The sequence below is a fragment of the Rattus norvegicus genome, chromosome 19, assembly GCF_036323735.1.
Source record: "Rattus norvegicus strain BN/NHsdMcwi chromosome 19, GRCr8, whole genome shotgun sequence".
In the NCBI taxonomy this organism is placed as follows: domain Eukaryota; kingdom Metazoa; phylum Chordata; class Mammalia; order Rodentia; family Muridae; genus Rattus; species Rattus norvegicus.
The window spans coordinates 39,959,318-40,093,131 of NC_086037.1; the positions used below are offsets into that span (position 1 = coordinate 39,959,318).

A 133,814-nucleotide genomic window follows, 5' to 3' on the forward strand; every position below is an offset into this window, starting at 1 on the left:
GTGTGGGTGTGTGCATGAAAGTGAAGGTGACCACGGACCATAAAGGCCACTGGCGTAGGATCCCTCGAGGGCTGCCGTTACAGCTGGTGAACCACCTAATGCAGTGCTGGAAGCTAATCTCGAACACTCTGGAAGAACACCATTCTTAATCAGAGCCATCTTCCCAGACGCGATATCTAAACAGACATCAGAACACATTAGAATCTCGGGGAGTACTAGGATCTGCCTCAGAGGTATTAGCTAGGGGCTAATGTCACAGGAAGCGGGGTGATGGCCTCTTCTCCTGCCTGTGAGGAGCCCAAGGTTGCTTCTGTTTCACCACCTCCTCCTGAACCCCCCACATCCCTTGCCTAGATCTGACTCAAAGGTGGGATAGGAAAGACCCAGGTGCAACTGGTTCTCTGACGCCATGTCCTACACAGGCCTACCCTTAGATGGCCACGTGAAAGGTGGCTGCCATGTGAAGGCATGTGTGGACAAAGGATAGAAGTGGGAAGAAAGGGGAGGGATGAGTGAGGGGGAAGAACATGTGATTCCAGAGGGGAGGTAACGCCAACCTAGGGCCTGGGGTCAGAGCTGAGCTAGGGTTTGCTGATCTCCCTAGATCTCTCAGTCCCCTCCTCCAAAGATAATGCACTGGATGACCTGAGTCTCAATAGAAGTCTTTTAATGATTTTTGTGAGTGGTTCCAGCAAGAGAAGGGGAGGCCTGCCCCTCCTCCTGGCAGGCCTAGATGAGTCTCTGCCATTGAACCGAGGCCAGGAAGGTACGGATTTGCATAGGCTGCAGTGTGATTGAGGTAGGGTCCAACCGGGAAGGAGCAGGGTAGGAGATGGGACCTGGTGATTGGCAGAAGAGAACTCAGGCCTTGGCACAACCATACATACCCACCTTGCAACTCTAACCAGGCTCTCACACCCAGACCTTTAAACCACTTCTCTATGCCTGAAGACCACCTAAGATTTCCAAAACCCTCTCAAAGTCCTAGCCATTGCTCTCACATCCCAAAGGCAACGGATGCCATCCTAGAACCAGGCATTGACAGGGATTAACTCATCCTGGAGACAAAATCCCACGCCCCAAATTGCAGGTGCATTGCTGGCTTGCTAGACCCACTTGCTCACTGTAAGCCTCTGTCCCCACCCTCTGCTGCCAGCCCCAGGCAGAGTGCCTGCCAGGTCTTCACCAGTATCTGTCATCCACTTGAGCCTGGAAACCCTGGATAGGGGCTGGTTGGCTGCCAGTGTGGTCTCCTGCAGGTAGTTGATAGTGAAGGTCTTGAACAGGTTCTGCAGGGAATGGATGGACCCAGGTGAGCCGGTTAAGCCCGGTTCTGACTTGTCTGAGTCCTGTCAGTTTCTCAGCTCAACACCCCTCACCTGCAAGTTCAAGGTCACCGGAGAGCTCAGGTTGCGATTTGAATCTTCCTTCACAGCGAACTGGTGCTCCAAGCGCAGCAGCAGCATCTTTGGACCCCAGCGAGCCAGGGTGAGCAGATGCACCTGCGGAGGTAGCTCCCGGCGAAGTGCGGAGAACTACGGAAAGAAGAGGGGCTAAGTTGAGGAGATGGGATTGGTCAGAGCCTAGCTTGCAATCAGCGCTGACCTGCAGGAAATAAAGGGGGAGGGGCTTTGAGTGAGGGTGGAGCGCACTCCGGAAGGGGTAAGGCTTAAACTGACAAGGAACTCACTCTTGAAAATGAGGGGCTTAGAAAGAGCCACTCGGGTTCTCCCTCCCCACCCCCACCCCCGCCACCTCGCTGCCCCTCACCTGCATTTTTGGTGCCTGCGAGTGATAGGGACTGCTACCCCCGTGGGCCAGCACCACCTGAGGGGCCAGGACTTCCTGCTCCGCCAGCAGTCGGTGTCTTGCAGCCGCATCACTGACAGAACTCAAAATCACAAGGTGGCGCCCTCGAACCTTATCCCCCGTATCTGTCTCCAGCAAGGGTTCCGCCACCCCACGTTCATCATCTACCAACAGCCGTCGGTGAACCTGGGAGGAGGAGAGACCAGCAAGGAGTGAGGAGCTAGCAAGTGATCTGGGATCAGGAAGTGGGTATGGGCTTGCAGGAATTCCAACAGAAACCAAAGACCAAGTAAACGGTGAGGACTAGGGTCAGTGGTTGTCGGGAGACTCCAGCGGAAGTGAGGCCCAAGGACAAAGAAAGATTACATGCCAAACAAGAGAATCATCACGGGATAAGTCAAGGCCTGAATAGGGGTCGGAAAAGAGGCAGGAAAGTGGAACCTAGAAATGTAATTCCAAAACCAGGCATATTGAGCAGGCCCTTAATCCCAGCACAAGAAAGGAAGGGAAAGGAAGGAGAGTGGGACCAAGGTCACAAACAGGAAATGAGTACCAACAACAGCCTTGAAGCTTATCTGGGTCTGAGTGGGTCCTATGGGAGAAACTCGACTTGGACGGGGCTCCCCTCTCACCATGAGCTCCAATGAGCCATCCAGCAGACTGCTGCCCCCCTGGGAACGGTCGGTCAGCACGGTCAGCTGCATATGCCCGTCCTAGGTGTAAGGGTGATTGACAATATAGGGCCCTACTGGGAGCCCATCCTGCCTCAGGTATCTGGGAGATGCTTCCTAGTCTGAGGCAGTGGCAGGGCAGGTACCGTGATGTAAATGCGAGTGTTGACAGGGTAGTAATTTCCAGCCACTGGTTCAGTCTGATTTAATGTCCAGGTGGGTCGGAAATCGTCCCTGGGAAGAGGTGGAATGTGATCAGACCTGGGACCCTGCTCTCTGTTCACCCTCAGCCACACCATCACCAAATCCCCACCACAATACCCTCTTCCCACCTCCTCTTCAGGATTTCCCGGCCGTTGCTGTCCGTGAAGAACTGCCCCCTGGTTCTCATCGGGGTGTTAAAGCGGCTGATGACTTCCTTTCCCCAGTCATCTCTGTACTCAACGGAAGAGTAACCCTGTGAGTGCCTCCTCGTCACCCCTCGGCTTGCTCCCCACCACAGAGAGGTTTGCAATACTTACTTCACTGGGATTGGTCCCACCGTCCACTCCAGCTCCAAATGACGCTGTCCTTCATACAGGCGAATCACTTGGGAACACCAGGCTGAAAAATTCTGGTGTACCTCCTGCACCAAGTTTGTCTGTGAGCACACAGGGGGCTGGTGTCAGCCATGTTGAAAATGCTACATAAAGGCAATCCCCACCTCAGACTGACTCGATGGAATGTTCTCACGGCTTTCATTTTGTTTTGTTGTGTTGTGTGTAGAATACGTGGGGAGACCAAAGGACAACTTGCAGGAACTGGTTCTCTCTACCACATGCACTCTAGAGACTGAACACAGGTGGTCAGCCTTGGTGGAAAGTACCTTCCCCTCCTCACCATCTCCTCCCTCCCACCCCAACTCCCCCACCCTTGCTTCTGGAGTCCAGAGCCTGGTTGTTCCGCATAATTATCTTATTTTATTTTATTTATAGTGTCTCAAGCACCTCAGGCTAACCTCCAACTCTGTAGGTAGTCAAACCTGAAAACTATCCCGGACTCGATTGTGCCGTCTCCACCTCCCTGCTGGGATGGCAGGTGTGTGTGCCATCCCCATAGGCCGCACGGCCTTTGACTGTACCCATACATACTTGATATCCACCACGGCCCCAGCTTCCCTCCTTAGACTACGGCTCTAGCTCCAAGTGTCTAGTCTTCTCTGTGCCTGTCAGGAACTGGATGGCCACAATCTGCCCCATTCGAACGATCAAGGTCGTATGAGCAGTGTTTCCCTCTCATTGGCTCAAACACAGATGCTGGGGTTGGAGCCTGGGTGTCTCTATTGGACCGGGAGAGGAACTGAACATTAAAGACGTTAGAGGGAACAAGAGCAGGATAGAAGAAATGGTGGCACCTGTGACACCTCCACCTCTCCTGGACACCCAGCCAGACATTCTGTTACAAAGTGTATTTTGTTTGTTTGGTTGGCTGGTTGGTTGGTTGTTTTGGTTGTTGTGATACTGCGGGGGTTTTTTGGTTTGGTTTGGTTTTGAGATGGGGGGTTTCACTATGTCTTTTTGGCTGACCTCACACTCAGATACACCTACCTCTGCCTTTTGGTGCTGGGACTAAAGGCATACGACACCATGCATGGCCCAGAACAAAAGAGTTTTATCTTGTTGTGAGCATGGTTAATTCAGATAACGCTTTTACAAAAGGCCAGACCATATTCCAATACAGTAAGTACATTAGCCTAAAGGGGAGTCACATCAAACGTGTGCTGCTGACAGGCTTGGTGGCACTCTTAGGAATTTGGCGTTTGTCCCTGGGCTCGGACACAGACGTAGGCTCAGATAAGAACGTCAGAAACAGTGACCTCAGGGCTTTGTTTACTGCTTTACTTAATCATTATCTGATATCCTCTTGTTTATTACTTCACTTGATGACTTTGTCTTTGATCTAAGAACTGACCATGGTTTCTGGATGTACTTAGAATGATATAATAGCAGACTAGGGGGCTGGAGAGACGGCTCAGTGGTTAAGAGCCCCGACTGCTCTTCCAGAGGTCCTGAGTTCAATTCCCAGCAACCACATGGTGGCTCACAACCATCTGTAAAGAGATCTGATGCCCTCTTCTGGTGTGTCTGAAGACAGCTACAGTGTACTTATATATAATAAATAAATAAATCTTAAAAAAAAAAAAAAGCAGACTAGGGAAGAATAAAGCTGCTTCAGCCTCGGTATGGGCTGGAGTCCTGTTATAATTTTGTCTAATTGTTTTTCTCCCTTTTCAGTCCTCACTCCCTCACCTGAGACCCTGCTGACTGACTGAGCTGGCTTAGTCAATGAGCCTCAGAAGCCTGCATCCACTCCTTTCCCACCCTAGGAGGAAACATCAGAAAATCATTAGGGGACCACTTGAGATACTCAAGAAGAATTAAGTGTGAATTATCAAATATCCACCCACACAGAAATGTTGCTGTTGCTGTTTCTGTGTGTACGCAAGCACCTGCACATGTGTGTGCATGCGTGAGTGTGTGCAGGGAACCATGGAGTCTGACCTGGCCTAGCTACCTTGCAACATAGGTTTTTCAGGTTACAGTCCACGGCTCCAGGGGCACAATGTGCCCTCCAGGTCCTGAGGGACTGATGTACTCCCTCAGGCGGTGAAGTATTCAGACCTCTTTGTGTTTTTCTGTATGTTCCCTTAGTCAAGGAAGCATGAAAGCTTGACAAGACATTAATTAGACATTAATCTTGTATACCATGTATAGCTTGCAAACATCGCATCTTAACTACAACTGTATTGATCCTGGCAATCGCCACTATATTCTGTTTCTGATAAAAGTATAAAAAGTCTGATAGCTCTCAATAAAATTGTCACAGCTTCAGTTGCTTTGTGGCCCTCCAACCTGACCTGATTTAATTCTTCATGGCCGTATCAGATGACCTTGGCCAGGTAAGTAACGGTGCTTACGTGTGTGTGTGTGTGTGTGTGTGTGTGTGTGTGTGTGTGTGTGTGTGAGAGAGAGAGAGAGAGAGAGAGAGAGAGGAAGAGACTCACTACATAGCCTAGGCTGGCCTCAAACCTGAGATACTCCTGCCTCAGCTACCCAAGTGCTGTTGTCATAAGCCCTCTTTGTGCTAGTGTGGACCTGGATAGAACTCAGGTCTTTATTCACAGGCAAGTGACCTAAACTACATCCCAAGACATAAACGCACTTCCCAGATCTTGGTGAACTCCCAGCAGTGATACTTAGCTACCCACTTCACCTCCAATTTCCAAAGCTAGGGATGGATCTGAACATGTTGACAGAGCCCTTTATACAAGTGCCTTCCATCCATCAGCAGGGGGAGCCTGGAGTCTACTCCCACATGTAAAGGAAGAGTAAATAAAGCCAGGCAGACTGATGCACTCTTGTCACCCTGGTACTCCAGGGGCTGAGGCAAGATCAAGAGGTGGGAGGCCAGGCTGAGCTACAGAGTAAAACCCCATCTTGGGGGTTGGGGATTTAGCTCAGTGGTAGAGCGCTTGCCTAGCAAGTGCAAGGCCCTGGGTTCGGTCCCCAGCTCTGAAAAAAAAAAAAGAATTAAAAAAAAATCTTGGGGACCAGAGAGATGGATCAGTGAGTAAAGGTGCTTGGTGCCAAGCCTGATGACCTGCATTCTATCCTAGGGACCTATGTAGTAGATTCCCACCAATTCACTGTCCTTTAACCTAATAATAATAACGAAGAGGGTGGAATTGTTCCCACCCACACCTTACATGAGGCACATCCCATTCCCAGAGTTCCCATTACCACTCCAACCCACTCATGGCTCCTAGCCACAGACCTTCACCAAAGTGACCTGAGCCCAGTGGCTCACAGGCAGTGGTTTACGATGACTGGGTCTGAAGATGTAGGCACCAGAGGCCTGAGGACTCTCCTCATCACCAGCGCTGGCATTGTACCTGCAACCAGAACCAGTGAGCATCAAGGAGAGAGACCTCAGCTCCAGGCACCCCAGCCCAGTTCTGTGCAGCCTGCTCTGACATAGCAGCCCTTCCTCACCAAAAGAAGCCTTGTCTCACAGGGAGCGAAATGTTCTGTTCCAGGTTTTCAATCTTCCTCAATAACCCTGTGTCAGAGTCAAATGTGGCCCGTATGTACTGTGGGGGGAAATGGAACACAGATGTAAACAAGCATCTCCTCCAGCCCTCCCTGGAGTCCTCTTCCCTCATCTCACCCACTGCTGTACCTGACCCCGTCAGTAAACACAACTGTGACTGCTGCTTCCATCAACTTTGGCCTCTACCTGACCATCTCTCTAAACACCAGGCCCTCTGGGACAAACAGCCCTTTGCAGAAAGAAACCCGCACTTCTATATTAACAAGTCCACCCACAGCAGTGAAGGCCAATGTGGTATCCTGAGTTGATCACACCCTTCATCTGCTCCAGAGCTTGACCAATATATCATCCATGAGCCAAATGCCGGAACCCATAAGGCCTTCAGAGGAGCACAGACAAGAGTCTCAAGTTGCGACAAGTGGCTCAGATGTCAGAGCGCTGGTTTAGCATGTGTCATGACCTGGATTAGCCTGGGCACCGTACAGATCAACACATATTATCCAACACTCAAGAAGAGTGGGCATTCAGGGTCATTTTATGCTATGCACCAAGTTCAAGGCCAGCCTGGGCTCTGTGAGACCCCGTACTCCCCATCCCACCACCCCAAAAATATTTTTATTTCTTTTAGAATCTAAAGAAAAGATGAAGAGTAACAGTGAACACTTATGAGACTTGCTCGGACATTATTCATCTTTACAGAAGTGTCGTCACAGAGACGTGTGTGGTGGGATGTCCGCATGCGTATCTGTTTGTGTGTGTTCATTCATGTGCATGCAGACAGCAGAGGCTAAAGATGGCGAGGCGTCAATGGTTCACTACCATGCTTTTTTTAATGATTTATTTTTATTTTATGTGCACTGCTGTTTTGCCTACTTGTATGTCTGTGTGAGGTGTTGGATCTCCTGGAACAAGAGTCACGAACAGTTGTGAGCTCCCAAGTCAGTGCTGGAAATTGAACCTGGGTCCTCTCAAAAAAGCAGCGAGTGTTCTTGGCCACCGAGTCATCTCTCCAGCCCCTGTTATTTTTATTTTTTTTGAGCCAGGTTTACGTCATGTAGCTCTGGCTAGCCTGAACTCACTACAAAGACCAGGCTGTTCACCTTGTATTTTTGGGACAGAGTTTCTCAGTGAACCTGGGCCAGCAAGCCCCACCAATCCTAACTCTGCCTTCAAAGTATCAGGATTATAGATACAACATACCATACCAAGGTCCACATCGCCTGATACAATTTTAGTATATTTTAGGAAAAAAGGAGCATACAAAGGCAATCTGCCAAGTCGCAGAGTAATCTGCTTGTCTTCACTTCTCTTACCTCAGTTTTGGGGTTTTTTCTTTTTTATCTTTTGATTGTTTGGTTTTTTGAGGCAGGGTCTCACTATGTAGCTCTGGCTGTCCTGATCAGGATTTTCTTTTTTTTAAATTAACTTTTAATTTTATGCACGTGTGTATGTGTGTGTGTGTGTGTGTGTGCATGTGCGTGCATGTGTGTGCATGTGCACGTGTGTGCGCAGGTATGTGTTCATGATTGCAGGTGCCTGCAAGGCCACAGGTACTGTGTTCCCCTAGACCTAGAGTTACAGGCAGTTGGTTGTGAGTTGCTGGACCTAGGCACTGGGAACCAAACTTGAGTTCTCTGTAAGGGCAGAGAGCTCTTAACCACTGAGCCATCTCTCCAGCTGAGCCATCTCTCCAGCTGTGCTGGGTAGTTTTTATGCCAACTTGACACAAAGCTACAGTCATCTGACAGGATGGAACCTCAATTGAGAAAACACATCTATAAGATAGAAGGGCTACAAGCAAGCCTGAAGAACTTTTTTTCTAAATTAGTGATTGACGGGACAAGGCCCAGCCCAATGTGGGCGGGGCCACTCCTGGGCCAAGAAGGCAGGCTGAGCAAGCCCCGAAGAGCAAACCAGTAATCAGCACTCCTTCATGGCCTCTGCATCAGCTGCTGCCTCAAGGATCCTGCCCTGCTTGAGTTCCTGTCCTGATTTCCCTCAGCAAAGGACTGTTACCTGGAGTGTAAGCAAAATAAACCCTTTTCTTCCAAACTTGGTCACAATATTTCATCAAAGCAATAAAAACCCTAACTAAGGCACTAGCTCTCGATTGATCTGGTTTTTGAGGGGCTGGAAATGAACACAGGGCCTCACAGATGCTAGACAAGTGCTCTCTCACTGCTGTATAATCCCAACCTTCAACTGTCTCCTTACCAAAGAAGCCTTTTCCTGACCCTTCAACACCTGCCTGCCTAACTGTATCAATCTCATGGCTACACTAGTTTACACAACTGCTCCAGAAAGAAAACTGAGGCTCAAAGGTCACCCTCCTCACTAAAGAACACATCAGGATGGATAAACATAAGCCACAGACCCAGAATCCAAGTCATTTTATAACACTTTAAATTTGTCACGGAGGCAAGGAAGGGGATCCAAGAGGAGTCTCACCTTATTTTCAATGACTAAGACACGGGACTTGGATTTCTTGGGCCTGGCCGTTAGGTTGTGGGCCTGATGGTTATGGCCACTCATTTTGTTCACAGAGTAGATGCTGAAGCCCAGGGCAGGCACTGAGGCTGGGAACAGCAGCTCCCATTGATACGTCTTACTGTAAGCACTGGGAACCATCACCACCTTTAGTAAGAGAATGCTAGTCAGGAAGGCATTTAGAAAACAAGTCATGTGGGCAAGCATCACTCTGTGAGGGCAAGGAATAGAGAGAAGAAGAAACCTGGGTGTGATGGGGGAAAGAGGGAGGAAGGGCATTTGCCTAGCATATTCCATACTTAGTTCAAGGCAGAAGAAAGAGGAAGGGGAAGAAAAAGAAGGGGAGGAAGGCGGAGTTATATACAGACACTAGGTAGGAGTTAGGAGCAAAGAAGAAGCAGAGAAAGAGATGAGGTTAGAGGTTCAGGAAAGGAGAACTCCTGGGGAAAAGGAGCTACCCATAAACAGAAAATCTGCTGGGGAAACAGTGAGGTGACCCAAACCTGCATCTTAACACTCAGAGGGTTAAGGTAGGAAGATCATAAACTAGAGGCCAGCCTGGGCACACAGTGAAAACCTATCTGAAGGGGGAAAGAGGAGGGAGCAGGGGGGACATGGGGGAAGAAAGGAAGGGAGGGAGGGAGGGAGGGAAGGAGGGTGAGTGAGGGAAATTCCAAGGGGGACATTTACAAGGGTTGTTTCTTGTGAGAAGGAGCTATTCCTCAGGAGGCAGCTATTAAGGAACGGGTGGAAGAATACACAGGAAGAAGAAACTCTGGAAGATATCTTCAAGATGTGGGAGAAATGCATTGGGGAAGGGAGAATTCATTGTGCAGGCTCACATTACTGGAAATTCTCCTATCGTTAGGGTCCTTCACAAGGAAGATGCCTTCACTGACCGGCAGCCGAACCATCAGATCCACCTTCCGCCCCACGGGGTTGTAAATAATTACCCGGAACTGTGGCAGAAAAAGCACAGTCACAGCAGGGCTCCAAAATCACCCACCTAGGAGAGCACTTCCCACACGGTCCTGACCTTCCAGGACATGCCTTGCCCCTTGTGATGAACTATTCTGTTCCAGCGTGCCTGCACCCAGAATGGTCCCTCCCAAAATAAATTACGCAACCACTCCATCCTTTTCCCTGCAGACGTCGACTTCTGGGGTCCCATCCCACTTGCCTCCCAGCCCTGACTCACGTGCTCTGACGTCTGGCTGGCTGGGCAGATACTGATGTTGATCTCCCGACAGAATGAGAAGTTCTGTTTGTAAAGGCTGAGTCGCGCCAGAGCGTTGCTCACGAGAACCTGGCGAGGATCACCAAAAAACCTGCCCCAAGGTCTGCACCCCAGGGAGCCTGGTCGTGCCCCTAACAAGGCTCCACCTCTCCTACCTATACCTGGCCCGGTTCCCATAAGCTCCACCCTTCTTTCCCAAGAATGGCCCCCTCCTTACAGTCCCCTCCCTCTCCCCGCCCCTACAAGAGCTTTGAAGCCCACCCATCACTATGGACACGCCCCTTCCTGGTTCAGCGCCCTGCCCCTCAAACCTCACAGGGTCCCCAGCCTGCCGCCAGCTGCTTCGCATAGTCATTGACAACATTCTGTCTTGCAGTACCAGTGACAGCATCGTGGTGCTGCAGCACCGCCATTGCCTCATCTGCCAACAGAACATAAGTTGGATGCCATCTTCCACAGAATTCTGGGCCCCATCATCATGCAAACACTGGCAAAGGGTCCGGTGTGGGCCAACAAGGTTCTAACTTCAATCCTACCCTCATCCGCCCCATTCAACCCATGGTCAACAGATGACACTTACTGAGGGGTGCACTGTCTCCTGAGCCGTAGGGTCCCACTTTGGCCTCGGGACCCACCAGTGCTTCCAGCTGGTTGCACACCTGAGGAGGAAGAAACCTGTTGGGTAGCAGCTCCTCTGGGCTGCTGGGATCCCCACATGCTCACCCACCTGCAGGAAGTTGTAGCTGAGGCGCTCATAGCGCTTGAGGGCTGGCCTACTGGAGAAATAGCCAGTCCAGAACATGTGGGGGCCATCAGCATAAGGAAAGAAGTCGTCCTCCTTCACTGTCCTGCACGGAGACATTGAGAGCAGTCACAAACCAGGGAGCATGCCAACCCCACCCCAACCCCGTTCCCCATCCCAAGTACCAAGTGAGATTGGCCTTGTTCAGCTCCCAGAGGTAACACGAAGGGGTGGAGTAGAGCACGTGGACCTTGCTCCCGTTTGCCTGCTGCTGGGGGAAGGTGTGTGTGAGCCTGGGGCTCTGTACCTTCCCTTCCCAGGGCCCACAGGAATGCAATAGGTCCCGTCCTCTCTGGTGGTGGTGGTGGTGGTGGTTTTCATTGTTGTTGTTTTTTAGATCTATTTGTTTACTTAATGTGTACAGATGTTTTTAACCTGCCTGGTGCCACAAAGACCGGAAAAGAATGTCAGAAGCCATGGGACTGGAGTTACAAATGGCTCTGAACAACCATGTGGGTCCTCTGAAAGGGCAGCCAGTCCTCTTAGCCACTTCACCATCTTTCCAGCCCCTAAATACACTTTTTGAGTGCAAAGCAATGGTCAAAATGGAAGTATATCCTGGCCAAGACCAAACACTGTTGCACTTAAAAGGATTTCAGGAGGGGGCTGGAGAGATGGCTCAGCGGTTAAGAGCACTGACTGCTCTTCCAGAGGTCCTGAGTTCAATTCCCAGCAACCACATGGTGGCTCACAACCACCTGTAATGAGATCTGATGTCCTCTTCTGGTGTGTCTGAAGACAGCTACAGTGTACTTATATATAATAAATGAATAAATCTTTTTAAAAAAAAAAAAGGATTTCAGGAATAATCCTATAATCTCACACAACTTTTTCTTTTCTTTCTTACGTGTTTTGATTGAGGCAGTCTCCCTGTATTACCCAGCTGTCCCAGCTGACCTCGAATTTTTGATCCCCCTGCCTCAGTCTCCCTTGTAGCTGGAACTACAGGTTTGGGCAGCTTTATTTTTTAAAACAGGGAGAGATTGGTGTGTGTGGCTCCGTCGGTACACGCTTGCCTAGGCTTGCACAAGGCCTGAATGACCCTCCAGCACCCGTCTAATCCCACCCTTCCAGGGGCACAAGCCTAGCAAAGTCCAAGACCATCCCCAGCAAGTAGCAAGCAGGCCTGGGACATGGTGTTTACAGGAAGTAAATGGTCAAGGTACCAGAGGCTTTCTAGGAGGCAGGGATCTGGGAAGTCCTGAGGAGTCACTGAGAGCTGTTTTGGTGAGGCAGACCAGGGAGGGGTGCGCAATGATGATGGGGGGGACTGCATGGTGCTGAGAACACACCGATAGACAGGGATGTTCAGCTAAGATAGAAGAAGGCACACAAGCTTCTGTATAGATGAGGAATAGTGACGAAACCAGAAAGGCAGGCCATCTGAGAGGACACGCCCTCACAATTTCATGTCTGATGGGTCTGATGACCAACCAAAGACTTCCGTAGTCTGATCCCACAGAATCTGTGACTACATTAGTGAGGTAGCCAAAGAGAATTGGAGTGGGCTGGAGATGGCTCAGCAGTCAAGAGCTCTTATTACTCTTACAGAAGATCTGGGTTTCATTTGCAGTAGCTACAAAGATGCTTACAACTGTCTACGACCCCAGTTCCAGGGAACCTGACTCCCACTTCTGGCCTCTGAGGCACACACATGTGGTACAAAGACACACACACAGGCAAAACGCACACATGAAACAAAACTGAGTTTGGTCTTGGTTTGTTTGATTTTTGTTTGGTTTGTTTCTTTTTGTTGGTTTTGTTTTGGTTTAGTTTGGAGACAAGGTCTCTCCCCCAGGTGTCCGGAAACTCTCTGTAGACCAGGCTAACCTTGAACTCACAGAGATCCACTTTTTCTCTGCTTCCCAAGAGCTAGGATTAAAGGTATGTGTCACCACACCTACCTATAGAACTTTTTTTTTTAATTTTTAAGGGCATTGAAATTTCTAATCAGCTGGTCTTAAAATAGAAAGTATCTGGAAAGCCCAGAATAATCACAAGGGTCTTTAAAACTGTACGAGGGAACTGAAGTGTGATACCCTTGCCAAGCATATATGATACTCATATGTGAATCCCCAACACTGAGAAAGAGGAGGAAGGGAGGAGGAGGAGCAGGAGGTGGTGGCGGCAGCAGTGGCAGGACTTGAATTCCTGCGCTCAGGAGGCCCAAGCCTGCAGATCTCTGTGAGTTCAGGACCAGCCAGGAATGCACAGTGAGAGCCTGTCTTTTAAGAAAGAAGTGGTGGATCGGGATTAAAGCCAGCAGGTGCGATTTCAGAGAACCCAGATTCCACACGACAGCTTACAAACGCCTGTAACTCCACTTAGCTGGAAATGACCTGTGCCTTCCAGGGCTTCTGACTCCCTCTTCTGGACTCTGTACCAGACGTATACATGGTACACAGATACATGCACAGACAGACTACCCATACCCAGAAAATAACTAAATAACCTTTTCTAGGGAAGAAACAGGAGGAGGCAGGAAGAGGAGAAAGTAGAAGAGAAGGGAGGAAGGGAACAGGAAAAGTAGGAACAGAAAAGCAGAAGTAAGAATGAGACTCATTGTGGTTGGTGGTTGCACCTTTGGTCCCAGCACTCAGGAAGTAACAACAGGAAGATGAAGAGTTCAGGTTTATCCTCAGCTATATACTGAGTTTTAGGCTACTACAGTGCAGGTTTGTTGACTGCCAGCTTAGCTGCAGGCTCAACCCTCAGGGGAATAAGACAGAGATCAATAGAGCAAGACACTAAACACTCTCCTCTGGCCTCTATGTACAGGCACAGATGTGCACCTGCGCCGACACCCACAGTGCAGGAAACTAAAACTATGCTGGGGGAGTGGAGAGATGGCTCAGTGGTTAAGAGCACTGACTGCTCTTCCAGAGGTCCTGAGTTCAAATCCCAGCAACCACATGGTGACTCACAACCATCTGTAATGAGATCTGATGCCCTCTTCCGGTGTGTCTGAAGACAGCAACAGTGTACTTATATACACTAAATAAATTAAAAAAAACAAAACAACAACAACAAAAAAACTATGCTGGGTGTGGTGGCACACATCTTTAGTCCCAGCACTCAGGAGACAGAAGCAGTCAGATCCATGAGTTCAAGGTAAGCCTGGTCTACAGATCAAGTTCCAGGACAAGCCAGGGTTACATGGGAAACCCTGTCTCAAAAAAAAAACAAAAACAAAAAAAACTAAAAATAACTTTCTTTATCTTGGTTTCCTTTTAAAACAGGGTCTTCTGTGTGTGCGCATGTGTTCATGTGTGTGTGCGAGCGCATGTGAATCTGTGTGTTCGTGTGTGTATCTGTGTGTGCCTGTGTGTATCTGTGTGTGCCTGTGTGTATGTATGTGTGTATGCGTGTATGCATTCGTGTGTGTGCATGAGGGTATGTGTGTGTGTATCAGTGTGTCCCCATTTGTCCCAGGCTGGCTTTCAATTCAAAGCAATCTTCAGCATCCCGAACACTAGGGTGCACCATTAGGCTGGACTATTTTCCCAGAGTCACTCGACCATCTCAGGCATTGACAGTAGTGACAGAAAGCTGATTAACACACACAGGAGACACGCTGACCTGCTCGTTGACCAGGCGGATAAGCTTGTCCATGTTTTTGAACCACATGTTGGCATTCTCATACTGGAAGTCTGAGCCCATGGTCATCACGGTGTGGTTGGTTCGGTAATACTTTTTCTGTAGATAAAAAGGTAACTCTCAGGCCAGAGTGTCCTGGACTGTCCCTGTGCCAAATGTGGGGGCCTAAGGATGGAGTTCAGTGTGAGAGTACTAGACTAGCATGCTCAAGACCTCAGGTTAGATCCCCAATACAAGCAAACAAAACACCACACACACACACACACACACACACACACACACACACACAAATGTATGGGGATACTGCTCAGTCAGTAAGAGTGCATATAACAAGGCTTGGGTTTGAGTCCCAGGAATGGCGGGACTCAACCTTCCCAGCACTCAGAAAATGGAGGACTGAGGAGCAGAAGTTCAAAGCCAGCTTGGGTTACGTAAGACTTTGTCTGAAAGCAACAAAACAGCCAGTAGTTGCTGAAGTCCTCCAGGGCCCTTCACTCAGACGAGGTTACAAAGCACTGAGCATCCTCTCTCGTCATTTTCCTCCTCTTTCTCCTCCTCCTCCTCCTCCTCCTCCTCCTCCTCCTCCTCCTCCTCCTCTTAAGTGTTTATTTATGAGGGGAGGGGACACGGTATGCATGCACCAGCTTGGAGGCTGGAGAACAACTCAGGAGTCAGTGCTCTCACTCCACCAAGTGGCTTCTGGAAATTGAACTCAAGCTGTCAAGTTTGGCTGCAAGCACCTTTATCCACTGAGCGGTCTCACTGGCCAACTTCCTTGGTTTATTTGTTTTGTTTTTGAGACTATGTAGTCCTCGACTGGCTTCCAGCTCACAGAGATCTAATTGCTTTTCCCCAACCCCCACCCCCAGGTACTGGGATTAAAATACACCGGTATAGCTGGCTACACTATCACACTATCTTTTTTTCAGGTGTGTGTGTGTGTGTGTGTGTGTGTGTGTGTTCTGTGTATTTACACATTTGTAAGAGATGTTTTTGTCTATACACTTGCACAAATCAGAAGAGAGTCCCAGGTGCTGTCCTAACATTCTCTGCCTACTCCTTTGGGCAGAATCTCTCCTTGAACCTGAGACTTGCATTTTCTTCCAGAGAAATCCAGAAGTCCCAATGACCCTCCTGTCTCTACATCCCTTGGAGCCTCTAGATAATTCCCACTCAGGAGCATGTGGTTAGAATGACTAAATTAGGGGTTGGGGATTTAGCTCAGTGGTAGAGCACTTGCCTAGCAAGCGCAAGGCCCTGGGTTTGGTCCCCAGCTCCGAAAAAAAGAAAAGAGAAAAAAAAAAAAAAAAGAATGACTAAATTATTATGTGGGTGCTGGGCTCTGAACTCTGACCCTGATATTTGAGCAGCAAGTGCTCTTAAGTACTGAGCTGTCTCTCCAGTCCTTCATGTCCCTTGGAGACATTCCCCTGGGCTTTGGGAAAAGCTAGATGCCTGTCCCTGCATACTCTGGGCTGTGATCTGGGTATATGTTACCTGGGAAGAGGCGAGGTTCAGGAAGTAATCAACCAACTTATTGGCATTAAACTCAGGGCTTGTGGGATCGTCCACCACGGGAGGGTCTGTACACAGCACATCCCAGCACAGGTCTTTTGGAGGGTTGTAATTATTGGGGAGCACACCTGTAGACAAAAACAGACTCAGCACCCCAGACCTGTCCTGGGGCCAGGGCTGTCACATCCCACCCAGGATAGACTTCGAAATTCAAAAAGGCTGGTACAGAAGGAACACAGAGCCCTGTTCAAAAACCATGAAAAATCCTAAGATGATCACAGCGCATCAACAACATCACAGCAGACCCTTCTGAGCTTGAGGTCTTGTATGACTTGCTCTCCCACCCACTCACCAGTAAAGAGGTCAGCAGCAGGGGGCTTCAAGCTGGCGCTAGCCCTCCAGAGTTCCTCCATCTTCAGCTTTCTCTTCCGGTTAAATTTATCTTGGTAGTCAATGCGCCCGAGGAAGAAGCCATCAAAACCCATCTGATAGGGCAGAAAGGATGGAGTGAAGGAATGTAGTTGGGAAAGACCATGAAGAGAAGGTATGCGCGACTAAAACTATGTTTTTCACAGCTGGAAAGATGGCTCAATGGTTAAGATCATTATCTGCTCTTCCAGAGGACTAAGGTTCAATACCAAGCATCCACATGGTGACTCACAACCATACTTCAGTTCTAGGAGATCCTATAATCTTCCTTTGTGGGCACTGCACACATATGGTACACAGACATATATGCAGGCAAAATACCCATATATATATATATTAAATTATAATTTTCTAAAGCTAGATTTTTTTAATTGTTTATTTTATGTATGTGAGTACACTGTAGCTGTCTTCAGACACACCAGAAGAGGGCATCAGATCTCATTACAGATGGTTGTGAGCCACCATGTGGTTTCTGGAAATTGAACTCAGGACCTCTGGAAGAGCAGTCGGGGCTCTTAACGAATGAGCCATCTCTCCAGCCCCAGCCCTAGTATTTTTGTTTTTGTTTTTTTGTTTTTATTGAGACAGGGCCTGTGTAGACCATGCTGACCTCTAGCTCACAGTCCTCCCAACTGCTGGCATTACAGGCACAGGTCACACAAAGCCTGAATGTTTATTTCCAAGGTTGAGAAGGATTAGCAAAGAAGCAACTGTTAAATCATAACCCACTTCCACCTCCCTAGTTATATCAAAGCCAAATTCTCTACAGTCTGAGGTGGGTGGGTGAGGTCAGCACAGACATGAAGCTGTTTTTAAAGGAAGGTATCTTTACTAGTCACTGGTTTAGAGAGCTGCCCCAGCCCAAGCAGGCCTGGTCAATGGATGGGAACAACAAAGCAGTTTAAACCTGTGGTACCCTGGGACATAGACCAGGCAGGGCTTGAATGCAACTCCCAAGACTCAATCTCACCCAAGAGATGGTGTCTCGGCAAGCCATGATCTAGTCCCAGGGACTACTAGAGAAGGACAGGGTTTGAACAGCTAAAGGCAGAGTCAGCATAAGTTAAGGGCAGATCCAAAAGAGAACAGGGAGGCTGGCACCTGGGCAAACAGGGAGGCCTGTTCTCGAGAATGGCCAAAAGGGTCAATGTGCCAGGCCACACGGGGAAGTCCATCACTACCAAATGTGTCCTGCAGGAAGCGTAGCCCAAGTGTCATCTGGTCCACAATAGCACCATAGTGAGTGGCTGCCTCATCATTCATTACCCAGCCACCATTGACAAACTCCAGGCGCCCTGTTCAAATAAGGCAGGGAGAGAAGGGTAGCTGTTAGAAGTGGGACCATCATGGGCAAGGATAGGAAAACAGACCATACTGTATACCGAAGCCTGAAGAGAAGGGGAGTTTCCAAACCACTGTGCTTGGATCTGCATGGCTGACTTCCCTGTGGAGCCACTGAGGTGGGACCTTGTGAGACAGGGCTCTCTACATGAAGACAGAGGGTAAGCAGGTGCAACTGTGGGTACAGTGTGTACACACCATGATATGATAAAAATCTCTGAGAAGCCTGGCTGTCCAAGTCTTCCATTCTACCTCGAGGGAAGCAGGGAGGAAGGATGATTTCCACAAGTTCAAGACCAGTCCAATCTAATATCAAATTCCAGGCCAGGAAGGGCTATATAATTAGACACTGGCCCAATAAATGATAAGTAAATGAATGAATAATCTGAGTGATCAGTTTTGCAGAAGTACAAGCTAGGCTGGGTTGTCTCTTTCCACTTCCTGGGGCAGACTCACCCTGGCGCACCAGGTTCCGTACAGCGTCCTGTGTTACATTGGTCTGCTGCTTCCACCAACGGGAGAAGAAAGCCATTTCCACGTATATGAAGCGACGGGTGGGATCGTTCAGTAGAGAGTAAATCACTGAGTCTAGGATGTACTGAACAGATGCATGCTGGACGTCACTCATGACTATGGGCATGAAGGTCAGCAAGTGAGGGTCCACTATAAGATACACAGTGATAGCGTCCAGAAAACTCATCTTTCCCACCCCAGTGGCCAAGCCCGTGAGAAAATTAGAGGGGCGCCCAACTCTCTACTCACTGCCGTAGTAGTATTGGTCTACCGTCTTCAGCCAGCCCACATCATCGTGTGTGTGAGGCAGCAGGTGCACGTTGAGCATGCCTGGCTTCGTGGTGGGACATGTCTGCAGAGACCCCCAAAATATACACATCTCCTGTCAGTAACCTAGAGTCTTAGAGGCAGGCAGGTTGGGGGCTCTGTGGTAGAACCCTTGCCTAGCATGTTCAAACCATAGGTTTGATTTCCACTATCACAAAGCAGGCAGTAAGACGGTACAAGCACAGGCCTTAACTTTGGAGTGATCCACAGAGAGGTCAGAAAGCTATAATCTGTCCCAGAAGGGCACACAGAGTACAGTGCCCATTACTTTACAGATGCAATTCCCACTTTACACGAACCCCACAGACCACAAACTTTAGGATGATAATTTTAGCTGGGGTTAGCTAAGCATTTGCAGACAGCAGGCAACCACCCTGAGATGCGGGGCTATATTAGCCCTAATTGTCAGACTAGGACACTGAGGCATGGTGCTAGTGACTCGTACGGGAAGGAGCCAGGAAGCTGAGAGTCCTGAAGGAAGGTGAGGCTAGCGGTGAGCAGCCCAGCTCACATCCCATACTCTGGAAAGTAAAGAACAGGCGCTTCCAGGTGGTGGAGTCAGATTTGCAAGACAGGTTTTCCAGCAGAGCCACCCCAAATGGGTCTTGGGGTTTGCAGTCACCAATAAGAGAAACCATTTGCACAATCTGTGCTTAGAGTCCCGCTTTCAAGTGGCTGCTCATCCTTCACCCGACCAACCACAGTTAAGCGCATGCAAAGTCCAAGAAGGCCACTTGGAGTCACAGGGAGGCCATGATTATCACGTGCAGCCTTGTTTTCAGGCTCCCGCGCTACACCTTTTCAGAAAACCAATGCACGCTCTTAGTCCACACCGTCAGATCAACAGCAGTCTCCTACGGATCAGTGTCACCCACACCTCTAGTTCAACTCTGCCCAAAGACATTTCTGCCCACTGGCCCCAGCTCACCTTGTAACCCGCGGCCTGAGCGCCAGGCGCAGCCAGTAACAACCAAATAAGAAAAGAAATAGACAGGACTGGCAAACCTAAGTTGCAGGAGCTCATCCAGAGCCACCCAGTGTTCCCGCCACCAGCACGGACACCAGGGGCAAGCGATCCGGTGCCCATGGTTCCGGCGACGCTGCTTCCGCAGCTTTCTCTGGTTTAGCTAAATCCTTGCGAATGCTCCGCCCCCAGAACCCGAACCGCCAATCGGTGCGGAAGGGGGCAGGGCCTGGGCTATCGAGGAACTATGGCAGTAGGCTGACTTATGTAGGAGCACAGGGAAGAACTGGATCTGTCCCCACCCCCATTCCACCCTAGGACTCTTTTGGCAGGAGACCTTAACACTAAGACATTGTGATATGCTTTTGTATACGTGTCAGCAAAGGATTCAGCTTTTCCAGTGGACTTCAATGTTTCCTAAGGGGTGGAAAATGTAGATGGGTTTCTAGGGCATCACACTCTCCTTAGGGTCAGGGTTCTGGAGGGACCTAAAGTGGCTAGAAGCTGGGGTGGAAAACAGTTCTGGTCTGCCTTGTGGGGCTGGGACTTTACACAAACTGCCACTGGAATGCCAGAGACGAGACACCCAGCCCAGTCTAGATAGAAAGCCAGCTGCTTGTGAGCTGGGAGGGCCTTGTAAGGGAGAGAAAACCCTAGGTCTTGCATAGCCTTCCCTACTGGTCTATTCACTGCTCTGTTGCTCTAATAAGAAAATGCAGGATCAGAGTTTGGTTTTTAATAAACAGCTGTAATGACGGCTGAGGCAGAGGCAGGACTGCATGACGGTTGGCCGTGGCCATGTGGATACACACATAAATAAAACCTAGACAAATATCTCTGTAGAACGCCTGTGTAGCCTGTATAAAGCCCTGACTTTCCAGCGCTTCAAAATAAACACATACATACATACATACATACATACATACATACATACGTAGAAAACCAAAGCCTAAATCGGTTAGGTTGATCAGGGCCAACAATTACCCAAGTGTAGAAATAATTGTCTTGCTCCTGATGCTTAACCCTAGACATGAGACTTATGAAATATACACATTAACTCATTTTTTAAAAAGCTTATCCAGGGGCCCCAATACAGGGCAGTCTTTACTGGGCAGAGTACCCTACAAACAAAAGAGAATACAAGACAATCAGAGTGGAAATTTTTATATCAATTGGTTTCAATAAGAAAACAAGTGAATCCCTAGAAATGTGAGCAGTGTTTCTCATAACAGTGGCCAGGGGAGGAGTAAAAGGGAAGTCTGCAGGTTTATCCCTTTGTCAAAGCAGAAGCAGAACCCCAAAGAAAGGGCCCACTTCCCTCCATTCAGCTGGGAGCCCAGAGACCACACTCAGACAAGTTTAGGACAGCAGCTGAGGGAGGGTGGAGGCAGCCAAAGGCTAGGCCAGAGAGACGACGGTGGGCCGGAGTCTGGGAACAAAGCTTCCTCGGTGGCATCACCATGGGGGCGTCATGGGCTGAGGATTCTGCAGATAGGACATCACCACGGCGGAGATTGAGAGCCTGAGACGGAAAAGAGCTGTCAGCTCTGGAGAGCATGCATGGGACCCCAGCCCCTTTCCTCAGGATCCTCACATGAAGCTACTCATCATCTGCTTAGTGTCTTCCGAGCTCCGGGAGTTGGCAAAGCTGATAAAGGAGCAGTAGACAGCAACCCAAGCACACCACTTCAGCTGAAGAAAGGTAGGTGAGGAGACTGCGTCAGTGACAAGTATGCCAAAGAGCTCCTACAACCAAGACCCTCAAATATCAGCAGCTCGGACCTTATCCCCGGATAAGTACCTCAACACCAACCCTTCAGAGCCTACTCCAAGCACCAGGCTTCTGATGCTGGTGTGTGTGTCCTGCACCTTTCACCCTACCACATTCTCTCAGACTGCTTTAACATTCCCACATGCTTAGGACCGTCTCTGTCTCTTTTCCACAAGTTGTCTTTAAATTGCCTAAGTTAGGCTCCACTCTCAGACCCGCTAGGCTTTGTACATCTCAACAAATGCAAGCAAGCCTAACTTCCCCTATGTTGGGGCCTCACCCTAGCTCCGTCCCCCCCTGACCTCAGCCCCCGCCTTCCCCACCTCCAGCACAGCCAGAAGACGTGCCTCTTTCCGAACCCGCCCCCAGGCCTCAGTTTCAGGCGGACCAACAGACACTCAGGGAAACTCATCCCCGCCCACCTTAAGCATGAGGCCGCACATGCTAAAGATCATGCCGAGAAGATTCATGTAGTCCGGAGTCGGGTCATCCAAAGCCGGATTGCACTCACTCGGAGGAGGCTTATACCTGCGACATGTTCAAGGATCAGGAGCGATCAAGTCCTACCCGGATCAACTTAGCCTAGACCCACCGCCAAAACCAAAGACGCCTTGCCATGACTTGCCGGACTGCTCACCTCAGCACTTTGTTGGGCCTCCGTGGGTCGGACATATTGTTGGTGGACATAGCAAACTGAAGACCACGCCGTCCTTCTTTCACCGCTAGAACAGCTGCTTCCGGCGTGAGAATGAAGGATGGTTTTTAGAGTAACACCAGTAGCCTAGCGTTCCTGTTCCCAATGGTAGTGGCCAGGACTGCTCTTAGCCAGAAAAAGGAGAATGAGAAAAGGCTAGAATAGTTCCTGGAAAGTAGGAAGTATAGAAAAAAAACCTGAAAAGAGCTTTCAGTATCCTCAACACGCACTGAAATTCTGAACACGGAAGTGCTAAGCAGGAAATAAATCCTGGGGGACAATAATAAGGTTACACCCGAGCAAGGACTTTTTTTTTTTTTTTTTTTAAGCTTGGAAGGAAGGCGGTCTCTATACAAACAGCAGTAAAGCGGGAAGCGGACTAATAAACTTAAAGTATGGCTTTTCCTGAGCCAAAGCCGCGGGCACCGGAGCTGCCGCGGAAACAATTGAAGACACTGGACTGCGGACAGGGCGCGGTGCGAGCCGTGCGATTTAATGGTAAGCGACTCCGCCTTCATCTTGGGCATCCCTCCACCTGAGGCCGGCGGTCCTGTAACCGCTGCCTACTGTTCCCAGTGGATGGCAACTACTGCCTGACGTGCGGCAGCGATAAAACCCTAAAGCTGTGGAACCCGCTGCGTGGGACGCTGCTGCGGACGTACAGTGGCCACGGCTACGAAGTGCTCGATGCGGCCGGGTGAGCGGGGTGAGCCAGGCTGGAATAAGGAACACAGAGGCTGGGATCGTGAGTGGATATTGACCTTCTTTTTTCCGTCCTCCAGCTCCTTTGACAACAGCCATCTCTGTTCTGGTGGCGGGGACAAGACGGTGGTTCTGTGGGATGTAGCAACAGGGCAGGTCGTGCGCAAATTTCGGGGCCACGCTGGAGTGAGTACAAGCCAGAAGACCCTCATTAATGTGTGCATTGTGGAGAGCCAAATTAGTGCATAGGTGGTACGAAGAAGTTCCTTCCATTACAGTCTTCCCCACGTGCCCAGCTAGTATACCCTGGCAGGCACCAAGCAGTCTTCCTTCCAGTTTCCCCAGAACCTTTCACCTTCCCTACCTCTAACTTGTGCCCTTGCTCTAATATGCAGAGTCTTGTCTTTATCCCAGTCCTCCAAAGCCCCACTCCTCTAAATTGGTAATTCCTGATTCTTAGAAGGTGAACACCGTTCAGTTTAATGAAGAAGCCACAGTCATCCTCTCTGGTGAGTCTGCAGTCTGGACAGCCAAAAACTGGCTGCTGCCCAGAGACCCAACCCTGACCTCACCTTCACGTTGGCCTTACAGGTTCTATCGATTCCAGTGTCAGATGTTGGGACTGCCGATCCAGGAAGCCTGAGCCAGTGCAGACACTAGATGAAGCCAGGGACGGCATATCCAGTGTAAAGGTGTCAGATCATGAGATCTTGGCAGGGTGAGTAGGTCCAAGCCACACTCCTTTGTCCTGGTGCCACTGGAGGTCATAGTGGCCATGGTTTGGTTTTTTTGAGACCAGGCCTTGTGTAATCCAAGGTGGCCTTCAATTCCTAGTCCTCTTGCCTCTACCTCCCAAGTGCTGAGAGTATCAGAATGAGCCATGAAGGGCATGGTGGCACATACATGCTTTTAATGCCCACTCAGGAGGCAGAGGCATTTGGATCTCTGAGTAGTCAGGGCTATGTAGAGAAACCCTGTCTCAAAACAACAATAACACACGCACTCATACACAAATGCTGAATCCCTGGATGTGTTTTTGTTTTTCTGACAGGGACTCACTCTGTCCTGGAACTCACAGTGTAAACCAGGCTGGCCTTGTGGCAGTGTTCCCAGCTCTGCCTCTCTAGTGTTAGTTATAGGTATACACCTCATAGCTTGGCCCAGCTCAGATAATTAGGCAACACATCATTCTGTTAATCAAAATGAGCACCCCAAAAGTCCAAGACCTGAGGGCTGGAGAGATGGCTCAGTGGTTAAAAGCACTGGCTGCTCTCCCAGAGAAATCTAGCTTCAATTCCCAGCGCCCGTGTGATGTCTGTAACTTCAGTTCCAGGGACCTGACACCTTCTTCTGGCCTGTGCAGGTCCCAGGCATGCACATGATACACAAACATACATGCAAGCAAAAACACAAATACCCAGAGAAAATTTAAAAATGGTGTAAATGCATCTGTATGGGGGATATGTATGTGGGGGATAAGTATCAGAGGTCTCCCTGGGGCTGGAGTTATTTTTTACTTTATCTTTTAATATTGTGTGTGTACATGCATGTGTGTAGAGGTCAGAGGACAGAGTCAGTTCTCTCCTTTACTATGTTGAGGCGAGACAGGATCTCTCCCTGTTTTTGTCGTGCTATGGACTCCAGGCTGACTGGCCCTTGGCTTCCCAAGAGACTCTTCCGTCTCCATCTCCCGTTTCCCCAGGACAAGAGCTAAGACACTGGATCTTGCCAGTTCACCCCGCTATGATGTGGTTTCCAGAGATCAAACTTGGATCAGCAGTCTTGCTTTTTTCCTGCTGAGACTTCCTTCTCCCCAGCCTACAGACATTACTTAATTTCAGCTCAGTGCTATGGGACTTTGCTGTGGTTGACTCCACCCTGTGGCCCAGCTCAGAGCTGCATCAAACACAGTGGCCTCTGTACTTTTACTTCTCACCTTCCAGTCCCACTTCCAATGTTACCTTCTTGGACCTTTCTAGATCCTCCTTGGTCAGCGTCAGCTACCTAATGGTCGAAACTGTGTCGCCTCTTCCACTGAAGGAGCTGCAGTTTCTAGTCTGTCCTGTCCAGCAGGACAGTCAATAGATGCAACCATGGGGGCTGGAAAGATTGTCCAATGGTGTAGAGAACCCATGTTTGATTCTCAGCACCCACATGGTGGCTCACGACCATCTGTAACTCCAGTTCTACAGAGTTCAACACTCTCTTTTGGCCTCCCCTGGGAACCAGACACACACATGATTCATATACATACATGCAGATAAATAATTCATGTATAAGATTACAACCCAAAAAAATAATAAAAATTTACATAAGTAATCACAAGCATGAGTCAGGTAGGTGTGGTGGCTCGTGCCTTTCATCCCAGCCCTGGGGAGGCCAGGGCAATGGAGCTCTGAGTTCCAGGCTATTCTGGTCTACAGAGTGAGTTCCAGACCAGACAGAACCAAGTAGATGCCCTGTCTCAAAAAATTACTGAGTGCCAACTATGAGAGATGCGGTGACATCTCCCAGCATTGAGAAGGCCAGGACAGGGGGACCAAGAGTTAAAGGCCAGCCTGTCTACGGTTTGGCAGGAGTGGCGCATGCCTTTAACCCTAGCATTCAGGAAGCAGAAGCAGGCAGAGCTCTTGACAAAGTGAGTTCCAGGACAACCAGGACCACACATAGAAACCCTGTCTCAAATAAGCTGAATAAATAAAGCAGAAGTACAACTAATCTAGTCACATTAGGGATACAAGTCCCAGAAGTGAGAGGACTCGCAGCAGAGACAGCAGTAAGGTAGGACTGGTGGCAGTGTAGACCCGGAGAGAGCAAGCCTGTGTGGACTAGAGCCACCTAGTGGCTATCGGGAGGAACAGCAAGCACATCCCAAGGAGATGAACCTGCAGGTGCTGCAGAAGGAATGGCCAGCAGGACAGGGTCTGGAGGCCTGCAGGAGACATCTGGACATTTGTTTTACTGAGAGTGGTGAAAGGCCCTATTTCTTTGAGGGGAAGACTGGCATGAAGTAGCTGTGCTTCCAAACTTCCTGGTGAGCCAAGTGCGGTAGGACACACCTGTAATCCTAGCATATGAGCAAGGTTCAAGGTGAACTTGGTCACAAAGTGAATATGAGACCAGTCGGGCCTCTATGAGATCCTATCTCAAAAAACGGAGAAAGCTGCTTGGGGAGCACAGGCATTAAGGACTGGGGGTTAGAGGCAAAGCCTTCATACATACAAGATAAAATAAGATGGTGGCGGAGATGGGGATGGGGAGTGAGTCGCACTCTGAGAGTACAATTGTTTTGGTGTCTGTAGTAGGCTGGTTTCCGGATCTACCAGGATAGCAGATTTTAGGCTGCCCATTCTGCTACATGGTTTTGGTTTGTTTGCTTGCTTGAGATTCTGAGTATGAAACTCAGGGCCTGTGCATGCTAAGAGGCCAGCCTTGTCTACAGAGTGAGTTCCAGATCAGCTAGGGCTATATGGAGAAACCCTGTCTTGAAAAAGACAGGTAATAAAATCTTTATAGAATATATTCCCATGCTACAGTTGGTCAAATGTGCAGATGTAGAACCCAGGAACAGGTATGGTTGACTGCTGTACCAATCAGGAGGTGTAGGATCTAGAAAGCTCTGAGGGGTTGGAAGATAGGGCATGGCTCTTTGAATGGGACCAAGCTGTCCGCTAAGACTGGGTCACAGAGCAGAAGAGCATCACTGCCTTGCTCACACTTTCCTAGATGGCCAGGAATGCACAGGGACACAGGCTGCCCTGGGTCAAAAGGTTGCAATGCCTTAGGCCGGATCTACACTTTCTTGCAGCTCTGTGGATGGCCGTGTAAGGCGCTATGACCTAAGGATGGGACAAGTCACCTCGGACTATGTGGGCAGTGAGTATGGCCTTGGAAGAGCGGGACAGTCAAAGCGGGTGGTGGAACAGACAAGAGTACCCAGACTCACCTGCCTACCATGCTCTCTCTAAGGCCCCATCACCTGCACCTGCTTCAGCCGGGATGGGCAGTGCACTCTGATATCCAGCCTGGACTCTACTCTGAGGCTTCTAGATAAAGACACAGGGGAGCTGCTGGGCGAGTGAGTCTCTATGGTTAGCCTTTGCCCCTCACCCCACTTCTGGGGTGGAACGAGCCCCTCTGATCCTATCCACCCCACTGCTAGGTATGTGGGCCATAAAAACCAGAAGTACAAGCTGGACTGCTGCCTGAGTGAGCGCGATACACACGTGGTCAGCTGCTCTGAGGACGGCAAAGTGTTCTTCTGGGACCTGGTAGAGGTGAGCCTTCCCCCGTGCTCCTTGCTGAGGGCATCAGCTGTGCTTCTCTCATGCTCGAAAAGAGCAATGGTGACAGGTGTCTTGAGGTGGAACCTCTGGCAGTGGATGTGTGTCCCACTTTGTAGCCCATGCTGGGCTTGAATTCGTCCTGCCTCAGCCTCCCAAGCTGGATCATGAAGAGTGAATGAGGGGAAAGCCGGAAGGATACTCAAACAAGGGGAACCTCGTATGCTCAAGGACCTGGAGATGGTGGTGACTGGAGTTGGCTCCAGATGGGTCTCAAGGAAGACAAAGCTAGGGCCTCTTTACATCCAAGGCTAGCAGTCTCTAGGCCAAGGTGTGGCTCAGTGGCAGGATTTGCCTAACATTCTCAGCACCACCAAAAGAAGTCATGGAAAAGATGACTGAGGGGGTTGGGGATTTAGCTCAGCGGTAGAGCACTTGCCTAGCAAACGCAAGGCCCTGGGTTCGGTCCCCAGCTCCGAAAAAAAGAAAAAGGAAAAAAAAGAAAAAAAGAAAAAAGATGACTGAGGACTTCAGGCTAGATCTCAAGGAGACTAACTGATAATGATTGTTCCCTGCCATTCATTCCTTAGGGTTCCCTAGCACTGGCCCTACCTGTGGGTTCTAATGTGGTACAGTCACTGGCTTACCATCCCACAGACCCCTGCCTATTGACTGCCATGGGAGGCAGCATCCAGTACTGGCGAGAAGAGACCTACGAGGCAGAGGGTGGAGCAGGCTGAACTTATGGACCTGACACCAAGGACCCAGACCAATTCAGAAACCCAACAAAAAGGCCATTTATTCTCAAGATGCTGCTGACCAAGGAGAGGGCCCAGGGAGGGGCTGGTATGCAAATAATAAATAAAGGTGTGGCAGAAGCCTCCGTCTTTACCCATCTGCTCAGTCCTCATTCTTCTCAGCTCTGAAGGCATCTGCCTTTTGGGCGAATGTCTCAGCCACCAGCAAGGGGAAAACCAGAGATGCATCAGCATAGACCTGCAGAGGACCTGAGTGAGCCCGGGGCCATGGGGCAGCCCCTGGACCCTGCACCCTGGCTGGCCACCATCTACCTTTACTGGCTGTGCATCCATCCGGATCTTGCCCCAGGAGACAGCCTCATCTGGCCGGGCTCCTGAGTCTGAGCCATCAAACTCCTGGGCTGTGTTGATATAAACAGCGTAGTCAGCTCCATTCCGCTGTGGGTAGAAGAAGGCCTGGTCAGAAGTCATAGACAGAGAGACCACCAGAGCCACAGAGGCTGGGTATGATAGAGGAAGGCCTAGAGAGCTTTTAGAAGGACCCATCGGTACCTGAGGTTCATGGGCAGGTGGTCATGTTTCCAATACAACCACCACCTAGGTACAAGCTGTCCCACCCTAAACCAAATGTACCACTTCTGAGCACCCCATGTGACAAGCCAGTTAAAGCACGGGTGAGAATGGTGTATAGGGGCTGGAGAGATGGTTCGGTGGCTGCCACAAGCCATCTACAGGAGACCAAACCTACCTCTGCTCCCACTACGACACTACTCTGTGCCTCAGATCCATTACCCCACCAGAGAGCATCTGCAAATATGTTCTTCCCAAATCCTGTTCTCATTCAGAGCAAGTTCCTAAATACTCTTTTTGTTCCACAGGCCCAGCTACCTCTGCAGTGTAACCTTTAAGCTGCCTTCACCACTTGAGGTGAAGATGTCTCAGGGCCTTTACCCTGGATGTTCCCTCACTGAGAATGTTCTTCCCATACATAACCTTAAGACTTGTGGATAGCACATCGATCTCTGCTCAAACTTACAATTCCAGAAGCCTGTCCCCAACACTCCCTTCAGTAAACGGCTTTCCTTTCACATTACAACATTTCGCATTGGCCCTGAACTATGAACAAGCCTTCCTCCTGCCTCAGTCTCCCAAGCAGTCACCTTGCCTGACTGACATTACTTAGTCCTCACATGCATGTCACTTATGGCTGTCTGACCTGCCTCACCCCAACATAACTCCAAAGAGGACAGGGACTCTGGCCCATCGAGTGCACTGCTGTAGTGCACATCTAATACCACCATCTCTCAGAGCAGAGGGTGGGGATGGCTGCCAAGAGCCACTCCACTCACCATGAGGTTAGCATTGGCGATGTGGTGCTTGACCACGCCTCCACCCAGGATGATCATCCCAGTGCGCTTGGCGAAAATGGCCTGCATGTTGATGAGCCGCAGGTCTGGGAGAGAGGGCAGAGGTCAGGCCTTGGACTCGGTGGGCTTTTCTCACCCTTCTCCCAGGGCCTTAGCACCTCACCTTCAACGATGTCCAGGACCAAGCCTGGGTTTTTATAGGAATGGAAAAAGATCATGTCACCCAGTGAGCCGTCTGTGAGTGCAGGACTCAGCACAGGTATGTGGTTCTGGTGGAGATAGGACCAGTTAGCAGCTACACCTCATACCCCAGCAAAACTGATGCCCAACCCAGTGGCATCCCTCCCGACCTGAGTAGGCTGCTTGATTTCTCTGGTGCACATGACCCTCTGCTTTGCATGTGGATGCAGACGTGAGGAAAAACCACACATGGCTTGAAGAAGGTACTGGCACACTGAGCAGTGTCTTATTGTCCAGACTCTTGAGCTGCACTGTCCCTGGGCACATGGTACCCTGGGTCAGGCCCCACCGACTTCTAAAGCACTACACCGAGTCCCAGGAGTGTAGGGGCATAGCTAGGAGAACCCTGCAGTCAAGTGACGCCTAGCCTCTCTGTTCGACATTCCTCGTCTAACTCTGGGAAGACCAAGAATGATTACTGAGACTTTTAGGTGGCTACTAAGTCAAACAAGTCATTGCAAGTCAAAGCCTAAGTACTGTCCCCAAGAATACTGTCCCCACCCAACCCACCTTATGGGCCCAATAATACACAGACTCTGGGTTGTTGATCTCCTTCCCAAGCCGGGAGATCATCTTGGAAGGTGTCCACTTCACACCCTAACAAGGGGGAGAATATCAGTATTAGCCCATGTCTTCTGACTCAACTATGCAGGTCCACCTGAGCCCTTCCAGCCCTACCTCTGTATTCTGCTCCTGCACCATCTGGTCTAGGATGGGCATGAGCCAGTCCTCAAACTTGCAATAATTGTCATTTGGCACCAGCAGGTTCCCGATCCTAGAAATGGGATCCATGAGGGCATCAGACACTGGGACCCTCAACGCGGCTTCCCTGCTCCTACCACTACTCAGAGCCTCACCTGTTGATCCCATTCTCCCGGAGCTCCTTCCCCCTGAGGCTGAACTCGCCCAGATATGTGGGTGCCAGGCACTTGATGAGATCTTCTTCCACCCCTCCAGCAGTGGTCACCAGTACATCCACCTGTGGTCACCAGCAACAACACAGACCCTTCTTCAAAGTAGTGCCCCTAACATTGGCCTGAGCTCATCCAGACCCAAAGCATGAGCTCTATGACAAAACCAACTCAAGCCTAAAGCAGACCCAGAAAACGTGGCACACTCTTGTGATCCCAGCACTCAGAAAGGAGGCTGAAGTCTAAGAACTGCCAGTATGGGTCTAGAGAGATGGCTCAGCAGTTAAGAGCACTGACTGCTCTTCCAGAGGTCCTGAGTTCAATTCCCAGCAACCACATGGTGGCTCACAACCATCTGTAATGGGATCTGATGCTCTCTTCTGGTGTACATGAAGACAGTAACAGTGTGCTCATATACAAAGGAAGGAAGGAAGGAAGGAAGGAAGGAAGGAAGGAAGGAAGGAAGGAAGAAACTGCCAGTATGTCTAAAAGCAATACTCCATTTCCTCACACCCTTTAAGATTTATTTTATGTATGTGAATACACTCTCCCTCTCTTCAGACACACAGAAGACCCCATTACAGATGGTTGTGAGTCACCAGGTGGTTGCTGGAAACCAAACCCAAATCTTTCACAGAACAGCAAATACTCTTAATCTCTGAGCCTCTTCATGTTTCTTAAATGAACAATAACCCTTTTGTCTACTGGCCCAGAGAGGCTGGGGCCACTGATCTAACGTGGACCCACCATATTGTGCTGCACGAGGTAGCGAATGGTCTCCCGGATGCCAGAACTGATGAGGTTGGACGTATAGCCCAAGAAAATGGTGCAGCCTGTGAGTGGGCGGCGGCTCTGAGTCAGGTCTTCGTGATGATCTTCATCTACTGCCAGTGGTTCCAGCTTCTTCTCAATCTGGGCATAGGGGCACAGTAAAGTTGCACTAAAACTCCAAACCTCAGTGGAGGAACCCCACATGAATTGGATTCCAGACGTTGATTGCACTCAGGGAGACTACTACAAAACCAAAGCACAACCCCTGTGCAGACCCTAACCCTCCCATTCCAGGTCCTGGTCTGTCACTTGGGGTTTGTTCCCTTTTAAGAACAACACAGTGTCTTCTCTTCAGGACTCCTTCCAGTGGGAAAAGCGAATCCAGGGCTCTCCCAGCGTTAAGCTCCTCCTACAAGCCCGTTTTGATTTTAACCCCAAGCTCCTCCCATCGCGGAACACTAGTTAACCAGGACTCCGCCTCTCCCCGGCACTCACGCGGACGGAGCGGCCCCGCCTCCCACCCGGGTCGCCCGGCGCCTCACCATGGCGTTGACTTGCTGCACCGCGCGCCCGAAGTTGGTGGCCTGGAAGCCGGTGGTGCCGTAGGCTTCCAGAAGCGCGTGGTAATCTACCCCGCGGTTGAAGTCGTAACCTTGGACCTGGGCGCTCTCGGGCGGCAACGCTGAGCTGTGCTTGAGCACAGCGGCCAGCGCCGAGGAGGGCGCCGCCCCCGACGGGGTCCCCTCCATGCGCTCTCGGCCGTTCTCTGGTCACAGCAGTCTCGGTGCCCTGGAACCCGCCAAATCCTTCAGCTTGGTCCGCCGGAGCCCAGGAAATGCGACTCGGGGGCGGGGGAGGGGTACCGGAAGCTACTTGAGTCACATGGCCCTGGCAGCGCCTGCGGGCCTGGTAGCAGCCATTTTATTCCCGTGTTCCGTACATGTGGTCCAGGAGCTGTTTGTTATTCCTTGTAGGCAGATTCAGCTTCAAGTAGATAAAAGTGCCTGATTTGCAAACTGTCTGTCCAAATATTCTTGTCCCCCCATGAGCGAGGTGATTGTTTCTAGGACGGAGCCCTTGGACAAGTTAGTTGCAGACTTTTGTCAAATGGGAGTGTTTTCTTTCGGTGCTTCCTCGAGTCGCTACAAACTTCTTTTCCCCCTACAACCATAGTTCAATTTTCACTGGATCATAGGCCTCTGGGGAGACAGGGATGACCACCATCTTTTTGCCGAAAGAAGTTTGTTGAGAATCTTTTCTCATGCGTCCCCTTTAATGATACACTGAACCTAGGACAGGGGCACCCTCATTCTACAGTTTGTGTAATCTACACTAGAAATAGTGCTCTCTGCTGGGCGCTGCGATTTAGCAATGGACTCTGCCCTCCTGATGACTATAGTCTGATGAACAGGAAACCATTAGGTGGCTAAACCAGCAATCAGGAGGTGGAGGCAAAAGAATCTCGAGTTCCAGGCCAGCCTGAACTATTGAAAGCAAGACCCTTTCTCAACAAAAGGGACGGGCATGGCTAGGGAAATAGCTGTCTGTACAGTCCTTGCTTTGCAAAAAAGCAAGAGTGTGGATTGAATATGTGTGTTTAATTGCCAGAACTCAAGAGGGGTAGGGGGTTGGCAATACCAGTAATAGCTCTGGGTAAGCAGAGACCAGTAGATCCTTGGGGATGGGACCTGAAGAATGGCTCAGTAGCCAAAGGCCCATGATAGAAGAGTCTGGACCTGTTTACATTATTGTCTGACCTCCACAAGCATGCCATGCGTGCACAAGCTCATACACACAGGTTTAGGGACCAGGTGAATGAGAGTGACATCTGAGGTTGTCCTCTGGCCTAGAAAACACACACACTCTGTTAAGTGTGAAGGTGGGTTGGAGGAATTGGTAACCAGAGCTGAGGGAAAAGGTGACTGGAGAAAACTGCCAAACACATGATGTTTTGACTGAGGCCAGAAGACCCAGAAAATTCCTGTTATAAAAATATCAGAGACACTATTTCCCCAAAGATGCACAGATAAAGGTCTCCCCTTCGTTTAACCTCCTCTATAGGCTAGCAGTGCCCAAATGCCACATCTGGCTGCAGGGAGATCTGCAATGGGTAGTATGCAGGAGGGCAAAAGGACTTGAATCCCAAGTGAGAGTCTGATGACACCTACTGCTGTAGGGAACAGGTTCCGTGAAGGTAGCCACACTGCACTGAGTCAGAGAATGATGGCCGATATGCTCAGATAAACCTCAGTCACCATGATTTACAAGCAGAGGAAAGAGCAGCTGGGGACCCAGCAAGAAGTTGACCTCCAGGCCAGTAAGACCATGGCTCAGTGGGTAAAGCCCTTGCTCAGGAGGCCTGGACACCTGAGTTCAATCTCGAAGACTGGCCTGGTAGAACAGTTTCCAGAAAGATGACCTCTGACCCAATTCACATGCAACTCCCCTCCCCTCAACGCACATAAATTTTTTTCAGACAGTGTCACTATGTAACTGACTGGCCTCAACCCACCGAGAAAGATCAACCTGCCTCTGTCTCCTGAGCGCTGGGATAATGAATGCAGTTTTAAAATACAAATTTAAAAGAGGTTGCTGAAGCACTAGTCTTTAGAGAAATCAACACCAGCACCTTGACCTCATATTTCCAGCCAACAATTCCTGGGGTTTCTACAATTCAGTCTGTGGCTTTTTCTTGTAGCAGCTCAGCCAGGCTAATACACTGTTGGATGAACAGATGAACACAACAGTGTCAGGACAATCCTCGGGGGACAGCAGGAAGGATGATAAGCAGGCTGGGTGTGATGGGAGTACCCAGGCTGACTACTCGACGGGAAGAGTCAAGAGTGCCATGTGAGCCTAGGAGTCAAGGACCAGCCTAAATGATGCAGCCCCTGTCTGAGGAACGGTGGTGCTGATCATATAAATAGCAGGAAATTTCAAGAGGAAGTCTGGCAGCAGCCCCCTGTGGACTGTGCACAGGATGGATTTACTGCAAGAGGCTTCAAAACAGGAGACATTTCCTTGGCAGGGTCCTTCTGTGACCCAGGCTGCTCTCTAAATCCTGGCTCCCGGTAAACAATCTTTGCAGTTCAGCTTGGAATCTACATAATGCCAACCACTCCACCTCCCACCCCAGACTGTTGTTTTTGGCGATGTTGTGCCTTGCTTTTGTAGCCTAAGCCATCCTCGACAGTGACAGGACCACAGGTGGACACTACCATATCCAAAACAGCCAGGAAAGAAGCAGGGCATAGAAACACTGGCGACAGACACATAGGGTACTGCACAGGTTCAGACCAGTGGTACAGGGTTGGAGAGAAAGGCAGGAGGCATGGACAGTGAGAGCAGGAACGGCCTAAGAAGCCCACTTAAAGGTTGCCGTGATGGTACATGAAGCAGATATGACAGTGCCTGAGAGACGAAGGGCTTTGAGATGGATGCCCGAGCTGGGATGCAGGTGTGGGAGTGAACGTGGTAAGATGTAGGACACACAGGAGTGTCTCGAGCATGATGGCAAGGTCAGCGTGGGCTATGAGGCCATCTCAAGACTCCATTACAATTGTAAAATGGAGTGGAGGAATTATTAAAGAGACTTTGGAGTTCAGGGAAGAGCTGAGCCAGGGTACAGATAGCCTTAGGGGGTGGAAGAAGCAGGGAGGAAGGTCTGCTGGGGACAGTCCACAGATATCCAGCAAGTCAGAGTCCCACATCCCTCAGGCATGCAGCCAAGTCCCCCAGGGGAGCCAAGAAACATGTGACACCAAAGCAGCCACTGGACCTCCTAGGGAACAGACCCCTTCTGTCACAGCAGCTGCCATTGTTGTTGTTACTGGTGACATTTCCCTGGGTCCTGGCTTCAAAGTCCCTGCAGGGACTGGGAAGGGGGGTGAAGAAGCCAGGTCAGTGTTGGGGAGAGAGCCAGAGTAGGGTAGATAAGGCTGGAGCAGGCAGCCGAGTGTTCAGAGTCTTCAGGGACCTAGAAGGAGCTGCAGAAGCTTGGAGTCTCGGGCTTGCACGGCCCTGCTCACCTTCTCCCAGATGGCCAGCAAGGTGGCCATCGGCAGTGACATCGGACAGGCCCGCCGGGCAGTGGAGCAACTGCGGATGGAAGCAGGCATCACCCGCATAAAGGTAAGGATCGGGACAAGCCTGAGCGTGGGCAGAGCTGTGCAGGGAGCAGGGGGATACCCAAATGTGGCTGAATCGATGGGGTTTGCAGGTATCCAAGGCAGCCACAGATCTGCTGCAGTTCTGCACGGAGCAGGCCAAGAGTGACCCCTTCCTTGTGGGCATCCCAGCTGCCACCAACCCTTTCAAGGAAAAGAAACCCTGTGCTATCCTCTGAACCCACGATAATGCTACTGCCCCTAAGGCCTCGGATAACACAGGAAAGTCCTCAATAAAAATGACAGCTCCTGTGTTGCGATTCGTGTGTGCTGAATGGAAAGGTTAGGGGCACCACAGGTCTCTGGGACTAGTGCCCACCTGTCATTTCTCCTCCTATGCCCATTTCCAGTCACAGCTGCACATATCTGTGCACCTAGGGCCCTGCATGAAGAGACCTGCACTATGGCCGCCTGCCACATACCTACAGGGTGGTTGGAACATATATCTGCTCTCTCCATAAAAACTTATACTAGTGATTTGAGTCAGAGTTTACATGCCACACAGCCCACCAATACCTCACTAAGTACATCTGACCCAGGTGTCCATGGTGCTTGAGTGCATGCATACACAGGACAGCAGGCACCTCAGCCCCTCCTACCCACTCAGACCCAAACAGGCAAACACCGGTCACAGGAAGCTCAGACTCCAGTTTCCAACAATTGCACAGTAGATTTATTTCTCTTCATTCCTGTGAGAGAGACATCCAAATCCTAACAAAACAGGTCATTCAGGCATGGTGCCATACCTGTAACCCCAACACTTGGAAGATTCAGGCAGGAGGATCAGGCATTCAAGGCCTGCCTCAAACACAGTGAATATGAGGCCAGCCTGGGTTACATGAGACCCTGTCTCAACAACACAAAATAAAACAAAACAAAACAAAACCCAAGAGTGGAAGGTAGGGAACAGCCCCCTTGGTCGCTAAAACTAGAAATGTCAACCCACAGGCACAGGTGTGGGCCCAGCCCTAGGGCTTCCTGGGTCCCAAGTCTGTGGAGCTGGGCAGAAGCAGCACCAATAGCAGGAAGTTCCTCCGGAGCAGAGGCCTGGGGCAGCCTCAGCAGGCAGTGTAGACCAACATCCACCACAGCCATGTCCAGCCAGCTTCAGGCCAACAGCCTCCAGACCTCCAATGACAGGCCACCAGAGGCAGCCACCACTATGTTGCCCTCAGCACAGATCTGTGGAACAGTGACAGTGGAATTAGGGCCTGCCTGGGATCTTGGTAGGCCAGCAGGCTATACGAGGCAGGACCTTACCCCATTTAACACGTTGTGGTGCCTTCGGGTACAGATGGTCTTAGGTGGATCTGTGGGCACATGAACCTAACAGGGACAAGTGGCAGAAGTCAGGGTATGTGCCCTGGCCAATTGGGGGTAAGGGGGTCTGCTGGGCCAGTGTTCTCACCCGAATAGTCTTGTCAGTAGATGTTGTGTACAGAGTCCCCAGGGAGTGTTTGATCCCTGTGATCTGAGACTGGTGACCCACATCAAAGGTCTAGGAGAGAAAGGATGGGTGACACTAAGGTGGAGTTCCCTGTGGTTAACCCTCCACACCCCAGGAGTCAACGGGGAGACAGAAACAGGGGTCCTAGCAGACCCGAACAAGCTGGAAGCAGCCATCTTGGTTGGCGAAGACGTGCAGCAGGCCCTGGTTGTCACCTGCCCAGAGCTGGGGCTCCTGGTAAGACATGCAGAGCAGATAGGAGTCCAGCTGTAAGAAGGACAAGACATAAAGCAGGTCAGGAATTGGACGCTGCACTCCTCCTCGGAGCCACAGGGAAGGGTCACCCACCTGGAGCCGCTGCAGGACGCTATTGGCTCGACGATCAAATACCACAAGACTGTGGTCCTCACTACCTGAGATGATATGTCTGTCATCCGCCAGCACTGCTAGCACAGCACTTGAGTGCAGCCTCCGGCTCTTCACCAGGGTCAGGCCAGCTGGAAATGTGGTGATGGACCAGGGAAGATGGAAGGCATCAGTGCTCTCCAGAGACTCTGGGCCCACCCGAGGATCTGGGCCACCATCTCCCCCAGGAAAACCTTCCACCCACTCAGCCTCTCACCTGGCAGCTGACCACTCCCCTCATACCCCACCTGAATCTAGGTCCTACAGGCTTTTGTCCTTTCCTGCCCACTGACTCCATGCCACCCCCACACCCCCCCAACCTCACCAGCTTCTCCCAAAACAGAGTCAAGTACATTCTGCCCAAGCCTAAGTCCAGTTCAGGGCCCCTTAGTTTTATGGAGTTAAATGACTCATTTAAAGCTGGGTTGGGGATACAGCTCAGCAGGTAAGCAACAGCCTAGCAAGCACAAGGCCTTGGCCTCCATCCTGGGATGGGGGAAGGGGAAAGGATTAATCATCAGCCAGACCTCATGGTGCAGGCCTGTGATTCCATCTACTAGGAGTCCGGCAGCTGAGACAGGAGGATTAATACGTGGAGGCCAGTCTAATATATAGAGTAAGTTTGAGGCTACCCTGAGCAACACAGTGAGAGCCCTGTCTCAAAATGAAAACAGTCAAAAGGGAATACAGTTCAGGGACAGAGCCCTTGTCCAGTGTGAGGGAGGCATGAGGTTCAATCCCCAGAACAAGAAAGTCGCCCAAACACAGGAAAGACGTACAGTGCAAACAGGCTTATGTTACCTACCAATGGTTTTTCTCTTCTCAAATGACTCAAGGTTGTTTTGTTTTTGAGTCTTTGCTATTTCTCTTTACTTTATGTGTCTGGGTGTTTTCCCTATACATATCTGTGCAGGGTGTGCATGCAGTGCCAATGGAGGCCAGAAGGTAATGGACCCTCTTAAACTGAAGTTACAGATAGTTGTGAGCTACCATATGGGTGCTTCCCAAGCCAACCCAGGTTCTCTGGAAGAGTAGCCAGTGCTCTTAACTGCTGAGCCATCTCTTTAGCCCCTGCGCCCTACCCCCATGTTCTTTTCTGTTGTGTTTGTTTCCTTTCTTTTGTTTTTTTTTTTTTTGTGACGGATCTCACTGTGTAGTTGGCCTAGAATTTACTATGTAGACCATGCTGATCTTGAACTCAGAGATCTGCTTCTCTTTCCCTTCTAAGTCCTGGGATTAAAGGCTCACCTCTGGGATCATAGATGGTCACCTTCTTGTCATAGGTACCAGTCACCAGGATATCAGGTTGGTAGGAAAGGCACAGCACTGCCGCCTTGCCCCTGGGGACACAGCACACAAGGCTGGGGTGATGGCTGGGCTGGGCTCTACCCACCCAGGCCCCCTGCCCGGGCCCCCTCACACTTGATCTCTCCAAACTGCTGCCCATCGGCCGCCATGTCCCACAGCTTCACGGTGCTGTCCCAAGAGCCGGAGCACACACGGTGGTCCTGTGCTGCTAGCGACCATACCCAGCCCTGTGGGAGCAGGTACAACAGTCACGTAGGACTCTTCAACAGCTTATGGCTCTCACCTTCCCAAAGCCCAAGAGAAGAAGCCTGGATCTTCCTGCTTTTCCAGAGAAGGATCCACTAGATGAACAGATTTACTCAAAGCCAAACAGCCTTTCCTCCCCCGTGGCCACTTCCCCAGGCACTGCCGCAGCACACATAACTCCCACACTATGTAATCCTCTCTGCCCACAATAACAAACACAAGGCCAGAAGAGGAGGAAACAACTACAGCATCAGAGCAGAGACAGCATCAGCCTCAAAGAGCAAGAACCAAACCACGCTACCAAGGACGTCCAGGGTGCAGCTCAGTGACAGGGCTCACAACTAATACCACTCTGCGGGGTTAGGGGTCGAGTCTGCAAGCCTGTCACAGCTTGGGTACAAGAACACACATCTCCAATAGTTTCTAGAGGGGCCTCTCTTAGTGCCCCCAGCCCCTCTCTTTTTGCTAGGCTAGAACCCAAAGCCTCAACAGATTCTAGTTATGTCCGCTATCGCTGAGCCGTCCTCACTAGCTTGGTTTTGTTCTTTTTGCTCTTTAAAATAGTCTGACGCTGTAGTCCAGGTTGGTCCTCATGTAGCTCACACTAGCTCCAACCTCAGAGCAATCCTCGACCGTTAGCCTCCTGAGAGTGCTGGTATTGTAGGCATACGTCATCAAGGTTTAGTCAAGGTCTTCAAAGGTTCACACTAATGGAAGTTGGAAGCCTCAAACAACTGGATTAAGAAAGTAGCCGGGGCTGGGGATTTAGCTCAGTGGTAGAGCACTTACCTAGGAAGCGCAAGGCCCTGGGTTCGGTCCCCAGCTCCGAAAAAAAGAACCAAAAAAAAAAAAAAAAAAAAAAAAGTAGCCTCCACACTGGAGAGATGGCTCAACAGTTAAGAGCACTGGTTGAGCTTTCAGAGGACCCAGGCTTGATTCCCCGCACTTACATGGTGGCTCACAACCACCTGTAACTCTAGTTCCAAGGGATCTGATTCACCGTCCTGGCCTCCGTGGCACCAGATATACATGTTGTGCAGGTCACAAACATACACACAGCTAAAACACTCCACACATAAAATTTTAACTTAAAAAAAAATGTGCAGCTTTCCCTCTAAAACCTAACTAATCACATGCCTTCCATTTTTACAAAAAATAAAGGGGGGGGGCACACACACACAAAGACCAACAGTTCCCACCTTATCAGTTACTGTGTGTAGCAAGTTGACATCTGGGCAACACATTCCCTGCCAAGCCCTTTGAGGAGGCACTGTGATGTATGCTCTTTGATAAATGATACAATTTGGGCCCAGAGACTGAGCTCCCCCACTCAGTAGACATTTGAACTCAGTGCTCGGTCTGTTGGTCATCGGCACAGATCACCTTGATGAGGGATAGAGCTACCCTTCATCAGCCGTTTCTCATGGAAGCCTTTACACTGTCACACTGAGGGGCTAGCTGATCCCCGGTGACAGCTTTAGAACAACTGCTACCTATTTGCACGTGGCCTCTTGAGGTAAGCCTGACAACCTATTGAGCAACTATTGTGTGCCAACAACCTAAATTATGGCATAGGCATATTAATACTTAGTCCATCTTCATCTAACTACCCACTGGAGGGAGAGTCAAGTCTATGCAAGCTGACCAAACCTGATCAAAATCTGATCCAATCTGATCAAAACCCAATCCCTGCTGCAGCACCCTCCCAGCCTGTTTTATGCCCCCCAAGATTTCTCACCTTGTGTGTGCTATTGCCCTGGGTGCCCAAGGCCTTCACCAGAACTCGGCTGGGCTCCTTCCCTAGATGTCGCAAGTCCCACAGGTTGACATTTCGATCCCGGGAGCCTGACAAACACAGTGTCCCACCCTGGAAGGAGAGCCTGGAGTTATCGTTGAGGTTTCTCACCTCTTGCCCTTCTTGACCTCCCACCTCAGCTCCCCTCACCTGGAGTAGCAACACTGCATCAATGGAAGCAAAGTGGCCATCAGCCAGGCAGAAGTATTCGGTCCGCTGTCCGTCCTCTGCCCAGCGGGCCAGGTGCTGCTCCAGCTCAATGCAGGCGGCCGGCCAGTCAAAGTTCTCCTCTAGGGAGCACCATGAGCAGAATATTCAGTGGGCATCACCCGATAAGAGTCCAGCCCTGGCTGCCAGGGAGCCCAACCTTCACCAGACCTAGATAGAATGCTGCCTGGATCCCATCCCCTACCCCGAACAGGCACAGACTCTGGCTTTGCCTCAGGCTACCTGACCACCCATTTCCCATGCAGAACCAGGAATATTTACCCCAACTCTAAGAAACCTAGAATAACATTTTTCCAGGCTTCATTCTCAAATCCTAGCCCAGGTGACAACAAACTCACTCTCAATTCTCTCCAGGGGCCTCAAGACTAACCAACTCTTCTGGCCTTAACCACCTGACCCAGATCCAGGGACACAATGGTTAAAACCAGGAAGCCACATCAAGACACAGAAGCCGGGGTTGGGGATTTAGCTCAGTGGTAGAGCACTTGCCTAGCAAGCACAAGGCCCTGGGTTCGGTCCCCAGCTCCGGAAAAAAAAAAAAAAAAAAGGCACAGAAGCCAAGGGGTGGGAAGTATGGCTTGGCAGTAGAGAACTTACCCAAGAAGTACAGGGCCCTGGCTTCTAACCCTAGTAGCTCTCACTCCCTTCTAAGTCAGAATCTAAACCCCAGGTCAGCCATTCAATGGTTTGGATGAGGTCCGAGCATCTGTTTTATCAAAGCTGTTTGTAAATCTATGGGTTAGAGGTCAACTCCCTAATCCAGAAGTCTGCAGAATCAAACTCTTCCAGATTAGAGGAATCAAAAGCCTAAGAACATAGTTATACCAGAGTCCACGACATGTCAAAGTCGTGCTGAGGATGGAACACGTTGTAAAGCATTTACCTAGCATACCCAAAGCCCTAAGTTCCGTCCATAAAACCCTTAAAAACAACAACAAAAACTCAAAATCATCCATTTCAAGTTGTCTTTTCCTCCAGAAACCAATGAACTCAAGGCCAGAAGGAATAACACACCAGCTCTGCAAAGATGACAAGGCTAGCCCAATACTTGTAAGGCTAAGGAAGGAGGATCAGGAGTACAAGGCTAGCCTGAGCTACATGAGAACCTGTCCCAAAATAAAATAAAATAGAAAAGGTGACAAGCTAGACCCAGTACTGAAAGATTGCAGGTATTGTAGGTCCCAGTTCCTAAACCCCGAGGTTAGTTCAAGTTCTAGAAATTCAGAAACTCTTCTTCACTGATCCAGGACCAACACTCCAGGGGTCAAGGGCTTTGTTATGCTAGTTGCTGCTTGTGCCTCAAACTGTTTCTAAAGCCTGGAAATTCTTTGGATTTATTCTGACTCCAAGACAATCCAAGAAGTCCGAGAGTTATTCCCATCAGGGCTAGGACCTTAGTATTAACAAAGCGCAAGCCCGGGAAATCTTTGAATTTTACGTTGAGAAATCCCAGGTCCAGAGCACTTCCTGAGGAAACCAAGTAAATGCCTTGTGGTCGATAAGAGTTAGGCAGCACCCCAAAATTCCTGTCTCCAGGCAGAGTTGGGACAACCTTGAAGTCCACCCACAGGCCACGTAGCTCTTTCTCCCACCCTAAGCCTGACCTGGGCAGGAGATCCTGTTCCCAGGGATATGCGTACCTTCTACCACTGGGTAGGGTGAGCGTACGCGGCGCTGAGCGCGTAGCCTCCAGGTGACTCGATCACGCACGAGGTTGTGCAGCGCTTGGCACACGCACGGCAGGACATGAAGCACGACCCGCGCATCCAGGTAGGCACAGATCTCCAGCAGCAGCTCCGGGGGAAGGCTGAGGAGGCCCGGCAGGCTCACTGCCGGTACTTTGGAGGCATCCTTTCGCTCTGGCATGCCCAGGGACGCGGAGAACATGGACTGCAGTGACGAGCGCCGCGGGGTCATGCCAGGTTTGGGCGGGGTGAGCACGCGTGCTACATAGGCCTCAGCTTGAGCATCAGGGTCGGGCTCTGGCTCGGGGTCCGACTCGTCCTCACAAGAGCGAGGATTCCCACACTGCCCTGAGGGAAGCTCCATGGCGCCGGGGTAGGCGCGGCTGTCTCAGGTTTGGCCAGGGCCGCGTCTTGTTTCCTAGGCAGCGCGAGATCACTTCCGGCGCAGGTTAGATGACGTCAGAAACCACCCGCCAGATTACTCGCTTGGAAATTAGATGTCCAATACCGTGCTGGACCTCTTTAGTTGTGCAATGTTTTCTTTGTCTTTTTTTTTTTTTAAAAAAACCATGAGCGACTCTCATCTTTTGCTTTAAAAGTTTATTTCTACTCATATTTGCTTGGGATGCCCTGAAATTTACAGGGCCGCAACCGTCTCTTGGGAGTGCTAGTAACCCAACTTGCGTCTTCTGCGACACCAAGTGCTTTTATCTTAGACAAGACCTCCAAGTAATCAGGATGGCCTCGAATTCGGTGGGTGCCTCCGTATGCATGTCAGGCATGCATCTCGCACCTGGCCGAAGTGCTCTTAAGTACTGGTCCATTCACCATGTTCCAGCCCTGGAGTTTAGGCTTTGTACGCATTTGGAGGCCTGAAATGGGTGGAGTGTCTTCAATCTCCATCTTAGTTTTGATTGTGTGCTCCCATGCACCACAGATTACATGTATTGGGTCAGAGAGCAACTCTGTGGAGTCAGTTCTCCATCACTTTCACATAGGTTCTGGAATCAAATTAAGGTCACCAAGCAACAAACATCTTTATATGCTGAGCCAACTCTCACACGCATCTTACATCCTGAAGCAAGTCTTTTGACTAATGACTTTCAGCTAAACTGGCTAGCTAGCCAGTGAGCCTGAACGAATCCATCTGTCTCTACTCACCAGGTCTGGGTTAGAGTTGCTCTCCTGCACCCAACACTTATGTGGGCAGTCCTAACTTAGGTCTTTAACCTCGAACAGCTTCACCAACTAAGCTCCAAGGTATGTTTATTTTACGGTTGAATGACCATTGTCTAGAACTCGGTCTACATTCTGGTTGCCTCAAATAACACTCCGTCAGACAAAGATGTGAGCAATAGATGGTTAAGGACTACAGTGGGCCAGGATAATCTTATGTCTACAGTGTCACAGCTCCCCAGTACTGCCATGTAGAATTCAGAAGTGAGCTTTTTTTGTTGTTTCTAAGTTTAGGATATCATCATGTAGCTTGACCTGATCTCTATTTAAACCTGGTCATTATTTAGACCAGGCTAGCCTTAAACTCACGAAGTTTGCCTTTCAAATGCTGGATTAAAGGTGTAAACCAACGTAACCTGACATAAAATACTTTTCTCCTGAGAATTTTACAGATTTTGATTTAGTCATCCTGCTTCCATCTTCCGGTAGCTGAACTACAACCATACAGTCTCATTCTGCATTTTTCTTTCCCCAAGAACAGGGGTTCTCTGTATAGTCCTGGCTCGCCTGAAACTCACTCTGTAGGCCAGGGTGGTTTTTTAATTCAGAAATCCACCTACCTCTACCTCCTCACTTTAATCCCCACTGCTGGCACTAAAAACAATCACCATCATCACCACTCAGCCTGGCCTGTTGTTCTTTAAGATCTCAAAAAAACTTCAAGCTTGCCCAGTGACCTAAAACTGTGTTATGTCTGCAGCAAGGCTTTGTAAATGAGTTTACTGTACAGTAGCCCTTTCCTGGGTTGTTAACTGTCAAGGAGGACACCTACCATTTCTAATCACTTTCACATTCACCTTCCCACCTTACTAGGATGGAAACAGAAACAGAGGAAGCTTCCTTGGTCACTTGATTTACTTTTTCAAGTTCTGGGAATAAAAGTGAGACCTATATATCTAGCTAAACTAGCTACCACTAGCCTCAATTTAACTTCATAAATCATCTACACTTTTTGAGACATAGCAACCAGCCCAGGTGGATTTCAAACTTGACATCCTCCTGCCTCAGTCAGGCAGACCACCAGGAGCAGCTGTGCATCTCCACTTGCGTGTGCTCACCCTCAGAAGCCAAGAGAAAGCAGGTGCTCTGAGGTATTCTCTACCTTCCACCTCCACACCACTCTACCAAAGCCAAGGACTAGGAAATGAGACAACAAGGGTTTCACAAGAAACTGACCTTTACTCAACAAAGTTCTACACGAGTGGAATCTCACGCCACCTAGGCGCTAGTCCCCAGCACAGCACAGTAACAGATGGATAGACCTGGGAGCCCATGGGGTAATGGTAATAAAAGACTCGGGGTAATGGCAGCAGGGAGGGCTACAGATCAAGGTCAGTCCATGTCGCAGCCCTGGACAAGGAAGGTGAAGAAACTGAAACTTCATTGTGCAAAAACCAACTAAAAAATAAATTAAAAAATTAAATAATTTCTTTAAAAAATAATAAAATAAAATAAAATAAAAAAAGGGAAATACAAGAATCGGGCTCCCTTTTCCTGAAGGTAGCTGGAACAACCCCCTTGGACAAAGAGGGGTCACAACTACATCAGACAGTCAATCCATCAATACACCCCAAGACCCAGCAGAGGATGCTCCTAAGAAGTGGAATTACCAGAAAGCTAATGGTATTTTTCTTTAAAAAATTTTTTTCCTACAAATGACTTCCAGAGACCTGCTCAAGTTTCAGGCTGGAGGGAATGGGGACCACTAGCTGAGTTATGGAATGTGCACTAAGTGTCCCTGGGAATAGAGGCAGGGCCTGACCCTACTTGAGAAAAGATACAAGGCCTGGATGGAATACGGTCCAGGTCCTTAGAGGGATGATGGAGCAGGCAGGCCCTAATATGCAGAACTCCAGTCAAAGCCCAAAATATAATGGGCTCCCAAAAACGTAGGAAGCAAAGAAGGGGACGGAGGAAAATTTTCAGGGATCTTACAAGACTGATTTCCATAGCTAATTTGGAAATAATCATGCCCCTCTTCTCTCGGGAAGCCCCTCCCACCTAGATGGCATCCCCAACCAATTTCTTCAAAGAGTTTTAGAGTCAGTATACCAATTTGGTGTGGTCTGAGTCCAGTGACAGTGACACTGTGATAATCCTAAGTCCCAAAAGGGACAAAGTTTGAGGCCCTGGGTACACCCTGCTCCTCCTCCAAGCCTTCAAATCTTGCTAGACCCAGTAAACTTCTGTCCTTTGTTCTCACCAAGCACATTCTGTTGCCCCAGCTCTGGAGAATGGGGTTCTCAGGAGCAGAGAACTGGACTATCCTTAAAGCTGTTTCAAGAGATCCAGGAAAGCAGCCCTGGCAGCCAACAGCCCTTAGCTTTCGCAAGGAAAACTAGTCCCAGGACTATGACTTTAAATACCCTTGGAGCACAGGAAAAGGGTACAGGGTAGCCTCAAGCCAGTCTCAGCTGCTCCGACGGTCCCCACTCTGCTGCTGGCTAGGATGTGACAACGATGGGGACACACTACATGAGGCTGCCATGAAGCTGGCAGGAAGTGTATGGAGCAGGTCCAAAGTGAGCCAGTGCTGAGAAGGCAGCCCCCAGATGACCACCCTCCTCCCTTGGCCCTGGGAGCCCAGCTGAGGTCCCCCAAACCCCCCAGCCCTCCCCATTACCACCAATTCTGGCAAAACAGCAGAAGCTTCTTATACTCTAGATGCAAGGTACACAGAAGGCCATAGGCATAATTTGGGGGTTCACTAATTCTACTGTCTCCATGCAGTCGAGGAAATGGTGGGGCGGTTGGCCCAGCCTAGCTGGCTATGGAGCCCGCACATGCGTGTGTCCACATGTGTACATGTGAGTGTATGCTTCTCTACAAGGAACCCCCCTCCCCACCTGTAATTCCCTTGCCTTATCTGACACCGGATTCGGTAGGCCTTATGGATTCCTCCCTCCCACATGGCTGGCCCAAGTGAGCTGCCCGAGATGACCCAGATTAGAGCCCAGAGAACTCTTGCCCACCAAGAAGTCCCACCCCCCTCCCTATTTGTAGGATGAGAATGGAGTCCCCACCCACCTGCCCACTCATCAGGCCCGGTGGGGCAAGTGGACCGACAGATGGACAGGTGCACAGACTGGGTTGCACCTGGATTTAGGTCCCACTCACTCCTCCCTAACCCCCCTCGACCAGGGCACAGTGACTTCTGGAAGCAGCACATTCCCCAGCACACCCTCCGACGATGACGCAGACAAAAACCTGTAGGGGAAAGGGAGGGTTCAGGGTCTCGTTCTTTTCACTCTCCGATAGGCCCAAGGGCTGAAAGACCTGCTCACCTGGTGGTCTCCACGTTCACCTAGACCCCATAGAAGGCTGCCAGCCTCTCCTTGAGCAGAGGTGGGAACTGCTCTGAGAACTGTTGCCAGTTCTCCTCCCCAACTTGGTCTTTGAAGCCATGGAGGATCTGCAGTGAGGCAGGGTTACAGTGGGCTGGGGCAAGCCTGTGGTGCCCATTACCCAGGACTCCCATGAGACCACCAGGAGCCTCACCTTATAAAACATGTCCCGAAGGTCATCCTTCGGGCTCACCCAGGAGGCTACAGCATCGCAGAAGAAAATAAAGTCCTGAAACATGATGGATCCCATGTGAGGGGCCGCCCAAGCCAGCCCCCTCCCTGCCCTCTGAGCCCCACTGCCCGGACCTGCACAACACCCCCAGGATTGACACCAATCATCATGCAGATGCCTCGGAAGGCAGAATCCTTCTCCTCGTTGTCCCGGATGTTCCTAAGGGACGTGCACCTGGCCATGGAGGAGGGCAGCAGGTCAGTGGATGGACTTGGGGCTGGACAAGCACAGATGAAGGATGAATGGAGGGTATAGGACGGGGTGGGTGTCAGTGGGTAGAGGTCTCCCACATGCATCCATGGGGGTGGCGCTGGGGGATACAGCTGTCCTGCCCACCCCCAACAGGTCCCACCCAGGCAGGCACACACCAAGGCCGGATGAACTGCTGCAGCATGGGTGCCACCTCCTGTGGGCACACGTAGCCCAGGCGGCCGATGGTGATGGCTGGAATGGCAGAGGGACTCGTCAGGCGACCTGCAACCCCGAGTGGCCCCGGGACGGTACGTGGCGGGGCCTCTGACAGGAGGCACCGAGCCCCGCCCCACAGGCCCCAACTGAACGATCCTGTGGCTATCCTGGGCCCTTGAGTTTGGCCCATAGGTGTCCTCCCCACCCAGCCTGGATCTCTTCCCATCCATATATTCTAAAGCCAGTGTTGTTCCTTGGGTTCCTCCTGAGTCCTATTCAGGTGTTAGCACCCTTCCTGGAACTATGCCCTCTCAGCCCTGCCTGGTACTCACCTGTGTTTTCCAGCAGTGTCTTGGGCGTGTTGGGCCTGTTAATGATCTCCACCAGATTGCTGAGGACCATCTGCACATAGGGCTGCATCTCTGCCCCTAGAGACCAGCCATTCAGAGCCCTGCATTGCCCACTCCACCCACAGAGCACCCGCCAGCTGGGTATGGCTGACTTCACTCCAAGAGCCCAGTTACATTCAGACTGGCCGGTGCACCACAAAGCCTGAGAGAGCAAAGGCCCCCCCTCGGGATACTCCCCACCAAGTCCACAGCCAGCACAGAATAACCACCCAATGAGTCTCTGAGGCCACTACCCAAAAGGTGACAAGATCACTCTACCCAATCTTCCCTAAGGACAGGAGGCCAAAGTCACTAATCCCAGTGGACCTTTCAGAAAAACAATTACAGGAGATGGTCCAATAGGAACAAACTGTCTACCCCTCCTCATACATGGCCCTTGAGTGATTTGACTTCACCTGTGAGGGAAATCAGAGCATGTTCGTCCCCAGCCAACAAAGCAAAGTTCTGGCTGCAGAGAAGCAGATCACTGCAGAGGCCACTTTCAGGGCACTCACCCATTTGCATGCAGATCTCCCCAATGGCCCAGGTGGCATTGTTGCAGACAGAGATGAACTCAGGATTCAGGTTGGTGCCCAGAATAGGCATGAACTCAGCTAATAATGCAAAGAAAAGAGCAGGGAGAAAAATTGAGCAGAAAGGCCAATGAGGCCACACTCCCAGAACTGGACTGGGCAGACCCCATCAGACAGTACGAATACAGACAGTTCGGTCATGGGCCTCCCAGGGTCATGTCTCCATCACTTGAGGCCAACGTTGGGGTTATGGGATAGGGGCAAAGGAAGTAGCCTACCGATACAGGGCTTGACATGGATGAAGCAGGCTTTGGTAAGGTCTCCCAGAAGGGCAAAGGAACTCTGCCGGACCTCAGGCATGGAATCCTGGAGGTGGGAAAGGTTGCACAAATGACAGACTCCTTGACTCCTTCCATCTAAGCCATCTGAGGTGGCTTAGACCCTAGAGCACATCCTGACCACAAACACAGTCCCTTACTCCATTGGCCTTCTACTACACTACAGCCTGTTTTCCAGGACCTGGGAGTGAAGTTCACTAGTAAGCATTTACTTTTAAATTTCTCCCTAACCCTGTTTTATCCTCACCCCATTCCCCCTCCCCAAACCACAAAATAACAGTTATATTAAATATACTCTTAATTTCTCTGAGACAGGGTCTTGCTTCACAGACCTGGCCAACCTAGGCACTACCATGTTCTGACTTAAGCCTCTATCAAAGTCATCATCAGGCCTAACTGTGGCACTCGTGTGCATCCTCAGTCACCCTATCTTAGTTTTGAGGAATAGTTTCTTTCTGAACCTGAGCTCACTAAAACTCAGCTGGACAAGCTGGCCAGAGAGCCCTGGGATCCTCCCTGCCTCTACCTCCCCAGTACTTTGAATCAAAGACTCCTCTGTGAAGCTGTACCCACTTATTTTCATCTTTAAATGCGTGTGCACACTGGGTGAGACAGTTGTACATGTTCATAGGTATCCTTGGAGTCTAGGAGAGGGAGTCAGGTCCCCTAGGAAGCTAAAGCAGGCAGTGGTCAGAACCAAACGGGTTCTCTGGAAGAACAGCAAATGCCCTTAACCTAAGTCACCTCTTCAGTACCTACCCCAAATTTTTACATGGGTGGTGGAGATCAAGTTCAGGTCCTGTTGTCTGGCAGGTACTACTTTACTGACTGGACCATCTCCCTACATCTTCCCATTACCTGTATTTTGTTTTGTTGTTTTTTGAGACAGGGTCTCACAACAGAGCCTGGTTGAGCCTGGAACTCAGAAATCTGCCTGCCTCTGCCTCTGCCTCTAGATCTAAAGTGCTGGGATTAGGGGTTGGGGATTTAGCTCAGTGGTAGAGCACTTGCCTAGCAAGCGCAAGGCCCTGGGTTCCGTCCCCAGCTCGGGGGGGGGGGGGGGGGGGGGAAGTGCTGGGATTAAGACCACAGATACAAAAAAAAACAAAAAAAAAAAACAAACAAACAAACAAAAAACCCCACAGATGCCTGTACTTTATTTTGCAGACCAATTTGCATTATAGTGTCTGACAAATTTTTTTTTACTGTTCTACCCATGTGTGGGTAGAGTATGAGTGCACACCTGTGTGGGGAAGAGCAGGCAAAAATCCAGGTTTTATTCCTTAGGAACCAGCCAACATACATTTATTCATTTGTTTATAAAACTAGATGTTAGTTGGGCAGTGGTAACTCATGCCTTTAATCCCAGCATATTGGAGAGAGACAGGCAGATCTCTGCTGAGGCCAGTCTGGTCTACATTACATAGCAAGGTCCAGGACAGCCAGAAAATACAGAGAAATCCTGTCTTTAAAAAAAGAAAAAGGGGGGTTGGGGATTTAGCTCAGTGGTAGAGCGCTTACCTAGCAAGCGCAAGGCCCTGGGTTCGGTCCCCAGCTCCGGAAAAAAAGAAAAAAGAAGGAAAAAAAAAAAGAAAAAAAGAAAAAAGTTGGCTTGTTTAGGTATGGCCTGACTTGGGAGTGGCTTATGTTGGGTACCCACTCACCTGCATACACTGGAAGAGCAATGTCATGATGTTACTTCTCGCTACCAGCTGTTCCACATGGCCACCCAGACCCTCAGCCAAGCCACTAAGCAGGTCCAGTGCAACAATCATGAAGTCCTTGTCTGGGGCCTCATACTGTTCCGGGTGCTGTGTGTACATCTAGATGCAAATGAGGCAGGTGAGGAAGCAGTCTAGGGCCTGGGCAGTAGAACAAGTGGTCAGGAGATCCAGGGTGCTCACCATGGCCTGGGCCAGTGTCTTCTGCACCAGGGTAACACAGCGCTGGTAGACAGGCTCACAGTAGGGCAGGAAGCCACTCTGCAGGGCAGTGGCCACAGATGATAGGCACTAGCAGGGAAAAGGGAAAAGGTAAGCCCAGGCCAGGAGGGAGGGCTCCGAGGAAGGACCTGAGCCCACTCACCTCCAGCAGGGGGAAGAGGTCCTTGTCTTCGTCCTTGAGTTCATTCCACTTCTGGATCAGTGGGGGCATCAGCTTCTGAATGTATTCCTGGAGAGAGGTAGGGGCAGCCTACTCAGTCAGTGCTATTTATCCCTTAGGGAAGATCCGTGCTCCTGATCCTTCTCATCTGCGTGTCCCTTCCGCTCACTCCCAGGAACCTGGGTAGGGCCTCCTGGGACCCAAAGACCCTTGAGCTCTCCCAGCACAGCCCTGGCCTCTCATAACTGTCCACCTCCCACTGTAAAGAGCTTTTGGTGCCGACTCTAGAAACTTGGCTGGAATTTGACCTTGGGCCAGGACAGGAAAGTAAGTGCAGACAGGAATCTGACTTTGGGCTAGGACAAAGAAGTGGGCTTCAGGCAAGAATATGACTTTGGGCTAGCACCGGGAAGGAGGCTCAGATATCTTGGCCATCCTGATGAGCCTCTAGAAGCAGCGATCACAGGACTTTGTTTATTGCCTTGCTCCTTCCTTAACCTAGAACTGACCTTATTACTTGCATGTACTTAAAATGGTGTAAAAGCAGACTGGGAAAAATAAACCCGCCTCAACCTCAGAACTGGCTGGGGTCGTGCGACGGTGTCGTCTAATTGTCTTTTTTCTTTTTGGTCCTGGCTCCCTCCCTGGAGGACCTGGTGACTGACCCAGCTGGCTTGATCATCCCACTAGTCTGGAAGCAGAGTAAGAACAGGGCTAAGTGCTTCAGCCTGCCTGTCATGGCCCTGTCCTCAGCATGTAACAAGGTCAATACCAAGACACCAGATGTTAAGGGACACAGGACAGGACAGAGTGTGTCCAGGTTCTCACTGGCTGATTGAGGTGGTGGCCCACAGAGTCAGCCAGGGTGCCGATGGCATCGTAGAGGATGAGCAGGTTCTTATGCTGGTATTTGCCAAAGGCAAAAACGAGAGTGTCAAGGATGTAGCTGAGGTAGGGCACCAGCTCCGTGCACGCCTCCTCCTCCAGGGTAGCAAACGCACTGGCAGGGAGAAGACAGGAAGGGGAGTTTAATGGAGCCTAGCAGATGGAGCAGCTAACACGGGCAGCTAGGGAGGTATATCCAGGATCAGCCAGTACGAATACGACAGTGATCAGAGTCTTGTCAGCAGTCATAGGCATCATCATTTCCCAGGGTGAGGACGGAGGTCAGGAGTGGGCTCACCTGCAGGCTGCCTCCTGCACCCTCTTATTGCCATCCAGGATACGTTTGAGCAGCTCCGTCATCAGAGGCTTGAGGTGCATGTCAGGTGGCTGGCTGACTACCCAGTGGGCATAGCGGCTCAGCGTCCAGCAGGCAATGGAGCGAACTAGGGCCTTCTTGTCTGACAGGCACTGGATGAGGTGTGGGATCAGCTCAGGTAGATAGGGCACCATTCCCTGCATGCAGCCTGTAGTTACCAGGAGACAGGAGGGTTTTTAAGAAGGCTGGGGCATATCCAACTCAACATGATAGGTGGAAAAACTGAGGCTCTTCAAAGAGCCCATAAAAGGCAGGAGCAAATGGGGACATGGCAGATACATTGCAGCTGAAGGTGGTCCAAATTCTGGCTGGGCACAAGCCCAAACCTATAATACTAGCACTCAAGGCAGGAGGCCAGCATAATCAAGGAGGGAAACACCCCTACCTCTCCACCTCCCACTTCAATAATCAAAATCGCAGGACTACTTAGAGAAGTAGGTGTCATGAGACTCAAACAGGAAGTGATTCTCAACTTGAAACCTTCTACACTTGTACTTTTATCTCGTGCCCCCTCCCTCCCCATCTCTGTCTCTTTCTTCACTCCACCCCCTCGCTTGATTTATTTTACTTTAGTGTACGAGGGGTGTTGTTGAGTGGGCAAGGTATGTGCAAGTGCCCACAGAGGGCAGAAGAGGACTCAACTACCCAGGAGCTGAAGTTAGAGGAAATCATAAAGGGCTACACGGGTGCCAGGAATGAAACTTGTTCTCTGAAAGAGCGTCAGATGCTCTTCACCACTGAGCCATCTCTCCAGCCCTTATTTTCTAACTTTATAATTGCTTAATTTTTGTTTGGTGGAGGTTTTTTGTTTCATTTTCTCAGTACTGGGAATAAAACCTTAGGCCTTGGGCATCCCCCCACCCACCTGTTTCACCCTGACTTTTGAGAATTTAATGTGCAGACCAGGCTGGCCTTGAACTCAAGAGATCTGCCTGCCTCCGCCTCTGCGTGCTGGGATTAAGAGTATGCCCAACTATGAATGCAACTTCACTATTGGGATCAACTTCTGTAGATCTCTCTCACTGGTCTATAGAACAGAGTACACCTAACTTGGGTGCTTCCACATAGTCACAGGTGAGCGATACTACTCTGAAGCAGAGGCAGGAGGATTGCCACAAGTTCAAGACTTGCTTAAAGTATACAAGAGACCCTGCTTTTAGCCAGGTGTGGTGATACACACCTGTCATCCCAACACTAGGGAGTCTAGGTCAGGAGAAATCACAGCATAGCAAGACTATGTCATAAAATAAAAAATTACCACGTACAATTATTGCATGATATCTGAGATAGCATTATCACCAAGAAAGTAGTCATCATGAAACCATTTCTTGATATGGAGCCCAGATCCTTTTAAAATCCAGACAAATGTTGTATTGATAAATTGTATCCCATTCCAAAACCTAGGCCTCACTCACAGGTATTAAAAGCTCTCCAGACCGAAAGCCCTGGCTGCCCAGTGACCTTAGTTTAGGCAGCAATTCTGGGTGTTACGATAGTCACACGTGACAAAAGTGGCCACAGTCCATATCCTATGGCTTGAGGGATGAAAGAAGCTCAAATGCTATGCCCACAACAGCCCACAACAGAACACCCTGTGGGTTTGGGCTTGGTATCTCCTAGCTTGCCTGCTCCCTGTGTAGACTACGCTGGCCTCACTTACACTTGCAACCCTCCAGTTCTGTAGCTACAGGTATGTACGCCACTGTGCTCAGCTTAACACAATGTTAAATTTAAGGAAACTCCATAGCTAGGCACTTCTAATTCTGGTGGGCAGCCTAACAACAAGAGTCAGGTTTCAGCTAGTTCTACACTGGGACATGAGAAGTGGTACCAGCCTGTGTAGCTCTCTCTGGCCATGTATGAAGCCTGGGATTGGCATTGGATATACAGAGGGAGTTCCCCTGAATGGATTCTCATGCAAGGAGCACCCTGGTGGGATGGGTATTGAGGAAGGCCCTGCACTGGGCACTACAGCTACCAGCCATATGCTTGAACCATTACAGAATCACCTGCTTAAGAGAATGAGGGGAGGGCTAGTGTACTGAGAATTTGCTAGGGGAAGGAGGACACCTTTCAGGCCAAGCCAGGCAAAGAATGAGATCACAGAGCTATTTGGAAAAGATAAGGAAGTCAGATGGTGCAGGTGCAGACCTTTAATCCCAACACAGAGGATCTCTGTGAGTTCAAGGCCAGTCTAATCTACAGAGCAAGTTCCAGGACAGCCAAGGCTGCACAGAGAAACCTTGTCTCAAAAAAATAAATAAGATTTAAAAAACAAACAAACAAACAAAAAAAAAAACAGACCGAGGAATTCCTGGCTACAGAGCCGCATCCATCACTGCACTGCTCACGTCAGTTCAGGCAAGGGCCAATGAAGTGGAGGAGACTCACCCTCGGCAATGGCGCCCAGCACCAGGATCCCCGACTCCTTGACCACCCACTCAGGGTGGAATAGGAGGCCTTTGAGCAGCGGAAGTAGGTGGGGCAGCAGTTCCTCCCGGAAGACATTGGCAAGGACATCCAGCGCAGCAGCTGAGCACTTCCCTGAAGGGGACAGTGAGGCGGGGCTCAGGGAGGCTGTGGGGCAGGTACTCAGCCCTTCCATCTCAGCCCTGAGGCCAGTCTTCATAAAGTGCTGCCCACGCTCTCCCGCAGAGCCAGCCGACTACCTACTCAGATTCCAGTCTGACAAAGCATCGTCATCGTCATCGTCCTCAGCGTCCTCAGAGCCGTCAGGCCGCTCAGCCTCGTGGGTCAGTGTCACTGTGCGTGACTTGTGGAAACGTGGCTTGATGTCCTGCTCACTGTCAGGTACTGCCTCATCCTCCTCCACATCCCCCTGGGGAGCAGCCCAGGCAGATTTCTCAGCACCGGCTGGGGAACTCCAACCCAACACCCATGGTTGGCCACCCAGAGCCAGCTGTGGACGCCCCGGCTGACCTTAAGAAGGATGATGTCAATCTCAGAGTACTTCATCCCATTCACGAGGATGGGGATCAACCTATCGGGAAAGAGACTGTAAGAATGCAGGGACTCTGACTAGGTACCCACCCGGAAAGGAAGCAGGTATGAGCCGGAATACTGAGCAAGGGGCAGACTGTGCGTGACACAGCCACATCCCCATGTCGTTTCTGTTCCCTTCCCTTCAGGGAATTAGCAACAACATATTTTCAGCTACCATGATAAGGAGACATAATTTTTTCCCTCTCCTTTTGAAACAGGGTCTATATAGCATGATTGGCCTAGAAATCACACACCTTCTTGAGGCTGGAGAGAGCTCAAAGTTTCGATCATGAGTTGCTGTAACTCCAGCCCCAAGGAACACAATATCTTCCTTTGGCCTCTGTGAGCATTGCACACATGTGGTGCAGGCATATATGCAGACAAAACACTGACATACATTTTAAAAATAGTAAAAAATATTTTAAAAACAAAAACATGATCTTTCTGCGTCACCTCCAACACTGTGATTACAGGTGTTCGCTGCCACATCTAGCTGCCCCATCTATCACTGTCATAGCCCTTGACCCAACACAGCAAATGACAGAACCCTGAAAACCTTCAACAATGCTGCCCCCTAGCACTACACAAAGCACAAACATCTGACCCATTATCCAGGCACTCTTGAAGACAAAGTTGTTGGGCTGCTGGCAGGAAACAAGCAGAAAGTGTGGTTGCACACAACTGGAACATAACATCTTTAAACATGAAAACTGATACAACCTTCCTGTCCCTCTTTGCAAGTCTCAATCCTCCTGAAAGTCCTCTCTTCCTCTAGCCATAACTCCTACTTGCTCTCAATAATCTGAGATCACCAAGTGATCCAAAATGGTCAAGACAAGGGGGCCCAAACCAGCCATGGTGCCACATGCCTCTAACCCTGGCACTTGAGCCTAAGTTCTAGGCCCACTTGTTTCAAAAACCCGAAAAAGTAAGCTCTTGTTAAAGTACCACTCCAGAGACTCTGATCTCCTAAACTGAGCACCAAGGCCTACAGGGCAGTGGTAGGGCACAGTCTTTAACCCCAGCACTAGGGAGGCAGAGGCAGGCAGATCTCTAAGTTCTAAGCCAGCCTGGTCTACAGAATGAGTCCCAGGACAGCCGATACATACTATATGAGAAACCTGTCTCAAAATCAAAAAGAAAAAAGAAAGTCAGAGCTACAGCATTACTTATCCAGGAAGGCCATGCCTAAAAGGAAAGTGGATGCCTTCTGTAAGCATCTAGAGCCAGCCAGGCTGAAGCCTTGACTTGCTTAAGGGCTACTTCTTCTCTTTTCTTCTAGCTTTTTCTTGAGACAGGGTCTCATTATGTAACCCAGGCTGGCCTGGAACTCATGACACAGCGTCTGTGGCCATCATCCAAGCTTAGCCTCCTGAGTGCTGGGTGCGGGTAGGAGCCGCCACATTTGGTTTCCGTTACCTAATTTTTGAAGTCATTAAAGCTACATCCCCTAAAAAATCAGTGTACACAGGATTCAAAGAAAACATTATGAAAAAGCAGCCAGGGGTAAGAACAGGTATAGGGAGGACTACAGGCTGAGGGCATGGGGCACGAGTACTCACTGGACCAGGTGGGAGGCCAGGACTTCCTTGCAGATGGGCTGCTCGGCCAGCGTCAGCCAGAACTCACAGGCCTCCAGGGCCACATTCTCATCGTGGTCCTGGGTCCTCTGCAGCATGTACTGGGGCGATAAAGAGAGGTTGAGACCTAGCCCAACTGAGGGGGACTCCCCAAATCCCACCAGCCACCCATTTGCCCTTGGGATTGACCGTTCGCACCTGGATGATGCTGTGCATGTGAGGGATGAGCCTGTCAATTCTCACTTCTAAAAGCATCACAAGGGCTCTGCACACGTTCTTCCTCACCTCAGGGTCATCATCCACAGCCAAGGCAAACAGGTGCTGTGTAAAAGGGAGAGGTCAGCTGCCTGAGGACCCTTAGCCTCTCCTATCCACCTGGAGCCTGGTGACCCACCTCAATGAAAGTATCGATGTTGTCCATCAGTGCTTGGGCCCGGTCCATGATGAACTGGTTCACACAGGCAATGGCATGGGACCTAGTAGGCAGTGAAGGCATGGATCACTTAGGAACTCGGGCATCTGCCAACCAACTCTAAGACCATTCTGCTCTGGGGAACATCACATACCGGATCTTAGGGCTGCAGTGCTTGAAAAACTGCAGGAATTTAGGAATCATGATGTTCAGGGGCCTGTTGAGAGCATCACTATCCAAAAGCTCAGAGGAGTCTTCACAGATCTTCTGTAGGGCTCCAAAGGCTCCCTAAGCAGAAATGGACGGTTTTGAGTCCTACCCTAAGCTCCATTCCCTGCTCGGACCAGGACAGGTACTGCCTGTCACCTACCTCACAGGTGTTATAATCCTCCGAGTTGAGCAGGTTGCACAGCTGGGGCAGCAGCTCTGGCCACATCTGCAGCTCACCCTTGGAAGCGATGGTGGTGATGAGAATGCCTGGGCAGCCAGGGAAACGAGGCTGCTCAGGCTGGGCAAGGCTGGGCCTACTGGTCCCTCAACCCTCCCCACCAGGAGACTGGCTCACCAGCTTCCTTCTCTCTCATGCATGTCCTGCTTGAGCCTTTCTTTGGGGTGCCTCGTGAATGCCGAGCAAGCACCCCACTGTGGAGTGACAGGCCCTCTTCAAGTCATCCTGCTGACTCAGCACAGCCTCACTAGGAACAACTCTGTTCTAGGTCCTAGGATCTGCCCAAAGTCACTGCATTCACAGGTGTGGAGAGGTACGAAGTGAAAATGCAGAAGACAAAGATATGGGTCTCCACAAGCCAAGCCCTCAGAACAGAGTAAACTGTTCTTCAGTGACTTTTATTTCATAGTACAGAGGACTGAACTCAGGGCCCTGTGCACAGTAGGCAAGCGTTCTCCTATTGAACTAAATTCCCGGCCCTATTTTTTTATTGTTGTTGTTGCTTTTTTAACCTTTTGAGTTAAGGTCCCAAGGCAAGATCTGAACTTGAAGACCTTGCATCAGCTTCTTGAGTAGCTGGAGTTAAAGGCCTGTCAACTAGGCCAGTTAAAGAGAAGCAATTTTAAAATGGTGGTCAGGTGACATCTTGACATATATCCAAAAACTCAAAGGAGGACGTGGCCTCCCAGTCCCCTGGAGCAGAGATATCTTGGCTAGAGATCAGGCAATCCTGGTATACTAACAGAAGAAAGGCAAGAGTGGGGATCAAACAGTCAAGTCACGAAAGCCTCTCTATCTGAAGAGAGGACTCTACTGACAAGTAGAAATCTGTGGACAGGGGCTGGGGAGATGGCTCGGTTGGTAAGAGTGCTTTGCTGGACCAGAATGAAGACCTGAGTTCAGTTCCCAGTACATACATAAAAAGCCAGTTGTAGTGGTATACACCTGTAATGTCAGTAATCAGTTGAGGCAGGAAGATCTCAGAACTGGCTGGCTACCAGCCTAGCTCCAGACCCTTTGAGTAAAAGAACAGAATATCTGATATCCTCCATTGGCCCCTGTCTACGTGCAAGGGTGTGCACACTGTCTATATGCACCTGAGCATGTTCACACACATACACAAACCAACAGGGAATGTTTAAGTAAACAAGTATGATGACACTGGATCTAATGCTCACATTTCGGTAAAGTGGTTTAGAATGAAATCCATGGTACTGAGTAGAAGGCTTCATCTGAGGCCTGAGGGCAATGGAGCCGCCAGGCAGAACTGGATATTGTGGCCAATGCACACACCACTCATTATTAATAAAGGATGGCAGGGAGGGCAGAAGCGGTCACTGCCAACTCTCAAGTGATGCCAAGCCTCAAACTGAAGCCTCTCTGAAATGACGGGGTAGCCTGTGAGGATGACACCATCCCTCTCTGAGACAGGCCCCAGACTCTGAGCTGCCCACCTCACAGCACCTCTTGGACCATGGCTCAGCCTTCCCCGGAAACGATAAAGACCAGCCATGCTCAGATGCTGTAGTAGAGATGTGAGCCAGTCCTGCAAGGCTGAGGCAGGAAGGTCCCAAGTCTGAAACCCCAAGCTTGAACCCCCAGGCTGAGTAGCAAACCCCTGTTTCAAAATCAGTACCAGTGTCCCCAGCTCCGAAAAAAAGAACCAAAAAAAAAAAAAAAAAAAAAAAAAAAAAAAAAAAAATCAGTACCAGCACCCTAAAGCTCTTAAAGGCTTCTTTAAGAACAGACAGTTTATGGGGAATTCGTTCGTTCCAGGTCCTCAGAAAGACCAAAATTAAGCACATTACAGAAACGGGCACAGTACTTACACAGAACCTATGCACTCCCTCCTGTAGACAACAGGCACACTTTATCAACTGAACTATGTCCCCAACCTCCCAGACTTTAAATCACCTCTACATGACTTAAAATTCCTGTGGTAATTAATGTCAATAATACGTAGTTATAAAGTATACTGTGCGGTCAGCAAGAGAGCTGAGTATATAAAGGTCACTGCCACCAAGAACGCCAACCTGACTTGGATCCTCGGGACCCATGGGGGAGAACAATCTTCCAAAGTTGTCCTCTACCCTCCACACATACACACTACACACCCCACTCTACTTTCCACACAAGTAAGTTTAAAACAAAACAATTGCTAAGGGAAAAAAAATCTAGACATGTAGAGACTCAATTTTTTCCCCTTAGTATTTGGAAGCCACAGTTGATTTGATCAACAGGCCCAAACGTCTAGCGATAATTCAGTACTATTTTTCTGTCTTCAGTATGTTTGTTAGCTTATAAGTGACATCTCGCTTTGTAATCTTGACAGGGCTGGAACTCTCTATGCAGCTCAGTGTTGCGTGAACTCAGAAGATCCACCTTCCTCTACCTCCCAAATACTGAAATTAAAGGCTTGGGCCACCATGCCTCGCCATTTTTTAAAATTAATTAACTAATTAATTAATTCATTTATTGAGACAAGATCTCACCTAGGGCTAGTCTGGAACTCACTATTTAGTCCAGGCTGGCCTCAAACTCTAAATGCTGAAATTGCAAGCATGTGCTATACCACGCCTAGCCTTTCATTTCTTTGCAAGGTTTCCTTTCCTGTCCCTTCCTAGGATGGCTTAGTGATTAGAGGCACTTGCTGCCACCACCTTGGCCTGAGTTCCAAGCCTGTGCCCCACACAGAAGTAGAAAACCAACAACCAAGTTGTCCTTTACCTCCACACACACAGCACAGACAGGTAAAAAATAACACCACTGTTTAGTTGACAGATTTCAAGACAAACAATGGCTTTAAAAAAAAATCTGGAGCTGGGAAGATGACTCAGCAAGTAAAAACCACCCACCACCTAAGCCTGCTGGCCCAGACTTGCTCCCCAGAAGCCACATGAGCTGGATGCAGTGGCCTGCGTCTATAATCCATCACTTCTACTCTGAGAGGAGGAGAGAGAAGAAAGGACAGGAAGCTACTGTGCAGCGAAAGCATGAGAGCAGCATCTTGACAAGGTGGGAGCAATGACTGACTCTCCAATGTTGCCCTCTGATCTCCAGACTCAAATGCTGCTAAGAAATCTCCTATTAATACTTTTAGTGTAAAGCCTTAAAAGGAGAATGTCCCTGAGTAAACCTTAACTCCAGTGCTACAATGTCCTCTGGTATTTCTTCTTCCTGGATTCAGCAAGGCACCTCGATTAACTAATTCCCACTGTATATGAATCACTCTGAGGGCATCACTGACGACTCTGTCTGGATTGCAGAAGCAGGTGTTCCAACTGCTGGGCCTCAGGCACATCGTTTTGAGACTATGGACACTGCACTCAGAAGGCTGAGGCAGAAGAGCGGAAAGTTTGAGGCCAGCCTGAGCTACCTTTTCTCAAAAAGAAAAAAAAAGGGGCGGGGGGGAGGGGGGAGACTGACCTGCACTGCCTGGCTTGTTTCCAAGCTGTTACTTGCCAGGCAAGTCCCTTTATCATCTGTGTGCCTCAGTTTTCTCTCCAGTCAGATGGCAGTAGTAAGAGTGCTATCAGAGCGTGCTGGAGCATTCAGTAAGCAATACCCTGAACACGTTGAATAGCTTCTTGGCCCAGTGCAAGCCCTTAGTGTGTCCTTGATGACGACCCCCACAGCCCCCTCACCAATGGTGGCTCTGATGAGAGAGGAGGCATCGCCAATGTTGTTGAGACATTCCTGTTTGATGAAGTCTGCCACAGGAGGTGGGAAGCTCTGGTAATGTGCCTTCACGTTGTTCTTAAGGATGAGGCCACTCAGAGAGCGGGTTGGTTCATCTGTGAGAAAAGTACTAAGGTCAGAGGACTAAGGGAGAAGCAAGATCTGTGTGGCCTGGAGGGACAGAGGACGTACCTTCTGATTTGAGTCTGGTCAGGACGAAGATCAGGTAGTTGTTGAAGTCAGGAAACTGGTTGAGCTGTTTAAGTTTCTGCCAGGCTGTTAAGGAAGTTAGAGAGCCAGTTCTATTGGAGCTCGTTCGTGATCCCAACACTAGGGAGGCTGAAGCAAGATCCTGAATTCCAGGCCAGCATGAACCCAAGACCTCGTCTCAAAACAAAACAAAAAACCTAAGAACTTGAGAGGCAAGAACCTTTCTTAGGCAACAGACTTTCGGTGCCACATTGCTCGGAATGCTAGTGACCAAATCAATTCTGTGGTCAACTCCTGGGACAACACAAATCACTTCCTAACCTCACAGCACCATAGGCCTTCTCAGGAGGATCACATGACTGCGCTTCCTACACTACCCTTATATCCTTACCAGAGCAGGAGAGGACTGGAAAAAGATGACTTCTCTTAAACTGGCAGCTGCTACTCACGTCTGTGATCTAGGGACTCCAGTGAAACCTGCTTTTCTCGGCAGACTGGAAAGCCACTTGGGTGTGGTGCATGGCCAGAATCCTAGCACCAGGGAAGCTGAGGCAGGAAGATCACCCTGAGTTCAAGGCAAACTTGGGCTACATATTCAGTTCTAAGTTAATAATTTAATCTGTTATACAAAGACCATGACTCAAAAAAAAAAAAAAAAGAAAGAAAGAAAGAAAGAAAAAAGAAAAGAGCCCAGGGATATAACTCAGTGGTAAAATATACATCCAGCATATGTGAGGCCAGACCATTGAGTCTCCAGCCCTATTAAGAGAAAATAAAGCGAGTGGATGACTGAGTTCCAGGAGCAGAGCTTAGGGTACAGGTCCAGGATAAAGCAGGGGCCACACGTTCCAGGCCGGTGTGTTCCACTCTCAGCACTGCACAGAAAGGCGGTGGGCCAGTCCCATTTTCAAATGAAACTCAATACTGTTTCAAACATTTAATTTTATATTTGAGATAGTCTTCATAATACCAGGCTGCACCCAAACTCCGAGACTCACCAGCCTCTGCCACCTGAATACCGTTATTACACGATTCAAGGTGCATGCTATCATGGCTATATCATTTAAAATTCGGGACTTGCTCTAATTTGCTTCTCTGTCCTGTGATAAAGCACTTGAAAGAACCAAGTCAGGGAACAAAGCATTTGTTTTAGCTCATCAGGGAGAAGTCCTAAAGTGGGAACTCGAGGACTAAAACTGAAGAAAGCACTACACAAAGCTGCTTACTAGGTCCTCCCCACTCACATCCACCAACCTTTCCTACACAGCCCAGAACCTATTAGTAATCAAAACAATTCCCCACAGCCATGCTCGCAGGCCAAGCTGATTGAGATTCTTCAACTGAAGGCCCCTCTTCATAGGTGTACCAAATTAATAACAAAACTAACCAGGACTTTAAATATATATATACATATATACATGTAAATGTATTTATAAAAGCTCTTAGGAAAAAAGCTTCCAACTACAAAAACATTCATGTTTCAACTCAATGTCCCTACCCATCCATCTACCCTCATTCTGACAAGGCAGACTGGATTAAAATCGGAGATGGCTGGATGCCTGGTCTTCTCAAAACCCTGGTTGCTAGCTGAGGCTTGGCCAAGGCATTTCCCCTTTAGAAGACTCCAGGTTCCCATGTATTAAAGGAAAGTCAACAACTCTCACTTTAACGGTTAAAGAATTAAGTACTCAGTGAACATCAGGCATCCCCATCATTTTCTCCACTTCCAGAAATGGAACCCAAAGATCTAACCCTTTAATTCTCGTCCATGTCATGTTCTCTCACAGCAGAAAGAGTCTGGGAATCAAGAAGTAGTCCCTCCCTCTCTGCCCTGTTCCACGAGCCCCGGAAGGAAAGAAGGATACATCCTGCACTATGCGCTGAGTAGCTGTGTTGGGCGACTGCGAATCTTTGAGAAGCTGCAAGACCTGCTGCAGGCCCTGCTCGTCTGGCTGCCAGTCCATGGTGCAAGGCGAACTGCAGGGGTAGGAGCCTGGGTCAGCGCTGGGTCGCTGGAGTTCTGTGTGAGACCCAAGTTGAGTCCCCGAGGCAGAGGCGGCTGCATGCAGACGCAAGCGCTCTCCGCGGACAAGCGGAGGCCTCCAATCCGCGCCCGTCCAAGTGCGGGGTCCCCGCCAGCTATGCCATCCTCGGCCACGCAGTCGCGGGCTCGGGAGTGCATGTGGGGGGAATATAAAAGCGGGCCATCAGGACCAGCGGCGGGGGCGCGACGTATCCACATCGAGCCTAACGAGGAAACCCTCTTTCCAAAGAGGTCCACGCCACCGCCGCCCCCAGCTACGGGCCTCACGGCTTCCGCCTCCCTCGAGGGCTAGGGGCTCCGCCCCAGCGGTCTTTCAGGTGAAGGCTCAGTCCACGAGGATTCCCTTCCCCAAAATCCAGCCTTCCAGCTCCGCTAGATGCCAGCCGCCTCCTAGATTCCTGAGCTCTTCTAGGTCCCTAAGCGCCCAGATCCTGCTTATCCCTGCTCCCTCTTCTAAACCGGCTCTACAAGCTCAGTAGACGCCACATGCCCCCCTTTCTGACCTAGACGCGGCCCAGTGACTCTCCTTAACCAGAATACAAGCAATCCCGATAAGTCTCCAATGTCTCTTTGAATGAGAGCCAGTCAAAACCGCCCAACCCAGGACCAAAGCCCCCAATGCCCGCTGCCTGCCCCAATCAGATCTGGCCAAGCCTCTCTAGCCCTTACCCTCCTCCCCAGTCAGCAGGAATTAATGCTGACGGATCTCTGGCAGTTCCCCCAATCAAATTCCCCTAAGCCCCCCGACCACTTCGTGTCGGAGACCCCATCCGTCCAATCCCTGCAGCTTCCCTTAAAGAGTCCCGCACAAACACCCGCCCGGTGCGCTACCCTCAACGGATCCCATCACCGCCTCGCAGTCAGACTCAGCAAAGCCCTCTGGCCTTAAGTCTGACGCCCCTCCCTATCAGGACCAAACAACCTTCCCCTCTCAACTTTCAAGGCTGTCTACCCCCAGTCAGACCCAACCAAGCCCCGCAGAAACAGACCCCCACACACACCCGATCCTCGCGACGTCCCCCGACGATTCCCCCAATCAGGGCCCCTCCAGCCCGACCCCAGCCGCCCCACTGGCCCGCATCTCGTGGCACCCGAACCTGCCCGGGCGCCGAGGCCCCACCCCTTGAGATCAGCTCAGCTCCCCCTCCCCCGCCCGGCCCGTTCTGCCGGCCTCGAGAGCTGGCCCAACCCGGTACCCCGCCTCTCAGCCGGGCGCGACCCCGACGCCTGGACGGCGCGCGGCGCAGGCCCAGAACCCAGGGAGGTTCGAGGCGAGCTGAAGCCAAGGGGCCCGGGCCGAGCGAGGCCCACCTACCAGGCCCCGGGAGGCAGCGGAGGCGCCTAAGTGCTGCAGCTTCTCCAGAGGCTCGCGCGGAAGGAGGGAGCCAGAGGCAGGGAATAAGAAGAAAAAAAAAAAAAAAAAAAAAAAAAACGCGGCCGAAATGAACAGTTTCGGCTTCCGTACGCCGTTCAAACTGGCCTAGCCGAACCAATCGGAGAGCGAAGCACTCACACGTGATCTGGCACAGAGCGGCCTAGCCAAGTTGAATCACGTGAGAGAATAAGCACCGCCTCTAGGCCTCTCTAGCCATTAGGTCCTCCCAGCGTCTCTTTCCCTTTTTCTTACTGCAGCTTTCTTATTTAATGTATATTGGTGTTTTGCCTGAACCATGTGCGCGCAGTGCCGTAGGGACCAGAAGAAGGTATTGGACGCCTGTGAAGCTGGTGGTGGTGAGCCATATGAATGCTGAAATCAAACCTGGGTCCTCTGCGAGAGCCGACAGTACTAGACTCCAGCCCCCAACTGCAGATTTTTCAGGAGCTAGAAATTTGGTAGTGCATGGGTGCTCTCGGTGTGTAATGGACCTAGGGATTCCCTCAACCACAGCTAACCGTGCCCTTGCTAAAACTCCCTAAGATTTAAACTGTTCGCAGTCCGGCATGCCTCAGAACTGCCGGACTGTGGTGAGGGAGGGGAGGGATAGAGAGTACGGCAACAGTGTGCCCCCTAGTACCAGGAAAGCCTGGGCTACATCACAAAAGCCATGGTCTACGGAGCTGGTTCCAGGACAGCCAAAGCTACACAGAGAAACGGGGAGGGGGGAGGGAGCCTGTTTCTCTTTCGCGCCTCCAAATAGCACTACACCGACATAAAGAGCAGGGCATGCAACTTGGGCTGCTGCGTTTTTTCTTTTACAAGAGCAACTCTCTGTTCTGTTATTGTTCAATACTGTTTAACACTTTACATGGAACTGAGAAAAAACACATGGCAATTTTTTTAAATTTATGTTTGTTTTGCCTGCATTCATGTCTGTGCTTCACGTTTCTGCCCGATGGCAGAGAAAGTCAGGTGTTAAATCTGGAACTAGAAAGCTACAAGACAGTTGTGAGCTGCCATGTACGTGTACTGGCACTTGAAACCAGGGTCCTGTGGCAAAGCAACAAGTGCTCTTAATCGCTGAGTCGATTTCCTCAACCCCTGGCTATAACTTTTTAAATAAAATAAGGTAGCTAAGTTCAAACAAAAGATCTAATCCTTAACCTACCTTAAAAGTGAGATGAGAGTCCTTGCTCATGCTTCTGCGGTTTGAATCCAGTAGTTTTTCCTTTTCAGCCACAAAACATTACAGTATAGAATTGGAGACCCTGGTGCTTTCCTCTAACCCGCTTCCTGATTCGCTCCTCCATTTCAGTGGCTCCGTTAGAAATGATCCAAATTAAGCTTACCTGGTCATAAGATTATTATCTAAGAAACAAGTTATTCAGGTCATAAATTACTTGAAAATGTGGCTTTAAGCACAGCTCAGTTAACTGCAGGTTTGTCTCCTCATCCTGCTTAAAGCAGTATTTACTAAACTAACCATGATTATAATCTCAAAGTACAACCGAGCCCTGCCATGGACTTTGTTGTGGTTTTTGTTTTGACCTTCACATGAGGGACAGGTCTATAGGAATGCTTCAACTTAAAAACAACTTAAACCACTCCCCATTGACACAGTCAGTCCCGGCAACGTTCACTCATGAAAAAATCAAGATTTGAAACCCCTCCGTTGAGAAAACCAAGGGAAATTTCCAGAACAGAGTAGTGACTCAATATAAACAGAAACTCTTTACGACACGTGCGGCTAGCCGCCCTGTGCATGCGCTGTTTTCTCTAACCCCACCACTACTCACGCACCCGGGAGTCTTGAAACTACAAATCCCAAGATGCCCCGTACCTAAAACTCAACTTTTATTCGCGAAGATGGGCTGGCCCCTGAGTCCTTCCTAATTGGTTATTAAACAGGAAATTGGAGGGTTGGAAGTTTCACAGTAGTTTTTTGTTTGGTTTTTCTTTTTTTTTTTTTTCCTTTGGGGGAGGGGGCAGGCATGTTTATTTTTAAATCAAGGGAGGGCTTTGACTCCAGGTAGAAGCCATGTGGGATATGAAATGCAGACCAACTAATGATTTTTTAAAAGTGTTCAAATGCTTTGAGTGGCAACTTGCAGAGAGCTGGTGGGCCCTTGGGATTGGTTTTTCTGAGGCAGGGTTTACCCATAACACAAGCTGGCTTCCTCCAACTTGCTGTCTTCCTGCCTTAATTAGCCTCCAGAGGGCATACATGGCAGTGTGACCACTACCACAGAGCTTCTCTTTCCTTTTTCCACAAGAGATTTTGAATCATAACTTTCCTGGCTTGTTTTTTGTTGTCTTGCTGTACTGCCCATGTTAGTCTTAAAACCATCCACCCACCTCAGCCTCCTGAATAACCAGTTGAGCAACACCATTATTGGGTTTTCCCTTCCCTCCTTTAGTATGTATTCCCTGCCATGCGACTTCCAAACAGTATCTTCCTGTGACACCCTCAGTGGCCCTATGCATTTACTTGACTTCAACTAAAACCATTCAGCTCATACCCAACTTCAAATCTGATGGGAGAACATAAACGCTTCATTTACACAAGTCTCCCTGCCTGTGAATCACAAACACTTTTGGTTTAAAATGTGTAGCTCTCAGTGTCTAGTAGTCACCCAGCATGCATGAGGGCTTACGTTCCATCAACTATTCAAAGGGAGTCTCCAGGGAAGGTTGGAAAGATGACTCAACAAATTAAGGCACTAGACACCAAGCCAGACAACCCAAGTTCCATCCAACAAGGTGGAAGGAGAGAACTGACTTAAGCACATGTGCACGCGCACACACACACACAAATATATAAGTTTAAAAAACATGATATAAGTGCTGGAAAGACATCTCTTGCAAAAGACCTAATCTATCAGACTTCTCTATCAGGCAACAAGAAACCTACCTGTAACAGCAGCTCCAGGGGAACCAAACCCAAGCCCTCTACAAGAACAACAAGTGCTCAAAACCAGTGAGCCATCTCTCCAGCTCCAGTCTAATTTTTAAACAAGGCCTCCAAGATGTATGTAGGTCAAGGTTAGTGTGCTTGCCAGTACGCACTAGAAAATAGGTTCTGTCTTCAGAACAGTACAGCACAGCCTGTAAACATAAGCTAGCTACTCTCAGGAAACCGATGCAAGCAGTTTTAATCAGTGTGACAACTATACAGATATCTTCTTTTGCAGTGCTGCAGATCCTATGGCGACATCTCAAATGCCAAGCAAACGCCTTGCATCACTGAGCTACAGTGGCTCAACTTGAATTTAGACAAGCCTCCCTAGCATTAAAAATGGACAAAACAAAGTCCAATGTGCTGGTATACACCTTCAATCCCAGCTTATGAGAAGCAGAGGCTGATGGTTTCTATGAATTGAAAGCCAACCAGATCTACATAGTAAGTTCCAGGACAGCCAGGCCTACACAAGGAAAACCCATCTCAAAAGCCCAAAAGTAAGTAGACAAAAGACCTGAACCATAGAAAAGCTGAGAGTTGGGTCAGAGAGACTTCATGCTCTTCTGTAAGACCAGAGTTCAGTTCCCAGTTCCCCTGTACAGTGGCTTGACAACTGGCTCTAATTCACTCCAGGGGATTCCACAGCATCTGCACACACATGGCAGATACAAATAAATGAAAAAACCTTACATTTTTAAAAAGGCTAAGTGACTTAAGGGACCATCAGCTTCACAGGTACGGAAGTAGGCAGAAGCCAAGGCTGACTCACTCTAACTTGTACTTGAAGTTCCTTTCACTTTTCCTGGGTGGCACCTGGGTGGCTCTGAAGGGAGGGGCCTGGATTTCAGCTTGCCCTGCTTACTGACACTCAAAAATAGAGGCCAAGCTGCTGGAGTTGTGACCTACTTGTGTGTGTGTGTGCTTAAGATCAACTGTTACTGGCTTCCAAGGCAGCAGCAATGGACTCCATTAGCTTCTTGTTTCCTCTACCCATCAGTCCTTCTAGGATCTCTGAAGTCAACAAGCATTCATTCCTACTTTAGGAAGTGCTAAGAATCTTACACCACTGTTCCCTCTGCTTGAGCACTTGAGGAGTGTGTCACTCACTGCCCTGCTGTCTTTGGGACCTGAAGCCAATGTTCTCTTCTCAAGCTGTCAACACTGACTGACTTTTATTTTTTGTATGTGGTTTTGGAGAATCTACATCAAACAAAAGTTACCCCGAACTCCTGATGCACCTGCCTCCATCTTGTAGGCGCTGAGATCACAGGCATAAGTCAACGTGCCCAACTCCTACACAGCACGTGCTAACTGACAAAAAAAGGCCAGGCACCTCAACATTCCAGGACCGTAGCTGTCCTTCCTCAAGTCCCATCAGAGCTTGCTACTCACCTCCTTCCAGACTTGTATCAAATGTCACCTACGGAGGCTAGAAAGATGGCTCAGCAGTTAAAAGCATTTGTAGTCTCCCAGAGGACCCTGCTCAAGTTCCTAGCAACTACATGGCATCTCAAAACCAGTTGTAACGCTAAGGAATCTGTTCTCTTCTGGCCTCCACAGGTGACAGGCATCCATATGGCACAGACATACGTGCAGGCCAGAAACAACACACAGAAATGAACTGTGTGAAAAGTGACATACAGGCTGGAGGGAGAGCTCAACCATTAAGGGTTAGGCTCACAACCCAAAATATAAAACATGGACTAAACACAGACATGCCCTCCCCCAACAGACCCTCTATCCTACCCTTGTTAGTAGTCACTGCTAAAAGGGTTACCCACCCCCTCTGACTTCCCACTGTCTCCTCTAAGGAAGGGGAGAATGTAGGCTGCTCAGGGCTCTGGTCCCTAGAAACCAGGACACCCTTGGCATATACTAAGTAGTTGGTCAGCAACTGAAGGACAGATACCAGCTTTGCATTAGCCGAAACCTAAGATCAGTACACTACAAAAATGCTGAGTGCTGGAGCGCCATGTGCACTAAGCAAGCACTCAATATTCAGAATAATCTAAGTCACTGCAAAGCGGAGACTGAGAGACTCGTAAGGGATGGAGCTGAGGCAAGAGACAATCCTGCACATAAGACCCTGCCTCAAAACAAAATCACAAACAAGACCAGACTAAGAGTTACGGTTATTAAAGATGGAAGAGGGCTGGAGAGATGGCTCAGCGGTTAAGAGCACTGTCTGCTCTCCCAGAGGTCCTGAGTTCAATTCCCAGCAACCACATGGTGGCTCATAACCATCTGTAAAGAGATCTGATGCCCTTGTCTGTACCTCGTGTGTATCTGAAGACAGTTACAGTGGACTTATATATAATAAATGAATAAATCTTTAAAAAAAAAAATTTAAAGATGGAAGAAATAGGTCTTGAGAGCCTAGAGAGCAGCATATGCCCTGCCTACAGAACCTTCCCCTTCCCTTCCCACAGTGGGTCTACCCCAGCTCAGGCAGATGTGGTGTCCACTAGTGGGGAAAGGTTTAGCCTGGAGATCGCAATGAAGATTAAACCAAGCACACAATTCCAGCACTAAGTCAGGTTCTTTACTTCTCAGAAGTGACTGCTAAAAGGAGAGACAGCAAGAAGAGACAGACAGAGCCAGAGAGAGCAAGGTGATGGGAAGAAAGGGCACAGTAAACCGCTGGTCTAGTAAGTCTCAGGAGGCAAGTGCTCAAGGTAAAAAAGAGTCCTGGAGAATGGTCTGCGGCCACGGGAAGCGCCTGGGTTTCCTTCTGTGTATCAGTCCTCCAGGAAGGCTGCTGCCGTTACCGCATTAAATATTATGTACATCTCGGAGTCCCAGGTAGTGAGCACCCGGGGGGTCATTTCACCAGGGGCCGAGTTTTATCATCATCACCGCACTGGTGGGCTTTGTACTTTTTCACTTCTGCCATGTACTTGGCCCACGCGTCACCTTTACTTGTTAATACCTGTGGGGTCGGAGAAGGGGAGGAATGGTTGGAAGTCAGATGCCCAAAAACCTGGGGACAAGAGTCAGGAACACCACGAGACAGCTGACCCATCCCCACTATCACCTAATGACCAGGATTTGAATAAGAATAAGCAGAAGCGGGTTATCTGGGGAACCTCCCACCCTACAAGGCCCACCCATCCGAAATCTGACCACTGGGCACTGAGTCTGGAAGGAAAAGACAGTCAGGGTGGCACCCCTAGGCAGCCCACTCACCTCATCCTCCGTCTTCTGCTTCTTGGCTACTATTCCCGTCTTGAGGGCTAGTTTGTTCCCGCCTCTGCGCTTGCCCACCTGGGTGAAGGGACAGAAGACTGCAAGGGTTACAGGAGCCGGGCCCGCCCTTGGCGGTGCTGAGGCCCACTACACCTTCCTAGCGACGCCTCGCCCAGCTCCTCCAGCCGGCCGACCTGCGCAGCAATCAGAGAGGAGCACACTCGACTCAGCGCCTGCCCTGGGCTGCCATGCCCAGGCAGTCCTGGGCCCCAGGCTACCCTCCCAGGGGGCCAGAGGAGTGCTGACCTTGCTGGGAACTGGCTCTGTCCTCCCTCTGCCCAGGCCTCACCCTGTTCTGTCAGGGACCACACAGGTAATAACAGCTTCCTTTATGGAGCATCACTACCTACTGAGCCCTATATACCACACAGAGCTGTGACCATGTTCTCTCTTCTCATATTCAATAGATGCTATTTGAAGGCAGCAACTACCTCATTTTAGAAATAAAGACAAGGCTCTGGGAAGAATAGGACAGGCTAACAACAGAGCACTACTCAGGACCAGATGTGCAAGGCCAGTGGGAACATCCTGAGCCACAAAGCACCCCTAACCCTACCCTCACCTGGCCTGGCTTTTTTAGGACTACAACTACAATGGCTACTCAGGAACAAATCAAAGTGGCAGTGACACGACTGCTGCTCCCATTCCTGGAAAAAGCTTCAGCCTCTACTCTGGCATGTCACATCAACCCAGGTCCTGTCACTTCCACTTCCTTTAAGAAGAGTCTGGCTCTGGGTTTTCACCCTGGTCCCATCTTCTCCCCTTAACCGGAAGCCTTCAAGACACCATCTTGTACTTAACTTTCACCCTAGGCAGTGACTGCTAGGAGCATTCCCCACCGCTTTGGTGCAGTATTGCAGATGAAATCTAGGATCATAAGCATTCAAAGCATGCATCTGCTACTGAGTTAAATCTTGGGTTTTTGGAACAGGGTCTCACTAAGTTGCTCAGGCTAGCTCTGAACTCATTCTGGACTTCAGATCCTTTCTCAGCTCCTGAGTAGCTGATATTACAGACACACACTACCGAGAATGGACGGATGGACACACGAGGACGGATGGACACGGGGACACACACACACACACACACACACTCTGTCTGTCTGTCTTTGTGTTGTTTTTAGAAACAACAATGTAACCTTGCTGGCTCACACACCCTGTTAAGACCTAAACAAACTTAAGCCTTATCCCAAAACACAGAACTGCATCCAAAATTTGACCCGAGGTCTATTAGTCTCAAACCAACATTTCTTCCTCCTCACTCTAAGGCCTCAACATCTGAGACAAAACAAGCTAAAAACTAACAAAAATTATATATCGAACTTATTTAACCCAAGGCTCCACAACATGATACTTGACATTTTCAGCTACATCATTCTGTTATCCCAGGCATTATAGGGCACTGAAGAGCATCCCTGGTATGGTACCTATGTCACTAGCATCTCCTCTTAAGAGTTTTAACAACCAAAACGTCTACAGACTTTACCAAATAATACTTGAGGATAGACTTGCTCCCTGTAGAGGACCACTGGTCTAGTTATTTAAGAATCTGTAATACCTGACTTTTGTAGGACCACTTTGGAATACTCACACCAAAATCTCAATTATTAGAACTACAGAAAACCAGGATATGCCACCCACACTAAAAACAAACAACATTCCTTTCTGTCAAAGATACCACCGAATACCCAGCACAAGGAAAGGTGCTCAATAAACGGACACTAGTTAAATAATACAGAAAGGAATCGATTGATTGCTAAAGCCACAAAGTCAGTGATTTGCTTTTTGTTGTTGATCGGTTGGTTGGTTTTGTTTAGTTGGGACAAGGTCTCACTTTTTCGAATCTTCCTCTTCTTGCATCCGAAGTGCTGGTAATACAAGGCGTGTACCACCACGCCCGGCTACGGTCCGGGTCTGAGTCTAACGATTACAGCAGACTCGGGACTTGAACGTGTCTCCTCCTTTTCCCCCACATTATATGTGGGCCTCACTATTCAAAGTCTGGGTACAAATCAAACGGGAATCCTAGCATCTTGGGTCCCCTAACCCCAGAGCGCTGCTTCCAACGCAATTTCCCGGTTCTCAGGTCCCGCGAGTAACATCTAGAGATTCCCATTCCCGCCCAGATACACCTCTCGTCCGGAATCCAGGCTCAAGATTCTCAGCAAACGACCGGGATCGTCCAGGCAGCCGGGCGGAGGACTGCCTTGGATCTGACGCCCCTTCCCGGGCCCGACTCCCCCAGCCAACGCGGGCCCCGGCGCCCGCCCCCACCCCCGCGGCTCCTTACGAAGCTGAACGTGGGGCCTGGGCCGCCCTTCCTCTTCTGATTCCCTGGGCCCGCTGCGGCGGAGGCCGGTTGATCAGGTCGCTGCGGGCCCGGGGGTGGCTCCTCCTGCCGCTGCCGCTGCTCCTCCTCCATCTTCCGCTTGAACAGCTCCAGGAAGCTGCCATCGTTGGCAAACAAGTTCACACCGCTGGACACCGGACTTGAGCCCGACACCTCGTCATCCCCACTCTCGGGTGATGTTCCCGGCCCCGACTCAGCCCATCGGCTCCTGCCGCTGCCCGCCGGGCCGGGCGCCTCCCGACCCGGAGGCTCCGCCCGTCTCCCTCGGGCAGCCATTTTGTGGCCAGATGCCGCGCAAAGGACTTCGGGAAAGGCTCTCACACCGCGCGCTTGGCGCGGGACTGGCTTCGTCTGGAGCAGTGCATGCTGGGAAGGCAGGTCTGAACCCAGAAGCCAACGCAGAGTAGGCGGGGCTTAGGTGGGGCCAAAGGGTTCTGACCTGGGGACCTCAGTCGGTGAATCCCAGAAGCCGGTCCCATTCCTCGGATCCCTAATCCTGCCAGACACGAGTTAGTTAAACAGACAGAAGCTCCCGGAGAATGGGACCATCGTCTGGGACCTGGGCCCCCTCTAAGGGCTGAGAGAGCACATTCCCAGTCGGCCACCAGAACTCTGTAACTAAATGGATCTTGTTTGGGGACTGTTTTCAATTAACCCTTGGGGGGTTGGGGATTTGGCTCAGAGGTAGAGCGCTTGCCTAGCAACCGCAAGGCCCTGGGTTCGGTCCCCAGCTCCGAAAAAAAGAGGAAAAAAAAAAAAAAAGTAGCCGGCCTCTCAATTAACCCTTGGGAACTTGGTTAGTCCTTAACTAGGTCTGCAAAGCATATCTAACTTGGAACCTCCTACTATAAATGGAAGCATCTCCAGGTTGGGCATCTGTCTTTGAATTTAATCTCTTATCTTGAAATAAGAATACCGCTGGCGGGCTGGGGATTTAGCTCAGTGGTAGAGCGCTTACCTAGGAAGCGCAAGGCCCTGGGTTCAGTCCCCAGCTCCGAAAAAAAGAACCAAAAAAAAAAAAAAAAAAAAGAATACCGCTGGCTGCGTACAGCTAGACCCTTCTGCCTAAGATTAGTATTTAGAGCTGGAGCACTAAAATGAAGCCGAAAAATATTTCTAGGCTGAGTCCTTAAGACTTAATGTTTTGAGCCGCGTACTGCATGAAGGAATTAAGGACTCTTGTATTCCTTCCAAGGACAGGTACTCGATTAAAATTGCATTTGCTGAACTTGGAGCACACCCACAGAAAGCAGAGCGCCAACCACAACAAAAGTTTCGGAAATTAAAGTTCTTTCTACAAGGACAACTTGTTGCAGATAATCATTCCTGCCCAACATGGGGGTTCCGGGACAGGGGGAAAAAGTCTGCATACTCTGCAACAAATGGGAGTCTTTATTGCTTTTAATCGACCCTCAGCCAAATAACCAGTTCATTCGTGATTGGCTTGCTGCAGAAACCATGTGGCTCACAACCAACTGAATAACTGCAGGACCGGAAGAGATGCTGAGGTCCAAAACAGAAAGCAAAGGGGAAATGATCAACAGGAAACTGAGCCTATGGAATCAACTTCACGCAGATCTTGGACAGGATGTTTGCCTGGTTGCTAAGGAGAGGCTGACGCCTGCGAGGACTTGAGCGTGACCAGTGGAAGTAAGACAAGATTCAGCCAATGAAAAGAGTGCCGCAAGACTTAGGGTCCAATCAATGAAGGGCAGTAGTGTGGGTCGTACCAATATGTCCACAAGACAGGGGAATTCTTAGAAAACTACAGACAAGAGTTCACAAAGGTGAGCCCTCGGCGCATAAAACGGTGAAAATTTAGCTCTCATTATCCCTAAATGTTAATGCAGGACGAAAATAAGTCAGGCTTCCAGCCTGCACAGGGTTGTAGCAGACTTATTTCCCCTGCAGGTATTTAGCACGTGGTGCGCCCCGATTAGTCACGTGAGCCGGGTCCAAGATGGCGGCGGGGGTGGCCGGGTGGGGGGTTGAAGCAGAAGAGTTCGAGGATGCACCTGACGTGGAGCCACTGGAACCCACGCTTAGCAATATCATCGAGCAGCGTAGCCTTAAGTGGATCTTCGTCGGGGGCAAAGGAGGCGTTGGTAAGACCACCTGCAGGTAAGGAGACTCTAGCGGAGCCAAGAGGACGGGTGGGATGTACCACTGGACGAAGGGGAGGACAGGGACCGGCTTTTTCTTCCCGATCCCGGTAAAGCGAGCTAACCATGGCTCTACGGGGTTGTTTCTCTCCGGAAGTTACTGCAGCCTGCTGAAGATACCTCCTGAATGCAAGCCTAGCATCCTGAGTTGGATTATCCTTCCTTGGGTCTTGTGAATTAAGCGCTTGGGGCGTGCAGAGGAACATTTAAATTCCTCAGTCGGCCGGACAGTACCCCATCCCCGAACCCCAGGGAGTTCAGAGTAGAGGGAGCAAGCTGTCTAGTATAACGAACCTCCATTTGATGCCAGAGAGGGAAGGAGTAAAAGGGGGTGGAAAAGGCACGTGATTATGGTGCCTGAGTCCGTTGAAAGGTGAAGTACATCCTCCTGAACAAGTAGAGGGACAGAGGGAGAGTAGTCTGTGCCTGCTGGACAGCTGGACTGTGCCTTGGAGTGCCAAAAAGAAAAGGCCGAAGCAGGCGATCAACGAGAACCAATCAGTCAACTGAATGTTACCGTCCCATCCAAATCAAAGAGTCAAGTGGTGATCTCTGCAAGGATTAAGTAAGGCTTGATCCCACTGGGACCCACTCATACATTGGTCTTCAGGTCCCTGCTGATCCAGGTTTCTGTGGCGTTGCATATCCTGCTACAAACACCAGTACCAAAACTGGCTCATCCCCCTCCCCCCCCATATTCCCACGTTCTTTTGTGCAGCTGCAGCCTGGCGGTCCAGCTGTCTAAGGGACGGGAGAGTGTTCTCATCATTTCTACAGACCCAGCTCATAACATTTCAGATGCTTTTGATCAGAAGTTCTCCAAGGTGCCTACCAAGGTCAAAGGCTATGACAACCTCTTTGCTATGGTAAGTAAACCTGGCCCCAGTTCTGGCCAAGGTGCCCATAAGGTCTTTCGATTTTGTGTTAGTGATAAGTGTTCTACCCAGAGTGCATTCTTGGTACCCAGGGAGGCCAGATAAGGGCATCAGATCCCCTGGGACTGGAGTTACAGATGGCTGTGAGCCACCATCTGGGTACTGGGAATCCAGCACAGATCCGCTAGAAGAGGAGCCGTTGCTCTTTTTTTTTTTTTTTTGGTTCTTTTTTTCGGAGCTGGGGACTGAACCCAGGGCCTTGTGCTTCCTAGGTAAGCGCTCTACCACTGAGCTAAATCCCCAGCCCCAGGAGCCGTTGCTCTTAACACCGAGACATCTCTCCATCCCCAACCGTGAGGCCTTTTGAGGTACTCTCGTTGAGTACCTACCAGCACCCACCAGGCCAACCGTAGTCTCCATACTCAGCGCTTGGGTGTCAACACTTTCCTCCACATATTCCCAGAGGAACATGTGGAAAGGCAGCCTTTAAGAAGCAGGGAGGAAGGGCTGGAGAGATGGCTCAGCAGTTAAGAGCACCCGACTACTCTTCCAGGGGTCCTGAGTTCAATTCCCAGCAACCACATGGTGGCTCACAACCATCTGTAAAGAGATCCGATGCTTCTGATGTATCTGAAGACAGCTACAATGAACTTATATATAATAAATGAATACATCTTTTTAAAAAAAAAAAAAAAAAAGAAGAAGCAGGGAGGAAGGTGGAAGTGGAACTTCGTGAGCAGGGGAAGGAGAAAGACCAACCAGAGATGCACACCGTGGCTCTGCCAGCTGGGCAAGCAGTTTGTCTTAGAGTCTAAGTTTGATAGATTTTTTTTTTTAAATATACAAAGCTATTCCTTTAATGAATTAGTTTATTTTTAGTTATGCGTGCAGGGACCAGAGGTATCAAGTCTCCCTTGAGATGATGTTCACAGGCAATTGTGAACTCCCACCCATAGGTGGGTACTGGGAACTGAATGAGGGTCCTCTGGAAGATCAGTGCACACTCTTAACTGCTGAGCCATCTCTAGCTACATGCGCATGTCTTGGTTGCTGTTATAATTGTGTTGTGAGTAGTGGTGCTGCTGTTACTGCTTGAGGTGAAGGCCAGGGCATCCAGCATGCTACACAGTGCTAGACTGCGTTCCCAGCTCTCAAGTTTGAAAAGAACTGGGCGTGGTGGCACATACCGTTAATCCCTGCACTAGAGGCAGAGGCAGGTGGATCATTGTAAATCTGAGGCCATTGAAGCTACATAGTAAGACCCTAGCTTTAAAAAAAAAATAGCAAATCAGCTGAGAATAGCGGCACACACCTTTAATCTCAGCATTAGGGAGATGGGGGCAGGAGGATCTCTGAGTTCAAGGCCAGCCTGCTATACAAAGTGAGTTCCAGCACTGCCAGGGCTACACAGAGAAACCCTGTTTCTAAAGACATTTAAAAAGGGGGGTGGGGGGCTGGAGAGATGGCTCAGCGGTTAAGAGCACTCACTGCTCTTCCAGAGGTCATGAGTTCAAATCCCAGCAACCACATGGTGGCTCACAACCATCTCTAGAGATCTGATGCCCTCTTCTGGTGTGTCTGAAGATAGCTACAGTGTACTCATATATAATAAATAAATAAATTTAAGAAAAAGAGAAAAAGAAAAGAGCCACATGTCTGTCATGGGAATTGGATTGCAAATCAAGGGTGGGGTTGGGAAGAGTAACAAAAGGGCTGTGGATGTCCCCAGATCATAATGACACGGTAGTCAAAGGAAAGAATGGTGGGAAAGATGAGTAGTTAGATTTGGGGTATACTTTGGAAGTATATTTTGGAAGCAGTGAAGTTGCCAGGTACCGGCTATCTGTGTGTGTGTGTGTGTGTGTGTGTGTGTGTGTGTCTCTCTCTCTCTCTCTCTCTCTCTCTCTGGGGGGGGGTTGGGTGTGTGTGTACTGTGCTGTGTTGTACTGCACACACCATGCCCATGTGACACTGTGAACGTCAGAGGACATCCCCGGATGTTGGTGCTGGCTCTTCTAGTATTGTTTGAGACAGTCTGTCGTTTGCTGCTGTAAACACTAGGGTAGGTGGCCTGAGAGTTGCCAGGGCTTCTCCTATCTTAACTATAGCAGCCTAGGGATTATAGAATCATGTTACCACGTCCACCTTTACTTGGGTTCCAGAGATCCAAATTTCAGTCCTCACATACTCACACAAGTATTTTGTCCACTAGGCCATGTTTTTTATTGTGTGTGTATGTGTATGAGAGAGAAATTCTACTTGTGTAAGATATGTGCTACTTGCATGAAGGTCTTAGGCGTAAAGACAACTTCAGGTGCCCTAGAACTAATAATATATGATGTGTTCCCTGGAACTAATTGTGATGTGATTTGGGTGCTAGAAATTAAACCTTGGTTCCCTGCAAAATACCAAGTGCTCTTAACTACTGAGCTTCTGAGGCATCTCTCCAGTTCTCATTATTCTGGGTTTTTGTGTTGTTGTTGTTGTTTTGGTTTGGTTTTTGACTGGTTGGTTGGTTGGTTGGCTGGCTGGCTGGCTGGCTGGTTTTTTGAGACAGAGTCTCGTGTAGCCTGATATGGCCAACTATGTTGTCAAGGATGACCTTCCGTCCTCCTCTAAAGTGCTGGTATGACAGGTATGTGTCCTTGGTGCCTGACAGAAATTGCATCATTTTGATAAATATGTGTGTAGATGTTGTGCCTACACGTATGTTTGTGTGCTATGTACATGCAGTGCCCTCAGAAGCCAGAAGAGGGTGTCGGATCCCCTGGAGTTATAGATAATAGTGAGCCTTAATATGGGTGCTGAGAATTGAACCTAGGTCCTCTGGAACAGCAGCCAGTAGTCTTAACAGTTGTGTCATCCCCCCTAGTACCTAAGATAGCTTGGTTTTAATGAGGGAAAGAGTAACTGTTGTGGTGATGGAAGCGGAGAATGGGAAATCCCACAGCAGGAAAACAGGGAGTCGTTGAGACAGAGTTCACTGTACTGCCCAGGCTAGCCATGATCTCCTGGGTGCAGTTGGTTCTCCTGCCTCAGCCTCTAGAGCAGCTGCGTCTGCAGGAGCAAGCACCGCCCCTGGCTTTAGAGGGCTTGTTGGTAAGGCATAATGATGGCTGCCAGAACTTGCCAGTGGGGAGAGGGGCTGGGGATTAGTTCTTTTTTTTTTGGTTCTTTTTTTCGGAGCTGGGGATCGAACCCAGGGCCTTGCGCTTCCTAGGCAAGCGCTCTACCACTGAGCTAAATCCCCAACCCCTGGTTTTGGTTTACTCCCTGGTTTGGTTTTGGTTTTTCAAGACAAGATCGCTGTATAGCCCTGGCTGTCCTGGAACTCACTCTGTAAACCAGGCTGGCCTCAAATTCATAAAGATTTGCCTGCCTTTGCCTCCCAAGCCCTGGAACAAAAGGTGCTGCTGCCACCCAGCCTGACCCGTTTTCATTTGTGGTATTAGCTTGTTGTCTTTGGTCTGGGTCTCACTAAGTTTACAGCCCGTTTTGAGCTCTGGCAAAACTTGAAACCTTCCTGCCTCATTCTGCTGAAATGTTGGCGTTACAAGGCTGTGCCCCCAGACCCAGCCAGGAGCTTCCCTTTCTTGAAAAGGCTGGGACTTCCACAGTGAATGAGACAGGAGATATCTGAGGAGGCAACACACAGACACTGGTGAGAGTGGGCATAGTGTGGCTTTCCAAGCATGCATTGGAGACCTGCCATTAGGAGTTGGGGACAGGTATGACTGTTCGAGTTTATCTTTGTGCCCAAAACAGCAACACCAACAGCTGTGGATAAGCAGAATGAGGGAGACTTTTTATAGCAATGAAGGAGAGTTGGCAGAAGTGACCACGTAGCCTAGACTGGAACTGTGAGCAGCCTGAGACTGGAACACCATCTCAGTAGCAGAGCTCTTATTAAAATCTGATAGTCAGGAGTTGGGGATTTAGCTCAGCAGTAGAGAGCTTGCCTAGCAAGTGCAAGGCCCTGGGTTCGGTCCCCAGCTCCGAAAAAAAGAAAAGAAAAAAAAAATCTGATAGTCAGAAACTGGGGTCACAGGGTCAAGTGCCCAGTGAGAAGGTAGTTACCATTTAAGGGCCTTGGGAATTGCTCATGGTAGAGCGTCTGCTTAGCATCTCCCGGTGCGTGGCTGGGGCATAACTTGAAGGAGCACTGGCCTAGCCTGTGTGAAGCCCTTGGTTCTATCTGCAACCCTGCCCCCCACCCCTCAAAATAGAGAGTACTGCCCATGAGGGAGAGAAGACAAGGGTCTGACCTACAGAAGAAGGAGGCCAGTTGAGCTGGATGGGACACATCTATGGCCCAATACTGAGGAGAGTGAGGACAGCCAGCCTTGGCTACATAACGGACTTGTTTTAAAAATTAAAGAATCATATTCAAAAATGACTCACATTGGGGCTGGGGATTTAGCTCAGTGGTAGAGCGCTTACCTAGGAAGCGCAAGGCCCTGGGTTCGGTCCCCAGCTCCGAAAAAAAGAACCAAAAAAAAAAAAAAAAAGACTCACATTAGAGGCACAATCTGCAAGTGGTTGGAGCTAGCTGTGGTTGTTTATTGGGAAAGCACATTTTGAGTTGCCTTTGCAAATTCCTGCAGTGGGTTTGGGTTTCAAAGTCTTTGGGGCCTCCTCTAGTCCAAGTTCGCAATTTCTTACTTGATTGTGAAGGTTAAACCATTGATGGGACAGACCCGGGATCCTATGTGGTTGGAGCCCTACATGGGCTTCCTCTGGCCTGCACCTAGGACTTGAGGCCCCCTCTGGGAGTCCGTCATCGCAGCAGCCTGAGTCTGGTCCCCTCGGCCCCCAGGAGATAGACCCCAGCCTGGGCGTTGCAGAGCTCCCCGACGAGTTCTTCGAGGAAGACAACATGCTGAGCATGGGCAAGAAGATGATGCAGGAGGCCATGAGCGCCTTCCCTGGCATCGATGAGGCCATGAGTTATGCTGAGGTCATGAGGTCAGCCTGGCAGGGATTGGGGGGCGGCCTGCCTGCCTGCCCTGGGAGGGCCTCTGACCTCTGCTCTGAGCCTGACCTTCATCTCCCCTCAGGCTGGTGAAAGGCATGAACTTCTCAGTGGTGGTGTTCGACACAGCACCCACCGGCCATACACTCAGGCTCCTGAACTTCCCCACCATCGTGGAGCGGGGCCTGGGCCGCCTGATGCAGATCAAGAACCAGATCAGCCCCTTCATCTCACAGGCAGGTGCCACATCCCTCTTCCCTCTGTTGTGTGCCCTCAAGTAAATCTTTTCACCTCTGTGGGTCTTCCTCTCCTCCTCTATCACCTGTAGTGTTCACTTCAACAGCACATGTACTTAAAAAAAATGGAGGGTATAAAAGTGGTTCTGTGAGTCACCGGTACTGTGACACCTGCCCCATTCCCATGTCCACCTCTTAGAGCGTGCATGTGCCTTCCTCCACCCTCAGATAATAATGTCTGTAGAGTGTCTAAAGTGCCTAGCACCAATTTGTCATAAAACAAGTGACAGCTCACAAAACACAACAGCTCTTGAAGGTAAGGAACGAAGATGGAAAAACAGAATTCAGGAGGTCAGATATGGTGGCCATGTTTGCCCACAGAGTGGAAGAGCTAAAATTAGACCTTTCCCATGAGTCGGCCACGGCCCACATCTTTCATGGAGATGATGCAGTATTCAACAAGACGCTGACCCAGAGGGTCTGATGGGCCCTGGACATGACAAGCCTATCTTATCTCCTCATCCCCACAGATGTGCAACATGCTGGGTCTGGGGGACATGAACGCTGACCAGCTGGCCTCCAAGTTAGAAGAGACCTTGCCCGTCATCCGATCCGTCAGCGAACAGTTCAAGGACCCTGTGAGTTACCCAAGTCAGAAGGTGGTGAGAGGCACCCGAGGAGGGCATCAGCCAGATCCCATCCCTCACTCCTGTCTTGTGCCCTACAGGAACAGACGACCTTCATCTGTGTGTGCATCGCCGAGTTTTTGTCCCTGTATGAGACGGAGCGTCTGATCCAGGAGCTGGCCAAGTGCAAGATCGACACCCACAACATCATCGTCAACCAGCTTGTCTTCCCCGACCCTGAGAAACCCTGCAAGATGTGTGAGGCCCGACACAAGATCCAGGCCAAATACCTGGACCAGGTATGCCCCCTGCCCAGCCAAGATTACCTTGTCTTTTACTCTATTCTCTGAGGTCTGGGGCTGCAACTCAGTAGAGAATGCTTGCCTGGTATGTGGTGTGTGTGTGCATGTGTGAGCATTCATTCATTCATTCATGCATTCACTCATCTTGGTCTTACAGAGGATATTCCTTGAGGCTTTGTGCATGCTTAGCAACGTTGTTCTGCAGAGCCATACCCCAAGTCATGTCTGACCTTCTGTGCCCCTTGATGACCTCCATCTTCCCACTCCTGAGCTGTCTGTGTTCAGAGAACTGAGGCCTGACTGGGAAGCATGACACCTAAGCCATCCCTGGATTTGCTAGCCCCACTTTCCTTCCCAAGAAGCTTCTGCCCTAACCTCCCACTCCTTATAAGTCCCTCTGGCCTCAGTCTCTGCTTTCTGCTCTCTAACCTGGTTATAGATGGAAGACCTCTATGAAGACTTTCACATTGTAAAGCTGCCACTGTTACCTCACGAGGTTCGGGGAGCCGACAAAGTCAACACCTTCTCTGCCCTCCTCCTGGAGCCCTACAAGCCCCCCAGCACCCAGTAGCCAACCCCATTCCAGCTGCTGCCACTTCATACCCTCCTCTTTCCCCACGGGGCAGAGTTTGCACAAAGTCCCCCATAATGCAGGGGGAGCCACTTAGGAGGTGGGAGGGGGTCTGTTCCCCCTGGTGGGGCCTGGGGAGGCTGCAATGCCCCCCCACCTCTTCCTGCCTCATACTCCTCAATAAAATAATCTTAAACAGCTGTGTTTGTCCGTGGAGGGTGGGTAGGTAAGCACTTGTGTGATGATTCTGCACGCGTGTTTGGCTCCCTCTCACACAGGTCCATCCATAGCAAACATGCTTGGTTTTGGTGACAGTTGTGCAAGGAAGCTGTCTTCAGTAAGAAACCTGACCTTAGAGACTATCTTCCTAGGGCCGTGGAGCCAGTAATGGGGGCACTTGCTCCCTTCCTTTGGAGTGTGGGAATATTTAGGCCCTGTGGCCAGCCCCAGGCTGGTAGGGAACGGATTAAGCAGGCAATGGGCCCAACACCACCTGCTGTTTAGTTTGGGAATTAGTGGGCGCCCTGGGCAGAGGCTGGACCTGCCAGACTGGGGATTAAGGATCTGTACACACACCCCTAGTTCCTGCCTTAGTGGGGTGCCTCCAGCTCTTCCTGGGGAGACTGATGAAGTCTGACAGGATGGCAGAAGATGCTGGGGGTCCCCGTAGGGCCAAACCTGCCTCCAGGAAAGGCTTCCTGAGATTCCTCAGTACAGGCCTCTGCTGTTTAAACTTTATTCCTGTAGCCATTAAATTGGGGGCCTGAGCTGTCATGTGAATTCTCAGAACCCTTGGGAAAGGTACTTAGCAGATCTGTGTCTCCAGCCCTCTTCTGTACCTACAGACACCTTGGAGACTGGAGCTAAAGCATGACATCGGAGTGTTTCAAGTCCAAGCTATAGCTGCATGGTGCGAAGGGACAAGAAGGGGTGCTTGAAGACATATGTAACTCAGGAAATGTTCCTGGTACACTCAGGGTCTAGGCGTGCCAGGGAAGGCATGTAAGGGGAACCTGTTCATGAGCTTAGACTTGTCCTCCCGCTGGACTCAGGGTGTGTGCAGGCTGGTATGGGCACATTAAGGCGGCAAATGTAAACAGATACAAGCAGCTATAGGCAGGGACCACAGACTACAAGCTCATATTGCCTGGGTTCAGATCCTAGCTTTTTCAATTGATGTCACCAGAGCTGTGGTTTATCCTTTTAGCTAGTAGGAATACAGGAGCCATCTCCCTTTCTGGTGAAATACACAGGTTTTTTTTCCTCCAGCACCGGGCTCAGACCTCAGTAAGAATGTGTTATTGTGGCAACCTCCCCGCCAACCCAGCCAGGGGTCGAGAACTGTATGGGTATGTGTGTGTGGGCGGGGGGGGGGGAGGGGGGGAAGGGGTGAGCTGCAGGGACATCAAGAACACCTACTAAGGAGTCAGGACAGTCAAGAACAGCCTGTCCAGGGCCCAGGTCCTCCACTGGCTCTTTCAACCCAGCCAACAACCTTTGTTGCTGAAGTTTATAGGCTACTGGGCAGCTGGACAGCGGAGATATGGGTCCAAGAAAGGCCAGCCCAAGCTGGTTCCTAATTTACCCCGGGTGGGGCAGACATCTGCCAGCCTGGGAACACTGCGTCCTGGCCAGATGGGCCTCCGGGTGGTGCTGCACCAGGCCATTCCCACTTCTGTTACTCAGCAGGTAGATAGTGAGAAATGCATGGGGACCTTAGAGTGGCCCCACCAGACCTCTGAGCCTCTGCGCTTCTCGTACCTGTGTATCTGTAGACATCCTTGAAGTTGGACATGACAGTAGGAACACTCGGTACCAGGTCCTCTTGGTATGTCAGTGGCCCTCCTGCTGGCCTGTCTCTGAAGAGAGAACATCTGTCTCTAGTCAGCGCCAAATGTAGGGACAGGATTTATGTCCCTGGTTGTGTGTTCAGGCCATTGTTGAGGATGAGACCTAAGTCTATGTCTGAATGTTTCTGCATACAGCACACAGTCGTACATAACAGAACGTTGAGAAAAGGCCTCTGTTTTTTAATTTTAGACAGGACCTGACTACGTAGCTTAGGTTGTCCTTCAGTGCACAACCTCCCAAACACTGGAATTATGGGCATATGCCACCATGCCTGCCTCAATATATTAATGTACAAATGCGTGAATGTCACTGGGGTTTTAGTTGATGAAACCGTAGTAAGGGTCGCTGTTATCATCCCCTGCCACGCTAGGGATGTTGCCCAGGGATTCACAAATGCTTGGCAAGTCTCTTGCCACCAAGTTACATCTATAGCCCTTGCGAATATATCTTTACTACATTGGCAAATGTCAGGAACCACCAACTTCCTCCTCTGACACTAGGACTATCCCACTGTGTTGAGGGAGGTACCCCCACATTCCTCATTTGGGTTTGGAGGTGTCTTTGTACTTTGACTTCCTTTCTTTCTCTATTAGGTTTTTTAAAAAAAATTATTTCAAGCTTGGTGGTAGTGATGTTCTCAAGAGGCAGAGACAGGTGGGTCTCTGAGTTTATGACCAGCCTGGTCCACATAGTGAGTTCCAGGACAGTCAGGACTATACAGAGAAATCCTTTCTCAAAAAACAAGTCTAGAACTGGGGTTACAGACAGTTGTAAGCCACAGTGTGGATGTAGGGACCAAATTCTGAAAGTACAGACAGTGTGAGCTCTTTTTTTTTTTTTTAGATTTATTTATTTTATGTGAGTATGCTGTCTTCAGATACACCAGAAGAGAGCATCAGATACCATTACAGATGGTTGTGAGCCACCATGTGGTTGCTGGGAATTGAACTCAGGACCTCTGGAAGAGCAGTCAGTGCTCTTAACCGCTGAGCCATCTCTCCAGCCCTGTGTTTTCATTTGTGTCTGTATGTGTCTCTGCCTGTGTGCACTTAAGTACAGGTGCCCTTGGGTTCTCTGCAGCCGGAGTTAAAGGTGGTTGGAGGCTACCAGACTGGATGTGGGGAACAAAACCATATACACTTAACCACTGAGCCATCTCTTCAGCTATTGCCTCTTTGAGACTCGGTCTCATTCTGTAGCCCAGGATAGCCTGGAACTCATGACAAGTCTCCTGTCTTAGCTGCCAGCATACCTGGCTAACCTTGAAAGTCTCTGTGACAGCAGAGATTGCCACTGTGGTAAGGGAAGCTAAATGTGTGTCTGGGTCTACAGTGTGTTGGGCATCTTTGTGACAGCTTGTGATCACAGGTAACTGAAGGGTGACCCAGTCTTGCTGGACTGTGTGTGCGCTTGGGGTGTGTGTGTGTGTGTGTGTGTGTGTGTGTGTGTGTGTGTGTGTGTGTTTCTCCTTCCCTCTTTTCCAGCTCTAGGTTCCAGATACCTTGGACCTTCTCCCTAGGAGGGAGAGAGACAAAGAAAAAGAGGAGCAAGAAAGTACAAGGCCGACCTCCCACACGCACCACTACCCCACCCAGCCCCACCCCCCTGCCCAGGAGACAAACTGGCAGACCTTCTCCAAACAAATTTCTGAGGCTGTAAGTCAACTAAAGGGGATGGACTTGGGAGGGGCTGCCCACGCTCACTCCCCAGCTCCTTCCCAAACAGTCTGGCTTCAACCCCACCCAATACTGAAGACACCCTCCCATTCAGTCTCTGTCCCCTGTGTCCCTGTACTGCCACAGGTGAGATGGACCAGGCCTGGGAAAACCAATAGCCCTGGACGGGCAGGCTTTGAGCAGGACTCCTGGGGGGCAGGGTGGAAGGCTAGGAGGGACAGTGAGAAAGGAAGAAAGAACAAGGAGGATCTGAAGAAGTGCTGGAGGTGTCAGAGCTGGGGGATTAAGTGGGAGTTGGGGTGAGCTGGTTCCCATCGGGAGGAAGGGAGGCTGCAGGACAGACTGGGGACCGGGAGCTTTAGAGATGCCATTCAGAGCAGTTCTGAATATGAGGAGGGTGATAGCTTCTGACTGTGATTTCTGCCCCCGCAGACTATAGTCTCAAGAGAGGACAGAGAGAAAACGCAACTTGGAAGAGTGGGAAATGAGTATGTGGGGGATGTTGAACTCTGAGAATTAGAAACTGAAGACTCAGGAGCTAGCTCAAGAAGATTGAGTGTTGTGCAGGTGAAAAGGATAGGGGGTGTGGGAGAGTTAAGTCAAAAAGTGACTGGATGGGGTTGGGGATTTAGCTCAGTGGTAGAGCGCTTGCCTAGCAAGTGCAAGGCCCTGGGTTCGGTCCTCAGCCCCGGAAAAAAAGAAAAAGAAAAAAAAAAAAGTGACTGGATTCGGCCAAAGGTTTAGGAAGTGAAAGACCTAAGTAAAAGTCAAAGAGGCTTGGGCCAGTAGTCTAGAGGAAGAAGACAGAGCAAGACTGAGAGAAGGGAACTCGAGAGAGAGCCAAGACACGGGGAATTGGGGGGTGGGGTAGGGGTAGTAACAGGACGTGGATAGGGACCGCTCTAGGGCAACTAATCGCCAGGGTCCTGAGACAGGGTCCTGAGATATCACCTGGTGCTCTGTCTGCCGGGCACCTCCACCTTCAACTGAAATTTCCAGGATCAGCCCCTCCCAGCTTTTTCCCTTGGCTCACAGGCCCGGACTCAGGCTAACCCCTTCTCCACTGGCCACACTGGCCAGGTGCAACGATGACCGTCACCTACACAGCCCGAGTGGCGAATGCCCGCTTCGGTGGCTTCTCGCAGCTGCTGCTGTTGTGGCGCGGAAGCATCTACAAGCTCCTGTGGCGAGAGCTGCTGTGTTTCCTGGGACTCTACATGGCACTAAGCGCCGCCTATCGGTGAGAAGACCTGGAGTTTGGGCTGGGGATCTGAGTCCTGAGAAAGGGAATGGGAGTGGAGGGGAGAACTGTAACTCCTGCATTCCCTACCCCGCAGCTTCTTACTGGCAGAAGAGCAGAAGCGCTACTTCGAGAAGCTTGTCATATACTGCGACCAGTACGCCAGCCTCATCCCCGTCTCGTTTGTACTTGGTGAGGTCGTGCCCCCTGAAAATCCCATTCCTACTAAGGAAGAAATCTGTCTTCCATCCATGCTTCTTGGAGACCCCCATCCCTACTCCTCTAAGACAGACACATCACTCATATCTAACCTCCAGAGCTTCCTACTTCCGAATCTACACCCAGAAGATGACCATATGTTCCTACATCCTGAGACACTGGATATCACTTGGTTAAGATACCTTCTGAGGTGTCCCCTTGGGAGCATCCACAGACTTATTACAAATTGTGTGCGCGTCAGGTTACTATCTTCCAATCGCACACATTCTAAGCGCCCTCCCTCTGGGAAATAAATATTATTCCATTCAAATCCAGCCTGGTCCCGAGCCCCACAGAAACTTCACATCCTTTGCATCACATGGATGGGAAGACCAACCTGTCCAGCTCTCCCTCTCACAGAGGGCCAAACTCTTTGTGTGGGCTTGGGTTTTCTTTTGTTGGGGGGGTGTGTTTCTTTATCTTTTTGTGTGTTTTTGTTTGGGACAAGGTTTCTCACTATGTAGCTTTGGTTGGCCTGAAACTCCCTATGTAAACCAGGCTGAGAACTAAAATCTCTCCCCCTCCCTCTCCCCCTCCCCCTCTCCCTCTCCCTCTCCATCTTCCTCTTCCTCTCCTTCCCCCTCCCCCTCCCCCTTCTCTCTCTCTCTCTCTCTCTCTCTCTCTCTCTCTCGCGCGCGCGCGCGCGCGCGCGCGCGCGCGCGCGCCCTGACTGTCCTGGAACTCACTCTGTAGACCAGGCTGGCTTCAAACTCAGAGATCCACCTGCCTCTCTCTGTCTCCCAAATGCTGAGATTAAAGTCATGTGCCATCACAGCAGTCTCAAACTCCTATTTTTTAAGTTTCAGGGATTACGTGTGGCTGCCGTGGTAAATCTACCTAGCTGTCCCTAGTGTACATTCCACCTTTGCACACCAGTGGGGTCAGGGGAATGTACCTTCGTGGCCCCTGGGTTTCCATGTCTATATTAGGACCACAATTCCCCACCTCAGGGTACCTCAACTTGCTCCAGTCTCTTTGGTTTCAGGGCTAGATCCCCACATTCTCAGACCAGATTGTGTGGTCAGGGTGACCAGCCTTTTCCAAGTCCCTGATGCAAACCCTGTATCATACCGGTTCTGTGGCTTGGGTTCCCAAGTTTTTGGCCGCTGCATCCTTGCTGAGTTTCCATCTCCGGCTTGTCCCCAGGCTTCTACGTGACTCTGGTGGTGCATCGCTGGTGGAACCAGTACCTATGCATGCCCCTGCCAGACGCACTTATGTGCATAGTGGCCGGCACCGTGCATGGGCGCGACGATCGGGGCCGCCTCTACCGGCGCACGCTCATGCGCTACGCAGGGCTCTCCGCGGTGCTGATCCTTCGTTCTGTTAGCACAGCAGTCTTCAAACGGTTTCCCACCATAGACCACGTGGTCGAGGCTGGTGAGTCTCTGGCCAGAGGATGGCAGGGCCAGACAGGAAAGCAGTGAGAGCAACCTTGGATCACCCTCCCCACTCCAGGATTTATGACCCGAGAGGAGCGCAAGAAGTTCGAGAACTTGAACTCGTCCTACAACAAGTACTGGGTGCCCTGCGTGTGGTTCTCCAGCTTGGCAGCGCAGGCGCGACGAGAGGGGCGTATCCGTGATAACAGTGCCCTTAAATTGCTGCTAGAGGTGAGCCTGAGAGGAAGTCATTATTAGAAGAACAAAAAATGTGCACTTTGGAGTGGGTCGACGGTGGCTGACCTCCCCTCTCACTTCCCTCGTGAAGCAGTATTCCAAACACCCTTACCAAGTGCATTTATTGCCATGCGGGCAGCTCTGTCGTGCGTAATAACCCCACCCATGTGTACATCAGCACTAATACCCTGCAGCGCCAGGATAATTCATAATATACGACCCCCTTCTCCATCGGGGTACCCTATACTTAATCTTCACACAAGTTCAGCGTTCAACCCCGTACATGGCCTGCATCTACCCACAGGAGCTGAATGTGTTCCGGAGCAAGTGCGGGATGCTGTTTCACTACGACTGGATTAGCATACCCCTCGTCTACACCCAGGTAACTTCTCCATGCTTCCATTTATAGTCAACCTAGGAGGCCCTATTCCTCTTAAGGGAAAATGGAGGTCTGTTCATGGAGGTACACACATCTGTACTAACTCCCTGCATTCAGGAAACTGAGGTAAAAGAATCCAGAGTTTGAAACCAGGCTAGAGAGATAGTTTCTTTCTTTTTTAAAAAAAGATTTCTGAAAAAAAATTAAAGCAAAAAAAATTTTAAGGGTTGGGGATTTAGCTCAGTGGTAGAGTGCTTGCCTAGCAAGCGCAAGGCCCTGGGTTCGGTCCCCAGCTCCGAAAAAAAAAAAAAAAGAAAAAAAATTTAAAGTAAAAAAGATTTGTTTATTTTATTTATTTAAGTACACAATAGTTGTTTTCAGACACACAAGAAGAGGGCATCAGGGGGTTGGGGATTTAGCTCAGTGGTAGAGTGCTTGCCTAGCAAGCACAAGGCCCTGGGTTCGGTCCCCAGCTCCGAAAAAAAGAAAGAGAAGAAGAAGAAGAAGAAGAAGAAGAAGAAGAAGAAGAAGAAGAAGAAGAAGAAGAAGAAGAAGAAGAAGAAGAAGAAGAAGAAGAAGGCATCAGATCCCATTACAGATGGTTGTGAGCCACCATGTGGTTGCTGGGAATTGAACTCAGGACCTCTGGAAGAGCATTCAGTGCCCTTAACCACTGAGCCATCTCTCCGGACCAGAGAGATAGTTTCTTAATAATAATAATTTTTTTAAGTAATAATATTTTTTTTTAAGTGTAAGATCTGAAAATCAGTCACAACTCAATCATCCTGATGTTCGTGCTGGTCCTGATTTTCCTGTGACTCCCTGAGGCTCACGGGAAGGGGTGGGGGGCTAGGAGTGATCTGGTTTCCATTTGTCTGGCGCTTAGGTAGTCACTATCGCAGTGTACAGCTACTTCTTGGCTTGCCTCATCGGCCGTCAGTTCCTAGACCCTGCACAGGGCTACAAAGACCACACCCTGGACCTATGCATTCCGATCTTCACCTTGCTGCAGTTCTTCTTCTACGCTGGCTGGCTTAAGGTGGGTGGGGCCCTGAGGCAGGAACGGAAGAGTGGGATTCGAAAGATTCTCCCAGCTCCACCAACCTCCCTTCTCTCAACTCAGGTAGCAGAGCAGCTTATTAACCCTTTCGGAGAGGACGACGACGACTTCGAGACCAACTTTCTTATTGACCGCAACTTCCAGGTCAGCGTCTCCAGTTTTCTAAGATGATCCCAGACTCTCCTAGGCCCGACCCTAAACGCCCGTCACTCTTTGATCACGCACCGTGAGGGCTCTACCCACTCTGCCTGCCTGTCCGCATCCCCAGGTGTCCATGCTAGCGGTAGATGAGATGTATGACGACTTGGCCATGTTGGAAAAAGATCTATACTGGGATGCAGCGGAAGCTCGAGCGCCCTACACCGCGGCCACCGCTTTCCTGCTTCAGCAACCCTCCTTCCAGGGTTCCACCTTTGATATAGCGTGAGTTAGCGGGGTGGGTGTGGTTTAGGGCTCTGTAGGCCTAGAAAGGTCTATGGTCTGTGGGTTAATGAGGGGAAGGGGATCCCAGTAATCAAGCTAGGCAATTTTGCCTGGAAAGGTGGAGCATGCTAAGAACTGAGGGAATCAGGAGTTTGGCTAAGCAACCGGATCAAGTTCGGGCATGACTGAGGTGGGAACTGGTCATCAGTTGGAGATTGGGGGCAGAGCTGAAGACTTTTAGAGACACAATTGGGCCATGATTGAGGTTGTGGCGCCGGAAGATATGGTTAGGTCCTTCAGAGTGACACATAGCGATGGTTGGAGCCAGGTGGATCTCAGATGCTTCGAATCCCGCTTCGTGGATCAAGAAGAGAAAAGCCAGGATGAAGGAGTAGGGTCTAGGGGGTTGGGGATTTGGCTCAGTGGTAGAGCGCTTGCCTAGCAAGCGCAAGGCCCTGGGTTCGGTCCCCAGCTCCGGGGGAAAAAAAAAAAAGGAGTCTAGTCTATCATGAAAGAGGTCCAAGTTTCCACCTCAAACACCGCTAAACAGACAGAGATAAATTGGCAGACCCGGATGTGACGGCAAACACCGGTAGTCAGTCCCAGGACTGGGGAGACAAGAGGCAAGGTTGATTTACTCACATGTCTGAGGCCAGTCTGAACTACATAGTGAATTTCAGGTTGGTAAGAAATAGTAAGGCTTTGTCAGAACAAACAACACTGAGAGAGGTGGGGAGGGAGAGGGAGAGGGAGTGTTCCTTCTTTGAAACCTCTCGTACTCCTAGGAGTTCCTCTCTTTTCCTTAATATACCTTTCCTCTGTTCAAAAATAAGACAACAACAACTAAACAAATACCAGAAAAGTAGCCAGGTGGTGGTGGCACTCACTAAGGCCAGGACTCGGGAGGCAGAGGCAGGCAGATCTCAGTAAGTTCAAGGCCAGTCTGGTTTACAAAGCGAGTTCTAGGACAGCCAGGGCTACCCAAACAAAACCTGATGGGGCGAGGGACCGGGGGTAGGGGGTGGGGGTAGGGTGAGAGGGGGGGGTGGGAGGGGACGGCCCGAAGGGGGGAGGGGCAGAAAACTAAAATGAAATAATACATTAGTGCAAAGGAGCGAGTGATGACCTCTGTCCGTCCTGTAGGCTGGCTAAAGAGGACATGCAGTTCCAGCGGCTGGACGTTGTGGATGGCCCTCTGGGAGAGGCTCACGGGGACTTTCTGCAGCGCCTCCTGCCGGCGGGGGCGGGTACTGTGGGTCCGCTGGGGCGGCGCCTGTCACTCTTGCGGCGAAAGAACAGCTGCGTGTCCGAGGCCTCCACCGCAGCCAGCTGCAGCTGTGCAGGCGCGGCGGATGGTGGAGGCGTTGAGTGCGGTTGTGGCGATCCATTGCTCGACCCCAGCCTGCGGGAACCTGAGCTGGAGCCTCCCGCATGTCCTGAGCCGCCTGCCCCTATCCCGGGCCCAACTCCTGAACCTTTTACCGCTGTGTCGATTCCCGGGCCTCGGGCTCCTGCGCCACCCTGGCTACCCAGCCCTATTGGAGAGGAGGAAGAGAGTCCGGCCTGAGACTCTGGGACCAGGGCCCCTACGGACACCTAATCCTGCACCGGGCATGCTGGCGACCACCGGGGCCTGCACAAGCTAACTAGGCCTACAGAAAGCCGACCTGTTCATTTTGACCAACCGTGTCTCCCACTAGGACTGGTGGTGTTAGGGGTCCATTTTCTCCCAGCTGCTGTTGCTTCTCCCCGCCCCGACCCCCGACCCCACTCCCTAGCATCTTTAAGAGGATTTGCTTCCCAAACACCACCGCCTGACTTGTGGCCTCTGTGGCTCTTCTGACTGGTGCCTTGTGTTCTTCCCTTCCAGTGGAATTGTGATTGCTTATCTCATGACTTGTGAGGATGAAAACAAAAATAAACGAAACTATGTCTTTAAAGCAGTTGTTTATACTAGGCATTCGATAAATGGTTAACACTGATGTGTTGTCTCTAGCCAGATGATTTGGAAATTCTTCTAGGTCTTTTGTTTTTCCTCACTGTGCAGAGCTGACTGGCCTGTACTTCCTGAAATGGACTAGGCAGGCTCTCTTCGAACTCACATTTACCTCCCTTGCCTACCGAGTGCTAGCCTTAAGATGAGTCACCCACACCTGGCCTCCCTCCCACACTTTCCTGATGATGTTCCAGTCAGTCATTCTCCACTCCTTTCCCCAAATTGTGATGTAGCCCCTTGGTTTTACTCACTGGTGAGACAGAATGCTGCCTAGTGACCTGACCTTGAAGGTGTCAGATAAGCACTTGGGATGAGCTGTATCACTCATTAATGAGGTAGCCGAGAAGCAATGGTTTTCCTCTTGCTCCTCAAACCTGCAATCTCTCAGTACTCCAGATCCTGTATGTGTGGTGCTGAGGGATGCAATCCAGGGCCTCCCACATGCTAACTAAGCCAGGTCACTGTGCTGGACCCCAGACCTCCAGGTTTGTTTGCACTATATTGTCATCATCATCATTTATTATTTATCTATTATTATTATTATTATTATTATTATTATTATTATTATTATTTACTTCGTTTAGAAGTACCTATTTTGGGTTTAGTTGGTTGGTTTTGGTTTTGGGTTTGTCTTGTTTTCTTTTCTTGGAGACAGGGTTTCTTTGTGTATCCTGGCTGTCCTCAAACTCAATCTGTAGACCAGGCTGGCCCAGAAACCAGAAGCCCACTTGCCTCTGCCTTCCACCTGCTGCTCCAGCTGCAATTATTATTTTTTAAAGACTTATTCATTTATTATATATAAATACACTGTAGCTGTCTTCAGACACACCAGAAGAGGGCATCAGATCCCATTACAGATGGTTGTGAGCCACCATGTGGTTGCTGGGAATTGAACTCAGGACCTCTGGAAGAGTAGTCAGGTGCTCTTAACCACTGAGCCATCTCTCCAGCCCAGCTACAATTATTTTAATGTATGAACACTTGCCCACATTACGTCTGCGTACTGCATGTGTTGTTCATCCTGAGGCCAGAAGATGTTAGATCTCCTAGAACTGGAGATACACACAATTGTGAGCTGTCATGTGGGTGCTGGGAATCAAACCCAAGTCCTCTGGAAAAGCAGACAGTGTCCTAAACTGCCAAGCCATTACTTTATTTTAGTTCCTTCAAGAATGTTCTCACTATATAGCTCTGGCTGTCCTGGAACTTACTGTGTAGACCAGGCTAGCCCCAAACTTCAAAGATCCACCTGCCTCTGCCTCCTAAGTCCTGGAATTAAAGGTATGTGCCACTATATCCAGTTTTCATGTTTTTTTTTTTTTGTTTGTTTGTTTGTTTTTTTTGGAGCTGGGGACCGAACCCAGGGCCTTGCGCTTGCTAGGCAAGCACTCTACCACTGAGCTAAATCCCCAACCCCATGTTTTGTTTTGTTTTTTTGAGAAGATTTTATTTTACTGGGGCAGTGATGGCGCACTCCTTTAATCCCAGACTCTGGAGGCAGAGGCAGGTGGATCTCTGAGGCCAGCCTGGTCTACGTATCGAGTTCTAAGACAGCCAGAGCCATACAGAGAAACCTTACCTCTAAAACTAAAAACAAGATTTTTTATTTTGTCTGTGAGTGCTTGCCTGCATGTGTATACGTGCCCCAATGTCTGTCACCCTTGGAGGCCATAGGAGGCCATTAGATTCCCTGGAACTACAGTTACAGCCGCTGTTGGTGACATGTTGATGCTGGGATTTCAACCTGGGTGAGTGCCAAGTGTTCTTAACTTTTTTTTTTTCTTTTCCTTTTAAAGATTTTATTCAGTTGTATGAGTACTCAGTTGATTTTAACTTAGCAGGACACCTTCCCTAACCACCTCACCTCAGGGCCTTGGTACATGATAATCCCCATCTGGGCTGTTCTTCTTCCCTAGGTGTCTAGATGACCCCATCCAAATCTCTGCCTGGTACCTGCTTCCTGGACTTAAGAGTTTATTCAGGTCATGGGGAGGAGAGGTAAGAGGGCAGTAGGGGCAGAGAAAGGCAGAGAGAGAGAGAGAGAGAGAGAGAGATGGAGAGAGAGAGAGAGAGAGAGAGAGAGAGAGAGAGAGAGAGAGAGAGAGAGACATGCTGGAGGGGAATGTGAAGAGAAAGGGCAAAGGGGAAGAGAACAAGAGCTTTCTTTTTAGTGTTTTTGTTTTGAAGATTTATTTATTTCATGGATGTGAGTACACTGTAGCTGTCTTCAGTCACACCAGAAGAGGGCATCAGATCTCATTAGAGATGGTTGTGAGCCACCATGTGGTTGCTGGGATTTGAACTCAGGACCTCCAGAAGAGCAGTCAGGGCTCTTAACCACTGAGCCATCTCTCCAAGCAGTGATGGTGGCACATGTCTTTCTTTAATCCCAGCACTCAGAAGCAGAGCAAGGCAGATCTCTTGTGTTGCCGGACTTTACAATCCTAATGAACCCATATAAAACATACACAATCCAGATATTTTAAGTAATAACTTGGGATTACTGACAGGAGATGGATTTTACTAGCATAGAGGGTAGGTATTTGTCCAGCTCTGGTGCTGATTGAGGCGTATTATAAACATAAAGGTGTGTGTGTTTTATCCAGGAACTAAGTGGTTAAAGGCAGGGTAGAAACTCCAGGATAGCCAGGGATTCACAGAGAAACCGTCTCAAAAAAGCAAAGACTAATATTCATTCATTCATTTATAGAGCTATGATGTGGCTCCAGCTGTCCTCGAACTTGCTACATATTCAAAGCTAGTTCTGAACTCAGATAGCCAGCTGCCTCTGCCTCCTAAATGCTGAGATTTAAGGCATTTATGACCATGCCTGGCTAGAAACTCACTGCTTTGGACTCACTGACTGGCCAGTGAGCTCTCAAACGTCATTAGTGCCCCAACCCCTCAAAGTAGGAAAACAAGCACACGCAGCCCCTCAGATTGTGTGTGTGTGGTTGATGGAGATCGAATTCAGCTCCTCATGCATACTTACAGACAAAACGGACCAAACCTCCTCACATTTTTCTCATCTGTCATTGCGTGTTACTTACACCCTTAATGAGAATGCAAGACAAAACTGGGTGTGGTGGTGCACCCTTCCCTTTAATCCCAGCGTTTGGGAGGCAGAGGCAAGTGGATCTCTGAATTTGAGGCCAGCCTGGTGTACAGAACAGGTTTCAGACCTGCCAGGACAACACCGAGAAATCTTGTCTCAAAAAAAAAAAAAAAAAAAAGATAAAACGAGCAAACAAAACCCCCACAACCCCACAAGAATACAAGCTAAGGCCTGGAGAGGTAGCCTGTGGTTAAGAGCACTGGCTCTTCTTCTTCCTGGGGACCCAGGTTCAACTCCCAGCACCCACACAGTAGCTGCTCACAACCATCTGTAACTCTAGTCCTAGGGGATCTGAAGCCCTCTTTGGACTCTGCAGACACCAAGCACATATATGGTACACAACATACAGATGGGCAAAAATGCTCATACATTTATTTTAAAAGTAACCGTCTGTGTCCCTAGTGCAATTTTTATTCCTCACCATTGTGTCTAGAGTACATTCAAGACAGATTTAAAGTCTTTATTTTTTTTTTCAAATATAAAATCAGGCTCTTCCCAGGTAGTACATGAGGCCCAGGAGAAGAATCAAGAAGAATCACATTGCTAAAAGGAATAGTCCTACACCTGCCACCTGCCTTCCCCTTCTCTCCCATCTAAGGAAGCAGAGGGCAGAAGTCAGTCTCCATCGAGGTCAAAGCCCCAGCCTGGGTAAATGTAAACTGGAAGACTTCAGCAGGCAGCAGGAAGTCGAGGTCTGTCAGTGCTTGTCAGTGGGGCGAAGGCTCAGAGATGCCTGGCGCCCCAGGGGTCCTCGGCGAGCATTGGTGGCCAGTCTTTGCTGTGCCAGGAAGGACTGGGCATGGGCAGGGGCATGCTCTTCCCCAGCCCGATGCTCCAAGGCCATGCCCTAGAGAAATGGTATAATCGGCAGGGTAAGTGAACCTACCGGAGTCACGTGACCCTGATGGGACCTCGAAGACCCACGTGACCTCAGCCAAGGAGGAACCCACTCACCATGCTGTACCAGGCACTGATGAGCAGCTTTTCCTCCTGCTCCTGCCGACTCCGACTCTTCTCATAGTCCATCTGCCGGGAGACAAAAGTCAGGGGCTGGGAGATGCTGAGGGCCGCAAGAAGGGATGAGGATACCCACCTCCAGCTGCCGTATTCGCATGTTCCGCTCCCAGAGCTGTGACCTTAGAGTATGGAATTCTGGGGACACCACACTGGGTGGCCTCTGCTTGGGTTCCAGGGTCTGAATGACCTAGGGATTAGGAAAGAAAAATCACAGGAGAGCGACCTTGATTATGACAGTAGTGACATTTTGCAGTCCTGGGGACGGATTGTACCTAAGGCCCCACAGGTGCGAGGGAACACAGCAGTATCACTAGCATCATCTTGTTTTGTTGTTTGAGACAGGGTCTCATTCAGATCAGCCCTCGAACCTGTGATTCTCTCACCTCTGGGTCACAAAGTGCCACCACACCTGGATCTGGATCTGGATCTGTGCACCCTCCCCTTCTTTGTTTCTTCATACAGAGTCTCCATATGCAGCCTGGCTGACCTCAAACTCAGAGTTCTAGCTGCCTCTGCCTCCCTAGTGCTAGAAATAAAGGAGTGTATTGCCATTCCTGGCTCTTTTCTCTCCGGCCTGCCTAAGCCTGCAGAATAGCTGGGAACACAGCTGAACCCCCAGGCCCCTCGCTTTGGCTTTACATTCTATATTTACGTAGTTTTTTGGAATGCTAGGGACTGAACCCAGGACCTCCTGCCTGCTAAGTGAGCCAGATACCCAGGCACCTACCCTGGCTGGTAGATATTAGACAAGCACTCTATCCCGAGGCCATGTTTCCAGCACCTCATTGGTGGATCTGAGCCAGAAACTCTACAGCTGTGCTATGCTACGCAAACTCCTTTGCAGATCTTTGACACACTGAGCACAGTGGATTTGACAGCCCCTAGCAGCAGCGCCTGCAGATGCCTATGGTATGATGTGGTCGGGTGTGACATGTGTGAAGGCAGAGGGCAGAGATACACAGACTGGCAGGAGTGGGAGCTGATGGGAAGCATATGGAGAGGGATCTAAGCAGGATAGCGGGACACCTAGCATCCTCACCGTGCGTGCCTTGTCCACGTAGCGGCGGTATCGTTCCTCCATGGCCCGCAGGTCTGCATCCTTCTTCTGCAGACTGTCCTGCAGCTCCTCGATCCGCCTAGCTGCTGAAGAACAAGGGCCCCCAAGTTTCATGCTGCACTCAGGGCTCCCTCTAGCCCAGGCCACTGCTGGGCCCCACTTACTGTTGCTGTCCGTGGGAGGCTCCAACTCCTCAATGTATTCCCGTTTCCTCTGAAGCTCCAGATCAGCCTCATGCAGCTTCTGCCTGTGGGCATGGAAGCAGTGGGTGACCTGCTATCCATCCATCCATCTGTCCACCAGTCGACCCACCAACCCACCCATCCATCCGTCCATCCGTCTCCATCCACCAACCCACCCATCCATCCACCCACCCATCCATCTCCATCCATCCACCCACCCATCCATCCATCTGTCCACCAGTCTATCCACCAACCCACCCATCCATCTGTCCATCCGTCTCCATCCATCCACCCACCCATCCATCCATCTGTCCACCAGTCCATCCACCAACCCACCCATCCACCCACCCATCCATCTCCATCCACCAACCCACCCATCCACCCACCCATCCATCCATCTGTCCACCAGTCTATCCACCAACCCACCCATCCATCTGTCCACCCATCTCCATCCATCCACCCATCCATCCATCTGTCCATCCAACTCCATCCACCACCCACCCATCCATCCGATTCCATCCATCCACCCACCCATCCATCTGTCCGCCAGTCCATCCACCAACCCATCCATCCATCCATCTCCACCCACCTATCTGTGGTGCTGGGGATATAATCCAGGGCTTGTCCATGCTAGACAAGTACTCTGTCATAAGCCACACCCCAGCATCCCACTCTAGGCTGATTCTTGTGGCACTAAGGATAGAACCTAGAAGCCTTGTCCATACCAGGCCAGTACTCTACCACTAGTCAGGAATATGTATTACATATATTTAAGTATCATATATAATGTATATGTCATATGTATGATATTATATTTATATCATATATTATATTATACAATGTATATACCATGTACTATATTACATAACATTACATAGAATATATTTTATAATAACACACACATATATACATACTTTTTTTTTCTGAGACAGAGTCTCATGTAACCCACGATGGCCCTGACCTCCTGCCCTTCTTCCTTCTATCTCCTGAGCGCTGGACTCACAGGCCCATACCAGCATCCTCCACTTTTTCTCAAAAAGTTTCTGAGTCAGACACGATGGTGCATGACAGGAAGGAGGCTGAGGCAGAAGAATTACAAGCCCCAGGCCAGGCTGAGCTACAGGGAGAACTTGTCTTGTAAGAATACAAAAGGGGGAGTTAAGATCCATTTGTTGTTCTTGTGGAGGATGCCAGGATGGTTCCCAGCGCCCACGTCGTCTCACAACTATCCTGTAATTCAAGTTTCAGGGGATGGGAGGCCTTCCTCTGCACTCCATGGCTCAGTAGCACAGACATGCAGACAAAACACTCATACACATAAAATAAGTAAATTTTAAAACAAACGATGGCCCTGAAAGCAGGACACGGTAGTATACATCAACAATCTTAGCACACGGGAGACAGAGAGGTCGGCAGGTCAAGAATTCAAGACTAGCTTCAGTTACACAACATCGGGTATCAAAATGCTGTACTTGACCTGACCTGACTGGGTCTCTTCACCCACAATTCTCCACATCTTTGTCCCGAGAGTTCCCACCCCAGGAGTGAAGGTTCTCTGCACTTACAGATGATCCTCCAGCTTCCGCTTCAGCAGGGTGGGCTGGGGGAGAGAAGCAGCGGGGAGTGAGGGGATGGGGGCAAGGTCTGAAAAGCTGTGCGGGTAACAATGGTGTGCCTCCCTGGACCCATGGTACTCACAGCGGCCTTCATCAGGCATCGGGCAGCAAGGGGGTGGGGAGAAAGGAGGATTACTGGGGAGCACAAGGGAGGGCCACGCAGGGCGGAGGTGGGCACTCACGTCGTCTGTCTTGCCCCCCTGCTCCTGCAAGGCCTTCTGTAGCTCTTCCACCTGGGCCCTCAGCTCAGAAAGCTGCTGCTGGTTCAGCCTGGGAGGGAAGCGCGCTCAGTACTTGCACGTGTAGAGAGCTCCCTTCCCAACAAGTTGACAGGACTCTTACCGTTGCTGCGCTTCCAGCCCATGGCGTGCACGGTTGGCCTCCTCCAGGTGGCGCTGCAGTTCCTCCTGTCGCTCCCGGTCCGCAGCCTCTTGCTGGCACAGTCTCTTGTTCTCCAGCTGAAGCCGCACGAGTGTCTCTCTGAGAAACAGGGAGAAGTGAGTAGGGCTGTGTCCTAGACAGACCATTAGGTGAAACTCTGGACCGAATGCTGCTTTGGGGTAGGAGTATTGAGGACCCAGCACGGACTCGGGTGGCTTACGGTCTGGGAGCTAACCTGGGTGTGGTGAGCAGAAATCAAAGAGGGCAGAGCTCCAAAGGAGATGTGTGGGAGCAGGGGATTAAAACACTTGCATCCAGCTGTGGAAACAGCAAGAGCTGACACGGGGTTACCAGAGCAGAGGGAAAGGAACTGGACATAGTAGGGGTCACCGGGACGGCTCCCGGTTCTCAGATCAAAGTAAAAGGGGCTAAAATGTACGGAGTTTGCACCTAGAGCAAAGCCATACTCAGTACACATTAATTTGTGTTCTGAACATGGATCCTGGAGAGGCAAAGCCCTTGGAAGAGTAAGGCCCTTAGCCAGGTCAGTGCAGAAGGAGAAACACAGAAACCTAAACCAGGTATCTAAGACCAATAATAGGCTTGTGCTGTGAGAGTGCGGCTGAGGAAGAGCCTTACCTGACCCGCATGGGTCCAGAGCCTTAAAAGGTCCCGACGTACCTGAGCTCTGCAGGCAGGATCTCTGCTGCTAAGTTCTCCAGGCCAGAAGGGGTAGGATCCAGGGAGAGGCCTGGAGAAAACAAACAATCTTTAGCGTTCCATGCGTTCAAAGTCTCTATCCCTAGGTTCTCTTTTCAAGGATCACCTCTGCAGGCTCAGGTACAGCCCCAGACCACTGCCAAGCCTGATCTGAAACTCACCAGCCTGATTCAATCCCCTGGGCTGCAACTGGGCACATCGGAGCTCCTCATTGGTCTCCCTCAGGGAGTCCCTCTCAGTCAACAGCCGCTACAGGGGCAGGATGCAAGGTGTCAGCTGGACCTCCCGGGCAATGGGCTATCCCAGGACACACAGGGTACAGCCTAGGCTGCAGAGCTTCAGCCTTACCTCCTTCTCTTTTGTCAACAGGTCACACTTTTCCTCTAGGTTTTGGCATTCGAACAGCCACTTCTCAGCCTTCATGGCCTCCTCCTGCCACTGGCCCTGCAACTCTTGCATCTACAAGAGAATTCAAGCCCTAGCTGGATTCCCTGGAACCCGAGTGCACATTCACACACAAAACATAACTTAAGAAGTTGGGGGGGGGGGATGGCTGAGCGGTTAAGAGCACAGACTGATCTTCCAGAGGTCCTGAGTTCAATTCCCAGCAACCACATGGTGCCTCACAACCATCTGTAATGGGATCTAATGCCCTCTTCCAGTATGTCTGAAGACAGCTACAGTGTACATGTATATAATAAATAAATAAACATTTAAAAAAAAGTTGGGGGCTGGAGAGATGGCTCAGAGGTTAAGAGCACTGTCTGCTCTTTCAGAGGTCCTGAGTTCAATTCCCAGCGACCACAAGGTGGCTGGCAACCATCTATAATGAGTTCTGGTGCCCTCTTCTGACCTGCTGGTGTAGATGCAGGCAGAACACTGTATACATAATAAATAAATAAATCTCTTTAAAAAAATAAAAATTAAAATTAAAAAAAGTTGGGGCTGGGGATTTAGCTCAGTGGTAGAGTGCTTACCTAGGAAGCACAAGGCCCTGGGTTCGGTCCCCAGCTCCGAAAAAAAGAACCAAAAAAAAAAAAAATTAAAAAAAGTTGGGGGCTGGAGAGATGGTTCAGCAAATAAAAGCCTGGCTCCTCTTCCAGAGGATAGGGGCTCGATTCCCAGCACCTGTATATCGGCTCACAACTATCTGTGACTCCAGTCCCAGGGGATCTGATGCCCCCTTCTGGCCTCCACGAGCACCAGGAACACCAGATGCACATGTGGTATACAGAAATGCATACGGATGAAAAACCCATATGCATAAAATTATTTAAAGAAAGAAAAAGGGTGAGAAGGGAAGCCGTGGGTACAGCAGAGATTGAAGGAGAGGCAGCAACTGAGGAATAGAAGAGGGAGTGGGAACAGAGGGCTCTAGCTGCGCTAAGAAGTTGGGGAGAGGGGTGCTTATGAGAAGCGGTGGGGGGCTGGAGACATGGCTCAGTGGTTAAGAGCACCGACTGCTCTTCCAGAGGTCCTGAGTTCAAATCCCAGCAACCACATGGTGGCTCACAACCATCTGTAATGGGATCTGATGCCCTATTCTGGTGTGTCTGAAGACAGCTACAGTGTACTTATATATAGTAAATAAATAAATCTTAAAAAAAAAAAAAAAAAAAAAAAAAAAAAAAGAGAGAAGCGGTGGGGCTTACAAACCCAGGCAGGGAGGGGTGAAGCTCCAGGGAAGGCTACAGAGCCTTGGTAGAAGTGGACTATAGTGATGGGGCAGGCCGTTAAGGGGTGGAGCTACCTGCCTTACCTGCCTGCGCTGAGCCTCGAGCTGGGCACGCAGGGATCCGGCCCGGCGCAGCTCATCCTCCAGCTGCCGCGTGCGCTCCGCGTGCCCTGCATTTCGCTCCTCCAGCTGCCGCACCTGCCGCCGGAGCTCCTGGAGCTCACCCAGGCGACGACGGCAGCTGTTCAGAGTGGCCTCCAGCTGCCTTGCACGTTCGGAGGACTGTCTGAGACAGGAATAGGAAGTGGAAAATTCAGAGGCTAGCTGAGAAGTTGGGCTGGGCAGGGAAGAGTTTCAGCTTGAAGGATTCGGGTTCAAGGTGAAAGCATCAGCCAGGTCTGTAGTGCTGGCAGGGGTCATCAGGGAAACAGGGTATAATGGAAAGGTTCCTGGGAGTGGAATTGCAGACATGGAAGAACTGTGAGAGGGCAGGAGAGACGGCTCAGCGGTTCAATTCCCAGCAACCACATGGTGGCTCATAACCATCTGTAACGGGATCTGATGCCCTCTTCTGGGGTGTCTGAAAACAGCTACAGTGTATTTACATGTAACAAATAAATCTTTAAAAAAAAAAAAAGAGTGGGGTTGGGGATTTAGCTCAGTGGTAGAGCGCTTGCCTAGCAAGCACAAGGCCCTGGGTTCGGTCCCCAGCTCCGAAAAAAAGAAAAGGAAAGGAAAAAAAAAAAGAAAGAACTGTGAGATAGCAGAGTGAGTGATAAAGACGTTTTGGGGTCCTGGGGGAGCTGTGAGGAGTCGTCAGAATCCTGGTGGGATGGTTCGCCAGGTGCATTAGCATTCTAAGAGTGTATAGAGTTACAGGAGAAGTCTTTGCAGATACAGAAGGCACAGTAGGTTCACAGGGGGGTTGGGATGATACAGTCTTAGAGAACATTCTAGAATCCAGGGGCATGATGTGATCCAACTGGTGCACTGGGGTCTGGAGAGTATTAGGAGGGGTTGTATTTGTCAAGGGTGCTGTAAGGTGTTACTAATGACAATGTAAAACCAAGGGGGCTCCACGGATCGAAGGAGACATAATAAGCTCAGGACAGTGTAGTGGGCCTAAATGTCACGATGTGGCTCAGAATGTCAAGTTGGAGCCTGCAAGGTGTCATGACGTATAGATATGATGTATAGGTCCACTTAGCATCTGGGAGTTGAATGTGCTTAGCACTAGGGGGCAGTCTGTGCTAATGCTGCAGATATGTGGTGGGCATTGAGGACCTACCGGAGCTCATCCATCTCATCCTTCAGCGCTTGCGCCTCCTGGGATAAGCTGGCCAGGGCTTGGTTCCGTTGCTGCAGCTCAGCGACCTCACGCTCCAGTTCCACGCAGCGTAGCCGCTCATCTTCCCGGCTACTCTCCAGCCTGGGGTGTCAGGGGAAAGATACGGAAGGAGGATGCCCTTTGGCCCCATGCCCTGGCTCCACCCTGTCCCCACCCCCCACCTCCCGACTGACCACACCTGAAATTCTCCTCCTGGAGCTGTTCTAGCTGTGACTGCAGAAGCAACAGCTTCTTGGCGGTGAGGCCTGAGGCACTCTCCACTTCCGACCGGCCCACCCTCTCCCGTAGGGCAGCATTCTCTTGTGCCAGACTCTGCTTCTCCTCTGAAAGGAGCACAAGCTATGGGCAGGGAAGATAGGTGAGCTGAAGCAGGAACCAGGTCATATGTAGACGGGGTTTACGCAAGCGGCCCCACCCACCTGCCGCTCCAGATCCAGGTAGTGTTGCTGAAGATCGCCACCCTCTTCCACCTCCTCGCTCAGGAAATAGTACCTGCGGGACTGAGATGGATGAGGGGGGTGGAAGATGAAGAACTTGGGGATCCAGTCAGAAGGGAGTGAGTCCTGGGGAGGGGTTAAGGGACCCTAGGATCTAAGACTGGGCTGGGGTCCTAAGAAAACAGAAGGGCAACTTTCTAACTGTTGAGATCTGGCAAGGGAAGAGGCTAGGATTGGTGATTAAAAGTTCAAGGGTGGGGTTGCGGATTTAGCTCAGCGGTAGAGCACTTGCCTAGCAAGCGCAAGGCCCTGGGTTCAGTCCCCAGCTCTGAAAAAAAAAAAAAGAAAAAAAAAGAAAAAAGTTCAAGGGTGACAAGCCCCCTTATCAGGTGCTCAATTGTCATATCAGCTTGGGTCCCAGGAACATCTAAAGTTCACCCTTGCTGCCTGGACTTCATAAGGACAAGCCTTTCCACCTTAGGGGTCCGGAGAACCAGTGTTGGGGTGGCAACCTTTGGCCAGTTTTGCCATCATTACCTGTGTATCAAAGTTCCCGTAATTCTCTGGTGACAGGGAATCAGGTGTGTCTTTGGTCATGAGCTGCAGAGGAGGACATTGTGGTAAGCTAGGCTTTCTGACACAACCTTCAAACTTTCTACAATTCAGTCTAGGAACCTCCTCCCTCCCACTCCCCAGGGCTAGTTTTAGCCAGATAACTCCTGCCCAGAAGCTCCTTCCAGTGCAGAAGATGTCCACAACTTTTGAGGCTGCAGGGTTCTGACTTGGAGCTGACATACATAAGATCTGGCCTGCTGACTGACTTCCAGGTAGAGGCCTAAGCTTGCATGCAAAGCCAAGTCTGTGCCCAGACTCTTTGACCCTAGAAATGTCCCCTCCTCTGACCCTTCCGGATTGCCACAGGGAGTGCCTTCACCTACCTCCTGGATGGCTTCCATCACAACATGTTGAACAGATTCCTCCAGCATCATAATTCTTTGGATATACTCTGGGGATGAAGGTGAAGGCAAGAGGCTGAGACTGGGGATTTCCTCAGGGTACCCTCTGGGTGTTCTTTGGCTTCCTCCCCTCTAGCCTTCCTCATACCCTGCTTTTTCTCACAACTGATAGCACAGGCCAGTACCAACTGAAGCAGTTTGCCGAGTTCTGCGGGGTTTGAGAACTCGCCGATGAGGCTCACATCTGGAAGATGCTGATGTGACACAGGGTGCCCCAGAACCTGAGAACACAGGGAGAAGGAGCTTTCGGGGCTCACAGACTGAACCCTGCCTCCCAACAGCCCCCTAAATTCCTTTCCAGTCACTCACATCCTTTGAGTATTCCACCAAGCTCTGTAGGATCCTCTCCAGCTTCCTGACCTGGTGAGGCCAAGGGGTTATCGATGCATGGAGGTCTGGAGCAACCCCCCAAACCTTTGCTCACTTCCTCCCCTGTCCCTCAGTTTCCATTCCCTGCTTACCCTGCTTTGTTGTTTGGCCCTGTTCTAAATATCTTCCTCCTCTTGGTCTGCACTGAGTGTCTACCTGACCATCTTTATCCCCAGAATCTAAGGGCTTCTCACTGCCTGACCCAATTCCTGTTCTCTCACTGGGATGACTGCACCCACTGTTTCTCATCTCCCACCTTTGTTGGCTGGGGTAGAAGTTCTGGTGATCAAATCTAGGGTCTTCGGTATGGAAGACAAGGGTTTTTCCACGGACATCAAGTAGCTCTCCTTGCTAGTCCATTCTGCTTCCTGCCCTGCACTGCTGGATGGAGTCTAAGCAAGCTGTCGTCCACTGAGCTCCATTCCCAATCCTTCATCTCCTACTCTCGATGCCTGTGCTGCATCTCTCCACAGGCAGCCAAGGGTAGCTTTCGAATGGCTTAGCCAAACTGTGTTTTTCTTTTGCTAAGACCACTCCCTGACCTTTGACAGTACTTAAAATAGAGTCCTTGCTAGGAACGGTGGCATCTGCCTTTAATCCCAGCACTTGGGAGACAGAGGCAGGCAGATTTCTAAAGTTGAGGCCAATGTGGTCTATAGATCAAGATCCAAAACGGCCAGGACTACACAGAAAAACCTTGTCTCAAAACAAAACAAAAAAGGCAAAATAAGCACCTTCCTGCCTCCCATTGCTCACACAGCCCTCCTTTTACGGTCTTCATAGATTGTATCTGAATTTGTTTCCTTGTTTCTTTAAGATTTATTTTATTTTTAACTATGTGTGTGTGTGTGAGAGAGAGAGTTTGTGTGTGTGAGAGAGAGAGAGAGTTTGTGTGTGTGTGAGAGAGAGAGAGAGACAGACAGACAGACAGACAGACAGACAGAGAACACGAGGTGCCTGCAGAGGCTACAAGTGTCAGATGCCCTGGAGCAGTTACAGGTGGTTGAGAGCTGCTTGATGTCTGGCTGGGAATCGAACTCTGGTCCTCCCTGGAAAAGCATTAAATTCCTTCAGAAGAACAGTATTCGTTCTTACCACTAAGCCATTTAGTCCAGTTTTGTTTTTTGACAGCATCTCATGTGGCTCAGAATGAGTTCTAACTTGATATGTAACCACCACGGTTAACCATGATGTCCTGATCCTCTTGCCTCCTATGTACTGGGCTCCTGTGTATGCTACCTCTTCTGGCTACCTCTCTCCCCAAACCCCCTGCTACCTGGGATTGAACCCAGGAACATGTGTAGGGTGAGAAAATTCTCTTTTGCTAAGCTATATCCCTGGCCTCCTTTTTAAGGATTCGAGTCAGGATGATGGAGAATTTACCATCCACCTGCCTTAGCATAAAATATCTGGGATTACAAGCATTTGCCACCACACCTCTTGGAAGTTAACGCGTGTTAGTGTTTGTGCTTTGTGCCCACATCACAAGAATGGTGGCAAGGTTTCTGTTTTACTGTGGGTGCTCAGTATAAAGAACAAAATTAGCGGGGGCTGGAGAGATGGCTCAGTGGTTAAGAACACCCGACTGTTCTTCCAGAGGTCATGAGTTCAATTCCCAGCAACCACATGGTGGCTCACAACCATCTGTAAAGAGATCCGATGCCCTCTTCTGGTGTGTCTGAAGACAGCTACAGTGTACTTATATATAATAAAATAAATCTTTAAAAAAAAAAGAACAAAATTAGCTTGCTGTCACCAGACATCTGGCTGTCTTCCAGGTGGGTCTGCCTGTCCATCACGCAGGACATGTAACGCTTCCCCTTTCTGATCACCTCTTTTTTTTTTTTTTTTTTTTTTTTTTGGTTCTTTTTTTTCCGGAGCTGGGGACCGAACCCAGGGCCTTGCGCTTCCTAGGTAAGCGCTCTACCACTGAGCTAAATCCCCAGCCCCTCTGATCACCTCTTAAATCCTCTAGTTATTCCCTAGTCATGAATCCACCTGTCACCTTCAACCTCCAGCTGGGACTCGGGTCCTCTGAGATGCCTTGGAGCCATGCGTCGTTGAACCAGGAAGGGTCTCTAGGGGCAGAAAGGTAGGATGAGCTGGCTGGGGAGCCCTTCAGGATCCTCCCAACTCAGCCCCACTCACATCTGATTCAGCACATGGGCTATGGCGAGTCCGCTGCTCAGGTCCTGGGGACTGGCACAGGGGGGCGAAACTTGAAACGTCTGCAACTAAAGAGGGACGATGGAAGGGGCAACAGGAAAATTGAGGACCTGGAACAACCTCTTTGGCAGACTTTTTTCCCCAGCCATCAGACACCTCACGGGATTAGGAGAGCACTAGCCTGCAGCACCAATACATCACTTCTTCGGAGGCGTGGCTTCTACACACCTAGGCAGGGACGGGGCGTGACTTCATTTTACCTATCCAGACAAACCCTGCAAACCTAGATCAAGGCGTTACCACCAGTCACCTGGTCCCCATTACTAACATGTGACGAGGCCTGTGCCCCAGAGGGGCGTGGCCTCACCTGTTCTTTCCTCTCAGGCCTGCCCACGTGATAGAAGCAGGTGGTCAGGTCAGAGTCCAACGGCCCAGCAAGCCTACGACCTATTCCTCCTTCCAGCTCCAAGACAGAGGAAAGAAAGCCAAGACAGGGCTAGAGGAGAGGGCGCACACCTGACCCAGGCCCCGCCCTCCGACCTACCCAGGTGAGCAGAGACCCGCATAGCTCGGCCTTGTCCATACTCATGGCTCCGGATCGAATTCGATCCGGGCCAAGGAGCCCCGGCACGCAGCAGCAGCCTCCGGGTCCGCCACCAGCGAGCGCCCGAAGCCCAGACCTCCCGCTCTGCCTAGAGCGCCGCCCTGCTCCATCCCGCCCCCTAGGCCTAGGCTCCGCCCCAGACACGTGATCTCTTCCAATTGCAAGCGCTTGCCTCCCCGCCTCGCCATCTTGGATACGGGATACAGGCAAGTGCACCTTGTGCCGCTAGGTGTCAGTGTGGCTCAGCTCAGTCCTGCTGGTAAAGGAGAGTAGTGGCCTCCGCTCCTCGCGACTTCTCTTTATGTGGTGGCGTGGTCCTCAAGATCCTTTTAAGGCGGATCTACCGCACCCAGTTTCACAGGCACGCTCATGGCTTTCCCCCAGAGCTCAAAGAAATCCTCCGGTTTAGCCGCGTTATGATCTGAGCCTTTCTTTATGTGGGCTGAAAGATTAATAAATCCTGTAGTCGTGGAGTGAGAGGATTTTTTTTTTTTTGAGTCTTCCCTAGAGAAGTGATTCTGGAGTCCTTCAGAAGACGCGGGTATGGTTGGGAGCAGATAGGGTCAAGCAGGCAGATAGTCTGAGTAAAGGACATGCGCACTTGCCCAGCCTGGGGTCTTCTTCCTCTGAGCTATGCTGCTCCTTCCCGGCCCCGGGTGCTTTGAGCACCTTCCTGTCTTAAAACACTTGACCAGTCCAAAGCTGCGGGTAGCTTGAAGCCCACCAGGGGGCGCACAGAACACAGGAACGCATCCTTCTGGGAAAAGGGTGCGTCCACCGGTTGAGCCGGCTTTAGGTGAGCGCAGAGCTTAGATTTTTTTGACAATAAAGTCTCAAGACATCATTTGTGGTGTGCTCACTGTTTCCAGGCTTTCCATTAAGCTATATATCTACAGACAATTGAATGTCCTCCACGACCCTAGGAGTCAAGGGCTTCTTTAATTCCCAGGTTTTGTTTTCTTAATTTTTAGAAACTGTATTATTTATTTTTTTTGAAAATCCACCGTTTTGCAAATGAGTAAATAGGGGCTACAAAGTACACCGGCTTTGACGCCTGGAGGGAGAGGGTGAGGGGTGGGGTGGGGGAGGGGAGGTAAAGCCCAGACCGCGCCCTTTGACCCCTGGGTCCACTGGAAGCCCCTCCCCCGCAGGCGGGTGGGGTAATATGCTGTAATTAGAGGCTATTAAATGTGCCCAGAGGGAGGAGTGGAGCCGGCTTTGCTTTGGGGCGGGTTCAGGTCGGAAGGGGGGGGGGTAATGTTCTGCTTCCATTCAGGCAATGAGCCGGGATCCAGTCCAGTGACCCTGTCCTGGTTGCGTGAGTCCAGCGACATCAGCCACCCGCCCTCTATCTTACAAGAGAGTTGTTAATCTACTACAGATACTCGGTTGTAACCCACTCAAACACTCAACTGCACACACCAGAGAGCCTGGGAGGCTGATTCACACTTCCACAACCCCTCATGCCCTGTTTACCAGATTCCAGTCCCTGAGGTCCTGTGGAAAGGTATAGAGAGGAACGTGCTTCCGGGCTGGACTGGACATTGGAGCTGCCAAGTGGCTCCCCCATCCCACATCCACAAGAGTGGAAAGGAAGTTATGCTGTCCTACACACACACACACACACACACACACACACACACAAACACACACACACTGTTGCTAGGAACCATGATTGTTACAAGAATGAGGAGAGATTTTTGAAGTTTAGGGGAAATCTGAGGATCCAGGTATGGGTGACTTAAGTTGTTCCAATGTTGATGTAATATTGCAGCTGTCCAGATGTTCAAGAAGTCACAATTTTAAATGAAGCTGGGAGGCAGAGGCAGGTAGATCTCTGAGTATGAGGCTAACCTGGTCTACAGAGAGAATTCCCGGCCATTCAGGGCTACACAGACCCTGTCTCAGAAAACAACAAACAAGCAAACAGACGGACTGCAGTGAGTTTGAGGCCAGCTTGGGCTACATATTGAGTTCCATGGTAGCAAGGACCACATTCGAGAGACCCTATATCTAAAGAAATAAATACTGAATGAATAAACACAAAAACTTCACTTTCTCCTGGGGAAAGAATTATAACCTCCCACAGGGTCAGCAGGGAGTCGCACCTTTTAGGGGGAAGAAAAGTAAGCTTTTATGTTGGCAACAAGGCAATCTCTCTTTTTTTTTTTTCTTTTTCTTTTCTTTTTTTCGGAGCTGGGGACCGAACCTAGGGCCTTGTGCTTGCTAGGCAAGCGCTCTACCACTGAGCCAAATCCCCAACCCCAAGGCAATCTCTTTTTACAACCAAGGAGCAATGCTCTGGATATAAGTGCCTTTAATTCTGTAAAAAAGAGCTACAAATCCTTCCTTTGAGACTGACCTTGCATTTAGGAGGAGGCTAACCCATTTTAGGTGTAGGGAACCTCAAAAGTTTGCAGAAATCTGAAAGACTCCATTTATAGTCCCTGCTCTGCAAGTTTGGATCAGTAACCTCGAGCTGGTTTGGGGACCCCACCTCCTACTTGTTTCCAGGAACAGCTGGATCCAGCCTGGGTTGTACTGCTGGGAAGTGAGTGACTCAGCCCCTCCCTAAGGCCACAGCTGGACCCCAGCCCATCCCCTTCAGCCTGCACATCTGGATGCTGAGCCAGTCATCACAGCTGTGATGGGGACCCTGGTTCCACAACCAGAGGACAGCACCCACCCACCCCTACGAGTATGCAAAATCCTGTGTGAATTCCATGTTCTGTTGCCATTGTGACTCCTCTGCCAAGCTCCCTGCACCCAGTTACTGGGGTTCTGCTGGAGCTCCCTTGCTGCTCCACCCCACACACTGAGTATCCAAGTCCAAGGGAAATGTGCTTCTGTCTGTGTAGGAGGAAGGTGGTGGGTCTGTGATTGGCTTAGCCTCCACTTGTGTCTTGGGATCCTGGAGTTTGTACAGCTGAGTGTATGAGTGTGATCTGATGGCTGTCAGGAAGTTCAGCACATCAGTCTGTGCATATACACAAGTTTAGAAGATGGGTGGGGGTTGGGGATTTAGCTCAGTGGTAGAGCTCTTGCCTAGCAAGCGCAAGGCCCTGGGTTCAGTCCCCAGCTCCGGAAAAAAAAAAAAAAAAGATGGGTGTAGGGCTGGAATGGTGGCTCAGCAGATGAGGTCACTTGTTGCTCTTGCAGAGGACCTAGTTTGGATTTGGTTCCCAGCATGCACATGGTGGCTCAGAGCCATCCATCCGTAGCTCCAGTACCAGGGTATACAACATATTTGCACCAGGCACATATATGGCGGTGCACATATATTCATGTAGGCCAACCCTCCCTCTCTCTCTCTCTCTCTCTCTCTCTCTCTCTCTCTCTCACACACACACACACACACACACACACACACACACACACACACAATGAACCTGAAAAAGAAACTTGAAAAAACAGCTGAACTTCGTGGACTTGTAATCTTTACACCTGGGAAGGGAAAACAAAAGGATGTCTCACGGTGTTTGCCTGAAATCCCAGCACTTGGCTTTCTTTTTTTTTTTTTTTTTTTTTTCTTTTTTTTCAGAGCTGGGGACCAAACCCAGGGCCTTGCGCTTGCTAGGCAAGCGCTCTACCGCTGAGCTAAATCCCCAACCCCAGCACTTGGCTTTCTATGCTCGAGGTGGAAGCCTGGTCTACACAGTGACACCCTGTCTCAAAAACAATAAACCAAAAATACGGTTAGCCCGCCTAGGTGGTGTCCGCCTTCAATCCCAGCATAGGAGGTCAAACATCAGGTGATCTCTGTTACCAAGGGGAGACTGGAGGATATAACAAGTTTCAGGCAAGCCAGGATTATATAGTGAGAGCCTGTCTCAAAAACAAACAAAACTCCAGGTTAGGATTACCAGGGCCCTCATTCCACGCTCCTTGTGTTTCTTTGTCTAGTCTAAGCAGTGTCTGAGATTGTTCAGCTCTGATTTTGTCTTCCCGTGCCAACAACAGTCTCCTCACTGTGACCCCTCTTTTGGGTCAGTCTGTTATTTATTCTGTGTATGAGAAACGTGTGACCCTTAGTTGCCTCGGGTTGGCGTTAGGATCTGTCTGTAATCACACCCTGCTGCTTTGGTGTGACCTACAACTCAGTAGAACCCGTGTTTCTGAGTGGAAAAAATGGATTATTTTATTAGGCACTCTACTTACTCCTGGCCATTGTTTTTCTGTGATAATGCCCTCTTATTATAGCTCCTGGCTTATCGTACCCCTTTAACAAGCAAAGTATCTATGCGTGTTGCCTGTGATAACTCGGCGATGACATACATGGCTGTCTCTACCTTGTGTCTCAGCCACAATTTACATGTGAGAGGTACTTGTCCAAATCCCAAGACAGTGGCCGCTCCACTAGCGTTGATGATGGGCCATTATGTAAACGCCTGTGTGTTCATATGGCTATGTAAATGCCTGTGTGTGCATACGACTGTTTGTGTATCTACTACACACGTTATATGGCCGATGTGCTGCGCAACTCAGCTTCCAGGTTTAAGTGGCTGTGTGACTGTGTGACCCTGTCCATGTTCGAAGGGCTTAACAGAACAGGGGTTTCTGCTACAGTGCAGCAGGTGTATCCTGTGTCCGTGACACTGTGGGTCAGAATTGTTTGTGACCTTGTATGTGGATGGGGGTGTCAAAGTCACACCAGACAGCCAACTCAGTGGAGGAATCGACATGCGCACCACTGTCGCTGTCTGTGACTCTCCTCTGGGAGGACTCCACCCCGCATTGCGGGGGCGCGTGCGTCGTTCGTGACGTGAGACACGAAGGAGTTCGCTGCGTGCGTGGAGCCCGACGCGGTCGTGCGTGCGAGTACAAGCCGGGGGTGGGGTAGCTGTAAGCGTACGTGAGCGCGCGGGGGCAGCCGCTGGAGCGCTGCGGGGGGGGGGAGGGGTAGTACTGCGGAACGAGAGACTTTGGAGCGCAGGTGAAACTCGAAGGGGGACTGCCGTTAACCCCTTCCTGCCCGACCCGAAACTCCGGGCCCCAGGACCGAACGAACGGGGGCTTCCCCAGCTCTCTGGGCGGGGCAGTCCCTGCTGGGAAGACATTCCTCTAATGAGCTGAGACCCCCCCCCGTTGCCATGGAAACAGCTTCCTGGCTCGGCAGGCGCTTGCTTCCTCCCTCCCGCCGACCATGTGCTTCCCACTCCTGATCTCGGTACCGCAGGGCTGGGGGTCAGTAGGGCCAGGGCGTGCGTGACTCAGGCCAGCCCTGGGGTCCCCAGACCGCACTCGGCCTCACTCCCCTGCTCTGCCTGGATGACTCATACCTCGCGGCTCGGCTTTCCTTGTATATGACTCAGGCCCCTGAGGAGGGGACTTTGGGACCCCCCTCCGGGCATCCAGGAGTTCTGGGCATCCAGGAGTTCTGGAGACCTCGAGCGAGGGGTTACAACTCCGGAGACAGGAGGCCGGGCCGGCATCCCCTTTCGTTGGACATTGCGAAAGTCATCGGGGACGCTTCCCCCATCCTTGAATTAAGAGATCCTTCCCCGGCTTGACTCCGGGAACCCAGTGCCCCCGCCCACCAGCCCACAGGAAGTTTTGGCAGAGCCTATCGTGGCAATGAAACGGTTAAAGTCGTTTTCTTATTCATTTCATTCAGGGACTTTTTTGACTCAGAACAAGCGGGTACTCCCTTGAAAGCCTGGCCTCATGGGGACTAGAGTTCCTACAGCACCCCTCAGACACCCAGCTTAGAAGGGGGAAGGTGGCTGTGGCTCTTGTGAAGTCTCAGCCGCGTACAGAGCTCGGTTCCATTCAAATCCCGTCTCTCGCTTGTTTTCCCATCTGAAAACTATGTCCAGCTCTGAGTTGTGCTGATTAGATGAATAATAGATGGGACGCTCCGAATTCAGAGCTGGACACAGAGGTAGGGAGGGGTGTCTCAGACCTGGATGTCCAGGTGCCCAGCAGAAAACACCTACTCTGTGCCCCACCCACGCTCTCTGAGGCCACGGGGTTCATTTTGTCCACCCCTGCCCCGGGCTGGCACCCAGGAAGTGAGAGGCGGGGCAGGAATGAGGCGGAACCTGTTGGGCTAGTCCCTTCCCCGCCCCCACCCTCATTCTCATGCCCTGACATGGACCCCCCTCCCACGAAACAGCTCCACCCCCCCGCCACCCTGGACGCCTGGGTCCTGACCTGCGGGTGGCCGGAAACAGCGTCTCGGGAACATCCTGTGGACGGCTAGCTGGACAGACAAGAGGGTCAGTCCCTCCCAGGGCAGGGCAGACATAGGCTGGGGGCAAAGTAAACACGCCCCAGGGTGGCTAGACTGCGGGGGAGGGGCTGAGGTGGGGGTGCTGTGCAGCAGGAATGTACACACAAACACACGGTCACCCTGAGAGAGCCAGTCCAGAGGAACAAACCTCCGTGACACAGGCCACTGAGACATCTAGTCAGGGACACACAGACAGGGAAAACAGACATCCATCTGGGTAACTAAGACACCCAGCAGTGGTGGATAGTGTTGGCCAAGTCAAAAGCAAGGCTCTGAAGATGTAGCTCAGGGTTAGAGGGAAGAAAGAGAACTCAAAAGGCATCCACAGGTCAAAAAAGCATGGGGATGCGTATATGGCTCAGTGGTCTAGCAAGCATGAGGAGAGGCAGTACGCTCAACCTCCAGAACTTCAAACAAAGCCTGTAGTCAGGACAGGTGTGACCCAGATAGACCAGCTCTGCACCCAGGCTGGTATCAGCAGATAGAAGTGAACATTTGTACTGGTACATTCCCAGAAAGGATAGAGGCACACTGAGAGCCTCTAGGCCACATGCGCAAGCAATATTCTTCCTATACAGAAACAGGAGAGACAAATCTACATCTGCAGGCAGATGTACAAAAGTGTCACAGTCACCTACATACCATGTCAGAGTGCTCCAGGCACCTATCAACATAATTGTGACACATTCATTAGGAGATGAAGTCTCACATACCTTGGGGTTTTTCAGGGTTTTATTTTTGTTTTGAAGGCAGGGTCTCACTGTGTACCCTTGGTTAACATGGAATTCAATTCTTGACCCAGCTGGCCTAGAACTCAGATATGGACCTGCCTTTGACTTATGAGGTCTGGGATTAAAGGCCTGAACCTCCATGCCCAGTCATAGTCATCTCTTAAATAGACCTAACCAACAGATGGAGCACAGGGGTTCAGAGAAACATCCACAGATGTGGTCTGGACAAATAGCTAATGAAGAGAGAAGACACAGCCTAGCTAGCATTCACGAGTACACAAGAATGGAGATACCCTGACAGAAGCTGTGGCTAGTCATGAGCACACAGGACATTCATGCTCTCTCACATACACATACAGCCAGCCACAGACTACATACATAACACAAAAACATACAGACCAAACCAGGCTTCTCTCTCTCTCTTTCTCTCTTCTTCTTTTTTTTTTCTTTTTTTCTTCTTTTTTTCGGTTGCGCTCGCTAGGCAAGCGCTCTACCGCTGAGCTAAATCTCCAACCCTCTTTCTCTCATAGGCACAAACTAACCATGAAAACCAGACATAAGGTGTTTTCTATCCCCTGCCTCTGTCTGTTTGGAGTATATGTATAGCCATAGCTGGTCTATATGTGCAGGGGGCGGGGCGGTGGTCAAGCAGTTACAGGCTATACACATCCACACAGAGACCAGCCATATACCACATATAAACATAAAGACATTTCACACACTTAAGGCAAAACATGTACCTTGCACTCACAAACCAGGTACAAAAATGTTAGCCACATATGTGCCTAGAATAGAGCCCTATGTAACCTATTCAATAGGACACACACACACACACACACACACACACACACACACACACGTACGTCTCACCTCCACCCCATCCACACAAAGCAGAACTGAACTCTCACAAATAGGCCCACACCCCCTTCAGGGTTGGACCAACGGGCAACCAGAAGCCTAGAGCAGGCCTCATGCACTCACACAGGCCCCAACAGGCCAACCACACTCACCCCCCCCATCCACCCTTTGCTGAGGTTCTGTGGGACTCCGAGATCCTGGCACTTCCTCTCCCAACATCACCCCTACTTCCCTGATGTTCTCCCGCTTCCTCTGCTGGGCAAGCTCAGTTGTTTTTGACATATCTCTCTTAAAGGGGACACCTTGAAGCTAAGGCCCCTAAGTCTTTGGCAGCTGTGTGGGAAATTCCCTCTGGGCCCCATTGAATCAGTGTGAAGACAGCCTGTTTCCAAGAAGACCCAGCAACTTCCTCTCCAGATGAGGGGTGAGGGACCCCTAAAACCACAGAAATAAGGGAGGAGGGTGACTGGCAGTCTGGGGCTTCCTAGAGAAGACCTCTGGAATCGATTCTTAGCTTCTTCTGGCCCAGCCACCAGTCCACACCCAGGGGCAGGGACTGGAGACTGGGTGCTGTGACTTGTGGGTTCCCGCCCCAGCCTGCCCACTGATGACTCACAGGCAGCCCCCAGCCCAGTTTCCTGGTGGCAGCCGTGGCACCGGTCAGTGGGGCCAGGGAGAATGGTCACCAAACTATTTATAAGAAGGAGAAGTCCCTGGTGCCAAGACCAAAAGCCCCAGAAAGACCTGTGGGTGGGTGGAGATGAACTTCCTCCTTATCCTGAATGGTAGCCCCTGGCCCCAGGCCCTGGGGTATAGGAAAACCTGGCAAGGGAGGCCAGCCTGGTGCTGATCTGTAGCTCAGGCAGTATGGGGGAGGGGACTGTCTTTACACCCTCCACACTGGGCAGGCCTGGCGCCAGCAGGGCGACTTGAGGAGGTGGTGCCCAGGCCACAAGAGTGAGAATGGTAGGGGCCTGGAACCGGCTGTACCAGCTTGGCCAGCCCTGCCCTCCCTGGCTGGTCTCTTCCCCACCCGCTGCAAACCCATGCAGAAAGTGTGAGAGAAGACCCCACTCTGGCATAGTTGCCAGTATCACCTTTCTGTGCCCAACTCCACTTCTCCTTCTGAGGGGAGGAGGGGACAGGATCCTTCGCAAAAGGCCTACTCACTAGAGCTTTGTATGTGGCTGGTACTCCATAAACGCACATCAACACTACGACATAGCAGTGTTCAGAGATCGCCAGCCCCTATTCCATACAGACTGTGTACCAATTCTAGTGCTTTTAGCTCTGAGACATTATTAAAGGCCATTTCCCGGGCCTCCATTTCTCATTTGTTAAATGAAGATTCACACATCATGCAACTGCCTGGATCATTGGAAATGGCCAATGACTGACTTTATATAAGACACTTTAGAACAGTGTCTGGTCCATGGTAAGAACCATGTAAGTGTTAGCTATTAAAATAATAATTACTATTTCTCAGACAGTCTGTCTGCCTGTCTTAAGTATCTCCCAGTCTCCATGTCTGCATGAGACTAACCTGGCCCCATCTGTCTCTGGGTGTCTCCCCTTGTCCTGCCTTTCTGTCCCTAGCCTCCCACTCGTGTCTTCCCTTTCGACCCTCTTAGGGCAGACCTGGCCTTTCTCCAGGATCTGGCTTTGGCCTAGCCAGCCTCAGCTGTGGCATGGGTGAGTCAGTGTGGCCTCCTGGCCAGTGGGACAGGCAGGTTGGCTTCCCAACATGTTGCCCTCCATCCTGCCCTGGCCCCAAAGCTGCGGCCAGTACCCCTCAGGCAAGGCCACATGTCAGCTGCAGTTATTAGCATGGGCAGGAGACACAGGCCTGGCCACATGCCCGCAGACTCAGCGGCTTCTGGAATCTCCCTTGAGACTGCAGTGGGGGAGGGGAGCTCTTCGAACAAGGGCAAGATGGGAGGGTGAACTTAAGGGTCACAAGGATCCTTCAAAGACTGGGATGTCCCCAGCTCCTTCCTCTCCAGTGCCCCTACTCTACTGGACTTCCCCTGTGTCCTTGTAGCTGTCTCTTGCCTCTTTCAATTTCCTTCTCTGTCGAACACTAGGTAAGCTCTGATTCTGCTTCTTAGCCCTTGTCCTTAAGCTTCTCTCTAAAGAACCCTCCTTTATCTTACCAGAGACCCGAGAAGAGGAAGAGATGGGACCCTCAACCCTTTCTCTGGGGCTCCCACATTACTTGAAGTTCCACCTAACTGAAGTCCTGCTATTTAAACCTCTATCTTCCCATTCCTGGAGAAGGGGCTTTGGGTTCTTCCATTTTCTCGCTTTGCGATTTTTGCCCTTTTTACTTGGGTGGGAAAAAGGTTCTCAGATGAGGGAGGCTACCTTCCTTTAGATATTGTGTGTAATGGAAGGTAGCTCATCCCCGACGGAAGTGGAAGTAGATGAGAAGAATTTTCAGACTTCAAAATAAGTGGTAGGGAGTGGGGACCCTAGACCTTCTGGTAGAAGGGAAGGGCACATACCCAGGGGAGGAGGCAGCTCTGTACCAGCCTGCCCAGGCGCCTGGGATGCCTGAAAGCATTATCCCGCCCCCTCCGCGCCCCGACGGGCCGGGGGCAAAGTCCGACCCAGGCCCTCGGGCAGGCGAGGACCTGCCAGGCTGGGTCCGACCAGGTCGGGCGGGACAGGGCTCAGCCCCAGAGCTGTTCCGAGGGGCTGGGCCAGGCCGCCGGGAGGCGGGGGAGCCCGGGGGTGGCGGTGGAGGCTGGTCTGGACTAGCCGTCCCGGGGCCCTGGCGCGCCCTGGGACCTGGCAAATACCTCGGGTTCCTGGCTCCTAGTTTGCCGCCCCAAGACTGCACTGGTACCACCTCTTCCTGTGCCCTAATATGGATGCTGGGGAGAGAAATTCGGGGGGTTTGCCCCGCCCCCAATCCAATTCACGGACTCCAGCCTGTTGCCTTGGTGACGAGGCCCCGCTCCCAGGCTTCATCCCCCTCCAGCGGGCCAATGGAACAGTCCTCGGCTGCCAGGCCTAGTAATCGCCCAAGGTTGCAAGCTGAACCATTTCTAGATGGGGGGAGAGTAGACTATGACTAGAGGCGTACTCAGCTGGATTGTGACTTCCCCAGGGGTCGCTCGCTGGGGTTCCTCTTCCCAGGCGCAGAATTTGGCAGGCCCAGGCTAGGGTGCACCAACCCTTAGGCTCAGAATGACGAGACAGGGCCGGGCTCTTTCCCCCTCCGGGCTATTGCCACACTTCCTGCCTCGGCTCTTTTTCCCTAGCCTGTTTCTAAGGAAGGGAGTGGGGTTGGGCGACCGCACCCCAGCTATCCCGCCTCTTCGGCCCTCCAAAAGCTGACAGGATATCGGGCGAGCCCAGAGTGACTAAGGGGAGGCTTTGGACTCAGGTACAGGGTATGTCAGTGCCTAGAGACCACTTACGAGGTACAGTCTCATTCTTACAAGCCCCTTGTCTCTGGGATCCTCCAAGTCGTCCTCTCGGGTAGATCTCAGATACCCTCCTGGCATCGCCTTTACAGCTCAGAAGGAAGCCATGTCCTGACCATTTTAACTTTCCATCAGAGTTCTGCAAATAATCACAGTGACCCCAATCTTTGCTAGATATGTTCCCATCTTCTACTCCTATTGCCTCAGCGTTTCCAGGACCCTTGTTCACTTTCTGCATATCTAAATTGACCTCCCCAAAATTACTCCCCTTTTCCACTTATGGGAGAACCCTCAGACTCATCTGTGGGCTTTAGAGCCCCTACTCATTTCTTATACAATAGGTACCTGACCCTGCTTCCTGAACCTTCTCTCCCACCTGTTCTTTAAGCACTTTGCACTCGGGGCCTCTAGTTAATTCCTAGGTCAAATGTTAACAATTGCTCCCGTTTTGTACCTTCCCTGTTTTCTGGGGTCTTCTAGTATATTGTCAGTTCACAAGTCACAGCTATTGTGGGTCCCGCGAGACTATTCCGGGTATATCCTGAGGCACCCCATCTCCACTTGCAGTGTACAGAGATCTCATAGCCACCGGGTTGTACTCCCGCAGTCCTAACTCCTATGTGCCTCGGTCCCTCAACATCCCTTTGCTTGAGTGTCTCTGTCTCTACAGCCCCTCCCCCTGCAGCCGCGCAGAGCCACCGGGCTCGTGGCCGCTGTTTACAAGGACACGCGCTTCCTGACAGTGACGCGAGCCGCCTCCTCCCCTTCCCCACGCTCTAGGAGGGGGCCGCGGGGGCCTGGCTCCCGCGTCGGCCAATCGGAGTGCACTTCCGCAGCTGACAAATTCAGTATAAAAGCTTGGGGCTGGGGCCGAACACTGGGGACCTTGAGGGTGGCCAGGCCAGCTTTGGATCCTGCAGGGAGCGGGGAGCTGAGAGAAGAGACGCTGAGAAAGCGGGCGCACCACGGAGGGAGAGAAAAGCTCCAGAAGCCGGGCAGCGCTTTTACGCACAGCTACCAACTGGCCGCTGCCGACCGTCTCCAGCTCCCGAGGACGCGCGACCGGACGCCGGGTCCCGCCACAGCCGAGGACAGCTCGCCGGTCGCCGCAGCGAGGCCCGGAGCGGCCCTTCAGGGGGACCTTTCCCAGATCGCCCAGGCCGCCCGGATGTGCACGAAAATGGAACAGCCTTTCTATCACGACGACTCATACGCAGCGGCAGGATACGGTCGGAGCCCTGGCAGTCTTTCTCTTCACGACTACAAACTCCTGAAACCCACCTTAGCGCTCAACCTGGCAGATCCTTATCGGGGTCTCAAGGGTCCTGGGGCGCGGGGTCCAGGCCCAGAGGGCAGTGGGGCAGGCAGCTACTTTTCGGGTCAGGGATCAGACACAGGCGCATCTCTGAAGCTAGCCTCCACGGAACTGGAGCGCTTGATCGTCCCCAACAGCAACGGCGTGATCACGACGACGCCCACGCCTCCGGGACAGTACTTTTACCCCCGTGGGGGCGGCAGCGGCGGAGGTACAGGGGGCGGCGTCACCGAGGAGCAGGAGGGCTTTGCGGACGGTTTTGTCAAAGCCCTGGACGACCTGCACAAGATGAACCACGTGACGCCCCCCAACGTGTCTCTGGGCGCCAGCGGGGGTCCCCAGGCCGGGCCTGGGGGCGTCTATGCTGGTCCGGAGCCGCCTCCGGTCTACACCAACCTCAGCAGTTACTCCCCAGCCTCTGCACCCTCTGGAGGTTCCGGGACCGCCGTCGGGACTGGGAGCTCATACCCGACGGCCACCATCAGCTACCTCCCACATGCACCACCCTTTGCGGGCGGCCACCCGGCGCAGCTGGGCTTGAGTCGCGGCGCTTCCGCCTTTAAAGAGGAACCGCAGACCGTACCGGAGGCACGCAGCCGCGACGCCACGCCGCCTGTGTCCCCCATCAACATGGAAGACCAGGAGCGCATCAAAGTGGAGCGAAAGCGGCTGCGGAACAGGCTGGCGGCCACCAAATGCCGGAAGCGGAAGCTGGAGCGCATCGCGCGCCTGGAGGACAAGGTGAAGACACTCAAGGCTGAGAACGCGGGGCTGTCAAGTACTGCCGGCCTCCTACGGGAGCAAGTGGCGCAGCTCAAGCAGAAGGTCATGACCCACGTCAGCAACGGCTGCCAGTTGCTGCTAGGGGTCAAGGGACACGCCTTCTGAGAGCCTCCCTTGCTCCATACGGACACCCCCAGCCTTGAAGGCTGGGCGCCCGCCCCCCACTGGGGTGAGGGGGGCAGGCGATGGGCACTCGCCCAGAGGTCTGGGGCGCAGCTCACACACTGGACTCTGGCCTGCCCGCCTGCGCCCAGTCCTTCCACCTCGAGGTTTACATGGCCCCCTTCCAGCGTATTTTGTATGTTTTTTTTTTCTGGAAAGAGACTGAATTCATATTGAATATAATATATTTGTGTATTTAACAGGGAGGGGAGAAGGGGGTTGTCGCGGCGGAGCTGGCCCCGCCGCCTGGTACTCAGCCTGTGGGGATACTAGGGAGGAACCTCCGCCCCCTGCCCTCCCCCTCTGCACAGTACTGTGGAGAAGAAACACGCACTTCGTGTCTAAAGTCTATTTTAAGATGTGTTTGTGTGTGTGTTTGACTTTTTATTGAATCTATTTAAGTAAAAAAAAAGTCTTTATTAATTTCTGTGGTCTCTTTCTTCCAAGCTGGGCGGATGGAGGGAGAAGATTGGGCTGCCCCAAGCCCGGGGCAGTTTGTAGTTCTCTCCTTTCGGGTATCTTAAGGTCCAGTACAAGCGCTCAAACCTCCCATCCCCTGAGTCCTGGCACCAGACGCTGCGCAGGCAGGCAGTGGCCGAGAACAAGCTATCCAGGCCCAGGACAAAACCCGGAATGTGCAAGCACGGCCCCGCCCAGCCCCGTGCGCCGGGGCTTTCCCCGCTGACGTTACGGAAGCGCTGCCCATATATGGGCCTATTCAGCTCAGTGACGCCAGCGCGGTCTCCGGGCAGATTCCGGGAATCCCCTCCCCCTTCTCTGCCGGGCAGGGCCGCGGCGCCGGGAAGGGGGCCGGGATTTTCCCGGGCAGGCGGCTTTCTGGGCGCGGAAAGCCCCAGGCCGGGGTCCAGGGCGCCCGCGGTGGGAGGGCTGTGCTCTCCGGAGCCCTGGGAGCCACCCGAGCGGCTTTTAACAGGCTGGCGCCTGAGCCCCGCCGCGCCCACGCCCCCTCCATTGGACCGACCCTGGCGGAGAGTAACTGCAGCCTCCCTGTAGTTACAGACGCCGTCAGGGCTGCTCCCGCCAGGAAGGGCGGCGCCCGCCCGCCAGTGTCCCCCTCCCTTGTGCCAGGCCAGAAGTCGGCGACTGCCAGGTCTGGTCCTGTCCGGGCAGTTGTTTGGGCAGCTGGGCGTCGCCACAACTCTTGAGGTGCTGGAGGTTCAAAGCCACTGGTTGCTGGTGGGATCTGGGTGGCCGTGAAGCTGGAAGACTCCAGCGCAAGGGAAACCGTGCCACTCAGGTGAAGCAGAGGAAAAATTCAGTAGTAGAGGGAATGGGCCTCAAGCCTGTCTAGGTTTGTTTCTCAAAACAAAACAAACATAACCTGACCCCAACCAAACAAAAAACCTCAGACAAGTGGGACCACAGTGCAGACAGAAAGAAGGAAAACCGATAGGGGTAGGTGACAGCAGGTAAAGATGCCTAGATGCTTGACCGCCACTGTTACCCAAGTTTGATTGCTGGATCCAGGAGGAAGAATCATGCACCCTCACATGCCTGTGAGCACGCGCGCACACCCCCCCCCTCCACAACGTCTTTTAAAAGAAAAAAGAAAGAAGAGCTGGAAAGATGGTTTAGCAGATAAAGTTCCAGACCATTCAAGTGTATGCTTCATTGAGTCAACCCACCTTAGAAAGCTCACAAACCCCTAGTTTCAGGGGATGCGATGCCCTCTTCTGGCTTCTATAGGTACTGCACTCACACCCACAAAACACCACACTTTTTCTTTTCTTTTCTCTCTCTCTCTCTCTCTCTCTCTTTTTTTTTTTTTTTTAATGAAAGCAGACATGATTTAAATATGGTGGTGAGAGCTAGGAAGAGGAATATCCGTCCAAAATGGGGCAAGGGAGGTAAGGTCATCTACAGACTACTGTCAACTTTCCAATGTAGAGACCCGGAACAGGTTGGGGACAGAGGAAAGGAATGGTCAGCCATAGTTCTTGTAGCCAAAGCAAGCTCATCTGAAGAACCCCAAGAGTGTAACCTGAAATGGGATGAACCACAGAAGGGTGAGTGGCCTCGAGGGAGAATATATAAAACTCCAAGAGAGAGATAGGTGTGAGGCTCTGCGGTACAGGGCTTTCATGTCATTTACAAGACCGACTATGGATTCCATCCCTAACACGAGGGTAAAAACCAGGGAAAGAATTCCAAGGGGGTTGAATGACACCCAGAAGGTATCAACAGTAGGACCCCAGGATAAGCTGAGGCTGAAGGAGCTACTGTGGGGACCTTTGTGACAAAACTAAATTAAAAAAACCAGATCGGGGTTGGGGATTTAGCTCAGTGGTAGAGCGCTTGCCTAGGAAGCGCAAGGCCCTGAGTTCGGTCCCCAGCTCCAAAAGAAAAAAAAAAAAAAAAAAAAAAAAAAAGAACCAAAAGACCAGATTGTGTTTGGTGAAATGAAACTCAGAAAGAAAAGCTACCCAAGTACATATACAGTCAGTGAAACGCCCACCTCCTAGCCTGACCCGCACCAATTCTCAGCTACTCGCACTGTTGGTCTCACTCTCCTGCCCAAAGTACTGACAAAAAATGGCCAGAGCCTAGTTCGCATACTTGAACGCACAGCGATTTTCGTTTTCATTCCCATCCAATGTGAAAACCCAGTGAAGATCCCAACTGTCAAAACCATTTTATATAGTTAATGGCAAGATATGGGTACCATTCTACATGCAGTGCCAAAATCCAGAAGTAAACTGCCCACCATTTTTTAAAGAAGTATTTTATGTCTATGCATGTTCTACCCATATTCATTTATGTGTACGTCTGGTGCTGGAGGGGAGGACCAGAAGAGGGTGTTGGATATGGCACTATCCTTAAGTTCCAGGAATCGAACCAGGGTCTTTTGCAGGAGCAGGAAGTACTCTGAAAGGATTTCTGCAGTCCTAGTATTTGTTTGGTCTCACTGTTGTCCCACCATGCTCAGGCCATAGAGTGAATAAGGTAAATGCCTCCACCTTGTGGTGAAAAGAAGTAATTACAGAATCAGTTGGGCGAGCCAGAGTGTAAAGATAGGGTGGGTTGGAGTTAACTACTAAACACACACCAGGGGCTGGAGAGATGGCTCAGTGGCTAAGAGCACCCGACTGCTCTTCCAGAGGTCCTGAGTTCAAATCCCAGTAACCGGTGGCTCACAACCATCTGTAAAGAGATCCAATGCCCTCTTCCAGTGTGTCTGAAGACAGCAACAGTGTACTTATATATAATAAATGAATAAATCTTAAAAACAAAAACAAAAACAAACAAACAAAAAAAAAAAGACCACACACCAACACGGACTTACACTGTCCCTAATACTTTATTGGTTTCCTATAGACCTGGGCCCAGCTGGGTGTGCTCAGGGCAGGGTCACTATTCACCAGATTCCAGGTGGGTAATGAGAAAGCCTCGGCCTAGCCTCCAGCCCCTTTAGAATGTAGAGGAAGATCTAGCGTTTTCTGGGCCAGCACAGGACATCCAGGTAAGGGCGCAGGTGAGATCCGGGATTCAGGCTCACCGATGTTTACCCATCTCAGTTGTGTTTGGAGAAGTATTCCTTGCTGTCATCCACATTGGGTTTGATGGTGTCACTGCCGGGCTTCCAGCCAGCAGGACAGACTAGAAAAACACACAAGGATGAACACGTGAGGCTCAGCTCCACCACCAAGGTCAGGGACAAGGAGTTCATCTGAGAGCACAGGCTGCACAATAAAAGGATGGGCCCTCAAAGCCAGGGTTCCAGATTGCATGTGGACAGAAGCCCCTGCTCAGGCAGGTTTGAAGCGACATTTTTCTCTTTTGACATTTTGTTTCTTTACTTTTTTTTTCTTTTGAGGAAATCTTACTATGTAACCCAGGCAGGTTTGAACCCATGGTGATCCTATCTTAGCCTCCTAACAGATTGTATCACCATGCCCAGCTCCAAACACTGTAATACTAAAGTTTGCCTTTGGACCTTGTGTAACCCAGACAAGCATTCTACTCCTCCTTGTCTTTCAGCAGTTTTTTGGTTTGGTTTGGTTTGGTTTTTAAAGAATGGGTCTCAGGCTGGCCTACAACTCTCTCTGTCTAGATCAGGTTAGCCTCAAACATGCATTGATCCCCCTCTCTGCTGCCCGGATGCTGGAACTACAGGCATGTATCACCAGGCTTCTGAATTTTTATTTTAAAACAGTGTTTCATTCTGTAGCCCAAGCTGGCCTGGTGGTCTCCCTGCTTCATCTCCTAAATACTAAGATCACAGGCCTGTGTCACAATGCCCAGCCCCTTCAATCCATTAGCCCTAACCCTACTAAACTTTGCAACTATGGTCAGTTTTCCCTTCCATACGGCAAAGTGGCCGTGCTACAGGCATAGCTCGGTGAAAGAGCACTGTCTAGTATGGTTGGGGCTTTGCTTTGATCACTAACACACACAGACACAGACACAGACACACACACACAGACACACACAAAGACACACACACACAGACACAGACACACAGACAGACACAGACACACAGACAGACACAGACAGACAGACACACACACACACAGACACACACAAACAGACACACATATACAGATTCGCGCGCACGCATACGCACACACACAAAATTTTTAAAGAGGGGGAAACATGGCATCTTGTGCCTTTAATCTCAGCACCGGGGAGGAAAAAGCGGACAGATCTCTCTGAGTTCAAGGCCAGTTTGATCTACATAGCTAGCTGCTCCAGGCCAACGTGAATACATACTGAAACCCTTCCCTTTATTTTATTTTATTTTTTTAAAGGTTTATTTATTTTATTCATATGAGTACATTGTAGTGTCTTCAGACACACCAGAAAAGGACATCAGATCCTATTACAGATGGCTGCCAGCCACCATGTGGTTGCTGGGAATTGAACTCAGGACCTCTGGAAGAGCAGTCAGTGCTCTTAACTGCTGAGTCATCTCTCCAGCCCTGACCCTTCCCTTTAAAAAAAAAAAAAAAAAAAATTTTTTTTTTTTTTAGTTAGTTCAAGTTGAATTCACTAAAGATGACCCTGAAACCCTGATCTCTCTTCCTTAGCTTCCCAAGTGCAGGATTACAGGCACACACTAGTGTGCCCAGTTTTATGCCATCCTGCCTTTGTGGATGCCAGGCAAGCACTCCACCAGTTAAGCCAAATTCCCAGCTTGAAATCTGTGGACGAGCCTATTAACGCCCTTTTTTCTTTTTTTTTCTTCTTCTTTTTTTTTTTTTTTCTTTTTTTTTTTTCGGAGCTGGGGACCGAACCCAGGGCCTTGCGCTTGCTAGGCAAGCACTCTACCACTGAGCTAAATCCCCAACCCTTTTTTCTTTTCTTTTCTCTTTTTGTCTTTGCTGTTGCTGTTTTAAAAAAAAAGTCTCGGGCTGGAGAGATGGTTCAGTGGTTAAGAGCACTGGCTGCTCTTCTAGGGGTCCTGAGTTCAAATCCCAGCAACCACATGGTGGCTCACACCCATCTGTCATGGGATCTGATGCCCTCTTCTGGTGTGTCTGAAGACAGCTACAGTGTACTTATATATAATAAATAAATATCTTAAGAAAAAAAAAAAGAAATGTAATTCTTATAAAAAAAAAAAAAAAAAAAGGTCTCATTCTATATCTTAGCCTAGCCTCAATCCTGTCCCAGCCTTCCTCCTGCCTCGGTCTTCCAAGTGTTGGGATGGCAGGCAAACCTAGCATTCCTAGTTCAAATACCTTCTACAGTCATCTACCAGGCTCCCAAATCTTCCCTCTTAGCATCCTTGCCCCATCCTAGACACTCCCTACAGGCAAAGAACTGAATTTGAATATGGCATGTTATTTTTAAATGTTATATGTTTTGCATATATATATTCATTCTATGTATGTATGTATGTATGTTTTGTTTTGTTTTTGAAGGTGTGTGCCACCATGCCATATCCTATCCATTCTACCACCTCTACAATCAGGACCTAAGAACCTGTCTTTTATTATTATTTTTTTATTTTATGTGTCTGTGTACCCAAGGAGCTGGTGAGCATCACTGTGGGTACTGGAACCTGCTTTTCTGCAAGTACCCTTAACCACTGAGCCAACTCAACTCTCCAGCCCATCCATCCCGTTTACGTGTTTACCTGTGTACCATGTGCATGCCTGGTGCAGAAGGAGGTCAGAGGGGAGCATCCGATCCCCCCCCCCAAGACTAGAATTATGGATGTTATGAGCCATCACAGAGATGCTAAGAACCCAAGCCTGGTCCTCTGAAAGAGCAGCCAGTGATTTTACCTGCTGGTTATCTCTTCAGCTCTCGCTGGGATGGGGCTTTAATCTCTCTCCCACAAAGATGCCGGGCAGAGAGCAGTGGCGGTCTCTGTCTATTTGTGAACGTTCACTCACCTTCCCCATGCTCATCTGTATACTGAAAGGCCTGGACGAGGCGGAGAGCCTCATCTACAGAGCGTCCCACAGGTAGGTCGTTGACTGTGATCTGGCGAAGGACACCCTTGGCATCGATGATAAAGAGGCCCCTAAAGACAAGAGGGTCCACAGTGAGGAGCTGGGAGACGGCCTACTGCCAGGGCCAGGGAAGGGAACATCCACACCCCACCAGACACAGTGGTTCCTTTAGCCTTGAGCTGCGGGCACCTGGAGCCAGGGTGTCCCTGCTGTACCTGTAAGCGATGCCCTCATCATTTTTCAACACGCCGTAATTCTGGGACAAGCTTTTAGTCACATCAGCAAGCAGAGGGATATTCAGTGGGCCCAAGCCTCCCTCCTTCCGTGGGGTATTGATCCTGAGGGTGAGAGAAACAGAGTTAGGACCTTAGGATGCCGAGTATAGTAGTTGTAGAATTCTCTCTCATGGCCTCCAGAATGATAAGGGCTGGAGTAGGAGGACTGGAGACAAGAGATAAAGGACTTAAAGCAAGGCTGGGCTGTTCCACCCACCCCACCCTGTGAGATGGCAGCGTAGCTGGGGGGAGAATGGCCCCAGATAAAGCATCATCTTCAAATGGCTTCACTTGTGCCTGTGGGCCTGAGTAACTTGCAGTAGAGAACCCATATTAAAGTTATTAAAGTTATTAGTCAGTTCAATGGCAGGGCACAGGGCACTTGCCTTGCAGGAGTGAGCCCTGGAATTGATTCCTAGTTCTTTTAAAAAGTGTGTGTGTGGGATTTAGCTCAGTGGTAGAGCGCTTGCCTAGGAAGCGCAAGGCCCTGGGTTCGGTCCCCAGCTCCGAAAAAAAGAACCAAAAAAAAAAAAAAAAAAAAAAAGTGTGTGTGTGTGTGTGTGTGTGTGTGTGTGTGTGTTTGGGGGGGCGCGCGCGTGCATGCGCATAGACTGTTCCCACCATCATCTCGCTCTGGTATGGAGCACAGCGGATCACTATGGAGAATAGCGAAATACAGCAAGGCAGCCTGTCTCCAGAGAACCGAGACTGCGTCTGCAGGTACCTTCCAATAAGGTGCCAAATGCTAATTACTGTCATCATCGTATGGGCTTGGGTGTCATTGTTTCCATTCTTTATAAGATGAAGAACGGGAAGACACAGTCTGTCCCTAGAGTTTGGGCCTTCCTTCATCCTCTCCACACCTCCCACCCCATCACCTACTTCGCGGCCCCTGCAGCCCTCCTCCCGGAGCCCCGTACCAGGCCAGGTGGGTGAACTGAGAGTCCACAGACACTCCCAGCACCTCGCAGCCTAGCTTTCGGAAGTCCTCAGCGTGGTCGCTAAAAGCGATGATCTCCGTGGGGCAAACAAAAGTGAAGTCCAGTGGATAGAAAAAGAGGACCACGTACTTCCCTAGGGAAGAGGAGAGCGGAAGAGAAGTTAGTGCTAGCTTCTTTCAAATGTAGACCCTGTCCCCTCCCGTTCCCCCTCCGAGCAGCTTCACCTCTGTAGTCTGAAAGCTTGATTTCCTTAAAGGCACCATCCACCACGGCGGTGGCCGTGAAGTCAGGGGCAGGCTTTCCGATGTGCGCGTTGCCGGAGGCCATGACTGAAATCAGAGACCCATGCAAGCTTGGTCTTTAGTGCTTCAGAAGACCCTTTGTCTTGCCTTCCCAAGGTCACTTTTGGTGCTAAGCCTAGACACTAAATCCAAGAGAGGTGGGAGAAGCAGCACTCATATTCACCCTCCCAGTACAAGGACAGCAAGGCCTCTGGATACCCGCCCCCCTAAACAGGGCAAGAGTGATGGGGTCACGGTTGCTACCCGAATTATGGAGTCAGACCGAGTGCGGGGAAAGGGGGACCTGAGCCCTTAGTTCCAGAATGGGATAGCTAAGCCAAGAGCGAAGGGCTGTGAGCTCGATGACCCAGCCTGCAAGCCAGGGCTCCGGCCTTGGTTTCCCCCCCGCAAGGACAAAAGCGGCCACCATTCAGCATAGAAAACAAAGACCTCCATCATGGAGGTGGTGATGAGGCCAGCATCACACCAATGGGGCTCCTCCCATTCATGTGCACTCTAGGTTTCCATACCTGCGTGGGCAAGAGCCGGACACGCGGACGACCAGACACGAGCAGAGACAGGAAAGAGATCTCAGAACCGAGAGAGCCCTAGGCCCGGGAGCCTTTTATGCGTGGCCCAAACCACAGCAGGCAGGGCGCGGGGAGGTGGGCGGGACAGTACCGCGGTCGCATCCATTGCGGCTGCAGAGGGGGAGACGCGGCCCGGTCCACAAGCTTGCCCAAGGGTTGGATGGGGTGTGTCCTTAGGGACGCCGGGATTGTCTGTGCTGTGGGTTCCGCGCGGGCCTTGGCCACGGGGGCGCGCTGGAGTCGGTTGGAGTCCGGGCATGGCCCGGAGCCACCTGGCTCCATTGCTGACCCCTCTAATGTTTCTAGGTCTGGTGTCCCCTACTCAGATCAACCCAGACTACCAGTACTTTGGGCAGCAGGGTGAAGGTGACACCTGGGAGCTACTGAGGCTGCAGCGACAAAAGGGTAAACTAGCAGGTGGGCGGGATTGACGATATGGGAAGGTGTCCCCCGACACCCCCCCCCCCAGGCCTCACTTGGCCTGGGCCCTACAAACAGACCCTCTGTGGCTGACTTCAAATCTCTGCTCAGCTCAGCACAGGCTGTGTCCCAGAGGACCGGGCACTTTTCTCTGAGCGCGTTGGTTTCTCATCTGTGAGTTGTTTTTTTTTTTTATTCCGTTCCGTTTCATTTTACTGAAAATTTACTGCCGTGCTCCAACCGCACTACCTTTTGTTCTCAACGTCTTGCCCTGCGGGCTTCCTTGGTCATCTGATAGCCTGCCTTATAAACAGAGTGCTAGAAGGGTGGAGACGGAGACAGAAACCTGCCAGTCAACTTGGGAAGGTGCGGTGGAGATGGTAGTAACCAATATAGCCGGAAATTCGAGCAGAGTTAAAATCGCAAGGATTGGGAGACAGTGTCCCAGGAAAAGGGAACAGCAAGTGCAAAGCCCAGAAGGCCTAAGGGAAGAATGGGGAAGGGTGTGTGTGTGTGTGTGTGTGTGTGTGTGTGTGTGTGTGTGTGTGTGTGTGTGTGTGTGTGATTTGGTAAAGATCTGCTGAGGAAGGGTGTGAGGCACAACAAGCCTTTGCAAGTTCATGCTACATGAGGAAGTATTAATGAAGAATTCTGATGAAGGGTTGGAGTTGCACTCGGCACTCAGCTGGTTGAGCACTGACCCAGCATGCACGAAGCACTGATCCTTCCCCCGCGCTGCAAAATCCTCTGTAGCAAGCAGTACACACCTGCAATCCTAGCATTTAGGAGGAGTGGGGACCTGAGTCTTTAGCTACCCAAGGAGTTGGAGGCCAGCTTGGGGTACAAGAGACTTGGTTTTGTTTTGTTTTGTTTTGTTTGTTTCTGTTTTTGTCTTTTTAAAGGAAGGAAAGGAAAGGGTTTTTTTTTTTTGTTTTGTTTTGTTTTTTGTTTTTTTGTTTTTTTTTTTTTTGAGCTGGGGACCCAACCCAGGGCTTTGCGCTTCCTAGGTAAGCGCTCTACCACTGAGCTAAATCCCCAGCCCCAGGAAAGGGTTTTGAAAAGCTGTAGGTCAGTGGTTCTTTAGCACTACCAAAGAAAAAGAAAGAAAGCAAACCGTAGCTTCTCCTGAGCTTAAAAATTACTTTTTGCTACAAGTTAGCTGGGCATCAGGAGATAAGCGCACTCATTATGTTAATTATATGATTCAACTTAACACCCGTCAGCCCTGTAAGTCAGGTGGCACTGTGCCTGCTGGGTAGGCCCATGATTAAGTACCTGAAGACAAGAGTCAACTTTGGATGTCAGGTATGAAGGACAGGGAGTTCATGCTCCCAACTGAGCTGGCTGGCAGGGATTAGAGGTGTCAGTCAGTTTGCAGCGGTGGGCGGCTCACTTGTGTCGGTTTGAAAGGGTGGTTTGCACTTCTTAAATCGCTGCACAGAGGCAGCAAAGTCTTTAAAATACCGGTTGTGATTATTAGGTTCCCTATCTTTGTCACTTCCTGGATAAGTCTTTGTATAGGGATTCATCCCCCAATTGGGTTTTCATGTCCACCCTTCGTCTCCAGTAGTGGAAGACTCAGTCCTAGGCCCGTGGGGAAAGTGGCGTTGTTTCTGCAGTCTGGGCAAACAGGAACGCAGCCGTCAGGTGTTGGGCCCAGCACCAGTCCCTGTGTTCATGGACCGAGAGGACCTGGTACAGTTGAGGCCGTGCCG

At 50.5% G+C, this 133,814-nt stretch overlaps 14 protein-coding genes and 2 non-coding genes across 47 annotated transcripts in view; 6 read left to right on the forward strand and 10 right to left on the reverse strand.

Moving 5' to 3' along the window:
* Positions 1 to 646: 646 nt before the first annotated feature.
* Man2b1 (mannosidase, alpha, class 2B, member 1) lies at positions 647 to 19,982 on the reverse strand. Of its 5 annotated transcripts, none has more exon segments than NM_199404.1 (24): positions 647 to 839; positions 1,187 to 1,289; positions 1,380 to 1,535; positions 1,771 to 1,995; positions 2,442 to 2,522; positions 2,627 to 2,714; positions 2,813 to 2,914; positions 3,002 to 3,120; positions 6,294 to 6,411; positions 6,512 to 6,609; positions 9,018 to 9,203; positions 9,899 to 10,015; positions 10,255 to 10,362; positions 10,605 to 10,714; positions 10,874 to 10,952; positions 11,021 to 11,141; positions 11,221 to 11,303; positions 14,675 to 14,791; positions 16,190 to 16,335; positions 16,560 to 16,692; positions 17,738 to 17,931; positions 18,434 to 18,607; positions 18,740 to 18,842; positions 19,746 to 19,929. In NM_199404.1, coding segments are annotated over 24 exon segments (3,030 nt in total). In that variant the 5' UTR covers positions 19,905 to 19,929; the 3' UTR covers positions 647 to 729.
* Positions 19,983 to 20,929: 947 nt separating this feature from the next.
* On the reverse strand, positions 20,930 to 22,302 carry Wdr83os (WD repeat domain 83 opposite strand). Of its 2 annotated transcripts, NM_001399208.1 has the most exons (4): positions 22,190 to 22,302; positions 21,975 to 22,080; positions 21,376 to 21,473; positions 20,930 to 21,303 (listed from the first exon to the last, which is right to left on the reverse strand). In NM_001399208.1, exons 1-4 carry the CDS (start codon positions 22,237 to 22,239, stop codon positions 21,237 to 21,239), a joined length of 321 nt encoding a protein of 106 aa, NP_001386137.1. In that variant the 5' UTR covers positions 22,240 to 22,302; the 3' UTR covers positions 20,930 to 21,236. The 2 variants fall into 2 exon arrangements, with proteins under 2 accessions (NP_001386137.1, NP_001099417.1); NM_001105947.2 differs by lacking the exon at positions 21,376 to 21,473.
* Positions 22,303 to 22,572: 270 nt separating this feature from the next.
* Positions 22,573 to 28,126, forward strand: Wdr83 (WD repeat domain 83). Of its 2 annotated transcripts, none has more exon segments than NM_001047847.1 (9): positions 22,573 to 22,744; positions 22,823 to 22,943; positions 23,029 to 23,134; positions 23,409 to 23,457; positions 23,540 to 23,666; positions 26,757 to 26,824; positions 26,918 to 27,026; positions 27,111 to 27,225; positions 27,822 to 28,122. In NM_001047847.1, coding segments are annotated over 9 exon segments (948 nt in total). In that variant the 5' UTR covers positions 22,573 to 22,641; the 3' UTR covers positions 27,972 to 28,122.
* Dhps (deoxyhypusine synthase) lies at positions 28,011 to 32,101 on the reverse strand. Its single transcript, NM_001004207.1, has 9 exons — positions 31,821 to 32,101; positions 31,255 to 31,419; positions 30,454 to 30,575; positions 30,275 to 30,371; positions 30,107 to 30,193; positions 29,520 to 29,625; positions 29,339 to 29,442; positions 28,302 to 28,427; positions 28,011 to 28,227 (listed from the first exon to the last, which is right to left on the reverse strand). Exons 1-9 carry the CDS (start codon positions 32,025 to 32,027, stop codon positions 28,132 to 28,134), a joined length of 1,110 nt encoding a protein of 369 aa, NP_001004207.1. The 5' UTR covers positions 32,028 to 32,101; the 3' UTR covers positions 28,011 to 28,131.
* A 3,093-nt stretch (positions 32,102 to 35,194) lies between these two features.
* Positions 35,195 to 35,697, forward strand: Gng14 (G protein subunit gamma 14). The gene is made up of 2 exons (NM_001401004.1): positions 35,195 to 35,409; positions 35,498 to 35,697. The coding sequence occupies exons 1-2, from the start codon at positions 35,317 to 35,319 to the stop codon at positions 35,621 to 35,623; spliced, it is 219 nt and encodes a 72-aa protein (NP_001387933.1). The 5' UTR covers positions 35,195 to 35,316; the 3' UTR covers positions 35,624 to 35,697.
* Positions 35,698 to 36,090: 393 nt separating this feature from the next.
* Positions 36,091 to 42,995, reverse strand: Fbxw9 (F-box and WD repeat domain containing 9). Its single transcript, NM_001081634.1, has 10 exons — positions 42,514 to 42,995; positions 40,796 to 40,935; positions 40,589 to 40,717; positions 38,719 to 38,831; positions 38,545 to 38,636; positions 37,240 to 37,388; positions 37,045 to 37,158; positions 36,853 to 36,942; positions 36,705 to 36,770; positions 36,091 to 36,626 (listed from the first exon to the last, which is right to left on the reverse strand). Exons 1-10 carry the CDS (start codon positions 42,920 to 42,922, stop codon positions 36,552 to 36,554), a joined length of 1,377 nt encoding a protein of 458 aa, NP_001075103.1. The 5' UTR covers positions 42,923 to 42,995; the 3' UTR covers positions 36,091 to 36,551.
* Positions 42,996 to 44,953: 1,958 nt separating this feature from the next.
* Tnpo2 (transportin 2) lies at positions 44,954 to 65,248 on the reverse strand. 10 transcript variants are annotated; one of them, XM_063277973.1, is made up of 25 exons: positions 65,093 to 65,248; positions 63,599 to 63,710; positions 61,716 to 61,791; positions 61,490 to 61,639; positions 57,768 to 57,874; positions 57,552 to 57,685; positions 57,380 to 57,461; positions 57,184 to 57,306; positions 56,968 to 57,086; positions 55,343 to 55,403; positions 55,076 to 55,241; positions 54,794 to 54,946; positions 52,325 to 52,550; positions 51,970 to 52,141; positions 51,124 to 51,210; positions 50,943 to 51,050; positions 50,703 to 50,861; positions 48,979 to 49,066; positions 48,683 to 48,781; positions 48,111 to 48,206; positions 47,739 to 47,814; positions 47,445 to 47,544; positions 47,293 to 47,367; positions 47,079 to 47,206; positions 44,954 to 47,001 (listed from the first exon to the last, which is right to left on the reverse strand). In XM_063277973.1, exons 2-24 carry the CDS (start codon positions 63,695 to 63,697, stop codon positions 47,099 to 47,101), a joined length of 2,664 nt encoding a protein of 887 aa, XP_063134043.1. In that variant the 5' UTR covers positions 63,698 to 63,710; positions 65,093 to 65,248; the 3' UTR covers positions 44,954 to 47,001; positions 47,079 to 47,098. The 10 variants fall into 10 exon arrangements, with proteins under 10 accessions (XP_063134043.1, XP_017456749.1, XP_017456748.1 ...); XM_017601260.3 differs by having other exon boundaries at positions 47,739 to 47,844; XM_017601259.3 differs by having other exon boundaries at positions 47,739 to 47,844; positions 63,599 to 63,753; positions 65,093 to 65,211.
* Positions 48,863 to 48,937, reverse strand: LOC134483716 (small nucleolar RNA ZL2). Its single transcript, XR_010060599.1, has one exon. It is a non-coding gene; the product is annotated as a small nucleolar RNA ZL2 (small nucleolar RNA).
* On the reverse strand, positions 52,224 to 52,293 carry Snord41 (small nucleolar RNA, C/D box 41). The gene has a single exon (XR_005497125.1). It is a non-coding gene; the product is annotated as a small nucleolar RNA SNORD41 (small nucleolar RNA).
* A 5,386-nt stretch (positions 65,249 to 70,634) lies between the features above and the next one.
* On the reverse strand, positions 70,635 to 74,051 carry Trir (telomerase RNA component interacting RNase). 3 transcript variants are annotated; one of them, NM_001105946.1, is made up of 3 exons: positions 73,650 to 74,051; positions 71,301 to 71,378; positions 70,635 to 71,043 (listed from the first exon to the last, which is right to left on the reverse strand). In NM_001105946.1, the coding sequence occupies exons 1-3, from the start codon at positions 73,983 to 73,985 to the stop codon at positions 70,936 to 70,938; spliced, it is 522 nt and encodes a 173-aa protein (NP_001099416.1). In that variant the 5' UTR covers positions 73,986 to 74,051; the 3' UTR covers positions 70,635 to 70,935. The 3 variants fall into 3 exon arrangements, with proteins under 3 accessions (NP_001099416.1, XP_063133903.1, XP_063133902.1); XM_063277833.1 differs by lacking the exon at positions 70,635 to 71,043 and having other exon boundaries at positions 71,302 to 71,378; positions 73,673 to 73,998; XM_063277832.1 differs by lacking the exon at positions 70,635 to 71,043 and having other exon boundaries at positions 71,323 to 71,494; positions 73,650 to 73,998.
* A 1,306-nt stretch (positions 74,052 to 75,357) lies between these two features.
* Get3 (guided entry of tail-anchored proteins factor 3, ATPase) lies at positions 75,358 to 83,747 on the forward strand. 2 transcript variants are annotated; one of them, XM_063277831.1, is made up of 8 exons: positions 75,358 to 75,496; positions 75,621 to 75,830; positions 76,590 to 76,737; positions 81,563 to 81,711; positions 81,804 to 81,954; positions 82,485 to 82,592; positions 82,682 to 82,879; positions 83,322 to 83,653. In XM_063277831.1, the coding sequence occupies exons 2-8, from the start codon at positions 75,670 to 75,672 to the stop codon at positions 83,451 to 83,453; spliced, it is 1,047 nt and encodes a 348-aa protein (XP_063133901.1). In that variant the 5' UTR covers positions 75,358 to 75,496; positions 75,621 to 75,669; the 3' UTR covers positions 83,454 to 83,653.
* Positions 83,748 to 87,873: 4,126 nt separating this feature from the next.
* Best2 (bestrophin 2) lies at positions 87,874 to 93,899 on the forward strand. Its single transcript, NM_001396105.1, has 9 exons — positions 87,874 to 88,220; positions 88,318 to 88,412; positions 89,625 to 89,858; positions 89,937 to 90,091; positions 90,402 to 90,479; positions 91,363 to 91,515; positions 91,600 to 91,680; positions 91,805 to 91,959; positions 93,103 to 93,899. Exons 1-9 carry the CDS (start codon positions 88,069 to 88,071, stop codon positions 93,524 to 93,526), a joined length of 1,527 nt encoding a protein of 508 aa, NP_001383034.1. The 5' UTR covers positions 87,874 to 88,068; the 3' UTR covers positions 93,527 to 93,899.
* Positions 93,900 to 97,414: 3,515 nt separating this feature from the next.
* Hook2 (hook microtubule-tethering protein 2) lies at positions 97,415 to 115,710 on the reverse strand. 13 transcript variants are annotated; one of them, NM_001415053.1, is made up of 22 exons: positions 109,599 to 109,728; positions 109,037 to 109,122; positions 108,894 to 108,966; positions 106,829 to 106,879; positions 106,608 to 106,740; positions 106,442 to 106,509; positions 106,041 to 106,103; positions 105,486 to 105,566; positions 105,245 to 105,405; positions 105,007 to 105,147; positions 103,803 to 104,004; positions 102,392 to 102,502; positions 102,205 to 102,292; positions 102,005 to 102,074; positions 101,285 to 101,422; positions 101,125 to 101,212; positions 100,892 to 100,926; positions 99,309 to 99,391; positions 99,127 to 99,230; positions 98,164 to 98,274; positions 98,025 to 98,096; positions 97,415 to 97,917 (listed from the first exon to the last, which is right to left on the reverse strand). In NM_001415053.1, the coding sequence occupies exons 1-22, from the start codon at positions 109,641 to 109,643 to the stop codon at positions 97,768 to 97,770; spliced, it is 2,154 nt and encodes a 717-aa protein (NP_001401982.1). In that variant the 5' UTR covers positions 109,644 to 109,728; the 3' UTR covers positions 97,415 to 97,767.
* Positions 115,711 to 121,808: 6,098 nt separating this feature from the next.
* Junb (JunB proto-oncogene, AP-1 transcription factor subunit) lies at positions 121,809 to 123,593 on the forward strand. Its single transcript, NM_021836.2, has one exon. It carries the CDS (start codon positions 122,079 to 122,081, stop codon positions 123,111 to 123,113), a length of 1,035 nt encoding a protein of 344 aa, NP_068608.2. The 5' UTR covers positions 121,809 to 122,078; the 3' UTR covers positions 123,114 to 123,593.
* Positions 123,594 to 126,470: 2,877 nt separating this feature from the next.
* Positions 126,471 to 131,766, reverse strand: Prdx2 (peroxiredoxin 2). Of its 2 annotated transcripts, none has more exons than XM_006255244.3 (6): positions 131,620 to 131,766; positions 131,033 to 131,232; positions 130,788 to 130,941; positions 129,808 to 129,930; positions 129,533 to 129,663; positions 126,471 to 126,788 (listed from the first exon to the last, which is right to left on the reverse strand). In XM_006255244.3, the coding sequence occupies exons 2-6, from the start codon at positions 131,133 to 131,135 to the stop codon at positions 126,703 to 126,705; spliced, it is 597 nt and encodes a 198-aa protein (XP_006255306.1). In that variant the 5' UTR covers positions 131,136 to 131,232; positions 131,620 to 131,766; the 3' UTR covers positions 126,471 to 126,702. The 2 variants fall into 2 exon arrangements, with proteins under 2 accessions (XP_006255306.1, NP_058865.2); NM_017169.2 differs by having other exon boundaries at positions 126,472 to 126,788; positions 131,033 to 131,137; positions 131,620 to 131,665.
* A 122-nt stretch (positions 131,767 to 131,888) lies between these two features.
* Rnaseh2a (ribonuclease H2, subunit A) overlaps positions 131,889 to 133,814 on the forward strand; it is a 9,699-nt gene continuing 7,773 nt past the window's right edge. The window contains exons 1-2 of the mRNA NM_001013234.1: positions 131,889 to 132,084; positions 133,667 to 133,814. The exon at positions 133,667 to 133,814 is cut by the window's right edge and continues 58 nt beyond it. The gene's annotated coding sequence lies outside the window, so the exon portion shown is untranslated. The remainder of the gene's footprint in view (positions 132,085 to 133,666) is intronic.

Excerpts from the sequence above, each read along its gene's own strand:
- Man2b1 (XM_006255273.5), bottom strand. The coding sequence starts at position 19,904 with ATGGGCACCGGATCGCTTGCCCCTGGTGTCCGTGCTGGTGGCGGGAAC. Across the intron at positions 10,016-10,254 it reads CCAGCCAGACGTCAGAGCAC|TTCCGGGTAATTATTTACAA; the intron begins GTGAGTCAGGGC and ends TTTCTGCCACAG. Across the intron at positions 6,610-9,017 it reads TCTTAGTCATTGAAAATAAG|TACATACGGGCCACATTTGA; the intron begins GTGAGACTCCTC and ends TTCCCCCCACAG.
- Wdr83os (NM_001105947.2), bottom strand. The coding sequence starts at position 22,239 with ATGTCCACCAACAATATGTCCGACCCACGGAGGCCCAACAAAGTGCTG. Across the intron at positions 22,081-22,189 it reads AGGCCCAACAAAGTGCTGAG|GTATAAGCCTCCTCCGAGTG; the intron begins GTGAGCAGTCCG and ends AACATGTCGCAG. Across the intron at positions 21,304-21,974 it reads TGTGCGGCCTCATGCTTAAG|GCTCTCAATCTCCGCCGTGG; the intron begins GTGGGCGGGGAT and ends TTTCCGTCTCAG.
- Wdr83 (XM_039097536.2), top strand. The coding sequence starts at position 22,642 with ATGGCTTTTCCTGAGCCAAAGCCGCGGGCACCGGAGCTGCCGCGGAAA. Across the intron at positions 22,944-23,028 it reads GAAGTGCTCGATGCGGCCGG|CTCCTTTGACAACAGCCATC; the intron begins GTGAGCGGGGTG and ends TCCGTCCTCCAG. Across the intron at positions 26,825-26,917 it reads CACCTCGGACTATGTGGGCA|GCCCCATCACCTGCACCTGC; the intron begins GTGAGTATGGCC and ends GCTCTCTCTAAG.
- Dhps (NM_001004207.1), bottom strand. The coding sequence starts at position 32,027 with ATGGAGGGGACCCCGTCGGGGGCGGCGCCCTCCTCGGCGCTGGCCGCT. Across the intron at positions 30,576-31,254 it reads ACCTCGTGCAGCACAATATG|GTGGATGTACTGGTGACCAC; the intron begins GTGGGTCCACGT and ends TGGTGACCACAG. Across the intron at positions 30,372-30,453 it reads CGGGAGAATGGGATCAACAG|GATCGGGAACCTGCTGGTGC; the intron begins GTGAGGCTCTGA and ends TCCCATTTCTAG.
- Gng14 (NM_001401004.1), top strand. The coding sequence starts at position 35,317 with ATGGCCAGCAAGGTGGCCATCGGCAGTGACATCGGACAGGCCCGCCGG. Across the intron at positions 35,410-35,497 it reads CAGGCATCACCCGCATAAAG|GTATCCAAGGCAGCCACAGA; the intron begins GTAAGGATCGGG and ends TGGGGTTTGCAG.
- Fbxw9 (NM_001081634.1), bottom strand. The coding sequence starts at position 42,922 with ATGGAGCTTCCCTCAGGGCAGTGTGGGAATCCTCGCTCTTGTGAGGAC. Across the intron at positions 38,832-40,588 it reads AGGGCAATAGCACACACAAG|GGCTGGGTATGGTCGCTAGC; the intron begins GTGAGAAATCTT and ends CTGCTCCCACAG. Across the intron at positions 36,771-36,852 it reads CTACTGACAAGACTATTCGG|GTTCATGTGCCCACAGATCC; the intron begins GTGAGAACACTG and ends TGTCCCTGTTAG.
- Tnpo2 (XM_063277974.1), bottom strand. The coding sequence starts at position 63,697 with ATGGACTGGCAGCCAGACGAGCAGGGCCTGCAGCAGGTCTTGCAGCTT. Across the intron at positions 61,640-61,715 it reads GACCAGACTCAAATCAGAAG|ATGAACCAACCCGCTCTCTG; the intron begins GTACGTCCTCTG and ends CTTTTCTCACAG. Across the intron at positions 57,875-61,489 it reads TCTCATCAGAGCCACCATTG|GCATTCTCATCACCACCATC; the intron begins GTGAGGGGGCTG and ends CTGGCTGCCCAG.
- Trir (NM_001105946.1), bottom strand. The coding sequence starts at position 73,985 with ATGGCTGCCCGAGGGAGACGGGCGGAGCCTCCGGGTCGGGAGGCGCCC. Across the intron at positions 71,379-73,649 it reads CAGGCCCCACGTTCAGCTTC|GTGGGCAAGCGCAGAGGCGG; the intron begins GTAAGGAGCCGC and ends CCCTTCACCCAG. Across the intron at positions 71,044-71,300 it reads AGCAGAAGACGGAGGATGAG|GTATTAACAAGTAAAGGTGA; the intron begins GTGAGTGGGCTG and ends CCGACCCCACAG.
- Get3 (XM_063277831.1), top strand. The coding sequence starts at position 75,670 with ATGGCGGCGGGGGTGGCCGGGTGGGGGGTTGAAGCAGAAGAGTTCGAG. Across the intron at positions 81,712-81,803 it reads AGTTATGCTGAGGTCATGAG|GCTGGTGAAAGGCATGAACT; the intron begins GTCAGCCTGGCA and ends ATCTCCCCTCAG. Across the intron at positions 82,593-82,681 it reads GCGAACAGTTCAAGGACCCT|GAACAGACGACCTTCATCTG; the intron begins GTGAGTTACCCA and ends TGTGCCCTACAG.
- Best2 (NM_001396105.1), top strand. The coding sequence starts at position 88,069 with ATGACCGTCACCTACACAGCCCGAGTGGCGAATGCCCGCTTCGGTGGC. Across the intron at positions 88,221-88,317 it reads GCACTAAGCGCCGCCTATCG|CTTCTTACTGGCAGAAGAGC; the intron begins GTGAGAAGACCT and ends CCTACCCCGCAG. Across the intron at positions 88,413-89,624 it reads CCCCGTCTCGTTTGTACTTG|GCTTCTACGTGACTCTGGTG; the intron begins GTGAGGTCGTGC and ends GCTTGTCCCCAG.
- Hook2 (XM_039097683.2), bottom strand. The coding sequence starts at position 109,643 with ATGAGTATGGACAAGGCCGAGCTATGCGGGTCTCTGCTCACCTGG. Across the intron at positions 105,567-106,040 it reads ACGGGAACTTTGATACACAG|TCCCGCAGGTACTATTTCCT; the intron begins GTAATGATGGCA and ends CATCCATCTCAG. Across the intron at positions 101,213-101,284 it reads GGGCTGGAAGCGCAGCAACG|GCTGAACCAGCAGCAGCTTT; the intron begins GTAAGAGTCCTG and ends CTTCCCTCCCAG.
- Junb (NM_021836.2), top strand. The coding sequence starts at position 122,079 with ATGTGCACGAAAATGGAACAGCCTTTCTATCACGACGACTCATACGCA.
- Prdx2 (XM_006255244.3), bottom strand. The coding sequence starts at position 131,135 with ATGGCCTCCGGCAACGCGCACATCGGAAAGCCTGCCCCTGACTTCACG. Across the intron at positions 129,931-130,787 it reads CAGTTCACCCACCTGGCCTG|GATCAATACCCCACGGAAGG; the intron begins GTACGGGGCTCC and ends TCTCACCCTCAG. Across the intron at positions 129,664-129,807 it reads GATGAGGGCATCGCTTACAG|GGGCCTCTTTATCATCGATG; the intron begins GTACAGCAGGGA and ends TCTTGTCTTTAG.